We start from the raw sequence: 140,529 nt of genomic DNA on the forward strand, positions 1-140,529 counted from the left end.
CTTTGTAATCATGGGATCATTTATTCAATGAAATATCTGAGTATTACGTTAAAAAAAAAAAAAATACCATTATATACGTTTCTTGAATACGTACAGTAGGAATTTTTTGTTATACAAGTCATTGTTTTTACTGTCGAGCTACATTGATAATCAAGGAGAAGAAGATATGAGAAAACTTCTTGAGAAGGATAGGAAGGTGACCCATTTTGGCACAGTTTGTGGGTGCAAATATTTGAATTTCAACTTTTGTTGTCTTCCAATTTGAAGAGGTAGGAATGGATTTCAGAAAATTTGAAATGATTAGGACAGTCTTTTGGTCTATAGTGAGATCTAGGGGTGGTAATTTTTTACATAATTTGTTAATTAGACACGACATTCGAGGATTAGGGTTTAACATAAAGTTCAGGTCACAAACAGGTCGCCCGTAGGTTGACTCGTTTATAAAGCTATATATATTTTATATGATAAATACAAGTTGAAACGGCTCCAACATGTCATGTTTGGGTTGAAACGGGTCAAACAGGTTAAAAACGTCGCCTTTTGGTCTGAAAATAGGTCAGTCACTCACAAGTTGTGTTCAGGTTGAAGGGTGTAACATGCATGTTAAACTAAACAAGGCGTGTTTAGCTTGACACTTAACGGGTTGGAGGGTCGACTCGACCCCAACCTGCCAACCCCAATTGCCATTTGCCAACCCTAGGTGAGATCCTGATGGTTAAGGGCTTAGGGCACTCACATTGGTTATGTATTTTAGAGTTATATGTAAAACAACTAATAAACATGTCTGGCCTGAAGATCACATTAAGAAGTGGGATATGGGTGCTAAGATAGCCTAAAAAATAATGTGAGTGAGATTTTGCTTTCAATTTTTAGAAATTGGGTCAATAAGGAGGGTTGTTGGACACATCGCTAAACCTCCCAGTAGTGACGCAATGATTCTTCATGTTGAAAACATGTTACTAAAATTTAGTGGCGTGTCAGACCTCCTGACACGTCACTAAATGTTTGTCGTCAAAAATTGATTTATTATTATTATTTATTTATATATGCTTGAGTATGACATAGTAGCTAAAAATACATTGAAAAACCCATTTTGGATAGAATTCAAAGCATTTGAGCACTTTATTTTATCATATATATATATGCTTTTTTCATGTAAGCTTTTATGGCTATAAGCCTCTCTACTTTTTCTTTTCTTTTTTTCTTTTTTTTTTTTTTAAAAAAAAAAAAAAAAAAACTTTTCATGCACCAAAAATCCTACTAACTACCAAAAACTCATGATTATATTCTACTATTTTCAAACTTTTCCCTGCAATTTCTTACCTCAATCCCTCTTTGTGCATATAAATATTGAGTCTATGCCATGGATATATAAGACTACATCAACATGCCTGCCTGCCTACTTCCAAAAAAAAAAAAAAACTACATAAAATGATCATCCACGGCCACAATTTGACAATCATGTTAATGCTTGATTTCAATATATAATTAAAGATGGATTTCCCAATTATCCACTGCATTGGTTGCATGTGGTTAGATGATCAGTTGGAAGGAACATGGTAGTATTTTCCCTTACACATGCATCTGTAAACAATTGGGCATGCCTCTGTGGAGCACTTGAAGCTCACAATCACCCTCTTGCATGGAAAGCACGGCCCACACGCATGGGAACAGTCCGGCAAGCTTGAACCGCCCGTTGGGTACAGTTCCATCCCAACTTCTTCTTTTCCTTCTTCCTGCATATGTATATATATAACACACCCAATAATAATCTAAATTTTCCATAACCAGATTCAAATCTCATTAATTATCCTGTGTTTTTCTCAGAAATTGTATCCATTATGGAAGGAAAACAGACCTTAGAGGAGAGATGACCTTGGTCTCCAATACTCCTGCCTTTTTCGCCTAAACTGACTGAAATATCCATCATAAAGTGAGAATAATGAAATAATAATAACAATGGTTAGCATTATTTATTCGCATGGGCGAGGTGCCGGCAATGCTATCATAACCAAAAGATCACATAATTGCACTTGGTATTGCAGAAGCAACAACGGCACTACAGACAACAAATTTTAGTTGTGAATTGGGATTCTATGGGGGTTGTAGAAGGAGATTCTCGATCTCCAAAAAGATGAAAGAAATTCAAGTAGATTTGGCCATCTAATCGAGGACACTCGAGCGATATTGAATTGTTTGCAAAAGTACTGGACGGTTAATCATGTTAGGCGAAACTTAAATGGTGCGGCTCATTGTCTTGCCAATGAAGCACTATCTTTGACTAATGATCAATTAATATTTTCTTGAGGAAGTCCCCCAATGTATTTATGATGTTATTTTTGTTGAGCGTTGTGCTTAAATCGTTATTTTAATAAAATTAAGTTGCGGTCGATTCTACTCATAAAAAGAAAAAATAAAAAAGAAAGTAAATGCTATTCACAAATTCCTCAGCTTTTGAAAAACAAAAGGAACTTACATGGATGAGTGATTCGAAGGCCTCTGCTACCAGTTAGTACCATGGAGAAGATCAAAACTAGGAAAGAAGCGTGGGCTCCAAGAGACAAGTTCTTCATGTTCCTATGTGTACGCGTTCGAGGAAAGTTGATCAAGACTCAAGAGATCGATACTAATTATAGAGAGAGCTCTAACAAGAAACCATGCTCGAAACAAAAGGCTGTCTGTCTGGGAGGAACAAGGTTTATACGTACGAATCTCTCTCTCTCTCTCTCTCTCTCTCTCTCTCTCTCTCTCTCTCTATATATATATATATACACATGAAGATGGCAAGGAAAAGGGTTTTAATTAATGTAGAAGGAGGTACACCTGGTGCGCTTCACATGATCCACGGCCATCTTTTGAAAGTTTCACATGTTTTGTTCAGTCATAAAATGAAAAAAGAAAAAAAAACAAATAATCATTAAAGCTATATATATATATATATATATAAGGAATATATCATTTATATGGATGATTTGAAAGAAAATATAGTGGCAAAGGGAGACCTCGTGAGAAAAGCAGGAGACGTGGAGGAAAATCACGTGGATGTTGAGAAATGGAGGATGATATGTTGGTCTGTGAATGAAGGAGCAATTGAAGAAGGTCTCTGCCATAAACGTGAAGTTCAGGCCTCTGCATTAAATGAAGCTTTATAATGAACTTCTTTATTCCTTTGCCTTTATGGATGAATGCCTGAATCGTGCCCCATTCCTGTTTTGCCCGTTGCACGTACGATTGACCTCACCAGTACACACAGGATTCAGGTCGCTTTTGTTTGTCTTTTCAGAATTTTGTTTTTCAAAAATCAAACAATTAATGTACACATATAATATTAGTTTCGATTGTGTTTGTGTTTGCGTTTGTGTTTGCGATTTTAAAAGTACGAGTTGAAAAAAAAATGATTTTTAAAAACGATACTAAGCGTTTTGTAAAATCGCAATTTACCTTTAAAATCGAACGTTATATTAGCCATTAAAATTTTGCATTTTCAAAAAGAACCTCATTGCCTGCGATTTGAAAACGCAGAAATATGCTCTTTCAAATCGCAATTTTCTTAAAATGTAATTTCCAAACAATTTATTTTATGGGGTTTGATTTAAAATCACATTTTTTATCTACGAAATCGCAATCCTAAACGAACTTTTAATGGGTTTTTGAATTAAAACAATATATATTATGGAATCTGTTTTTAAACACATTTACTAGAACCTTTATGCTTTATTTATTTTGTAATATAAAAGTAGATTTCTTTTTCTTTTCTTTTCTTGAAACTTCACTTACACCTCTCCGAGACGTATAAACAGTTTTGTAAGTTGTAACCATAACCTTGAAATTTAAAAATTTACAATGTTGGTATTGCATGTTTCAGCTTAGGTTAATTTCATCCCCACCTTTTTTTCTTTTTCTTTTTTTTTTTTTCTTTTTTTTGGGTTAAAATGGCCAAAATGCCCCATTATTTATTTATTTTTTTTTAAAAAAAAAAAACAACAACAACAACAAAGTGAATATTCAAAAAATGTGTTGGGAGTCCGTGGGTCACCAAAATTTTGACTCCTTTTTTTTTTTTTTTTGGAATTTTAACTTAATTCTTTTTTGAAACATAGGATACCGACGTTGTAAATTTTTAAACTTCGATATTATAATTGTAAAATTCTTTTATAATTCAAAGAGTGTAAATGAAGTTTCCTTTTAAAAATAAAATTTTTTTAAAAAAAACAAATAGAAACCACACAAACCCTCTGCATAGACTATATATAATGAGAATTGTGTATCAAAACTATAATGAGAATCCACCATTTAATAGGTGGGCCAAGAGAAAAAAAAAAAATCGAGAGTGTTTGGGCTCTGTGGCTGGGCTCGGTTTGCTTCATTTTAACAATAAAATGGCTGGGCTCGGTTCGTATAATGAGAATCCCATACCTTCTGTCCCTGCTCTGCTGACCACAACCCCACGTCCACAATAAATATTGTTTGATAATTTTACTCAATGGCGCATTGTCCTTTGTAATTTCCTTCAATTCTCCTCTTTTTTCTTTTTTCTTTTTGAAAAAAATTCAATTTAGTCCTTAAGTTTTCTTGTTATTTCAATTTAATCTCAAACTTTTCAATTTCGACAACTAGGGTTTTAAATTGGTCATTATGTCAACCTCATTACGGGTTTCTTAAAATATTTGAGAGAAACTTCACTTATACCACTAAAGAATAGTGGTTTTACATTCATAACTTCAAAGTTAAAAAATTTATAATTTCAGTATCCCATTTTCATCCTCTTTTAATTTCATAAAAAATAAAATAAAATTGTTAAAATGCTCAAAATTCCCCCTTTTAAAATATATAACGGATTCAAAATTCAAAACAAAGTGGAAATTCTGGTGACCCACCGGCCACAGCCAAGCCATGGGTGAGTCCAAGCTAGGCATTTTTTTTTTTATTAATGTCCTAATGCTGCTAGTTTCATGCATGCTTTTGATTACTATTGCTAAATGCGGTTGTGTGATTGAAATAATTATTTTTTCCATTATCGTTCTAATTAGATTAATAAAGTTTGTGTTGAAATTTTAGAATCTTGGCCACTAAGGAATTGATCATGATTTTGGTTATCTTTGATCAATGTTTAATGGCAAACTAATTAAGCTAGAAGCTCAAGGCTATACAATATATATGATGATAATGTCTTCAATTTCTTATAGTTTGGTGAAAAGAAAACTCATGGCATATGAGAGCACATGAATGTTTGTAGCAATTAACTACAAACCAGTCTAATAAAGTGAAATGTGTTCTTAAAACATATGAGAAGCACATGTTTTTTTTTATTAATGCTATTAAATAAACATGTGAGAAACACTTGCTATTAAAAAAAATATATGTTTCTCACATGTTAAAGAATACATGTCACTTTATTAGACTGTTTTGTAGATAATTCGTTTTATGCTTGTAGCTTATAAAAGGAATTATTATCGCTTAGCACTTGTGCTAAGGCATGCTTTGGGCTCGTTTTTAATAATCTTTTGTCATTGAATAAAATTTATCAATAGAGCTTCTCTATACGTGTTAGGGAATTAATCCTATTTCCCAATGCTCATGAAATGCAAAAAATAAAAAAACAACAAGATTAAATCAATCACACACGACAATAAAGATTTAAGTAGTTTCCTCAATATGAAGTGATGAGTGCCAAATATTGTGAATTTAGACCCCTTTATTTACATTAGTTAGACCTTTGACCTTGTTGTTTTCTGATGTTTTGGTTAGTTTTTGTATTTTTGTGTTTTGTTGGTCAATAAGAGAGGAATGACAAATTTCATGAGGAAATGCTTGGAAATTCGGAAGTCCTGGAAAGTCGATCGATCGAACTTAAAAGTCGATCGATCGATTTTTTCCATAACTGACTGTTACAGAAGCGCGCCAGAACGCCAAATTAGGAGCTTCTCCATGATAAAAGCAGTTCTCCCTCTGATTTTCGCAGCAGAATACGCTGGTTTCGTGACCTTGGTTGTCTCTAGCAAGAGAGGAACCCTAGAGAGGGTAGAATAGTCATTTTACATGGGTTTCTAACCCTAATTTCCTTCTATAAAGTCATAGCCATGCCTCATTGTTGGGGAGCAATTCTCAGAGCAATAGTTAGGTTTAATTTCGTGCATTTTGTAGTTTATTTCAGTAGCTATTTTCTTTAGACATTTGTCTTTGTAAAGTTTTTCTTCTATTTTAATGTTTGTTCTTCAAGTTTTTGTAGTGTTCTTAGTCATGGGAGGTTAGAATTCTCAACTAAGGTTGATGATGAAACCTCTCAATTGATGACACTCACACTCTTGTAGTACTACTTGCACATTTAATGCTATATCATTATGTTGTTCAAGTTCCATTTATTTAATGCTTTATCTTTTGCAATGAATGTGATTGGTGGTAGAAATAGGACATTTAATGTGTTTCAACCGATGGATACATTGTTTTATCGGTTTAAAAGATGATATCCATTGTGATTTATTCTTTGAATGGATACAATGGATGATTTGATTTCAAATGGGTACTCTTTGTGATTTATCTTTGAGTTAGATTCATTTAATGGTTCTAAGGTTTATGGTTAAGAAACTTGAATGACACCCTAAGCTTAATGTTCTTTGGGTGTTTAAGTGGAAACTAAGAGTGTGAGTTGTTGGACTTGGTTTGGTGAATTCCTTAGTCTTAGTCCTTTTTTACATATTTCATTTATTCATCTTTAACTTAGCATTTTTTGTGCATGTTTAACTCTCAAACTCTTGGAACTAAGTTAGAATGAGGTTGATTAAGCAAAACACTAACTTTTGATCATTTCCCTGTGGATTCGACCTCGCACTTGCATAATGCTATATTGCAAACGATTCGTACGCTTGCGAGTACTTTTTAAAACTCACAACATGAAGTACATGCACTGTCGAAGGCAATCACGAAGAATCGGAAGAAATTCACTATGAAGATAGTTATAGGGAGAAAATCACTCAAAGCTCAAAACCCCAATATATCCAAATCTCACTCTCACATAAAGGAGAATAACAAAATAAAACTCTATTTTTTTTCTTCCAAAGACTTTAGCACATGCACTAAATTATGAGAGAACAAAGAAATCCCTTTGCCCTTGGTGTATATATATAACAATACTTTGAGCACCACTCATTTTATAAGGAGCAAAACCAACTCATAATTTAACTTGGAGAAGGAGTCAAAGTCCAAGTCTTAATACCACTTTTACAAGGAAAAGAATTCCAAAGGCAATTAGGATTACATGACATGAGTCATCAACGAGATAAAGCCCAAAATAGTACATTTGCTTTTATTCCTTTACTATTTTACAATACCGAAGACTCTTATTTATAGGAGAATTGAGATAGATAAGAATGGTTATCATCAAACCTGATTACAATCAACCTTATAAAAGAAAAGTAACTTACAATATCATTTTAATATATTAATTTCCTTTCAATATAGAAAATATATTCTCGAACATAATCTTTGTCAAAGTCTAAATACTTTAACCTTATCTATGTTTATGAATTATGATTATGATCTATTACTGTTTCTTTTAATATCGTTGCGTTGTAAGAAGACTTAGAATTTTTTTTTTTTTTTCAATAGAGGAGGAGATATGAATTAAATGTACTTAATATGTTACCATTATTAATTGCCAATATGGAAGGATAGATTTTGTGATCCCCCTAGTATTATTCTATTGAAGGAGCCATTTTTTTTTTTAACAAGATAACTCTGATTCGTCATTCATCAAGAATAGAAAGTGATCCACAATACAAAGAGGATCTAAGAAGCCACTGCTTCCCTAAAAACAATGGTGAAGATATTACTAGGAAATCCTCCCACCATAACACATTAAAATTATTACAAAGAACTTCTTTAGCAAGGCAATGGGCCACCGAATTTGTCTCCTGGGGAGTGTGAATGAACCGACTGGACTATAATCCAAGTTTTCCCTATTGATGCTCTCAATAAAATGGCCAACATTCGAAAGGTACGAAGGAGCCATTTTATACCAAATAGTAGTGGATAGATTTGAACATTTACCCCAGCCAAGAGGCAACTTTGGAAATGACAGTAACAGAAAAGGCAGGGACAACAGTAGCAATAATGACTCAAAAGCTAGAGTACTTTTCCATGGCAACTGAAAAGAATTAGGTCTTAAAAATGCCAGGGAAGATGGTGAAAATGAGACCAAAGCAAAATTCCATGGCACTTTGATCCATTGAAGAAGGGGACAGACAAAAGAAGGAGAGATCGAATTTAGGCCACAATATTTGATGCTCTAATTCACAAATATATATTGCATGGATATATATATATATATATATATATATATATATATATATATATATATATATATATATAGACAAATAAATTGGATATATGGCATCAAGCCATGCAACTAATTAAAAACCTTGAGAAGAAAGAAGGGCATCAATTAAAAAGGGTAGACAATATTATATATTGAGGATTAATATTCTGCATATCACACTCTAGAAACCTCTTTGATCAGACCAAGAAAGTTAAAAAATTAATAATGCTGACTTTTTTCGAAGAAAGAGTAAATTAAGAACCAATATGTACAAAAATATTAAGAACAATGTTATTTCACATAATTAATCAAATGATGTAACAAGTTCATTTAAACATCCCTACTTGAGGGGCCGGGACAAATTGGATTGACAAACAACAATTAATATTGCTAACTATTTTTCCTTTATTCTTTTGGTTTTTATTTATGAATAAATAGTATCCTAAATATTACCGGAAGGCACGCAAACGCATTTTCCAAAGGTACAAAGTAGGAGGCCAAACGGACAAGGAATCTGATTAAAGCACTCAACATTGCGACTACATTGCATGCACTTTCACCCTTTCTTCAACTCCGATCCTTAGTCTCCTTCTGGTAATACCACCCTTGGAAATGATACACCTGCATGCAGCCATTAATAATAAGTATTTCATTAGCTAGACACCATTATATATATATATATATATATATATATATATATATATATATATATATATATATATATATGCATGATTCGTGAAGCACTATGTTTATATGTTTATGCTTATGTTTTATGAGAGAGAGAGAGACTAACAAGTTGCAACCAATAAGACAACCACAAAAGCAGTACTCTTGAAAGAAGTCTTCTCCATTGTCGATCTTCTGATTACTGAAATTGGGGACTTTTGTGATAATTAGAGAACTTTGTCTGCTTAATACTACTAATAACTTAGCTCCTTAATTTATACAGTGACTAATTATAATTTTAACTTTTAAGGCAACAAAAGTAAACAAAATACCGATGAACAATCCAAACATGCAACGGCCTCGATACAACTAGAAGTCGGTGCGGCACCATTTAATTTAGATTCTTGAGCCATATTCTTCCTCATAGGGTCGGTTGGATTAATTAGTTTAGCATTTTTTCGAGAAAGGGTATATCATAATATATAACAAATTTCCTGCAAGCCTTGAAAATCATGTGGCAGATTGAAAGCCAATAGACTAATTAGTTGGATTTTCGGTTTAATATATTAATTAATAATGATCATGAATGAATAATTAGTTGGATTTTTTAGACAGTCCTTCCATATGTAAAGTAATAATTAAGTTTCATTGAGGAGGGATTTGGGTGCAGCTCACCTCGTTTAAAAAAGTTCTCATTAATTTCCTGCAGTTAATTCATTAAAATCCAACTAATTAATTACTCTATTGGCTTTAAATCTGCCACATGATTTTGCGTCATGGATTTTGAGATGGCATGCATGGAATATAATAACTTAAAAAAACTTGCATTTATTTTATAGGGAAATGTTTAATATATATTTCAGTTGAGATGAACATGGTAATTAATAAAAGTTTGATATTAATATCTTTTCCTTCACGTTTCTCATCCATACCATGAATATTTTCCTCCTTTTTTTTTTCAAAAATAAAAAATAAATATATTTTGTTATATTTGGTCTTTTTAAGGAAACCTCGTGAGTCGTGACTCGTGACAAGGTTCGTGAAGCGTTCTTCTCATGGCATTGATCATTTTTATTGCACACTAATTTAAAATGCAAGTTTGGCCGAGGAATACCTTTAATTTGTCATATAAATAAATTGATGAAAAGTAATATTTTTAAATTGTGATAAATCATTACTCGTATACATATATTCCCGTCTCCGATTTGATCGCGATCATAAAGCAAATCATTCATGGCAGTAAATTACTAACAATTTTTTTGGAATAGGATCGTCTCTATTTTATAGTTTAGACTAAATTTTATAGAATCTAATTATGTATATCTTGTCTCCTTTATCACATCATTAAATACCGTAAAATCCAATCTAGGCCATAAAATGTTATTCCATTTTCCGGATTTCGTCTCCTACAAAAAAGATGATAATTTTGTTTTTTTTTTTTTAAAAAAAAAAAAAAAAAAAAAGAAGAAGAAGAAGAAAGAAAAAAAAGAGAAGAAGATGATAGTCTAGATAATCAACATAATTCATGTGTTCTTAACTGGCTTCCGATTTACAAGCTATGCAAGTATGCATATATAAAACGCGTGGATAGCCAGTACCATCCTAGCTACATTTTACACTCTGCAACTCTTAATCACTCTCTCACACATAAGCAAAACTAAATACATGGGGAGAAAAGGAAACATAAAAAGGAACAAATACTGCAGATTTTACCTAGTTTTTTGACCCATGCACATATCTTTTAGGTTGTGAAGGTTAAAAGGACATTAACAGCAGTTAATTAGTCTGAGGACCACTCCCGGTACTTAACGATGGCCTTGAAGGCACACTCAGAGCCCTTGTCCTCGCAACAACTTCCTGCATGTATATAAAAACACATCAGCAGCCAAGATTCTTAAAATGAGAGGAAGAGTGTTTTTTTTTTTGATGAACAGAGAGGAAGAGTGTTTAATCACCCTTAACCGGCCTTTTGAGATAACGGTGATTTAACATAAGATTAGAGTCAGATATTTTGAGTTCAGAGTGAAGAATCTTGAAATCAAACTCTGACTGGTACAGTTTGTGTTTCATTTCAATTAAATATTCTACGTTATTTATTCGCATAAACTTCTAAGACGAGTGAAAGAGAAAAAATGGCTTACAGAGATGTCTGTGCTTGAAGGAGGATCAGGGTTTGCTGGGCTTACAGAGGTGGCAGTGGTTGAAGGAGGATCAGCTTCTTGGTCTGGTGTTGCAGGTGATGGATGATCAGGGTTCGCTGTCGTTGAAGGAGGAGGATGATCAGCTTCTGGGTCTGTTGTTGCAGATGGTGTATGATCTTCTGCAACTTGTTTAGTGGCTGAAGAAGCAATTTCTTGGGTACTTGGAGTATCCTCTTGATCAGATTTAGTCTCGACACCCAAACACTTTAAAATAACCCTAACAGCTTCTTCCAGAAAATAAGCAACTCTTCCTGTACTCGTGGCCTCGTTGGCTGATTCCTCCTCCATTTTTGAGCCCTTCTTCTTCTTCTTCTTCTTCTTCCTCGATCTACCACTACTACTCCACCGACTCCTTCGCCCTCAATTAATGAGATCCTGACTCCTGTCACTCCACTTTTATTGCCCCAAGTACAAAACTGTCCTCGATCCTTTTTTGTTTTCTTTTACATTCATGCGTGCATGGGCACCGCGTTGACTAGCAGATCATTGATCATTCTGCTTTTAAAACAACCTACACAGTGGAAATGAATGTCATGGGAAATATGATTCAATGATAAGGGCATTAAAGTAATGTTAAGTGGTGTGCGATGGTAAGTATAAATAAATAGCCATAACAGCTACGCTACCTACTCTTGGCTTACGATGTCAGATGACAGGTATTTAACTCATCACTTATGGACGCTGTCTCCTTATTATCTTCTTATACCTAATCTCATATTAAACAAATACTCTAGCCAATGGTTTCAGATTGCTTTGGATTAATTCAGTTTCATCAATAATTAAAGAATTTTAAGTGAATGAAGTGGTTGTCTTTGTGTTCGCCAGGTATACAGTTTGATAATTTTTTTTTTTTTTTTTTTTTTTGCACAATTTATAAATCCGACACAAAATTAAAGAAATAGGAGTTAGGAATCTGACCGTTTAATTAAATGAGTCGGATTAGAGTTTACTTATATAATTTTATATTTGTGCTTCGACATGATTCGAATCTGACACGCAACATAATGGTAGGCAATTTTTTACATGACTTGCAAATTCGAATATAAAATTAGAGGGTTTGACTCATTTATTTAAATGAGTCGGATTTAGATTTACCTATATAATTTTATACCCATACCTCAACACGACCTAAACTCGACATGTGAAAACGAACTGTTATCCTTAACACGGTATATCATAACTCATGACAATCCTAATCCCCATTTTTTTTAATTAAATTAAAAAAGAAAAAAAAAAAAAGAGGAATAGCTTTTGAGAGAAACTAAAATGGTATAAGCCCAATCCCAAATGCGTAAATTAATCTCGTGTTGTGTATCTCAATGGAGACATGTTACATGTGTATTTATTGTACATTTTTTAAACATTATTTTTCTAAATTAATCATTGGTCCTGTATAGATCTAATTGTTGATCAAAAAAAGTGATGTATAAGAGTTATGCAAAAATCATTTATTATCTGAATGAGCCTAATCCCAAAAGTCATAAGCCTAGCTACTTATAAAATGAAGCTAAAATGCCATGTCCAATCTCTAAAATTATAAGACTAAAAAATTATAATTAAAGAGAAACAAAACAGTTAACTTTTATAAAAACTTATTGGGAACAATAAGAATAGCTTAAGAACTTACACACACACACGAAAAAAAAAAAAAAAAGAGGAAAAAAGAAGAAGAAGAAGAAGAAGATAGAAGAAAGAAGAAAGAAAGAAAGGATAGTTTGAGAAGAACAAGATCGAAGAAGAAGAAGAAGTATATATATATATTTATTTTTTAAAAAAAAAAAAACCCATTTCAGGGGATCCGGCCCATATATATATATATATGCAATATACAAATTTTCTTCAAAAAATATTTGGAGGGTCAACCTACATTTGTCTTTGGGGCTTGGGCTTAAATGTCTCTGTTGACCCTCACTTGAATTTCCGTAGTGATAATTTTCAACTTTGCTGGGATGGAGATTTTCTGCTTTCATATCTGGACCATATTTCCCCTCTTGAAAGGGTGATCTTGAGAGTTATGACACGTTGAGACAGAATGCCCTAATCTCCTACATCCATAGCAAAAATCTGAAAGCCTTTCATATTTAAATTGCACCCGGCCAGACAGGATCTTTGCCTTCTCTAGCTGTTATGTAAAAACCCAAGGATTAAAGGTTAAAGAAGATTAATATAGACTTTAATTCGCAAGCATTTGCTGAAGTAAACTCCCTTTCTATCAGGCATTATCCCCCATCCTTGCACCAACCTTTTTAGCATTATCTGTGGGGTTATGAACTGCGGAGGGAGCCCATGCATGCATTTGGACCGAATAAACACCAATAGTGTTTGGGAAATAATTCAACTCCAAAGTCACCTAGGTCCAAAGTTGAATCCAGGGGGGCCAGCCCAAAGGGCCAACCTGGACAGTTCATCTCGGCCATAAACCACCTCGGAGTTCATCAATGCCTTATATATATGTCAAAACTTTCATGGACTATGAAGCCTCGGATTAATGCCCGTCTCGGAGTTGGAGCATCTCGGATATGAACTCCACAGGACGCAAATTGTCCCGGTATCCCAGACCTCAGGGTCAGACCATTTTAGGATGACTCGAACTTTCGGATATCCCGAAATCATCAAAGGAACTCCGAAAGACCCCAAAGATCTGCCTCCACACGTGCAACCAGAATTAATGTACCACAAACCCACGTCGCCATTAATTGTAGACTCTCGAAAATTCGAGATGTGCAGAGTTTTTCAGTTACACCCAAAATCCCTATAAATATAGAGGATTTTCCAGGTATGAGGGGAGATTTTTTCTTGATTATTTTACTATCTCCTATAAATTACCCTGAACATTCTCTCTCAAATTCTGTGCTAACTTAAGCATTGGAACGGGATTGTCGGCATCCCTCGACACAGTTCTTATTTTCAGATCCCAGAAGAAAAAGAACTCAGACAAATCGCAAGGTGACACGTCATCGATCAGAAATCTGTCTTAACAAATAGTTAATATGAGATTCATTCGTTAAACTATTGATTAAGTAATTAAATTTATTTATTCTTATCAACTTAAGCTTTTGTGATAAATGATAATTTAACATTATATCATAGCAAATGTCCTTAATTCGAACCATATCTCCTTCATTTATTTTCCATTTCAATTAAATATTTCACGTGTTAAATCTGACCAATTAAAATGTAGTTTAAATCCACACGTGAAGGGGAATGCTAAATTATTAATTAAGTGATTAAATTTACATCTTCTTATAAGCTTAAACTTTTGGGATAAATGATGATTTAACACTATCAAGCTAAACAATGTTCATGGTAATTTGCACTCCTATAAACTTTGCAAGTCTTCCGGCTATACAAAGAAAGCAAGTTAACAGTGATAGCAGAAACAATAGCAGCAAAATTCCAGTCTTTGAAAAGTTAACTCGTAGAGAGATTGAGCTCAGGATCTAATTTATTTTAACCCTATGGTTTCTTGTATTATTTTTTTCACTCCCTTCATTTTCTTCCATTATTTCTTCAATCCTACACCTCGACTGCTGATTAACATACATGAGATGTGACACAACATGTCCAACCTTAAGTTGGGAGGAGCAGACAACAAGAACCATCCACAGAACAATCTTTTAATTAGTAACACAAATATAGACATCTCGTACTTGTAGCCAACTCATATACTCTGCCAAGTTCATAACGATAAAGAACTTCTAATCTTATATATTATGTCTCTTTCAAAATCTTCTACCCCTCTCTCCAAGCAAGTTCATAAAAGAGAAATTTATTTTTATATTTTGATAATGTTTTATGTTTATATTATTTATTAATATATTGTTTTTTTTTTTAATTTAACAAACATGAACAATTTACCCAAAAGAAAAATGATATTTTGTCACCGAAAGACACAACTATTGACACAACTGCTAACATTTTTTTTTTATCTCTTTTTTTAAAAAAATAAAACAAAATAAAACTAGACCTTAATTTATTTATATGATTTTGAAATTTTTTATTTAATAAAATAAAATAAAAATAAAAAAATTAATAATTATGTCAATAATTATGTCACTGAGTAACAACACATCTAGAATGTCCCGTGAGACAAAATAGCACAACAAAGGTGGGAAACAGACCAAAATAAGTGGACACGTGTAAAGATGTCAACCCACATATGCATGGCCCAATTTCTCCATTCACAAAAAGGCAATTACCTTTTGAAAGGGACCCCCACAAGTGTTTGAAGATTGTGACTATTTGGTTTTTCTACTGAAGATTCCCCTTTGGCTTTTAGGGAAGCACCTTAAACAATGGCATTAAAGTGACCAAAACTAGTGCAAATATTTACCTTTAGGGGCCTCTCCTTGTGGGTCTTTCATCTTTTGCAAATACAAATCACTCCTCAAATAAACAACTCTTTTTCTTCTTTTTTTTTTTTTTCCAACAATATTGTTTAATAACCGTTGTGACAAGTGTAACATGAATTGCTACATCAATTTATAAGAAAATTGTATTAAAATTTATAATACTCATAACACAACATATATATACTATGCAATCTCTATTTATATTCTATTTATTTTTCCATTGTTATTTTCACAACGATTTGATAATAGGCCACTATGAATGTACATGCGGACAAATTTTAATTACTCGCATCCGCTATTCGCAACTATCCGCCATCCGCACATGTGGATATGGATAACGATTTTAATGTATGCAGATGCGGTTATTAACTGCATTCGCATACAATGACTGAATTTGAGAGGCCAGTATAGCTGTATAGGGCATCCCCCCCCCCAAAAAAAAAAAAAAAAATCCTAAGAAGCAAAAATTTTGTAAGGTAAAAAAAGTATATGTAAGGTATTTCTTTTTAGTCTATTAGTCTCTAGCAACAATTTTTGTTTTTTTTGTCCCTAGCCCCTACCCATAATATCTTCTTGCTTCTTTCCCGTCCGCATACCCTTTATATATATATATATATATGGTATATTTTAAGAATAACCTACAAAAATTTGATGATTTTATTTTATTATATATATATATATATATATATATATATATATATATATATATATATATATATATATATATATATATATATATATATATATATATATATATATGGTGGTGATGTGTATGGTATGGTGCAAATTTTTGTGAAAAGTATTGACAGTCTTCCACCAATCTCCAACAACACTAGTAGTACATGTGAATTGGAATGCTAAGTAAAACCCCACTTGTACCTTTTCTTTGGCACTTCAAAGAGTTGAAGGACGCCATCATTCTATTCAAGAAAATGATACCCGAAAAGGACGGGTTGGACTCAAGTTGCTGAATTTTCAACCAAAAAAGAAATCAGTCAATTTTTTGGAAAAGAATGGGATCAAAATTTCAAGTACTAACCCTCTGCATTCTAAATTATGGAAATTTTGACCATTTTCTTTTTATAATTTTGGCTGCAACTATTGGGAATCAAAGGCTATGGACAGAAACCTTTAGTACCAATGCTAGAATAATTAGGAAGAACTTTATTTAAGGATACCGAACTTTCATAATTTTTAAAAGAATGTACTTGAACTTCAGACCGTCTAAATTTAGGTATTAATTTTTTGGAAAGTCTTAATTAGAGGTTATCCTTTATGATTTACTGTTAAATTCTGCCAAAATTCTCAAAATACCCTTGTGTTTATTTTTAAAAAAAATTATAAAAATTTTCAAAGATTTTGGCATGGATATTTTTGTAAATTCCGTTAAATTCTAACCAATACCTATATCCTAGCAATTTTATTTTATTTTTCTATTTTTTCTTTAAAAAAATGAGGGGTATTTTGATAGGATTTAACAGTAAATCCTAACGGAATACCTCTAATTGAGACTCTCCGAAAAATAAATACCTTAAATTGAGGCTCCTCTCCAGTTAAAATGAACTGGAGAGGAACCAGTTAGTTGAGATGGAAGGGCAAATTTGTCTCAACAAAATATGAAATGACAAATGTACCCCTCCACTTAAACTACTCGGTTTTTCTCCAGTTTTTTTGAACTAGAGAGAATCTTTATCTTAAATTAAGACGTTTTAAAACTTAAATACATTTTTTTAAAAAAAATGGTGAAAACCAATTTTGAGTTCTATCAAAATTCTGCTGAACTAACCTTTAAGGAAATATGCTTGATAATTAATTACTGCTTTTGGAAGGCCTAAAAGCTTTGTTTGTGCATGTGAGCATGCGTTTCAAATATTTATGTTATGATGGAAGTCAAACCAGTTGAAACGCAATCATGAAACCTAATTACGTGATTGTAGGGCATGCTTGATTTGATAATTGTAAATCTTCATTCCCCCTTTCCATCTAAATAAAACTTTGAACAGTCAAGTTAGGAAAAAGAAGTCAAAATAGTCATACCGACTTACTTGAATCTTCATCGATACTGATTCGATGATAACTTTTACTTTTTTTACAGTTTAACTCATATATCAGTTTATAGGTTGCATCTTTTATGACTCGACTACAAAGACGCAACTCATTCATTCATATATTCGACGTCGTGAATGAAGTCAAATAGTCATACCGACCAAATTGAATCTTCATTGACACTAACCCGATAGTAACTTTCTCCTTTTATAAGGCTTAACTTATCTATCAGCCTATAAGTTGCCCTCTTTGTGACTCGACCACAAAGTCGCAACTCATTCGTTCATATACTTGACGTAGTGACCGGTTATGATACTAAATAATACAAACCTAAGTAAAATTCATCATTGAAAACCAGTCCTTTTGAATTAATACTGCAATCTCCTATTCATGGTAATGATTTTTTATTTTTTATTTTTTTAAAAAAAATGTAAAGAGTAATTAAGGTTGCAAAGAGGCAGGGGAGGTAGTGGATGAATTTTGTCCAACATTAACCTACGATTCACTCAAAGCAGACGACTCATACCTCTATCATCTTATCAGCCTAAGGGTCTCATCAGATAATTGACACCACTATAAGAGAGACATTCCAATTTTTTTTTTTTTTTTTTTGGGTATAAATAACCTTCCCATTTTTTTTTTTTTACATTTATCAAAAAATTATAATTACCGCTTTGATTTTTTTTCTTACCTTTTAAATATAGGCACCTTATAGACCCTTTTTAGCATAAAGATCGGACGGATTTGAGGACCTTTCCTTTTTCTATGGAATGATGAAATGGATCGAGATTGAGTGCATGCAATACGAGCAATTAATGTGAGAAGACAAGTGAGCTATATACCAGCTCGAACAGCTTAAACACGTGCTCGAACGACACCATACGAATAACTAATTTACATACAATAACCATATTTGTCTTTTGGTAAGGGTTTTGGTGGCATAATATTGTTCTTATTGTTGTGGTTTCTCATATGATTTGGTTGGTGACCTCCCATTAGTGCTCTGAGGAAGATAAAGACAATTATGTATCAAGAAAGGTGGAGGTTTGTTTCAATGGAAGTGACATATGACAAGTTTCTAAACCGATGGGAGGGCTCTACAGATTTATCACAATTGGAGAGAGTCTATTCACTTGACATGATAAGCTGGTCCGGGCATGTATAATCAACAAATAATAATAATAAATAATGTTTTTTAGTAGATTATTTAACAACCTTTATATGATTAGAATAATGTGATAATAAAAAATAACATTTGAATTAGTAAAAACTTGTAAAAGGAAAAATTAAAATTGGTTTTCATTTTCATATCATTTCAATCGTATAATAATTTATTAAATGGCATATCTCCATCTTCATGCTAAGAAAAAAAAAATCTCCACAATCATATTCTAAGAACATAAAAGTCACAATGACTGTTAAAGTAGGGAAACATTCTAAAAAGACATTCTATTTTTCTCAAAAACAAAAAACAAAAACTTTGTTTTAGGGTTTGTTGAAGCATGCTTTTAAAAAAACTCATAATAAGAGTATGTTTTTGTCACGTTCGCTACAGCTCTTCATCAATGGAACCGTTACAAGTGGTTGAACTTTTTTTTTTGTTCCTTTCATATATATATATATATTACTCATCCAACGTTAATTTCTGACAAATTCATACAATAAAATTTCCATGAAATTCACTTATATCTCATCTAAATTTGTTGGGACACAGGCTAAGCAGGCAGGCCCATATCTTTTGGGTAGTTCTAAAGGCCCATAGCTTATTCAAATGGAAGACGGGCCCGCCAATTGATTACCCGCAAGCGGGAACGATTCGCCTCTAATTACATTTAAGGAACCATTATAAGTTGGCCATGATCGAATATCACCCATTCGTTTACGACGATCATTAGGAAGCTTGAATTGATGAAAGCTCACTTGTGATTGAGTTCTATCTACGGCCCTCGATTACGAGTGAAAAGCCCCAACTAGCGATCTGGGATACTCTTTGTTGAACAAGACTCGGTCAACAAAATCGATCGATGCGATGACTGATCTGCTATCTGATAGGCAAGGGGAGTACCGATTGATTTGACAAAACTTGTGCCATAAATGTCTTTAGGCCAAGATATTCTATCTCTTTCTAACACTTGAACATCTTTTGTTCTCAAACATCATTAGATTTAGGCATCGAAGCTATTTCTTGCCGAACCGCTTCGACAAGTTTTTCTGTCTAATTTCCTTTCTTTTGTAGAGATCGAAGTTTGATGATACCCCTCCTAAAGGGCTTAACCAAACACCCAATAAGTGTTCTAACAACATCTAAAACCATTTTTAAAAAACATAAGTTTTGAAAAATAACACTTTTTTTTTTTTTTTTTTTTGTGTCGAATGGTCGAGCATGTGGGACTATTCCGTGATACCATCGAAACGGGAATGCATAGTGAGGTTATAGCATAAAGTAATGGACAAAATTTTTCTCCAAACTGATTGAAAGATTTTTTATTTTATTTTTTAAATTAGTATATTAAATTAGGAAAAAAAATCATATTTAACTTTTAGGTTTTTATCTGATTTGAATTTATTCATCGAGTTTTTAATTTCAAGAATATGGTCTTTAAGTTTTGCTAGATTTTAAATAGGTATCTTTATCACTTTTTTCCTTCAAAATGAATGGCTTGTCATACGTCACGTGTGCATCAATTGACACGTTAGCGTTAATATCAACACCTAATATAAATGTCATACCATTAAGCGCCAGATCATCTATAAGAAGAAAAAAAAAACCCAAATTTAAAAACAAAAACAATCTTCTTTGTCATGTTAATATTATAGGTTTGTAATGTTAGAGGAAAAATCATTAACATTGACCCTAAGATAGATCATGACGTGTCGAATGAGAAACATGTGCCAAATAAAAAATTGGTCACTTTGACGGTAAAGTGATAAATGGACTAATTTAAAACTTGAATAAAACTTAAAAATCTTATTCTTAAAATTGAAAACTCAATGACTAAATTTAAATAAGAATAAAAATTTAAGGGTTAAATATGATTTTTTTTTCTTCATTAAATTAACATATACCCTTATAAAAAGCGACTGACTTTCACCCATTTAAAAAAAAAAATATTGAAAATTCACATATTATTAAAAATGAATGTAAAAATTATAAATTTAAAGTAGAAATTTCCTACCAAATTTAATAAAAAGAGTTTGGAATAAAATGTATTGAGAATTTGAAAAGAAACGGACCGAATCTGAGCGTGGCGAAGGAACCCCACAGGTTTGACCAGCAAAAGAACGGGGCTGGGCTCAGCACCCACAGCCCCGAGTCACGTCACTTTCCACGATATAGCGCGCAACTAGTTTTGACTGCGTTCGGGCAGCGGTCAGCACCGTTCCGGGTAGGGTTTCTCTCTCTCTCTCTTTCTCTCTCTGTGTGTGCACGCTTCACTAAAAAATGAAAAAAAAGAAAGAAAAGGAAAAGAGAAAAGATAGATAACAATCCCCCAGACACACACACTCACTCAACACTCGCTGGGGGAGAGAGAGAGAGAGAGAGAGGGGAAAAGGGAAAGTATAGTTGTTTTTTTTTTTTTTTGAGAAAGGAGGGCAGAAAATGGTAGGGAAATCGTTGATTGTTTTTGGTTAGTGTTTTTATGGTGATGGGTGGGTGGCTTTTTGGGCACTCTGGTGAGCATTCTGGAAGAGATCGGGGTTTGAATTGTGGTTCTTTTCTGGGTGTAACTTCAGTTTTGTTTTGTAATGGTGGAGATTGTTACGTGAGATTTGTGTGCTAGGGTTTTTTTTTTTTGGGGGGGGGGGGGTTCTCTGTGATGTTGGGTTTGGTGGGTGTGGGATATTATTTGGATCTAAGAGGGATTTACTGACAGAGATGGAAGTGAGGGTTGTTGAGGCTGCTCTTTTGCTCTGGTTGATCTTGGTGGTTCATCCATTATGCTTGATTTCGGCTAACATGGAAGGTTTGTTTGGATATTCTTGCTGTGCTCTCTTGCTCTCTTAGTGTATTTCTTTTACTTCGATCGTTGTTTTTGCGATATTTATCGCTTTTTGGGAGTGGGGGTTTTATTTTTTTCCTAATTGTGACAAAAAGGGTTCTGTTTTGGTGCTAGCGTAAGTGGGCGTGTTTAACTTAGTTTATTTAGTTGCGTGATAATTGTTATTGATGATATTTCTTAATTTAGTATGTCATTTTCTTTTATTGATTGCTTTGTGTTACTTGGTTTCTATTCAAAGTAATAAGTTTGAGTAGATGGGTGCTGATCCTTTAGTGCAACAGAGGGTTTTGTGCCGGTTATTACTTGTAGTCTGGTGTTTTTGTTGCAACAGTGACATTGGTACTTGAAAGAATTCTAGAGGCAATTCTTTCTTTTCTGGATGCCCTTATCAGATGATTTGGATATGGTTCATGGTGGGCGCGTAAATTAGCGCATAAGTAGTGAGTGGATGATACTGTGAGAGTAATGGCAGCGTTAGATAATTTTGACTAGGTTTTACCCTTCTCAATAAGGCCGTAAGCCAAGCTACTTGATACAAAAGGATCATTTTTCTACCATTTGTTCCCATTTAATGACCAACCAGGGATCCACTAGTTGAACTGAGAGGCACATTTTCTTTACATTCAATATTAATTAGCTTAAACTCAAGAAACTTATATCTTCTGAAATCTGTAAGTGTCAATGTATTGCTTTGAGCTACATTCAGCTAAATTCTGCTTTGTTTGAGGCATTTGGCGGTGTTTGTGGTAATTGGAGATGAGTTTACTTTCTCAGTATGTCTTTTCAAGTTTATAGCCTTTTATAGTCGGCACCTAATTGTGTTTGCTGCCTCTTGAAACAGGTGATGCTTTGCACAGCCTAAGGACCAACTTACAGGATCCTAACAATGTCCTGCAGAGTTGGGATCCTACCCTGGTTAACCCCTGTACATGGTTTCATGTCACCTGCAACAATGATAATAGTGTCATAAGAGTGTAAGTTGTCTGTCCTTTTGTGTCTTCCAAGTACATGCATATGATGTACTTTTGGATTTTTTTTTTTAAAGTAACTGTTTTTTAAAATAAAAATAAAAATTGTATCATGATTTGCACAGACATCTATTCTGATACTTGCTTTAATGTTCTATCTCAGTGATCTTGGGAATGCAGCTTTGTCTGGTACACTTGTCCCACAGCTTGGCCTACTCAGGAATTTACAGTATTTGTACGTCATGCTTGTTGCTTCAAAATCTTTTAGCACCTTTTTTAGTTTCTAGAATTGGTTCTTTGATGTGGGGAATACATTTTCATTGTTGTTCTTTAAAGTTTTATGGTTTAGAAATTATCTTTATTCTAGTTTTGTTCTCAGGTGGGGGATATGGTAAAGGAAAATAATGTTCATATGCATAAAATTCTAAACTAGTAGAAAGTAATAAAGATACATATGCCTTTTAAACTAGTAGGAAAGAAATTGAACTACTAGTAGCATGTGATCGAGCCAATTCAAACCGAATATTTAAAGTTCAAAATTTGTTTGTTTATTTGCTTTGAGCATGGGGAGGTAAAGTTCAAGTTCAAGTTTCATTTATTTATTGTTCTAACAAGCTCAAATTTGTTCATAAGCTGCTTGATCAACTTGTTCTTTGTATGAAATAAATACTATGACTAAAATTTTACATCTTCGTAAGTCTGTGCTAATGATTAATTACTTGAATTACTGTTAAGATTATATTTTTTGGGGTAAATGGATACTCTAATATTCATTTATGAACTTAAAAAAATTAAATTCCTAAATTTTTGTTGATAAATAATGTATTTTTTTTTACCATGATAAAATAAATTGAAAATAATAAGTTTATATTTTATGGCCTTATCTACAAACTTAGACAATCTAATCCCGAGGCTGTATAAGTATGTTTTATCCAAATTCTCTCTCTCTCTCTCTCTCTCTCTCTCTCTCTCTCTCTCTCTCTCACACACACACACACACAAACACACGTGTGTGTTTATATATATATTTGTATGAAGTGTTATGTCTACGAGCCTGTTTATGGATGTGGAATTACGTTAGATCTTTGCTTGTTTAAGAATGAAGCCTCAAAGGTGCAATTTTGTGGGCTTGAGCTTGGTTTGTTGCTAAATAAACGAACATAAGCAAGCTTTTTTCCAAGCCGAGTGTGAGTTGTTTATGAACAACTTGGTTTATTTGCAGCTCTGTACACCTCTAATTAAGTTGGCATGTCTAGATGCCTTAATGAAACCTATTCATCTTATATAAAGGATTTTGGTTTTGTGAAACTAATCTGTTTTCAAACATCTAGTAGGACCTCGTTTATCTTGGGTGGTTCAGGTTAGATTTTGCAATTTGTATTTTGAAACGCCATTTGCGATGAATGACATTGTGTCTCCATGTAAATAACTGCCTTGTGACTGGGGATGTTGTAGTCTTGATGGTTCTAATTTTGCTTCCTACCCATGCTCATGTGGTGGAGTGGTACTGTTTTCAAAATATGTTTTGATAACTTGAGGATTTTTTTCCCCCTTTGAGTGCCCAATACGTGGAATATTTAATTAAAATGAGGGGTAAATGACGGTGTCAAGATTTGAACTTAGGACCTTTGACTCTGATACCATGTTAAATTACTACTTATTCCAAAAGTGAATTTAGAATAGACAGTGTGCAGTGTTGTACACTGGCACAAATTAGGTTCACATTTGTTTTAATACTTTAATTACTTGTGAATTTTATCCAGGCTGTATCCCATTGAAGGCCAGAGGGACATGCTCTTAGTGCGAATTATAGCTAGAAAGGCTCTTTGTGTAACTTTAAATTTAGATTTTGACTAGCTTTATAAAGATTCAACTAGATGCTAGTCTTTGATTTGTTTTTGTTGAACTTATTTACTATTTTAAACTATTTCTTGCACAAGTCATTTATCCAATTTTTATGACAGGGAGCTTTACAGTAACAACATAAGTGGACCAATTCCCAGTGACCTGGGGAATCTTACAAGCTTGGTGAGCTTGGATCTTTACTTGAACGGTTTTACTGGTCCCATCCCAGACACATTGGGCAAGCTGTCAAAACTGAGGTTTCTGTGAGTATAATTATTTGATTTTCTTTCCATGTTGTTGATGTACTTTTTAAATTGTTTCTCATATTGTATCATTTCTGTACTTCTCGTATCATCTATTCTAGAGTTGGGGGTAGAGATAAGTGAACTCTTTTTGAATGTTACCAGGGTATAAAGCCTGAGGCCTAACAAAGAGTCCAAAGGCCCAGGAACTGCAATGAGCACCTTGAGAAACAAAGATTTAATTAAATGCTTGTCTATTCCGTACAATACATTTAAATAAAAAGAAATAGGAATAGTAATATGCAATAACTTGGAAAGTTTATATAACAGAACATGTGAACTTTATATTCTTCATGCTTAAGATTGAAATTAGGGTTTTGATGCGTCACATCTTGTATGAAATATTCTTGAGATAGTAAAGTGCGAAGAAATTTTGCAAAACTCTAGGAGCTTTTGCATTTTCATTTTGTAGTGAAAGAGAGATGTTTTATATTATTGGTTGATATTCCTAAATTGCCAAAATCTCTGGGCTCTTGGCAACCCAGTGAGAGAATACTATTATTACTTATCAAAAAAAAATTATGTTCCACATTTCACAAATATATATCAGAACGAATAGGGTGTTTAGTTTTCTGGATACACAGTCCTATTGATGTGTAATGATCCCTGTTCAATTTGATTTCAATTTTGAGTAGCATCCCTTGATTACTTTTAGGTCTTCTTATTATATTTTCTTCTAATGTTTGTGCGAGGGTAGTCGGCTTAACAACAACAGCCTGATTGGTCCTATTCCTATGTCATTGACTAATATCACTTCACTGCAAGTGCTGTGAGTGCCAAGATTATTGTATTCAATCTATCTTCGTCATTAGTGTGTGTGTGTGGAGGCATTATCTGATTGAAAGAATTATATGTTTTCATGTTGCATTTCCCAAATGCAGGGATCTATCAAATAACCATCTCTCTGGGGTAGTTCCAGACAATGGCTCCTTTTCGTTATTTACTCCCATCAGGTTTTGTTGCTAATTACGTGAGCTATAGTTGTGTCCATTGACTTTGATTTTTAAGAGTATGCTGATAGCTTGTTTTCCTGATTGCAGTTTTGCTAACAACCTGGCTCTTTGTGGCCCAGTTACTGGGCACCCTTGCCCAGGCTCTCCTCCATTTTCTCCCCCTCCTCCTTTTGTTCCACCACCTCCGATTTCTACACCAGGTGATCTCACTGCTACTCATTAGGATTTCAAAGTTAAGATGATGCTTGGTGCTACTTTTGCTCTAATTATGTCTGTCTGCATCCTGAGGACTGATTTTTTTCTTTTTTGGTGGGCGCATTCTTAGCCAAGATTGATCTCAGTTTCTGAAATCTGATTTTGGCTGTGCTGTTTACATGTGTTTTCCATTGATCTACCATTGTCAATGTCCATTTATGTGGCAGTCTTTAATTGAATTTTCATTTAGTATATAGCCACCAAGAAATTTTGCTTCTTCCTTCTTCCCTTTTTATTGTTTTTCTTTTTAATTTTCTGTGCGGTGCATATCACAACCAGTGGTGATGTTCATTTCGGTCCTCCATCTGCATGTCAATTGCATCTGTCATAGGCGGCTTCTTTCTTGCTTTTCTTCAATGCTTGATTTTTGAGAATTTTGGTACCATTTCTTTTCCAAAATCGAGATGAACTCCACCTCCTAATTTGAATGCATTGGCGAGTAACCCATTATATAGGCTAGAAATTTTGGTGGATTACATCTATTTCATTGATCATGTTTATGTTTTAGGCAGCTGCTATGTACATGGGGGCATACCAGAAGGTCAGAAGGAGATATGATACGCACGAGTGTTCTAATATTTCCTTTCCATCACATTTCAGGTGGGAATAGTGCCACTGGGGCAATTGCCGGAGGAGTTGCTGCAGGTGCTGCTTTACTGTTTGCAGCCCCTGCAATTGCGTTTGCATGGTGGCGTCGAAGGAAACCTCAAGAATTTTTCTTTGATGTACCTGGTTAGTGATTTAACTAAATGTTGGATATGTTTAACTTGTTTGATGAATAGATCATCACCTCTTTACATCTGTTTTCAGCTGAGGAGGATCCAGAAGTCCATCTGGGGCAGCTTAAAAGGTTTTCACTACGAGAATTACAAGTTGCAACAGATAGTTTTAGCAACAAAAACATTCTGGGTAGGGGTGGATTTGGGAAGGTTTACAAAGGACGTCTGGCAGATGGTACACTGGTAGCTGTAAAAAGACTGAAAGAAGAGCGTACACCTGGTGGTGAGCTGCAGTTTCAAACAGAAGTAGAGATGATCAGCATGGCTGTACATCGAAACCTCCTCCGGTTACGCGGTTTCTGTATGACACCAACTGAGCGGCTTCTTGTTTATCCTTACATGGCTAACGGAAGCGTTGCATCATGTTTAAGAGGTATAACTTGTTAGTGTTTTCTACATTTTTATGATATTTTTTACTGCTTCCATACAGACTGTTTCCTTTGTTCCTTTGGTTGGAATTCTTCTGCCTATTATATCAGCTTTCAACTTTTAACCCTTGCTATTTTTTTTATTCTTTATAATTTCATGTGTATATCTTTTTCCAATAAAATGCTAAATAATGAAGTATATGGAAGTTATAAAATTGTCGGCCACTTCACAACTTACCAGAAGAAATGACCGTGGTATTTTTCAAATGGTACTTCCTCCCTTCGTAGCAAGGTAGAGGGTGAGGTCGTGGGTTCTAGTCTCATTGGGTGCGTGTGCAACTTACCAAAGAAAAAAAAAAATCTATTCACAATTTTTTTGTTTTATTTATATATTCCTATAGAACGCCCACCATCTCAACTACCCCTTGATTGGCCCACAAGGAAGCGGATTGCTTTGGGATCTGCAAGGGGTCTTTCTTATTTGCATGATCATTGTGACCCAAAGATTATTCATCGTGATGTAAAAGCTGCAAACATTTTATTGGATGAGGAGTTTGAGGCTGTTGTTGGGGATTTTGGGTTGGCTAAACTTATGGACTACAAGGATACCCATGTGACAACTGCTGTACGGGGCACAATTGGGCATATAGCTCCAGAGTACCTCTCTACTGGGAAGTCATCTGAGAAGACTGATGTTTTTGGGTATGGGATCATGCTTCTGGAGCTAATCACTGGACAGAGGGCTTTTGATCTTGCACGGCTTGCAAATGATGATGATGTCATGCTGCTTGATTGGGTATGTATGTACTGTATTATCTATTAACTGCTGTTTTTTTGGTTCAATCACTTTCCTCTTCGATTTTATTTTATTAGGTGAAACCTACTACTATGCAACACCCTCTCCAAGTTCATCTTGATTTTGCATTTCCTTTTTCTTTGGACCATTGATTTTATTATTTAAGGGTCTTGGGCAGAGGGTGTTATTTTTCTAATGGTCAAGGCACTCTACATATTGGAACCACATACCTTTCAGTTATTCTTTAGCGACAAATGAACTTTATCTCAGTTGGTATCGTATTTCATGGTGTATCGTGTGACCTCTGGAAGGAGAGTGCTCCTTTCTGACTTGTCAGCCTGTTGATGTAGGTTAGGTATATTAGGCATTTCTTTAATTTGCCAGTTCAAGACTGCTTTCTATGTACCAAAAGGAAATAAATCTCAAGTGAAAATGAGGAAAAAGAAAACATAACCGAGCTTATTAGTCTGGTGAGGGAATTGCCAAAAAGTGAAGAAATTTGATGAACTGTACATATATTCCCTTCCCTTAATGTGTGTAACAAGGGAAGACAAACTGAGTGTGATTTCTTGAACCTAGCAAAACCAAACTTGTCCTTGTGGAAACCCAATAGGTAAATTTTTTGAATCTTGATTAGAAGTGCTCAAAGGTCACGAATGATACTTGTCAGGTGAAAGGACTACTGAAAGAGAAGAAATTAGAAATGCTAGTTGATCCTGATCTCCAGAAGAATTACGTTGAAGCGGAGGTTGAGCAGCTAATCCAGGTGGCACTGCTCTGTACACAAGGCTCCCCAATGGACCGGCCGAAGATGTCGGAAGTTGTGAGAATGCTTGAAGGTGATGGCTTGGCAGAGAGATGGGATGAGTGGCAGAAGGTGGAAGTTCTCCGCCAGGAAGTGGAGCTCGCTCCTCATCCCAACTCTGATTGGATTGTTGACTCCACAGAAAATCTACATGCAGTCGAGTTATCTGGTCCAAGGTGACCCTGGCACAGTAAAAGTAAAGAAAGAAAGAAGTGACCACTTTTTTTTCTTCTTCTTCTTTTTTTTTTTTTTTTTTTTTAATATAAAATTTTCTTCCTTTTCTTTTTTCATTTTCTTAGTGACCAAATATTCTGATGATGTCTCCTGTAAGTCCACTCTGCATTGTATTCATTACATTTGTGCATATCAGTCAGCCTTGTCGAGGTGCCGTTTCACGAAGCCTTGATGTTTTTGCCCAAATGAAGCTGTGGCACTTTAATCTTCATGTTCAATTGCTGTTCTAATTTTGATTATGATGTGGGAGGGGAGGGGTCGTGGTGTGTTAAAAAGGCCTTCATAGTGGAACGTCCTCAATGCCCACTGAAGCATTTTAAGCACACAACTGGGGACAAAGCAATTATTCCAGTGAATCATTTCATTAGGGAATCTTTGAAGTTCCAACTGTTTCAAAAAACAAAAACCAAAAATGCTATATATATATATATATATATATATATATATATATATATATATATGCAGTGGAGTTCATTATATATGCAAACTTGAGAATTGTCTGATGGTATCACAGGGCTTAAAAAAAGGGCTAAATATCTTATTGGTGCTTATGATAGGGTTATAATCAAACAATCTTTTCAGTTTCAAAAAGTATTATAGGTAGTACCCGTTGTTAATCGAAATACTCACATGGTACTTCCTGTTCAGGTTTTGTCCATTTTTTTAATGATCATTTATGTCACCTCCTTTATAATCATGACACTTGTCCCAGATGTTACATATTTTGGCCAAGTCAAAATATCATCCAACGTGACTATGTATCACAGGTGATATCTATGCTTTTAAATTTTGAATGCCACGTAGGAAGCAGAAAATAATAAAAAATTACCTGCACTTGACAAGAAGAAGAAAAAAAAAAAAAAGAGCAGAGTTTTTTAAGGAATGAAAAATTGGGAATGGCTCAAGTCACCTCCTATGGCCAGTTAGGAGATGGCTAAACCACTCTCAAGGCTCTTAGTGGTGGTTCGGCCACCCCTAACTTACAAAATAGGGGTGGCCAAACCACCCTAGGAGCCTTGGAGTGGCTCATCCACCCCCGTTTGGTAGTGTTTAGTAGCCGTTAGGTATTTATACCAAGAATGGCTAATTTAAGGGCTACTATACAATGCCAAGTTAGTATAGTTGAATAAAGTAATGCTATTCGAGAATTTTTATCCTCTTTTTATCTCCCAACGGATATGTAACCTCCATTTTCGAAGTTCACTTAACCGCCAAAGCATGCAACTTTGGGTCGGAAGAATGACCTATAAAATTCTTATAACATGAATTATATCCTACTGGACATGAATAACGAGATGTCCATATAATCACATCATTAAATGTTTATCGACAATAACATTTAATGCTGGCAGGGGTGGGTACAGCCCGCTACCGGTAAAGCTAAAGTATTACCCGATCCGTGTAGAGGAAGCGCTTTACACGAATTCAAGATTTACCTGACAAAGGTAGACACATGAAGTACCCCTGCCTTAGAAAGGTTTTTCGTCATTAAATAATAAAAAAAAAAAAAAAAAAAATTGTTTGTCGACAATAACAAAATAATATAAAAATATTGCACACTCAACAAACTATAGCATTTACCATCGAGGGCAGTTTCACAACTGCAAAAGCAGTACGTTCATAAACACGGGAGACCTTTTGACGCAAATTACACGCCTATTATATACCTAATAACTGCGCTCTTTACAAATAAAAAATAAAAATAAAAACCATAACTGAACGTTACATCCACTCTGCAGTATGATCTTGAACAAAGATGAGCAAAGGCCTCATGGGTACATAATTCAAGTTAGACCTCATGGGTGGATCGGGAATTATCTGTGGAGGAATGAGCAGAAGATCCAAGACCTGAATTCTGTGATGTAAACAAGTTCGGATATGAGAAATACGGGTCATCATCCATTGAAGGTAATCTCTGGGGCTGGTGATGAGCAAGCTCATTTTCAAAACCATGATCATTGGTAAGAGAGGAATCAAAATCCACTTTGTGTGTGTCAAAACTTGATGTCTCTGATCTCCGGAAGTCTTCACCATCTTGATGGGACTCAGGGGAGTTTAAAACATCATTGGAATTGCCAAACAAGCTTTGATGATCAAAATGTGGGTTTTCCTTAGAACCTGTCTGGTCAGGAACATCGTTATCAAACCGCTCCTCACAGCTATTCTCAACGAACTGGTCGCTACTTTTCTTGGTGAGCTCATCGATTCTGACCTTTGCAAGGCTAGCGGCTGAGCGAGCTGCGGCTGCTGCACGTTCAGCACTTTCTGCAGCAGCCTGAGCTGCAGCCAAGACATCCTGCAAGTCCACGTTGGCCTCACTTTTTGCTCTTGAGAGAGTGGCTGGTGGGTTACTATGTGTTGCAGAAAATGATGCAGAAGATAAGGATGGAGGAGAGATAAATGGCAGGAATTGTTTATCCTCTCCACCACCAACTGGAACACTAGGTTGTTCATTTTCGTTCTCCACTGATCTTTCTTGCATCACTTCCTCAGGTTCAAAATGCGGCTCCTGTGATGGATTTTCAATAACTCCAGAATGCTTTGGTGATTCATGACCAATATTAGGATGTGGAGCAGCTTGAAAAGATGGGAACACTGCTGGCGCTGAAGCAACACTTGCGCTTGACTGTAATGATGACTTAGGAACTTCGGGAAGATCTAACACATCAAAGCCGGAATCAGACTCTGGCTGTTCTTTGTAGGGTTGTTCAGGGGTAGAATACAATGTCTCATCATGTTTTTCTTGAGGAAGGGGCAATTTAGACCCACTTACAAACTGTGTTGAGCCGTTCTGAAAAGAAAATGAAATGTGAGGGACGAAGAGAGATAACAAAGGATTTGAGAATAGATAAGAGTATGAGGCAGGCAAGTATTTCACATACCAATAAATCTTCATGAGTTTTGCAAAACTCTGATTCAGTGGCAGCTGGATCCCAATCCAACTCATGCTCTTCAGCTATTTCTTTCAGAAGCTTTAGTTTCTTCTCGGGTGAAGGGGCACGAACTGATAGCAGTTCTATTAACTGAAGTATAATTCAGAGGAATATGTCATAAACGGATAAAGGAGTAAATAATAGTTATCCTCACACTTAAGTCAAACCAAAAGATAGAGTGCATGAAACCTGGCGATTAACACCACAATCTGGCATAAGCTCTGATGCAGCTGATACAAATTCCTTTCCATATTTGGATGTAAATAGCATTTGAACATGCAGCAACTCTGGTAGATCCGCACATCTTGGTGCTGCAAAGCAAACACTGGATATTGCTTCCTTCAGATCTAGAGGACATTCCCTGAAAAATGTTGAGGGTTATATATATTCAATTATTGAAGATAGCGTGAGTATTGACTGTGAGTAACCAGAAAGCTCTCGTTTGAATAGGGAAAAAAAAACTAGAAAGCTTCTGATGAGTGTTAGAATTTTTGTTTGAGGTTTACAAGAAATTAATTGCTGAATCTAACAAACCAAGCAGCACGCATATACAATAGCATTCATGAGATTAGCAGGAACAAATGGTGGGAATATTGGGAAGCATAAACAAATTAACAGTCTTAACTAATGTAGAGCTCCAGGAAATTCAAAAGCAAGCTACCAATGACCTTTTATGCAGAGGTAATAAGAAATTGGAATGGTGACTTAACCAATGAAGTAGCTGATATCATGGCATTATGCCAAATGGAGGGAATATTGGGAATCACAGACAAATCAACAGAATGAACTGCAGGAAATTTCCATTAAAACTAAAGATAACTCATTGGACTCATCAAATACTTCTTCAAAAACCATTACACAGTAAAATATGCAAAGCTTCCGACAACCAATGGCATTGGTGACCTCAATGAATTTGATACCCACAAGGTCATAACCACCAAACTACATCAATTCAGGTGGTGAAGCAACATGTTCAGTCCCAACATTATCTGCAGAGCCCACTAGACCACTACTAAGCTGGAATCAGCAATGAATAAGCTCAGCTTCTTGCAAGTCCTAGCACATGACGACCTTAAATCTATCTGGTGAAAACTGATCCAATGTAATATCAACCCCCTCAAGAGGCAGTTCTAACATTTAAGCTGAAATAATGATTAAAAAGATACATGCAGCTCCATGTCACAAGTTTCAAAGGTAAAGTAGCAGCATGGAGGTCTAATAAAGTACAATAATGTAGTACATACTGAACACATTTTCACAAAAAACCACGGGCATGTCATCTACTAACTACTGTTTCCTTTTATACATATGCATGTTTGTACAGAAACTATCTTTTGTGTTCCTCTATTTATTGCCTGTTTCTTCTGTTTTTTGCTTTTTCTTTTCGTCGTCTGTGTGCACATTTATGCGAGGAAGGGGGTTCTAGTGATCAAGTATGCCGATCAACTAATATGGGAATTTTGGTTGATGATATGTATAAAAGTACTTGCTACAATGGAGTCTTTATATGGCACTTTGAATCTTTTCAAACAGATCAAAGTGTTTTTGGTTTGATGTTAAAAAAATTAAACAAACACATATCTTACTGGAGGGGAAATTTGGTGGCTCCTAGAGGGGCAGGATGTGGAGTGCAGTTCCTCTTTGTCTGAAGTGGATCATTTGGCAAAAACAGAATAGTCAGGTATTAACTCTTTGTTTTTATGATCCTAGTATGATGGGATAACAATTCTAGGTAGTATCCAATGCTCTTCATTGCCTTTGATTTTGTTGCTCTTTCTAATGTTAGATTGTAAGAGTGTGATGTGCACTACTGGTGTACCTTTTCAGCTTTTCCAATAAATTTATTACACACCAAGAGAAAGAAAAGAAAAAAAAAAACTTATTTCTCATTGGACACACATTGAATGTAGATTAACTTGTTAATTATTTTTTTCCTAAATCAGAGAGCAATTCTTCGGTATTCAGTGTCATAATAATCCAAAACGACCATCATTCTCCAGTTACTCAACACCTCAATTTCTACATATCTCTTTCAAAATTTTCCTCCAATACATGATCGTAGGCTGTCACTATATAGGTCCGCAAACAAGCACATCCAACATCAGTTACTAACCAAAACCTTAAAACTACTACTTAAATAGAGCCTACATTAAGACAATGCCAGGAATTATCGAACACTTTCTACAAATTTTATACTTTGAAGTTAGCCAACACGCAAATAGATCCAGAACTAAGACCTTGTTTTTGTTTTAATCATAAACATCAAGACTCTTTTTCATTTTTTGGGTCATGAATGCAGCCACTTCAGGCCAAACAGGGAAAAAAAATGCTAAAGGGTAGGATTGTATTCAAAGCCACCCAGAACAGGACTCCATTTAAGTGAGATCAGCACTCGGTAATGACCCTTTTGATTCAAAGTTCAGTGAACTGCCAATGTTGTCGAAGTTTGATACCCCCACTTTTGTCAAACTTCTGAACCACAAGACCGAAGACTTCAACATTTCAATGCATGACTGGTTTCTGACACCTAGGATGTAATCGAATTCAGCTTATAGGTTCACTGCTTTTTTGCTAATTTAACAAAAGCATAATTTGGAACAAGAATCCAACAACATACCAATTTTTTTTTTTTTTTTTTTTGATAGGTAACAACATACCAAAATACTAAGTAATCAAAAAGCAAAAATCATAATACAAGACAAGTGGAGCAATTTGTTTGATTAAAAATTAAAACCTTTGTGATTCAACAATCGGAAGGCGGACTGTAATAAGCTCACAGAACAGCTCAATGATCTCCTGTGCAGCCATCATGTTCTCTTCTCTCACAATATGCTCGACCTGAAAGTGAAATCTCAACAAATCAATTCAATTACCACCCGGCATTGCCACCAAGATCTTCATTTTTCCATTTTTAATTTAAAGGCAAGGGTTCACATACTTTGCATAAATTTTTTTTTTTTAAAAAATACCGTAGCAAAAAGAAAGCTGATATAGAATATCTAAACGCAGTTATTACCCGAATGCGAGCTGTGGCTTCTTGACCCGTCTCAAGAAGCTTGGCAATGTCTCGGCGCATCTGCTTTATCTGAATCTCTCTCCTATTCCTCAGCAACTTTATCCTCGGAATTGTCAGTTTCAGCAGGGTTTTACTGTTGTGTAATTATATATCAAAGATACACAAGGAATTAAATTTCAACCAAACCCAAAAAGCTTAACTGTTATATATATCACAAGGATTTAGATTTATATATTGCAAACCCAAAAAGCTTTTGAAACAATAAACAAATCCCCTTTTTTCTCTTTTTTTAATTTACAGTACGCAGATTGAATTAACAATTCATGATCCCTTCGTTTAGTAGCCGAGAAACTAAGATAGAAAGGAAATTCTAACTATCGCATGCCCAATAGTTGTACAGGACACAAAAAGGACAAGAAGTCAATCTGAAATAAAGCAGAAAAAACTGTGTGTGTGTGAGAGAGAGAGAAAGAGACCATTTGGCAGCTTTGAAGCCCTTGTTGAAGAAGGAGTCGAGCATCGACATGATCCAATCCTTTTCGATCGCAATCAGACCCTGATCCCAAATCGTCCAAAAAAAATTGGATCTTTGATAATCGAGGAAGAGACGGAATCGGATAATTCAAATAGAAGAGGGAGTGGAGGATAGTGGGTACCCAAGACCAAAGAGAGTTTGAGCTTACGGACCAGACGCGGTATCTGTTTCCTTACGAGTGAAGGTAACCACCAAATAAACAAATCGCAGGTGTGAACCGCCCCGCTAGACGCTTGTCATCTCAATTTTTGTGGGACACTTTTGAGCCCTTGAGGATGCTTCTCGCTAACCTACATCTACATGGGGTGTTCCTTTAATGTTACATTTTACCTTCCCTTCCCCCTTCTTCTTTTCTTTTTTATATATATATATTTTTTTTACTTGGACTTGATTATAGTAGTAAGTATTTGTTGGGAGCTACACAAAAAGAGTTTAGACGGTAAAAACTACAAGCGTTTTCTCAAGTCTGACTTGAGCCATAGTTTGAGTCAGCCACGTGATTATTGTAGTACATATTTGTTGGGAGCTACACAAAAAGAGCTTAGATAGTGAAAACTGCAAGCGTTCTCTCAAGTCTGACTTGAGCCATAGTTTGAGTCAACCACGTGATTATTGTAGTACGTATTTGTTGGGAGCTACACAAAAAGAGCTTAGATAGTGAAAACTGCAAGCGTTCTCTCAAATCTGACTTGAGCCATAGTTTGACTCAGCTCCACCATAACATTAATGAAAACTACTGTAATTTACACTAATCAAACATAGAAATTTTCGTTGCGTGATTCAAACCCATATTTTAGTGTTTGCCTAATTACTTTGAAAATTGTCTTAGGCCATTGAACAACCACCCTAATGGAGAATGTTACATTTTACTTACTTGAGTGCCAAAGCTCAACCTGCCATCATTTCTAAAGGATTTTTAATCTGGTTTTTATTCGAGTAACACCCACCACCTATTTTTTTTTTTTTTTTTTTAAAAAAAAAAAATTATTGAAAACACGTGGCACAACGAATGCTAAAGGAAATATAAAAAGTAACTCAAAAGAATTGATGAGGGTCCGAACAAACGGCAGTGCCTGTAATTTAATTTCAATGCCAAACGAAAAATCTTATAAAGGCTTGGCATGCTGTAATCAACTCATACTATAAAGTATTTGGCTGTGACTTTAAAATTATTATTGAATCAAAATTTAATAATAATTATCTTTAATTTAATGATAATTTTAAAAATTACATTATATTTAAAAAGAAACAAGAAAAATTCTATTATTCCATATAACATTACTCATCCGCAACCCGTATAACACTTTACAGTATCTGATAATAAAACCTAAGTGCCTAAAAAAGAAAAAGAAAAAGAAAAAAGACAATAAAATATCATTTACTTGAATATCATAGAGTTGAAACCTGTATGGTATTGGTCGGGGAAGTCTGTCCTTCATGGTTCATAGTCATAGATGTTGACCGACCACAAGAAGTGTGGTGTTTTTTTTTTTAAAAAAAAATTATAAATTAATCCATGACACATCAATAGAATGATAGTCATATGAGCAGATCTCCGACTGTCAAGTCTATAGACTATATTCTTCAAAAAAAAAAAAAAAAAAAAAAAAGTCTATAGACTATAACGTGGTGGAAAGCCTATAAAATATTTTTCATTCCTTCCTCTTCTTTTTTTTTTTTTTTTTTTTTTTTTTTTTTTTTTTAAAATGTTTGGTACCGTAAAAAATCATAGTCAAACCGAAAACATTTTTTGTTGACCAGAAAATCTTATTTAATTTCCATAAAATGATTTTCCTTTTTAAAATCGTATATTATTTTTTAAATTTGAGCTTATCTTTCTCAAATTACAAAGCTCACCTGACCATAGTTAGAAGCTGCGTACCATCGATTGACTACTACTGGAAGTTGTCGGACTACTATTAGGGTTCGTGGACCACAACCAGAGTTTATAGGACCATCGCCAAAAGTTGGGGGCCGTTTTTCACTATCGCTCATTTTTTATACGAGTCAAATGTTAAAAAATATTTTTAAGAGTTCGCTAGATCGGAAATTGCTGGTTGTTCCACCATTGCTACGCCAACAAATATTTTTAGGATTTTTTTTTAAAAAAATAATTTCGTTAAAAATATTTTTCAACTAAAAACATTTTACGCCAAATATAATAGCCTTAAATTTCATCAAATTAGAATCTAGAGGTCTCAATTTCAAAAGGCTTCTTAATTTCATCAAATTAGAAATTGAGCTCTCAATCTCCTGTCCACTCATCCATGATCCATCTTTCTTTCTTTCTTTCTTTTTATAAAAAAAAAAAAAAAGAAAAAAAGAAAAGAAGAAGAAGAAGAAGAAGAGAAGAGGGAACATGGTTTGGGCCGAGGCAGACAATAGGCTTGGGCCTACAATTGAGGGGGCTTTAACCTTGTAAGCTTAAAACCCCCTGAAAACCCCCTCTCTCAAAAAACTCTATCAGTTAGCTCTGTGAAGACTCCACCGAGCAGAGAAGGAAAAGGGAAAGGGGCGATGAAGAGCCCAACCCCACACCAGCACGACGAAGAGGACGATGACGGCGAGGTCTTTCTCGATGAGTCCGATATCGTCCACGAACTCCCTATCGATGAAGAAGGTCCTTCCTCCTCTCTTTCCCTCGCTTTACTTGTGAATATGTATTCATGTGTGTGTGTTTTGTGGACGCAGATCTTCCTGATGCAGAAGAAGATGAAGCCGGCTCTGATGCCGATGTTTTCGGTACGCCACCCAGCTTCAATTCATCCATATCCCATTCCATTCATCTAGCTTCTTAATATCACTTTCTATGTATGCGTTTTTTTTTTTTTTTTTTTTTTTGTAAATATATATATTATTTGATTCATTTTCAATACAATACCAAGAGCTTAAACTGATAGGAAATGGTGGACTTAATCATTTAGTTAATATTCTAACAAATTGATGGGAATAATCTGTTTTGGTTGGTTTCAGAGGAGCCCGATGATGATTCCATGCACGTGTTCACTGGTCATACCGGTAAGAGTTTTCAATTTATCTGTTTAATTGGGATGGTTGAGCAGTTTGAGCTATCTAGGTTAGAGTATATGTAGAATGACATAGCTGGAAGTTACTATCCAAATTTGATTTTTTTAGTACGTAAGTTTACTGGCTCTTCGAAAGGAGTAGAACTCCAATTGAACAAGTGGAAAAGAAAATATTTTTTTTGATGAGTTTTGGAATTACATTCACACCCTTTTTCTTTTTGTGCTAGCGTGATAATAAAAGAGTGAAGATTTTTCTACCCCGTATTATATTTGAGGGATTTACCTGGTACTAAATTAACTTTTTTGTATGCTGAAACTTTAGGCTATTACTTTTTTTATTTTTTTTTATTTCTTATAAGTAAATCTAGTCTTATTAAAAGCGTAAGGCGCCTCTAAGTACACTGGAAGTATATAAATGGAAACACCTAACTAGGAAGAGAAAAATGAAAACATTAGGCTATTACTTCATTCTCTAATTCTTAGTTTGTGTAAGTTATGTATATGGATTAATTGATTATATTTATTCATTTGTTGGGTTGGGAACAATATGGCTTTGACTTTCATAGATGCATGTCTGAAGCAGAATATATTCCATGTGTTATACTGAGAAATTCATGTTTATGGATACATCCTCCTTCATTTGTATGATTTTTATTTTTAACAGGTGAGCTTTACACGGTTGCTTGCAGCCCAACTGATGCTAGGTTAGTGGCAACTGGGGGTGGAGATGACAAAGGGTTTCTTTGGAGGATTGGACAAGGAGATTGGGCTTTTGAGCTCCAAGGTACGTGATTGGTGCAGTAGTTACGTAGTTTTCTCTTTTCACTTACAGTGGCAGAGCCAGAATTTTCCTCCAATGGGATCAAGTAACAATTTTTTCATGATACAACTTATTAATTTGTTAAAAAGTTAACTTGATAAAACTTTTTTTTTTGAAAGAAATGAAAACCACTTGAGGTTATTAAAGATTTACTTTTATAGTGTTGACTAGCTTTGGAATTTTCTTTCAAATTGGAGGAGTTAAATTGCTGCCACCACTAATTTCATGGTTTTTAATTAAGAAAAATTGAAAGTAAAACATTAAACTAATAGTTGATCTTATGCAAACTAAAAAAGATGAGCAATTCATTCCATAGCCAACCTATCTGTGATTTTTTTTTTTTTGGCAAAAACAATCAGTTTTTGGATAAAATGAGTCAAACTTAAAAGAATACATTTGGGGGTTTTCCTCTCTATTCAAGGATGTTTCTAGATGTTAAAGAATAGTACAAGAGAAAAATATTGGGTGTTTAAGATGATTTAGATGTAATGGTTTAATATTGTGGAATACCATGCTCATTATCTTAAATTGACTATCTATTTTTCTTTTGACGATTCGAAATTGGCCCCTACTTTTTAATTGCTTTTAATAAACTTCAGCACATTTTCGATATTTCATATGATACACTCCTCTTTAGTGAGGCAACCTTAAAAACCTAGTAAAAGTTTTAAATGTAAGGAATCCCGCCTCTTTTTTAAATTCCAGTGGTGTTGTACGTTGCTCTGCTTCTTATTTTGTTATAAGTATTTGCACTTGTGGTTTCCAAATGAACCAAATTCTTCTTCTGTCTGTTGTTGCTGAAGTTGTAAAACATGCATAAGTTGGGTCCTGTGGCCATTCATCACCTATTTTTCAACCAAACCTCTTATAAATTTTTCTTTAGGTCATGGGGATTCTGTCAGTAATTTAGCCTTTAGCACTGATGGACAGTTGCTAGCATCTGGATGCTTGGGTGGACTTATTCAAATCTGGGATATACAGTCAGGAAATCTCAAGTGTTCACTTGAAGGTCCTGGAATGGGGATTGAGGTAAATTTGTTATGTACCTTTAAACATATTATCGTTATGCTATCATTTATTGAAAATGACTATGAGTTTCCCTCTCAGTGGATCAGGTGGCATCCAAGAGGACATTTGGTCTTAGCTGGTTCAGAGGATTCCACTGTTTGGATGTGGAATGCTGACAAAGGTGCCTGTATCAATACATTTTCAGGACATGGTGGTAGTGTAACATGTGGCGATTTTACCCCTGATGGTATCTATCTACTCTTCTTCTTGGTGATTTTTCTGGTTAAAGAACCTTTGTTATTATTGATATTATTTATTTCGTTTTAAAAAAATAATAATAATAAGCCTTTTTCTTGTTGCTTAAGGTAAACTAGTCTGTACCGGTTCTGATGATGCAACTTTGAGGATATGGGATCCAAAAAGTGGAAAAAACATTCATGTCGTAGGAGGTACGTAATTTAAATCTTCTGGTTTGTTTTTCCCTTGAAAAGTGACATAGTTAAAGTTTCAACCTTAAGACAAGAAAGTATAAGAGGAACTGTCAAACCCTGAAACCAAGTGACAATGGATAAATTTCTTGATGATCTGCAAACTTGCTTGGTGGAAACTGGAAATATTAGCACAAAGTTTCTGATGCCACTTCAAGGAGAATGTAAAGAAGCTTGTCCATCTGCTGTACCTTATGATGTAGGACAGATTTAGAGGATCTATCTACTTGTGCTTTGGTGCATTTAGGTTAAGGGTTTGGAAATATAAGGATGTATAGGGTTTATGGTTTGAGTGCGATTTGGAAAAGACTGGATTTAAATCAGTGAAAAGGGGGCTAAAATAAAGAAAATAGGTTGCAAGAATTCTGGGCAGTAGTAAAAATAGGCATGTTAGGGTTTCTTTCTTTGGTATTAATTGGTGGCTAAAGGCCGTGGAATATATGTTGGATTCTGGGTTTCGATAGGGTTAAGGAGAGGGTCTGTTTTGGGGTTGCGAAAGAGGTGAGAAGAAGCTGAGATTGAATTTATCCAGAGGCTGTGAACAGTCCCCACGAAAGAAAAAGAACAATAAGAAGCACTCTTGGCATACAGACCTTCCACTAAGCAAAACTCTCAATTTTTCTATTAATCAACTCTTATCATTTTTAATACAAGGGCACACTTGTATAGACTCTAGATGTAGTTTCTCATAGTGAACAAACTCCTTATCGGATTGAACCAAAGCCGATAAACTAAATAAGACTCACCTATTAATAAAATAGACCCATTGCCCATAACTATGGCCCATAAGAGTGATGTTACAAGAATTACAAAAAACAGGAACTGAGAAGCGGGAATATTCTCTCTGAATTGGGATAGTTTTGTTCATTTTTAAAGAAGAGAAATGCTACACTTCCTAAATTTTTTATCCAAAATTTGGTCTCTAAATAATGTGTCACAATCCCATGTGATTTATTATTTTGAAAAATGTGTCACCATCTCATAGAATTGACACAGCATTTGGGGACCAAATTTTGGAAGAAAAATTTGGGAACTCTAGGATTTCTATTTAAAGAATATTGGTATGAAAATTGATAGTACTTTTTTTGAGCTTTTGTTTGATGTTCTTGGAACTTTTGTCTTCTCAGGTCATCCCTATCACGCTCAGGGACTTACATGCATGGCAATAAGCCCCGATTCTACATGTGCCCTTACCGGTTCTAAGGATGGTTCTGTATGCATTGTGAATATAACAACTGGGAGGGTAAGTACATTCGCTGCATTTAATATCCTAATGTTTTATTTTTCTGTAAATCATCTTTTTTTTTTGGATGAATAAAAGAGGGCTTAAGGGGTGCATCTCGCGCGAGTCAAACCCAGGTTCTACACGGGTTCTTTTGAGGCCATCTTGCCTTATTGTGTGAGTATGATAAGTTTGGGATGGTACCTCAAGCCTCACTAAATTGATCCTTAAGGTGCAAGCTTTGAAATCCTTCTAAATCCATGGTGAGGCATAATTATATACACAACCATGGGAGCAAATTACCTAATTATGCTGCTCAAAGTAGCAATGAGAAGTTGCTGCAACATTTAAGAAAATTCTTGTTGGGCAATTTTCAGGCATGCTGGGATTATGTTTTTGCTTCTAAAAATTTATAATATGAATTATATGTGCTAATTGAATACATAATCAATAGTACAAAGGAGCTCTTCATGTTGGTGTATTCTACATGTGTGCCAATGTAGACTTGTGCACTGGAAGAGTTGATCTCATCTGATTCATCAGCTATATTGATCTAACACAGCATTTTACCCCAGGGTATCTAATTGTTTTGATGACACAGTATGTGTACACATCTGACATGCTGATTGAGATTTTGACACAGCAATCTCCTAACTTAAAATATAACAAAAAGAGAAGAAAAAATAGGAGAACCATGGACCTGATTTGCTCAGGTGTGGTTGGATGTAGTACAAATCTCAGTGCACCAAGGCAAGAGCTCAAGGTGCAGCTTCAACTGATCAAGGGTGATCTTGTGAAGGCTCCTCAGAATCACAGTGGTCAAGGATGGTGGAGGTCTGGTCTGCGACACGCTACTAGGCAAGCAAATTGGACCCATTTGGATTTGAGTGGGATCGCCAAGTTTGGGGAGCGTTGAGATGGGTTGAGATGAAATGGAGTCATTGTTTGACAGTATAGGGACTGACTGTGGATGTAATCCTCTTATATATGGTGAATCCTGAGGGAGAGAAGACTAAGTACATGCATTTGGCAGTCCTCAAATTCCTCTCTTATTTTTTCTTTTGTCTTTTGGTAGTTTAGTTGACCAATTTGATTGGGATTGATTATGGTTTGCTTGAGTTGAGTTTGCCTTTTTTTAAGGTTTTTTTATTTGGCTAGTCTCTTTAGTTAGATGGCAGCAAATTAAGTTAGGCAAGTGCCGTTAAGATGGGCATAGTTAATTGGAATGGCAAGGGCTTTTTAGCAGATCATCTAAGCATACTAAGTAAGCTATAAGTGGGATGAGATATCAGAGCAAGAAGAACTAAGATCCCATTTAGATTTGATTGGGTTTTGCAAATGCATGTTACATTCCAAAGCTATTGACTCAAACAAAGCTTTTGAAAAGAAATTCCAACATTGGATCAATAGATCATGGAAAAGATGGTGCTTAATCGCGCTCTCTTAGGTAAATGGTTGTGGCGCTATGGGCTTGAGAGAGAGGCTTGGTGGGGAATAATAGTGTACTCTAAATATGACAATTTATGGGGAGGGTGGTGTTCTCTTGAGCCTACAAGAGCCTTTGGGTTGGGGTTGTGAAAGAATATCAAGAAATGGTGGGAAAAGTTTTCTAGCTTTAGATTTGAGGGGGGAGATGGTTCCAGAATCGGCTTTTGGCATGACTAGTGGTGTGGGGAAGCGGTGCAAAAAATGTTGCTTTTCCAGTTTTATATGATACGCCTTTATTGCGGCTAATTTGGAGTTTTTGGGCGGCTCCAACCAATAGAATGTGAGCTTTGCTAGAGCGGCGCATGATTGAGAGATGGATGTCTTTTCTTCTTTTCTCCAGGTGTTGCGTTCAGTTAGAGTGAGAAGAGGATGTGAAGATCAGCTATGGTGGGCTCCATCCAAAAGAAGATTGTTCAAGGTCAAATCCTTCTATAGCTCTCTGGCTTTTCCTGTAGGTAGCCGCTTTCCCTAGAAGAGTGTATGGTGGACTCAAGCTCCTTTGAGATCGGTTTTTTTTGCCTGGTCGGCGGCTCTATGTAAGATCCTCATGTTGGATGATCTCAAGAGGCAGCACGTCATCGTGATGGACAGATGTTGCATGTGCAAGAGGAATTGAGAGTTTGTGGACTACCTTTTTCTTCATTGTGATGTGGCTTCCGCCATTTGAAGTGCTTTTTTTAGTTGTTTTGGGATGTCCCGGGTTATGCCTAGACATATTGTTGATCTGTATGATTGTTGGTGGTCCTCTAGCAAGCCAAGGAGTGCTGCAGTGTGGAAAATGGTGCTTGCATGCCTCTTTTGGTGTTTGTGGAGGGAAATGAATGATAGAAACTGAGGACAGGGAGAGGACGCTGGGGGAAATTTTATCCTTGTTCTACGAAACATTGTATTTATGGACGGCGGCGTGTCTCCTCTTTCGATTAGTTATAGTTACTTCCTTGTTCGTTTTATTTTTTCTAATTAGGTGGTTCCTTTTGTATACTTCCTGTGTACGTAGAGATGCCTTACGCTTTCAATGAGATTAGTTTATTACTTATAAAAGAAGAAAAGAAAAAAGAAGATGGAAAACAAGATTGAAAACAACAAAAAGATAAATTTTTCTGGGCTGAAAAATACTTATGGAATGTTTATAGCTTTGGAATTCATATAATTGATAACAAAATGCTGCTTAGAAGGCTAGATTGTAGGCCAATCCAAGCGGAATAGTGGGCCTACTTTGATTTTGGCATGGATGCGCCTCTATCATGAGAGTTTGGCCCAATACTAAATCTCTGATGTAGGAATACAAAAATAATAATTGTGATTATGACAATGTGATGTCTATGTACCCATACCCAAAGTTTTGGCCGAATCCATTCTAGATCTTGAACATTAAGAAAGAAAGACCCCTAGATACTTACCTGCACCCAATACCCATACCAAAGCTCTAGCAACATAGCTCGTCGTTGAAGGGCAAGATCCTTTTAGATTTATGTGGTTCCTGATTGTGGAATATATTAGACTGCATTTTATTGATGGCTAATGAAATCCTAAGGATTGGAAGTTCTAAACACTTGGACATAAAAGGTGTCCACACCTAGGTCAGACAAAAATGTTAAATGATGGTGATTTTCAGGGGCGGCATCTATTGTAAGAAGACACTGGGTCTATTAATTGGCTTTCCCTCACATGCAGGATGGTGTTTGATGAGAATATTGATGCTGTACTGCTATTATAGTGTTCATTATTAGTTGGTATTATGCCTTTGTCTGATGTGGTACTGCTATTTTAGTGTTCATTATTAGTTGGTATTATGCCTGTCTGTGTTTGGAATTCATACCATCAAGAGACATGGTCCATGTGGGGGGCATGTTACTGGATGGTCAAGGATGTTTCTCTAGGTGTCTGCCACTGAATCCTTGCCCTTGTGATAATGCTGGCTACATGTGTTTCTGGAGCCTCTAGCCTCCCTTCTCTAGTCAGATTTGATTGAGGGTTAAGGACTGCTTGTGTTATTTTTCAATGCTAGAGCTGAGAGCTACCCAGGGTTCTTTAGGTCTCACCTTCTTTTTGGCTATACTCTATAGTATTCAACTCCTTTTTGGCTTTCTTCGTGGAGCCAAATAAGCTTGCATGGGGTGCGCCTTTGTGCCCGTGTATCATGGTGAACTTGGAGTCTGGCTTGTCAGGGCCCCTAGGTGTTATAGCATGTTTAAAATTGATTTTTTTTATACTAGTACGTTTGATTGTTTTTCACTTCTTCAGTTCAGCTAGGTTGATTGTGCCTCCTATTCACATTTTAGTGTCCATTTTGATGGCATTTTAGTTGATATATATATATATATATATATATATATATATATATATATATTGTTTATTTATTTATTAAGTATATTTCAGTTGATAATTGATACATTTTGTCTGCATATGTCTATATCTTTTCTTGTTTAATGTGATCAAAGTATATGGTGGATGTGGTTATATCTAATCTAAATGCAACCCTTTAATAGACTTGCGTGTTGCTACCAACAGGTTGTTAGCAAACTGGATTCTCACTCAGATTCAATTGAATGTATTGGTTTTGCACCAAGCCAAGGACCAAGGTAAGCTAATCTCTCTCTTCATCGTTAAGGAGGTTCTATTAACTGCCAATTGTAAAAGAATATTTGTACTAAGAGAGCTTTTAAGATTTAGTGCATATCTGAAATGAAAGACATAGGACAGGATGTTTGACACCAAAACTGGAGCAGCATCTTTATTCAGCATGAAACTTAAAGAAAAGGAGGGTATGTAGTAAAGATTTTGGGAAGAAGATTTGGGCGCTATAATTTTTTGTTTTCTTTTTTACAAGTAATTGAAATATCATTAAAGGCGCTCTCAGGTACACATGAAGTTTACAAAAGAAACCACCTAGCTAGTAGGAGGAAAAAGAACAAGGAACTGGCTACAAGTAGGATTTTCATTGTTTTAAGGGGCCAGAATAGTGCTTAGTAAAAAATAGTCGATAAAGAGTAAAAATGAAGAGAAAGAAGAAAATAGAAGAAACCTAGGCATCGAACCTAGATAGGTAGGCATTACTGGTAAGAATAGATGCTTATGCATCCTGACATGACACCAATAAATCATGAAGCTGTCAATTTTTTTCTTTCATTCATTTATTTGCTTGAGAAAATATTGTGTCGTTAGTTAAATAGGTTCCTATCAACCAAACTTGGGTTGGACCAAGTTGGCCCAAGTCAACATACTGGGACCAAAAAGTGAACCTAAAAGACCCACAAAACTGATCCAACCTGACACATAAGACCACAAAACAAAAGGCAGAAGCCAACTAAGTGCTAAGACTCAAGACTAATATTGTCATGTAAGCTCCATAGCTCATCAAGCTCCCAAGTGGCGTGCATATTCACTTTGATACCCCATTGCATTCTGAATCGGACTTCATCTGAGAAACAAATCAGTAGATAAGGGTAGGCAGGGTAAAACAGCAGCATGAAGTTTTATCCCTGATAATATAAACAAGTATTATTTGGTTGGAAAAGGAGGGGAAATAAAGTAGTTTAAAATATAATTAATTTGGATTGATATTATCGGATGTCTACATGCCTATCGTGCTTTGATTTGGTTGATCACCAGTTAATTCATTGCTTGAGAGTTATGGTCCTTTGTTTTTTTGGGGTTTAATGGTTGTTGTTGCCCCAGAAAGTGGTGAGGTGTATTTCACTTGGAAAGGTATTTTTGGTAGGCATAGAAACAGTTTTAACTGGAAAGCAGCCCCCCTTTGCCTTACGTGGACAATATGGAGAGAGGAGAACAATCACACGTTTGATGGCTTTTGAGTTCTCTATCAAATTGAGAGGTCTCCTGGGGGTTCCTGTAGGAGACATTTGTTCATCAAATCAATGCACTCAATCCCCTGAGTTGTGTCTGTCTTCTTGATGTCAGCGTGTGAATTGCTTAAGTGGCTCTGCTATATATTTCACTCTCTGGACCTTGCATTATTTTAGTTCTAAGTAAACTTTCTGAACTGAATAGCCCAAGTATTGATTGTTCTGAATGGGTTGAAGAATGCTGAGGTATGCAAGACTGCTACGAGCAAATAAGAACTAAAAGATTTACTTATCAAAAAAAAAAAGAACTAAAAGATTATGTAACTTTGAAGAGATAAAAGTAATAAGATCTTATAATTTCTTTTTCGTAGTTTCTCTTCTCCCAAAATGACAGCCTCATTGAAGAAAAACATAAGATCATAAGATCTTTTACAATTTTCATATTTGTTGGAGAAATATGTAATTGATATGACTTTCTATTGATGTTGTCTATTGGTAACACTTTTATGACTCAAAATTGTGCATGCCAGCTCTAACTGGGCCGCAACAGGAGGCATGGACAAGAAGCTTGTAGTCTGGGATCTGCAGCACTCAATGCCTCGTAGCACATGCGAGCATGAGGTTTGTCAGAAATTTTATGGTTGCATAAAATTAGTGCTCTATATATCTTAATTAATTTCCAGTTATAATGAGCCTGCCTCCAGTCATCTGTGTTTGGTGGACTAAACTCTGTAATTAAGATTTCTATAACCAATCTAACAGGGGGCTTTCTACCTTGTGACAGGATGGAGTGACATGCTTGACATGGCTTGGTGCATCTAATTACCTGGCAACAGGTTGTATTGATGGGAAGGTACGAGTATGGGATGGTCGCTCCGGTGATTGTATAAGGACCTTCAGCGGCCATGACGGTGCAATTCAGTCTCTATCTGTATCTGCTAACTGCGATTTCCTTGTTTCAGTTTCAATTGATGAAACTGCCAGAGTTTTTGAGATTGCAGAGTTTCTGTAAACAAATAAGCTTTCTATCCTTGAAATATCTGAGGTCTTCCTGGGGTAGCAAAGCTTTTAATTTACAAAGGAAACAAGTTGATCATTAACAATATATGCTTCGTGACCAAATTTGTCACATGGTATTATATTCGGGCTCTTACAAGTAATATTCTTTGTAAATTTTTTCTTCATTTTTCTTCGGTTCCATTTTATGTTGCTGTTAACAAATACAGAATTAGAGCCCTCTGTCTCTTTAAACACTTGATTTATACACAAAATTTGGTCACAAAAAAAATTAGAAAATGAACCTTAACACGGTTGAGGAACATTTCAAGTGAATAAAGAAGACAAGAGGAGAAAAGGAAGAAGAGAAAAGAATAGCAAGAAATCTACATTATTTCCTTTGGGTGTTTTTTTTTCTTCCCCAAGCAACAAGAGGGAAATGGAAAGGGTAGATTAAAACAAAACAAAGAAAAAAAAAGGGCTGAGGCAACCCTACAATAAGCCTTAATACAATCATATCAGTGCAAGAAAGCATATAAATAAAAGAAAATGTGCCAAATAAATAACACGTCTTATAGTTTTTTGGCACAAACGCCAAGAAAGATGGCAAGATGGTTGCCAGTTAAGGCAGTTTGTAATGTTGTACTAAAGATGACATAAAAAGGAGTACGAACCTTAAAAGGTCCCTCAACCTTTCTTGTACCAAAGACGGCATTCTCAAGAAGCATAAGAACGGGCACGAATTTTAAAAGATCTTTCAACCTTTCTCATATCAAAAATGACATTTTTAAGAGGTACTAGAAGGGGCACGAACCTCATAAAGTCCCTCAACCCTTTCTCCGATTAGCCTAGAGAAAGTGTTGATATAGTTTTTTGTGCATTTCCCTTCTTTTCTTCTTAGACTTCACACAAAAATTTCTACCTCAATTTTCAAGGCCAAAAGATTGCTCAATTGTTTAGGCTAATTATAAAATTTAGCCTATTAATTGACCTTCCAATAAGTGTCGGAGAGGAGAGGAGCTCTTCCCTTATATATATTTTTTTATCCCTTATATTTTGTTTTTGTTTTCGTAGTTGGATCTACTACCCGTCTGCCTCCACTTTTTCCCATATGTCACTCCATCACCTTGGCTGACGTATGCACCACCCATCATGTATGTAACCCACATAGTGTCACTTTTTTTTTCTTTTTCTTTTTTTAATATTTTTTGGCGGCTGATTCTCTCGCCTTCACTTTCTCCTTCAGCTGATTCCCCTTCTTTTGCCTATGGAGACAGCCAAATCCAATTCTGATGTCCCCTAAGCATCATCAACAGAGTACCTCCCTTGTTGAACATCGCAATGGAGCTCATTTTCAGTAGCTTTGGTGTAGTTGTTATCGTACTATCTTTCCTTTCGTGGCTACCAAGATCTCTTACCATAAAGTTTCTCCAAACAGCCTATTCACGAGACTATCTCAAAATTTGCAACTTCTAACAGTCCCTTTCTTGTGCCAAGAAGCCATTGGGCTGAGCCATTTATTTAACCTATTCTTAATTTTATTGTTATTATTATTACTTATTTATTACACTGTAATGTCTATTCTATGGCCTTTGTTGGAGTGCTCCACTCCCTCTTTCTGATTTTTTTTTTTATTTTTTTTTTTGTAAAAAAAAAATATTGAAAACACATGAAATTAATGCAGAAACAAGGCCAGGCCCAATAGGTTTAACCGACCACCCTGAAACACAGCGTTTTAGGTATCAAACCCACCATCTCTCATCTATAAAAGCAAAAGCCAAAAAAAAAACAACAGCCAACATTAATTTCTCTCTCAATTAGCTCTTTGCTCTTCCTCTCTGTTTCTCTATCAATCTTGGAAAACCCTAATTTTTCTTGGCAACCAAACACGGACCCTCGATGTTGAGCGCCTCACGGGGCTGCACCTGTTGCCGTGGCGATTCCTTCGAGCGTGACGACATTACGGGGCATCTGGTGTGCTTGGCATGCGGGCTCATCCAGGAGTTCGACAACTACGACGCGCAGCTCGGCGGCCTCAACGATCCACAAGGCACCTCCGTCCGCGTCGGCACCGCAGGTACGGGCACTGTTTACACTTACAAACAAAGGAAAGTCTTCGGGGCCCAAAGCCTCATCGACAAATTGACCTTTACGCTAGGCTTGTCCGATGCCAAATCGGGCGACATTAAAACCATGGTCGCCAGAATAATCGAGAGCGAATTCGGAGAGGGTGTTTGGTTCCCAATCTTGATCGGTGCTTGCGCCTACGTAGTTATGTGAAAAGATAACAAGCCGTTGCCGAGGTGGCCTCTGCCATCGACTCCGATATCTATGAGTTTGGTAGAATGGTGGCGCATGTGGTGGATTTCTTGGATCTGAAAGGGTTAGTGAAGTTTCTGGAGTTCGATATCGTATGGTCAAAGAATGGGGGACATGAATATTGAAAGAAAAAGTTCATATCATCATTTAGGGCGTATTTAGGTAACAATTGTTTTTTTATCATATTTTATTTTTTTAAAAAAACATGTTTGAATTGTATTTTAGAATTCAAATTATACTAAGATTTTATAATTTTTATTCAACTTTTTTTTAATTCTGTCATGGGTTTTCTAAACCATCCAAACATAATTTTAAAAATAAGTTCTCAAATACAAAACAATCACACACTCAAAGGAGGCCCAACCTTGTAAACAAAAATTATCTATGGATGTATAAGAATTTACATAACATGAAAACCAAAAATATATGTAAATTCTTCTCGCAGTAGATGCTTAAACAAAAGAGCTGCCGAAAAATGTCTCTTTGACCATGCAGTTGCAAAGGCATCCAAGTACATTCCAACTATTTTGCCTTCCATGGCAGAACCTCTGGCAAAACTCCACCGTTAAACACATGCAAGTCGAGCAAGGTATTGTAATGCCCCTTCTCAATTTCCTCCTCTTTCACTTCATGGAGGAGGAGAGTTTCAATAATAAAATCTTCCCAATCAATATCATTAACTCGCCTTCTATTTCTCTTCTTCTTAGCATGTACAGATTCCAAAGAGCAACTATCACAGCTCTCAACCAAATCGGTTCTTGATGGATGCATAACTCTATTAATCCGTACTTTAGCAGCATTTATCTTTTCTCTTCTCCTCTTATAAACCCTACAACCAGTAACGAAAGATGGGGGCAAAGCATCCAATCCTACGTCTTTCTCCAATATTTGCTTGAGTAACAGCTTTTTGGTCAGGTCTGATTTCCCATTCCACCAATCCGTACAGGCAAGATGCTTAAATCCTATCCTCTTCTTTCCACGAATGTCAACACTCCCTTCCGTGGAATTTTTTTTGTTACGCATCTTATTCAAAAATTCTTTGTACATCAAAGATAAGCATTCATGTGAGAGCTTCATCCTATCCAAATCATTATCATCATTTCCCGCTCTCACAATCCCACCATTCTGTTCAACCTCAATGTTCTCCTCACCATACCCATCAGTCACGTACTCAACATCTTTCCTCAAACACTCACTAACCACATCTCCCAAATCAACCCCAATAGCACCATCTACTTTCTTCCTCTTCTTGTCAACGGGCATCTCCATTGACTTCCTCTCCATATACTCGATCACAAATGGCGCACTCTTAACCACATTCTTGACAGTGACATCTTCCCCCCAAGGCAAAACCTGAGCCACCTTCACCAGCGACTCCAAAAACTCCCTATACCTCAACCTACTCGTCGTGACATTGGCGTGAACCTCCCGCGCCACATCCTCGATCCTCATATCCACCCCATTCAACTCCGCCACCAGAACCAGCACTGCCGCCACCACCGGCATTGGCCTCCGTCCCGTCGTCAAGAACCACTTCACAGCACACTGTATCAAAAAAATCCCCTGTTTCCTCATTGTCTCCACCTTATCCCTCCCCACCCTAGAAAGGGTCGAGCTTTTCCTCACCGCCCGTTCGAATGACCATACGATATCGAACTCCGGAAACTCCACTGACCCTTTCAGATCCAAGAAATCCACCACACGCGCCACCATTCTACCTAACTCGTAGATATCGGAGTCGATGACCGAGGCCACCTCGGCAATCGGCAACGGCTTGTTATCTTTTCGCATAACTACATAGGCGCAAGCACCGATCAAGATTGGGAACCAGACACCCTCTCCGAATTCGCTCTCGGTTATTCTGGCGACCATGGTTTTAATGTCGCCCGATTTGGCATCGGACAAGCCTAGCGTACAGGTCAATTTGTCGATGAGGCTTTGGGCCCCGAAGACTTTCCTTTGTTTGTAAGTGTAAACAGTGCCCGTACCTGCGGTGCCGACGCGGACGGAGGTGCCCTGTGGACCGTTGAGGCCGCCGAGCTGCGCGTCGTAGTTGTCAAACTCCTGGATGAGCCCGCATGCCAAGCACACCAGATGCCCCGTAATGTCGTCACGCTCGAAGGAATCGCCGCGGCAACTGGTGCAGCCCCGTGAGGCGCTCGACATCGAGGGTCAGTGTTTGGTTGCCAATAAAAATTAGGGTTTTCCAAGATTGATAGAGAAACAGAGAGGAAGAGTAAAGAGCTAATTGAGAGAGAAATTAATGTCGGCTGTTGTTTTGTTTTTGGCTTTTGCTTTTATAGATGAGAGATGGTGGGTTTGATACCTAAAACGCTGTGTTTCAGGGTGGTCGGTTAAACCTATTGGGCCTGGCCTTGTTTCTGCATTAATTTCATGTGTTTTCAATATTTTTCTTTCTTTCCTAGGGTGGTCGGTTAAACCTATTGGGCCTGGCCTTGTTTCTGCATGAATTTCATGTGTTGATCTTGGTGGTTCATCCATTATGCTTGATTTTGGCTAACATGGAAGGTTTGTTTGGATATTCTTGCTGTGCTCTCTTGCTCTCTCAGTGTATTTCTTTTACTTCGATCGTTGTTTTTGCGATATTTATCGCTTTTTGGGAGTGGGTGTTTTTTTAATTGTGACAAAAAGGGTTCTGTTTTGGTGCTAGCGGAAGTGGGTGTGTTTAACTTAATTAGTTTATTTAGTTGCGTGATAATTGTTATTGATGATATTTCTTAACTTAGAATGTCATTTTCTTTTATTGATTGCTTTGTGTTACTTGGTTTCTATTCAAAGTAATTAGTTTGAGTAGATGGGTGCTGATCCTTTAGTGCAACAGAGGGTTTTGTGCCGGTTATTACTTGTAGTCTGGTGTTTTTGTTGCAACAGTGACATTGGTACTTGAAAGAATTCTAAAGGCAATTCTTTCTTTTCTGGATGCCCTTATGCATAAATTAGCGCATAACTAGTGAGTGGATGATACTGTGAGAGTAATGGCAGCGTTAGATAATTTTGACTAGGTTTTACCCTTCTCAATAAGGCCGTAAGCCAAGCTACTTGATACAAAAGGATCATTTTCCTACCATTTGTCCCCATTTAATGATCAACCAGGGATCCACTAGTTGAACTGAGAGGCACATTTTCTTTACATTCAATATTAATTAGCTTAAACTCAAGAAACTTATATCTCCTGAAATCTGTAAGTGTCAATGTATTGCTTTGAGCTACATTCAGCTAAATTCTGCTTTGTTTGAGACATTTGGCGGTGTTTGTGGTGATTGGAGATGAGTTTACTTTCTCAGTATGTCTTTTCAAGTTTATAGCCTTTTATAGTCGGCACCTAATTGTGTTTGCTGCCTCTTGAAACAGGTGATGCTTTGCACAGCCTAAGGACCAACTTACAGGATCCTAACAATGTCCTGCAGAGTTGGGATCCTACCCTGGTTAACCCCTGTACATGGTTTCATGTCACCTGCAACAATGATAATAGTGTCATAAGAGTGTAAGTTGTCTGTCCTTTTGTGTCTTCCAAGTACATGCATATGATGTAATTTTGGATTTTTTTTTTTTTTTAAAAAAAAAAATTGTATCATGATTTGCACAGACATCCATTCTGATGCTTGTTTTAATGTTCTATCTCAGTGATCTTGGGAATGCAGCTTTGTCTGGTACACTTGTCCCACAGCTTGGCCTGCTCAGGAATTTACAGTATTTGTACGTCATGCTTGTTGCTTCAAAATCTTTTAGCACCTTTTTTAGTTTCTAGAATTGGTTCTTTGATGTGGGGAATGCATTTTAATTGTTGTTCTTTAAAGTTTTATGGTTTAGAAATTATCTTTATTCTAGTTTTGTTCTCATGTGGGGGATATGGTAAAGGAAAATAATGTTCATATGCATAAAATTCTAAACTAGTAGAAAATAATATAGATACATATGCCTTTTAAACTAGTAGAAAAGAAATTGAACTACTAGTAGTATGTGATCGAGCCAATTTAAACCGAATATTTAAAGTTCAAAATTTGTTTGTTTATTTGCTTTGAGCATGGGGAGAGGTAAAGTTCAAGTTCATCACCGATCTAGATTACAAGTTCAAGTTTCATTTACTTATTGTTCTAACAAGCTCAAATTTGTTCATAAGCTGCTTGATCAACTTGTTCTTTGTATGAAATAAATACTATGACTAAAATTTTACCCCTTCGTAAGTCTGTGCTAATGATTAATTACTTGAATTACTGTTAAGATTATATTTTTTTGGGTAAATAGATACTCTAATATTCATTTATGAACTTAAAAAAAATTAAATTCCTAACTTTTTGTTGATAAATAATCTATAATTTTTTTACCACGATAAAATAAATTGAAAATAATAAGTTTATATTTTATGGCCTTATCTACAAACTTAGACAATCTAATCTCGAGGCTGTATAAGTATGTTTTATCCAAATTCTCTCTCTCTCTCTCTCTCTCTCTCTCTCTCTCTCTCTCTCGCGCGCGCGCGCGCACACACACACTCGCGTGTGTGTGTATTTAGGCTTGGCAATTCGGGTTGTCGTGTTAACCCATCGGGTTAGCGTGTCAACCCGTTTAGCTAATTTGGTAAAAAAATGTCATTATCGCGTCATAAATATGTTATAAACGGGTTGATGGGTCATAAACAGGTTGGCGGGTTATAAATGGGTCATAAATGGGTTGACGGGTTATAAACGAGTTATAGCCTAAACCCAAACCCTATATATTCGTGTCGGATTCGCAGGTCGTGTCAAAATTGCCAAGCCTATGTGTGTTTATATATATTTGTATGAAGTGTTATGTCTACGAGCCTGTTAATGGATATGGAATTACGTTAGATCTTATCGAAAAAGAATTACGTTAGATCTTTGCTTGTTTAAGAATGAAGCCTCAAAGGTGGAATTTTGTGGGCTTGAGCTCGGTTTGTTGCTAAATAAACGAAAATAAGCAAGCTTTTTTCCAAGCCGAGTGTGAGTTGTTTATGAACAACTTGGTTTATTTGCAGCTCTGTACACCACTAATTAAGTTGGCATGTCTAGATGCCTTAATGAAACCTATTCATCTTATATAAAGGATTTTGGTTTTGTGAAACTAATCTGTTTTCAAACATCTAGTAGGACCTTGTTTAGCTTGGGTGGTTCAGGTTAGATTTTGCAATTTGTATTTTGAAACGCCATATGCGATGAATGACATTGTGTCTCCATGTAAATAACTGCCTTGATGATCTGCAAACTTGCTTGGTGGAAACTGGAAATATTAGCACAAAGTTTCTGAAGCCACTTCAAGGAGAATGTAAAGAAGCTTGTCCATCTGCTGTACCTTATGATGTAGGACAGATTTAGAGGATCTATCTACTTGTGCTTTGGTGCATTTAGGTTGAGGGTTTGGAAATATAAGGATGTATAGGGTTTATGGTTTGAGTGCGATTTGGAAAAGACTGGATTTAAATCGGTGAAAAGGGGGCTAAAATAAAGAAAATAGGTTGCAAGAATTCTGGGCAGTAGTAAAAATAGGCATGTTAGGGTTTCTTTCTTTGGTATTAATTGGTGGCTAAAGGCCATGGTATATATGTTGGATTCTGGGTTTTGATATGGTTAAGAAGAGGGTCTGTTTTGGGGTTGCAAAAGAGGTGAGAAGAAGCTGAGATTGAATTTATCCAGAGGCTGTGAACAGTCCCCACAAAAGAAAAAGAACAATAAGAAGCACTCTTGGCAAACAGACCTTCCACTAAGCAAAACTCTCAATTTTTCTATTAATCAACTCTTATCATTTTTAATACAAGGGCACACTTGTATAGACTCTAGATGTAGTTTCTCATAGTGAACAAACTCCTTATCGGATTGAACCAAAGCCCATAAACTAAATAAGACTCACCTATTAATAAAATAGACCCATTGCCCATAACTATGGCCCATAAGAGTGATGTTACAAGAATTACAAAAAACAGGAACTGAGAAGCGGGAATATTCTCTCTGAATTGGGATAGTTTTGTTCATTTTTAAAGAAGAGAAATGCTACACTTCCTAAATTTTTTATCCAAAATTTGGTTTCCAAATAATGTGTCACAATCCCATGTGATTTATTATTTTGAAAAATATGTCACCATCTCATAGAATTGTGACACATCATTTGGGGACCAAATTTTGGAAGAAAAATTTGGGAACTCTAGGATTTCTATTTAAAGAATATTGGCATGAAAATTAATAGTACTTTTTTTGAGCTTTTGTTTGACGTTCTTGGAACTTTTGTCTTCTCAGGTCATCCCTATCACGCTCAGGGACTTACATGCATGGCAATAAGCCCCGATTCTACATGTGCCCTTACCGGTTCTAAGGATGGTTCTGTATGCATTGTGAATATAACAACTGGGAGGGTAAGTACATTCGCTGCATTTAATATCCTAATGTTATATTTTTCTGTAAATCATCGTTGTTTTGGATGAATAAAAGAGGGCTTAAGGGGTGCATCTCGCGCGAGTCAAACCCAGGTTCTACACAGGTTCATTTGAGGCCATCTTGCCTTGTTGTGTGAGTATGATAAGTTTGGGATGGTACCTCAAGCCTCACTAAATTGGTCCTTAAGTTGCAAGCTTTGAAATCCTTCTAAATCCATGGTGAGGCATAATTATATACACAAACATGGGAGCAAATTACCTAATTATGCGGCTCAAAGTAGCTATGAGAAGTTGCTGCAACATTTTAGAAAATTCTTGTTAGGCAATTTTCAGGCATGCTGGGGATTATGTTTTTGCTTCTAAAAATTTACTATGTTCTAATATGAATTATATGTGCTAATTGAATACATAATCAATATTACAAAGGAGCTCTTCATGTTGGTGTATTCTACATGTGTGCCAATGTAGACTTGTGCACTGGAAGAGTTGATCTCATCTGATTCATCAGCTATATTGATCTAACACAGCATTTTACCCCAGGGTATCTAATTGTTTAGATGACAGTATGGTTACACATCTGACATGCTGATTGAGATTTTGACACAGCTCATCTCCTAACTTGAAATATAACAAAAAGAGAAGAAAAAATAGGAGAACCATGGACCTGATTTGCTCAGGTGTGGTTGGATGTAGTATAAATCTCAGTGCACCAAGGCAAGAGCTCAAGGTGCAGCTTCAACTGATCAAGGGCGATCTTGTGAAGGCTCCTCAGAGTCACAGTGGTCAAGGATGGTGTAGGTCTGGTCTGCGACACGCTACTAGGCAAGCAAATTGGACCCATTTGGATTTGAGTGGGATCGCTTGAGATGAGTTGAGATGAAATGGAGTCATTGTTTGACAGTATAGGGGCTGACGGTGGATGTAATCCTCCTATATATGGTGAATCCTGAGGGAGAGAAGACTAAGTACACGCATTTGGCAGCCCTCAAATTCCTCTCTTATTTTTTCTTTTGTCTTTTGGTAGTTTAGTTGACCAATTTGATTGGGATTATGGTTTGCTTGAGGTGAGTTTGCCTTTTTTTAAGGTTTTTTTTATTAGGCTAGTCTCTTTAGTTAGATGGCAGCAAATTAAGTTTGGCAAATGCCGTTAATATGGGCATAGTTAATTGGAATGGCAAGGGCTTTTTAGCAGATCATCTAAGCATACTAAGTAAGCTATAAGTAGGATGAGATATCAGAGCAAGAAAAACTGAGATCCCATTTAGATTTGATTGGGTTTAGCAAAAGGATTTTACATTCCAAAGCTATTGACTCAAACAAAGCTTTTGAGAAGAAATTCCAACATTGGATCAATGGATCATGGAAAAGATGGTGCTTAATCGCGCTCTCTTAGGTAAATGGTTGTGGCGCTATGGGCTTGAGAGAGAGGCTTGGTGGAGAATAGTAGTGTACTCTAAATATGACAGTTTATGGGGAGGGTGGTGTTCTCTTAAGCCTACAAGAGCCTTTGGGTTGGGGTTGTGAAAGAATATCAGGAAATGGAGGGAAAAGTTTTCTAGCTTTACTAGATTTGAGGTGGGGGATGGTTCTAGAATCAGCTTTTGGCATGACTAGTGGTGTGGGGAAGCGACGCAAAAAATGTTGCTTTTCTAGTTTTATATGATCCGCCTTTATTGCGGCTAATTTGGAGTTTTTGGGTGGCTCCAACCAGTAGAATGTGAGCTTTGCTAGAGCGACGCATGATTGAGAGGTAGATGTCTTTGCTTCTTTTCTCCAAGTGTTGCGTTCAGTTATAGTGAGAAGAGGATGTAAAGATCAGCTATGGTGGGCTCCATCCAAAAGAAGATTGTTCAAGGTCAAATCCTTCTATAGCTCTCTGGCTTTTCTTGTAGGTAGCCGCTTCACCTAGAGGAGTGTATAGTGGACTCAGGCTCCTTTGAGATCGGTTTTTTTTGCCTGGTCGGCAACTCTAGGTAAGATCCTCATGTTGGATGATCTCAAGAGGCGGCACATCATCATGATGGACAGATGTTGCATGCGCAAGAGGAATGGGGGGTTTGTGGACTACCTTTTTCTTCATTGTGATGTGGCTTCCGCCATTCGAAGTGCTTTTTTTAGTTGTTTTGGGATGTCCCGGGTTATGCCTAGACATGTTGTTGATCTGTATGATTGTTGGTGGTCCTCTAGCAAGCCAAAGAGTGCTACAGTGTGGAAATTGGTGTCTACATGCCTCTTTTGGTGTTTGTAGAGGGAAATGAATGATAAAAACTGAGGACAAGGAGAGGACGCTGGGGGAAATTTTATCCTTGTTCTACGAAACATTGTATTTATGGACGGCGGCGTGTCTTCTTTGTCGATTAGTTATAGTGACTTCCTTGTTCATTTCGTTCTTTCTAATTAGGTGGTTCCTTTTATATACTTCTTGTGTACGTAGAGACGCCTTACGCTTTCAATGAGATTAGTTTATTGCTTATAAAAAAAGAAAAGAAAAAAAGAAGATGGAAAACAAGATTGAAAACAACAAAAAGATAAATTTTTCTGGGCTGAAAAATACTTATGGAATATTTATAGCTTTGGAATTCATATAATTGATAACAAAATGCTGTTTAGAATGCTAGATTGTAGGCCAATCCAAGCGGAATAGTGGGCCTACTTTGATTTTGGCATGGATGTGCCTCTATCATGAGAGTTTGGCCCAATACTAAATCTCTGATGTAGGAGTACAAAAATAATAATTGTGATTATGACAATGTGATGTCTATGTACCCATACCCAAAGTTTTGGTCGAATCCATTCTAGATCTTGAACATCAAGAAAGAAAGACCCCTAGATACTTACCTGCACCCAATACCCATACCAAAGCTCAAGCAACATAGTTCGTCATTGAAGGGCAAGATGCTTTTAGATTTATGTGGTTCCTGATTGTGGAATATTAGACTGCATTTTATTGATGGCTAATGAAATCCTAAGGATTGGAAGTTCTAAACACTTGGACATAAAAGGTGTCCACACCTAGGTCAGACAAAAATGTTAAATGATGGTGATTTTCAGGGGTGGCATCTATTGTAAGAAGACACTGGGTCTATTAATTGGCTTTCCCTCACATGCAGGATGGTGTTTGATGAGAATAATGATGCTGTACTGCTATTATAGTGTTCATTATTAGTTGGTATTATGCCTGTGTCTGATGCTGTACTGCTATTTTAGTGTTCATTATTAGTTGGTATTGTGCCTGTCTGTGTTTGGAATTCATACCATCAAGAGACATGGTCCATGTGGGGGGCATGTTACTGGATGGTCAAGGATGTTTCTCTTGGTGTCTGCCACTGAATCCTTGCCCTTGTGATAATGCTGGCTACATATGTTTCTGGAGCCTCTAGCCTCCCTTCTCCAGTCAGATTTGATTGAGGGTTAAGGACTGCTTGTGTTATTTTTCAATGCTAGAGCTGAGAGCTACCCAGGGTTCTTTAGGACTCACCTTCTTTTTGGCTATACTCTATAGTATTCAACTCCTTTTTGGCTGTCTTCGTGGAGCCAAATAAGCTTGCATGGGGTGCGCCTTTGTGCCCATGTATCATGGTGAACTTGGAGTCTGGCTTGCCAGGGCCCCTAGGTGTTATAGCATGTTTAAAATTGATTTTTTTTAATGCTAGTCTTACGTTTGTTTGTTTTTTCACTTCTTCAGTTCAGCTAGGTTGATTGTGCCTCCTATTCACATTTTAGTGTCCATTTTGATGGTATTTTAGTTGATGTGTATATATATATAAATATATTTTGTTTATTTATTTATTTATTTTTTAAGTATATTTCAGTTGATAATTGATACATTATGTCTGCATGTCTATATCTTTTCTTGTTTAATGTGATCAAAGTATATGGTGGATGTGGTTATATCTAATCTAAATGCAACCCTTTAATAGACTTGCGTGTTGCTACCAACAGGTTGTTAGCAAACTGGATTCTCACTCAGATTCAATTGAATGTATTGTTTTTGCACCAAGCCAAGGACCAAGGTAAGCTAATCTCTCTCTTCATCTGTAAGTAGGTTCTATTAACTGCCAATTGTAAAAGAATATTTGCACTAAGAGAGCTTTTAAGATTTAGTGCATATCTGAAATGAAAGACATAGGACAGGATGTTTGACACCAAAACTGGAGCAGCATCTTTATTCAGCATGAAACTTAAAGAAAAGGAGGGTATGTAGTAAAGATTTTGGGAAGAAGATTTGGGTGCTATAATTTTTTGTTTTCTTTTTTACAAGTAATTGAAATATCATTAAAAGCAAAAGGCGCTCGCAGGTACACATGAAGTTTACAAGGAAACCACCTAGCTAGTAGGAGGGAAAAGAACAAGGAACTGGCAACAAGTAGGATTTTCATTGTTTTAAGGGGCCAGAATAGTGCTTAGTAAAATATAGTTGATAAAGAGTAAAAATGAAGAGAAAGAAGAAAATAGAAGAAACCTAGGCATCAAACCTAGATAGGTAGGCATTACTGGTAAGAACAGATGCATATGCATCCTGACATGACACCAATAAATCATGAAGCAGTCAATTTTTTTCTTTCATTCATTTATTTGCGTGAGAAATTATTGTGTCATTAGTTAAATAGGTTCCTATCAACCAAACTTGGGTTGGACCAAGTTGGCCCAAGTCAACATACTGGGACCAAAAAGTGAACCTAAAAGACCCACTAAACTGGTCCAACCTGACACATAAGACCACAAAACAAAAGGCAGAAGCCAACTAAGTGCTAAGACTCCAGACTAATATTGTCATGTGAGCTCCGGAGCTCATCAAGCTTCCAAGTGGCGTGCTTATTCACTTTGATACCCCATTGCATTCTGAATCGGACTGCATCTGAGAAACAAATCAGTAGATAAGGGTAGGCAGGATAAAACAGCACCATTAAGTTTTATCCCTGAAAATATAAACAAGTATTATTTGGTTGGAAAAGGAGGGGAAATAAAGTAGTTTAAAATATAATTAATTTGGATTGATATTATCGGATGTCTACATGCCTATCATTCTTTGATTTGGTTGATCACCAGTTAATTTATTGCTTGAGAGTTATGGTCCTTTGTTTTTTTGGGGGGTTTAATGGGGTGTTGTTGCCCCAGAAAGTGGTGAGGTTTATTTCACTTGGAAAGGTATTTTTGCCTTTTTGGTAGGCATAGAAACAGTTTTAATTGGAAAGCAGCCCCCCTTTGCCTTACGTGGACAATATGGAGAGAGGAGAACAATCACACGTTTGATGGCTTTTGAGTTGTCTATCAAATTGAGAGGTCTCCTGGGGGTTCCTGTAGGAGACATTTGTTCATCAAATCAATGCACTCAATCCCTTGAGTTGTGTCTGTCTTCTTGATGTCAGCGTGTGAATTGCTTAAGTGGCTCTGCTATATGTTTCACTCTCTGGACCTTGCATTATTTTAGTTCTATGTAAACTTTCTGAACTGAATAGCCCAAGTATTGATTGTTCTGAATGGGTTGAAGAATACTCATTGCAAGACTGCTATGACCAAATAAGAACTAAAAGATTATGTAACTATGAAGAGATAAAAGTCATAAGATCTTGTAATTTCCTTTTTGCAGTTCCTCTTCTCCCAAAATGACAGCCTTATTGAAGAAAAACATAAGATCATAAGATCTTTTACAATTTTCATTTTGGTTGGAGAAATATGTAATTGATATGACTTTCTATTGATGTTGTCTATTGGTAACACTTTTATGACTCAAAATTGTGCATGCCAGCTCCAACTGGGCCGCACAGGAGGCATGGACAAGAAGCTTGTAGTCTGGGATCTGCAGCACTCAATGCCTCGTAGCACATGCGAGCATGAGGTTTGTCAGAAATTTTATGGTTGCATAAAATTAGTGCTCTATATATCTTAATTAATTTCCAGTTATAATGTGCCTGCCTCCAGTCATCTGTGTTTGGTGGACTAAACTCTGTAATTAAGATTTCTATAACCAATCTAACAGGGGGCTTTCTACCTTGTGACAGGATGGAGTGACATGCTTGACATGGCTTGGTGCATCTAATTACCTGGCAACAGGTTGTATTGATGGGAAGGTACGAGTATGGGATGGTCGCTCCGGTGATTGTATAAGGACCTTCAGCGGCCATGACGGTGCGATTCAATCTCTATCTGTATCTGCTAACTGCGATTTCCTTGTTTCAGTTTCAATTGATGAAACTGCCAGAGTTTTTGAGATTGCAGAGTTTCTGTTAACAAATAAGCTTTCTATCCTTGAAGTATCTGAGGTCTTCCTGGGGTAGCCAAGCTTTTAATTTACAAAGGAAACAAGTTGATCATTAACAATATATGCTTCGTGACCAAATTCGTCACATGGTATTATATTCGGGCTCTTACAAGTAATATTCTTTGTAAAATTTTTCTTCATTTATCTTCGGTTCCTTTGTATGTTGCTGTTAACAAATACAGAATTAGAGCCCTGTGTCTCTTTAAACACCTGATTTATACACAAAATTTGGTCACAAAAAAATTAGAAAATGAACCTTAACACACGGTTGATGAACATTTCAAGTGAGTAAAGAAGAAAACAAGAGGAGAAAAGGAAAGAAGAGAAAAGAATAGCAAGAAATCTATATTATTTCCTTTGGGTGTGTTTTTTTTCCCCCAAGCAACAAGAGGGAAAGGGAAAGGGTAGATTAAAACAAAACAAAGAAGAAAAAAAAGGGTTGAGGCAACCCTACGATAAGCCCTAATACAATCATATCAGTGCAAGAAAACATATAAATAAAAGAAAATGTGCCAAATAAATAACACGTCTTATAGTTTTTTGGCACAAACGCCAAGAAAGATGGCTGCTAGTTAAGGCAGTTTGTAATGTTGAACTAAAGATGACATAAAAATGAGTACGAACCTCAAAAGGTCCCTCAACCTTTCTTGTACCACAGACGGCATTCTCAAGAAGCATAAGAACGGGCACGAATTTTAAAAGATCCTTCAACCTTTCTCATATCAAAGATGACATTTTTAAGAAGTACAAGAAGGGGCATGAACCTCATAAAGTCCCTCAACCCTTTCTCTGGTTAGCTTAGAGAAAGTGTTGATATAGTTTTTTGTGCATTTCCCTTCTTTTCTTCTTAGACTTCACACAAAAATTTCTAACTCAATCTTCATGGCCAAAAGATTGCTCAATTGTTTAGCCTAATTATAAAATTTAGCCTACTGATTGACCTTCTAATAAGTGTCGGAGAAGAGAGGAACTCCTCCCTTATATTTTTTTTTTTCCCTTATATTTTGTTTTTGTTTTCGTAGTTGGATCTACTACCCATCTGCCTCCACTTTTTCCCATACGTCACTCCATCACCTTGGCTGACGTATGCACCACCCATCATGTATGTAACCCACATACTGTCACTTTTTTGTCTTTTTCTTTTTTTAATTTTTTTTGGCGGCTGATTCTCTCGCCTTCACTTTCTCCTTCAGCCGATTCCCCTTCTTTTACCTATGGAGACAGCCAAATCCAATTTTGATGTCCCCTAAGCATCATCAACAGAGTACCTCCCTTGCTGAACATCGCAATGGAGCTCATTTTCAGTAGTTTCGGTGCAGTTGTTATCGTACTATCTTCCCTTTTGTGACTACCAAGATCTCTTACCATAAAGTTTCTCTAAACAGCCTATCCACGAGACTATCTCAAAATTTGCAACTTCTAACAGTCCCTTTCTTGTGCCAAGAAGCCATTGGGTTGAGCCATTTATTTAGCCTATTCTTAATTTTATTATTATTATTATTTATTACACTGTAATGTCTATTCTATGGCCTTTGTTGGAGTGCTCCACTCCCTCTTTCTGATTTTTTTTTATTTTTTTTTATTTTTTTTTTATTTTTTTTTTAAAAAAAAAAAAAAAATCTAAAAAGTGCAAGATGCACACATCACGGATAGTACCTGAAATACAGACTAATGGGTTTTTAGGCCCAAAATGATTAATTTGCCTACATAAACTTTAAAAGAAAAAAAAAAAAATCAAAGAGAAAAAAAAGAGTGAAAATCTCAGACAGAGTGAACAGTTTCAACTAAATCGTTTCAAATATCTTTTAGACTAAAGGCGTGCTAATTAAACCAAGATATAAGCAAAAGATTTTACTGATGCACAAAAGCATGTTAAACTTGAAGGATACAGCCATACAGGAGAGGCGACCAATAAAAGAATCAAACTCGCATGAAGTATACCTCAATAAAACATGCTAGTGTAAAGGCAAATTCTTGACAATGATCCAAATTCCATTCAAAGTAACCTCAAGAAAAATACGACTTGAGAAATCCTAATCAAGTAAGCGAACCTTGCAATGAGTATCAAGCATTAAAATCCCATTTGACGAAATAATTCTACCTTTAAAAAAATTGGTTATATTGGTCAAAGAATGTTAAATCTGACCCAGGAGAAAAGCTAAATGACTTGTGTTTTACCCTGCATCAACCCAGGAAAAAAGAAAAAAATTAAAGTACTAAAATTTCTGGTTGCATCTTACTATGAAAAGCTCCAAAGATGCATGCCCCTAAAACATTCGTAGCTATCATCTGGTTTTTCGTACAAATTTGTAGTTGGCAACTATGATTACTAAAGTATAAATTCCATTGATTCAAACCCAATGGGTCTCGACTACCATTACTTTGGAGTAAAATGCTGAACAGAATTGGTTTAACATATAAAATAAGAGTGAAACAGTTACCAGGATTTGTATATCACCATATTGGGTGACGTTTGAAACTAAATAATATCTCTAACTGTAAGTATACACGCTGAATACAGATAGCAACATGACCTGCACATAAAAAATTCAAAAATAACAGAAACCAAGAAGTATATTAAAGAAGAAAAACATAAACAAAAGTCAATCTCTATGAATACCAAATTCATTTTGAGCTTGATTCATTTATTCATTAAAGACAAACAGTACGTCTGTAAAGTACTTCATCATCACTCTCATCTTCCTCATCTGACACAATCTCACTCCCTGGTAGCTCCAACTTTCCACCCACACAGAATGTTGGGCCTACACCCTCTGTTTCAATATAATCACCCTGCAATCTTTCTTCGAATCTCTGGTCACTACAGTTGAGGAACCAGTTCAAGGAACACCTGATCCCCCTGCTCTTTAACCTCTGGAACCTGGGTTTAATCCTGGACTCCAAGCTATAAGTAAAATATTCTGGGAATTCCACGAGTTCTTTTATAGGTCTCCCCATCTCAGTCTTAAAAAAGTAATAACTGTTCTTCATTAGCTCAACCCGCAATGCAATTAATTGGGGACATTTGACAACCATCTTGGCCACATCCTCAGAGGGTATCAACCGTCCTAAGAGGAACTCAACAGGTTTCATAATCACATGTTGGTGAAGGCTAACTATCTGTGGCATTTTCTCTATCACTCGTGCAAACCCTTCAGGATCAATCTTGAGCTTCAAATTGAAAAAGTACTGCTGCGAAGACAACTTTGCTTTCAGAGGCAGGCCAAGAATTTGGGGGAATTGAGCAATAACCGAAGCAAGTGCTTCCCTCCTAATCCCAAAACTAAGCAAACATTCCACATTTGGTTTAACAGTCTCTTCAAGATCACACCCAAGTAGATAAGCCCGCTTCTCCAACATCCTAGCCAAAATCTTCTTCGGCAAACCCAAAGACACCAAATAATCTACAAGTGGTTTAATCATAGTCCCAACTCTCATCCCCAAAAGATAAGGATATTGCGTGACCATCGGACCGATATCTCTAGGACTAACGCCAATACTAACTAAATACGCAACCGAAGTGCTCATGGTCCCCTCGAGCTTAAACCCGAGAAGCTCAGGATATTTCTGCAACACATACCCAATATCCAGCTTCTCCACATCAAGCCCACGAAGGAACTTGACAACCGGCGCGAGCTCAACAACCACGCTTGCGTGCAACACTTGCGGGTAATTCTTAACAAACTCTCCTAATTTCGACCTCTGAATCCCAATTTTCTCCAAGTAACCCAACACAGGGATAATGTTCTTGCGCACACTACATCCTAGCATCAACGGGTACTCATTAATATCATCAATGGTCAAGCCTAGCTTCTGTAGGAACTCGACGCGCTCCCTCATGACCTCGACGGTCGAGGGAAGCTCGAGGTTTTCCAGTTCGTCAGGAACTATGCCTAAAGTCTTCAAGTAATCGCAAATGATTACACGGGAAACGAGCTTTTCCTTTCGGCCCTGGACCACACCCCAGGTGACAGAAGGCATTTCGTACTCGGGGAATTTGGAGGAGGATTGGGTCGAAAACGAGACAAACTGTAAAACCCTTGAAGGGTTTAGGGTTTGGAGCTTTGAGGGACATGGGTTTTGGTGGGGTCGGGCTGGTGTTGGGGTTTGAGCGAGTTTGTGAGGGATTTGTGCTGGGTTTGGGAAGGCTTTGATGGGTTTTGTTCTTCTGAGGAGTGAGGTCATTGCAAGAACAGCTTGGTGTGTGTGTGTATGATCGGTGTCAAGCAAACTGAAAACTGAAGAAATGGGAAATAGATTTTGTGTATTCAAATTGAAGGGAATGTTTTGCTTGCCTGAGTCAGAAGGAAAGAAGAGCGCTGTTGAGCTCTGTGGAGACTGGAGAGGATTGTGCGAGTTGCGAGTGCGAAGGAGAGAGCGGGAGAGGGCGGTGGCGATAGAGGAAGAAGCACCTTTGGGTTGTGTGACTTGTGTCTAGCAATTTCTTCTACTACTTTTTTTTTTTTTTTTTGAAATAATTTATTTGCCTTTTTTTTTTTTTTTTTTGAAAGAGAGTTATAGGGTTTTCATTAATGTTTATTTGCCTTTTTTTTTTTTTTTTTTGAAAGAGAGTTATAGGGTTTTCATTAATGACTCATAAAAAATCACCAAGAATGTGTACATAATTCAACCACCGTATAGGTGTACACACATCATGAGTCCACAACCAGTTGCTAACAACAAAACCTAGCCAACAGAAAGGTGTCCCTACAACAGCATAAGCAACTTTTACTTGAACTGGGAGAAGGCCACACGATCTGGGCAGAAAACCAATGACTAGGTTGATCGAGCGCAGAGCAAACTGGGGAAGAAAACTCTCAGACCATCATAGGCAGTTGCTACGAAGAAACCCAAGCCAAACAGAAGGGTGCCTCTGCAGAAGCACTCACGATGAATTCTATATATTTATTTATTTCTTTCAATTTTAAACAAAATTCACAAAAACTCATTTAACAAGCTCTTTATAAAGGTTAAACTTAACATTTGTTATTAGTAACAAAGTTAAACTTTGTTTTTTTATAAGGAATTTTATTCTGAGGTTTATTTTTTCACCATATATATAGCCAGTTATTGGATCATGATACTATGCTATAATTACACCTCTTGTGTCCTTTGCATTTGTGTTCATAACCTCCAAAAAAAAATTCTTTTTTTTTTTTTTTTAAATAAAGTGATAATATATGATTAGTATTATATATATATATATATATATATATATATATATATATATATATATATATATATATATATATATATATATATATATATATATATATATATATAATCTATCAAGAGTACTTGGATTTATCCGAACCGTAGTGTTCCGATAATCTTAGAGTCGAATACACAATATTTTGTTATTTCTTGCACTTAAAATTCTTTGAAGGTCTATGCAAATTCGTCTATAATGCTTTGTTGTTTTTTCATGGCGTTCATTTATTATGTTGTAAGAACTGAAATGGAGTCGCAGCAGAGAAATATGATAATAGTCAATATTAAGAAGTAAATGATGCTCTATATCTATAGAGAACTTTGATTATAGAAAAGGAAAGAAAAGTAAGTAGGAAGAAATGGCATACCAGTCTGCCACCAAAACGGCCCTAATGCTGCTTTAGTTTTCACTAAAACATTCAGCATCCCAAAGAATAATTTCTCCTCCCCAAAACCCACAGAAACTGCAAGACATACATAGAAATGTCCGTGTTTGTGTGTGAACAAATAGTAGACAATACAACAGAAGACAAACCCGGCTTTGCCAAGTAACATCAATCAGCAAAAGAGTACCAAGAGAATAGAAATATGGACAAAGTGTGTATGAAAAAAATTCAGGTTTTCTTAAATGGTTACAAATGCCCAAACTCTTCCACAGGAAAAGTGAGTTCGATTGCACCCATTACAAAATACAATTACAAAAATAAAGCAAGACCGTGCTCTAAACCTATCATACGACGAAAGGGTTGTACCCTTCCTATTCCTAAACTAACAAAATCAACGCTCCATCACAACCTCATCAAAATTCCAGTCTCTAACAAGATCCCTCCTCACAGCACGGCTTCGGACGAGACGTGGGGTGCCCGGCATACCGTTGTTGCTTGGTATTGTTGGTTGCGGGGTCACTTTCGATGACAATGTGATACAAGAATTTGCCGCTGCGGGTATAAGAGATGACCGCCGGGCTAGGCAGTTGGCAATAGCAGAACATCTTCCATCGTTGTCAGAACTTGAAACAGAGTAACTCCTAAAAGAGTGCGATGGACTTTCCACACTGTGACACGTAAGGCATTTCATACTCATGTTTCAACTCTTGAGCAGTCTCTCCCACTGGAAAAGAAGTCTGCCGCAGCTTATGCCACAATAGAACAAAAGAAACAATCAGATTTCTACTGTCATAGATGAGAAATTTCAATTTACATATTGCAGAAAGAGAATATATATGAGTCTTGCAATTATACTGATGTTCGCATTTTTGGTGTGTAATGGACAGAGCAGATCTTATCCATTATCCAAATGCATAGTAATAAAAGTACCAACAAAATAATTTAGGGTAATATAAATAAAACTGGTCCTCTCTCTCTCAACATAAACTACATTAATAACCAAAAATAGAATTTGAGGTTCAATTGGGCTCCAGAAAGATCAAGAACAGGGCATAATTTCACTACAACCAGTCATCAGAATGCATAATCAATATCATAGAACTTAGGACCAGCAAATTGAATTGTGAAGACCCAAAACTGCATATTTCAGTTTGTTATTTAAATAGAAGTATTATCTTCATGCGCCTTACACAACAACATTCTAAACACATTTGCATAATCTAATATGCACAGTTATTCTTTTTTCTTTTTTCCCCTTTTAAACAAGATTGCATTAATAAAAATAAAAAATTAAAAAAAAGTACAGAAGAAGAGGGTGGGGGACCCCAACAAAGGCCCTGTAACAGTTAGAACAATGCCCTAAAAAAGATATAAAAAAATAAATGGCCAGACCTGTCAAGAAAGGGGCCTTCGGAACCTGCAGTTTTTTAGATAGTCTAGAGGATTGGCTGCCTAGAGTAGAGGTGGGTATCGGTTCGGTCGGTTCAGTTATGGGTGTTTTCGGTTTGGTTGCTGCCAAAGTCGGTTAACTCACATACTTTATTTCGACAACTTTTAATTTCGATATTTTCGGTTAAATCGGATAAGTCGGTGGAATTGGTTAAAAGACGATCAGTTAGGTTGGTTAGTGTTCGGTTTGGCTTAATTGTAATGAAACGACGTCGTTTTGTTTTCAAGAAAACTACAAAGTGACGCCGTCTCTAATGTTTCGTTTTGGCTTGATCGGTTAGGTAGCGGTTCAGTTCGGTTAACCGACAAAAAAACAACTAATCCGATTAACCGAACCAAACCGACTTTGGTATAGATTTTTTATGCCGACTAATCAACCACTGAAACTCGGTAGAAGCGGTAGGCGGTCAATGACAGTTCAGTGGCAGTTGGTAGGCGATATTCAGATATTTTGCCCACTCCTAGCCTAGAGAAACTCCTATTGCGGCGGCGAGAAAACTTGGTAGCCACAACAAGGAAGATTGCACTGAGAACGACTGGACCAAAACCATTAAAGAGAAGCTCCACTTCGATGTCTAAGTGGGGAAGTTTCCAACAATTAAATCCCAGAGGACATTAGATTTGGAATCGACAGTTTTCATAAGCAAAAAGGGGCACCAGCTACAGAGAGACAAAGAAAAAGGAAAACGAGAAGGAAAGAGAGGATATACAAAAGAGCCAAGAAACTGCTGCTTGAAACCAAAAAAAGCAGCGGTGTGTATAGCCATGTGCGGTGGAGGGGAGCAATGGAGGATGATGCAGGAAAGTGATAAGGTGGTACGTGGGCGAAGGTGGAGGCAGATGGGCAGTAGATCTGACTATCAAAGCACAAACAAAAAGATAGAAAAAAAAATAATCAAGAGAGATAGGGAAGGAGAAAGAGAGCAAGGGTGGGGTTTGGAGGGAGGAGGGAGAAGACGAATCTGTTCCCTCCTCCCTTGGTGGCACTCACTAGGGGGAGGAAGGCCTCTCCCTAGGATGAGGAAAAGCTCTTACACGGGGAGAGGAGAGAGAGAAGTGGTCGCATTTTGTCAATATGCACAATTATTCATCCTAGAGTGCATGTGCTCTAAACAAATTCTAGAGCTGCTATTCCGGATATAAAGTAATTGCATATTGTATAAAGACCATAAGGATAATAAGAAGTTATAATCAAATCTCTCTCTCTCTCTCTCTCTCTCTCTCTCTGAATTGCCTAGATAGACAACAGGAAATGCTCTCATCACTAGTTATGGTCTGGTGCTACATCACAGATACACAATACCTCTAAAGTTTTTGATCAACTAATGAACCAAGAATAAAATGAAAATGTGTACAACAATTGGTTGCTGGTAGACTCAATTTCTACATTTGATTTTTCATCCTTTTTCCTTCAAAAGCTTGTCCACAACAATGTTGAAGCACATTATGTACAATTATTTTATAAGATCACAGACTAGGAAGCCAGGGCCCAAAATGGATATTGTGCTACTCAACATGGTAACCTTTGAACAAATAGTAGAGTACGCAATCGACCCGCATGCTAAAACACCTCTCAAGAAAAGGAATCTCTGTATAGATAGTTGTACATTATACATGCATCCCAAGTAGCCCCCCCCCCCCCCCCCCCCCCCCCCAAAAAAAAAAAAAAACAAAAAAACAAAAAAACAAAAAAAGGAAGCAGATTATACAAAGAGCTCTCTTTTCACGCATCACTAAGAAAAGAAAAAGAGGTTTTATATCCCAATTTTTATTTTTATTTTTTAGAGAGAGAGAGAGAGCAAATAATGGCCTAATTGATGCATTTCAGGTTCATTCACAAGGTCAAGACCTAAGTAAAAGCCACTAATGCAAAAGTTCTCATATATTACCTGTTGCTCCATGGTTACAAAGAAACATGGTGGCAATAATAACATCACCATCATTTTTATCTTTATTAGTCCTACTTTAAGCTGTTCAAAATTTTGATGAAAATAATAGATTTTAACCACAGTGATTGCTGATAATGCAGACTGAAACAAGAAATTCAAATTTTATTTTTGGTCATTCTTTTTCATCTAAAACTATCGTTAGTGCTATCCACTACTCACTCACGACTTCTCTGACTTCCAACTGCTCCAACCTTAAGCTAAGATCTGTCTTGGTTGAAAATAAGTATCAAAAGGAACCAAATGCTTTTAAAAGAAGGAATGACCTCTATGTGGAGTACAACATTGATCTGATACTAATAACTGTTGGATGGATGGCAACAATATATGGATAGGCAGGGGAAACCATATCTACAAACAGAATTTACTCCATACTGGCAGTGAACTAACTTCCTGTCAATAACGTACAACCCAAAAGTATATAGTAATGATGTCTCCAAAACTTTCCACGTCTCTATGTAGATCCAATAGAATTTTGCAACTGCATATAGCTCTGAATGAATTTCCTTTACTCTTCCAATGCTAATAGCCTAATAGCAAAATTGAACCCAGTAGTTCAACTACCCAAGTGAAACCATCAAGCCACCTTAGCATAGTGTTCAAATTCAATCATTCAAAAGCAATAGTAATGCACCCCACCCGATCTGTAATAGGTATAGAAGTTCACAATCATTATAAAACCCAAAGCAAAAAAAAGCAATTGGCGTTTCTATAGGAGTACAAAAGCCTCGGTTTATAAAATTTTTTTTGGAAATCTTGGAAGCTAGCTAAATTTTTTTTTCCTTCAAATCAGCTGAACTTTGTTAGATTAATTCTTCAAACTTTGCGGAGTAGAACACAATATGAGTCTCAGTATGAGAATGGGGTTGACACATCCGCTGTTTAACAAACAACCATAAAGAGAAGAGAAGGCATGGTTGATAAAACTTCTGATTTTTACTTCTTTGATATGTGAGGTTGCAAGATGTGCTATGTTTACCTGCACCAGGCGATATGGAAGATGAAACCTGAAAAAATTCACAGTTTAAATGACCCTATGATTTTTTTTTTTGATAAAAAAAAAAAAAAAAAAAAACTTATACACCTGCATTATGTTACTTATGGTGGAAGGAGATGTCATTTAAACAGGTCACATCACATTTGAGCCATCATACACACCTAACATACTAACTGAACACAAGCCATTACCACGAACTCATTTCAATCATTAGCAAACAGGCCCGACGTGATGCATTCAAAGAAAAGTGTTTGCTATCCTTTGCAACAGCTATATGCCATGCTCCTAAAACATGTATGTTTGCCTGAACAAGTACAGTAATTCTCATCCCAATTTAACCGAATGCAATTTATGACCTAATATAGCAAAACTTCATTCACTTGCACGCCCAAAGTTATTGTATATGCGCATCTTAAAGACCCATTGACCCATTAACCCATGCCCAAAGACCCTCACAGCAACAAACAATTATCTTGCTCCCATCACTCTACAAAGTCAAGAAACAGAAACCCATACTGAAATCTTTGGCAATTGAATGAAAATGACATGAACTTCAAATATCACCAAGATTGACAGTTAAAGAAATCAAATATATGAATACCCAGAAAAAAAAAAAAAAAAAACCAATCAAATCACCAAATAAGCGCATGCACGCATAACAAAATCATACCATAGGATCTAGGCAGAGACTAAAATATATGAATTAAAAGAGTTTGCACATGGGTGGCTTGTACTTTGTAATTAAAACATGAAAGAAGTTACCAAGTGCTTGAGAGAGTTAAACATGAACGGACTAATTAAGATCTGAGGAACAAACCTCTTACTCTCCGTCGGTCAATCTGTCTAGTCTATGTGTAGCGTGTACCGTGACGTGATTATAGAGGTTTCGATTTCTGGGAGGCTGGCAATGAAGGATCTAAGAAAGTGGACTTCTTTTTATATGTAGGAGTAGAGCCAGAGGGGGATCAGATTCTGTGGGCATGTACAGAGAAGCCCCTGTGAATGAAATGCGATAAGCTGTGCGTTTAGGTCCCAAATTTTATTTTATTTTTCCCTTTTTTAATTGTTAATTTTTTATTTTTTATTTTTTATTTTTTATTTGTTTTTTGAACAACATTATTGTTGCTTTTGATTGGTAACAAATTCGGGCTTCTAATTATCCTTGTGAATTTTAAGAGTATTAAACATATTTATATCATGACTTCTACCTCCTCATGATTAGAATCTAAAATTACACGTGTAATTTTCAATTCGAATCTAAAATATTTAAAATAGTAAGAGTATTAAACATAATTTCAGTTGAATCTTAAACATAATTTACACATGACATTATTATTTGATCACACATTTCAAAGTTCAGCTCGAAACCGAAACCGAAACCGAAGTCGACTGATAAATGAGCTAGTCTTAAAATCTTAAAACTCTATTCTACTCGGCTCATTTTCAACCGATTAATTTGGCTCTCCTCGAGAAAAATTTCTAATCCATTGGCTTTTGAAGTGCCCCTTCTCCCCATTTATTCTGGTAGATGTTAAAAGACATTTGAGTATTGTTACAAATACTACAAATTGATATGACAATTTTATTATTTGTGATATAATTAAGTAAAAAATTGATTTATTAATTTGTTAATTATTTCATTAATTATGGATTGTTACATTAAGAGTTTATAACTACATAACTTTGTAGTAAAAGTTGTAATTAGGAGTGAAATCGCAATGTATTGATGGATAATGCCCTTATTATCCGTATCCACACTTTGCAGATGACAGATTTTACAGCAATTTAAAAATTAAATAAAAAAAAAATTACACACACATATATATATATATGGGGCTGGCCATTTTGGCCAATGGGGCTATGGTCGATTTGGGGGGCTGAACCCTAACCCTTTTTTTCTTTTCTTTTTCTTTTCTCTTTTTTGGCCCTTGGGGGGGGCCGCCCCCCCCCCCCCCCCCCATTCCCACCATTTTTTTTTCTTTAATTTTTAAATTGTTTTAATTTTTATTATTTTTTAATTGAAAATATGACACGCGGCAATGGTATTATAGGAATATTTCGATAAATGTGATCTTTTTGATACTTTTTATTAATTCAGGGGCCATAGTGCAAGGATTGGTAATTTAGAAGTATACTTAAATATCGATTAATAGTAGTTTAAATGGCTTAAATGTAGTTTTTCCTAAAATTATTATATTTTTATATATATAGGGTAGACAAAGTGCCAAAGATATAATATCTGCCTTCGTTTACCCATATTTCGCTATCCGCCCGCAAATGTGCAATAGTGAATACGGTATCCGTTTGCTCATGGTTAGAGACTAAAAATCTGTCTATATATAACCCATGTGGATGCATGGATAGTGAATACGGAGCAATTTTTAACCGCCAATCTAAACACCCATAGTTGTAATATCTCAAGAATTTTCCATATATTTTCTAGTTGTCTTATTTTAAACGTTGGGCTAGTTTGCATCATATATATTCAGAATTGAAAGTAAACAAGAAATTCTAAAACAAATATCTTTTTTAAAATTTTGAAAAAGAAAAAGGAAACCGGGTCCGGGCACTGAGCCCCGGGTGAAGGACAGTCTCAAAGTACCGGGCCCAAGGTTTTCGATCCATGTCAGTGTCTAGTAGGTCGGTTACCGTAGTAAAATGGAAATCTGAATCCTACCAGAACTCCTTGTCCGGCAGGTTTAGGAAGCAAGAACTCAACGCCTATATATACCCACACTTATATCATAGAGTTTCACGGTTCAAGAAAGTAATTAAACTTATTCCCAAGTGGGTCTCTCTCGCTGGATAGTTTTGTCTCTGAAACCGTACGTGAATTCTTGGTCGATCGTCGAATGATCCATGGCTACTTCTATAGAGGGTGTGTATGTACTGCTACGAAGCAGGGGAGTGCAGCAAGAGCAGGAAGGCAAACCGACGGGCATGCTGGAAGTGCGCTTCGTCGGTAGATTTCTAAAAGTCCGGGAGACCCGCAAAGGCCTCGTAGTGTCTGATGATCGGACAATCCTTTTGAGACCTGCGCTTTCCCTCCACATTCCTACCCAACAGCTCCTACACCCGGCCTCGCACCAAAGCTTCATCTGCGGTGCCGTCTCAACCCTCAACTTCCCGCGTTGTTCGCGTTGCTCTCACGACCACCTGGTGGAGTACATCGGGTCGCGCGCCTCGAACCTGGCCACCGGCCCGAGAGGAGGGTTCGTGGGGTATTCCTTGAGGGTCGAGTTGCAATTCGTGAAAATTGTACAGTTTGCCGGTGCATCAAGAAATGCGGTCGAGAAGTTGATCAAGAAGAATGGCTTTGTTGCGGAGAAGAGCGATCAAGAGCTGGATACTTGCAGTATCTGTTTGGCGGAGCTTTCGTCGGCGGATGGGGCCGAGCTTCTTCGGATGGATTGCTCTCATCTTTATCACCAGCGTTGTCTTCTTACCTGGTTGGAGAAGCAGAGTACTTGTCCACTCTGCCGTCGCGAAGTGGAGGAAGAATATGTTATATGTTAATGCTTCTAATTTCCGATTATTTCTTGAAATTATTTTTATTTTTTATTTTTTATTTTTATTTTTATTTTTTTTTTGTACTTCTTTAAAAATTTAAGGAGGCTAATATGAAAAGGGTCACCCCTTTTTTTTATATTTTCAGTTTAATTTCTTTTGTTTTTTTGGTTAATTTTTTAATGGACATAAATTTCCTATAAGTCGGTTTGTAAAAAAATTCATACAACCTACATATAAAATTGACATGTGTCTCTTAGCACGTGAAAAGTACATGTTATTTAAATAGCATGTGCTTCTAACATACTTTTTTAATAGCATTAATAAAAAAAATGTATTGTTCCCAAATGGTAGCTGAATCGGGTGGGACCACGCCTTATGAAGCGGTGGTCATTAGTTCGAATTTCTTTTCCCTTCTTGTGTGGACATGTCAAAAAATAATATATATATATATATATATATATATATATATATATATATATATATATATATATATATATATATATATATATATATATATATATATACTTCTTACATGTTTAAATTACACATATCCTTTTTATATGTGGACTGTAAGAAATTTCCTACAAACTTCTGTCATTTTTTAATAAAATAAAAAATAAAAATCAAATGATTATCTTTTAATAACTTTAAAGGTATTTTGGAAATAAAATGTAAAAAATATCTAATTTGACACGGAATAGGCTCCTATGTCGTTTTTTAAAGTTTGAACATATAAACAAAAATGTGGTACGGTGGTAGTTGAGAGGCTAATATATATATATATATATTTTTTTTTTTCGTTTTATTTCATTTTATTTGCTTTTGGAGGAATTTATTTCTCTCAAAAGAACTAGCAGCCACACAGATCGACACTGCTTAAGAAAATCGAGTTTAGTTATCTACGATTGAAGTGGTTTTATTAAAATATTAGTTAAATAATTAAAATTATCTTTCTTATAAGGTTAATTTTTTGTTTTTTTTTTTTTTATAATTAATAATTTAACATGATATAACAGTCGAGATCTTGAATTTGATTGATCATACACATGAAGTATTAAAATATTAGTTAAATAATTAAATCCATCAATTCCTACGAGTAAACTTCTCCAAAAAGTTCAATAATCAAACCGACCAATGAAGTAAACTGCTTAATGATCTTTGGGTGATGAATGACAGGTTAACGGCCGGGATCAAATCTTCTGATATGTGTGAATTAATTATATACATTATTTATACAAACAAACTTACTAAATTAAGTAGATTGCAAAAGTATTTGATTTCATTTTTCTAAACAAAGTGCATATTTATCCAAGCTAGGAGACTTTGATTAATATGATCTAACCAAATAATCCAATAATCATTTAGGTTAATGTGAAATATATCACGTTAGCTAATTAAGTCATTTTCTTGCTTAGTCGCACGCATGTAAAAAAACTCTAATTTTGAGAAGAGAAATCAAGACTAATTATAAGGCCACAAAGATAAATTTTCCAATTTTTGGTTTGACAAAATGATTAATTAGATTAATTATAAGGCCACAAAGATAAAGTAAAGATCGTTTTACGGAATAAAATCAATCTCCAATCATTAATATAATTTTGTGAATCTCCGAAAAAATATATAAAACGTTAAAATGAAGAAATTCATAATAAATTAATAAATTAAAGACATGGAAGAAGAGAAAAAGAGAGACACGATCCCTTCCTTTCTTTTTCTTTTTTTTTTTTTTTTACATGTCTACCAAGAGGGGAAGGGAGATTCGAACTAGTGACTTCCGCTTCATGAGGCGTGGTCCCCAGCTAATTGAACTACCCCTTAAGGGCTATTGAGACGCAATCCATTGAGATAGTTGAAAAGCTCTATAAACTATATTTTTATTTTATAACGTTAAGATGACTGTTTTAATCAATTTTTAAATTAGTCTTGGTTAAAAAAAGTATATTAAAAAATTAACCAAAAAAAAAAAGAAATTAAAATTGAAAATATAAAAAAAAGGTGACTCTTTTCATATATGCCTCCTCAAATTTTTAAAGAAGTACAACAACTTTATTAAAGTAAGAAAAAAAAAAACTAAAATTCATGAAATAATAGGAAATTAGAAGCATGAACATATTCTTCCTCCACTTCGCGACGGCGGAGTGGACAAGTACTCTGCTTCTCCAACCAGGTAAGAAGACAACGCTGGTGATAAAGATGAGAGCAATCCATCCGAAGAAGCTCGGCCCCATCCGCCGACGAAAGCTCCGCCAAACAGATACTGCAAGTATCCAGCTCTTGATCGCTCTTCTCCGCAACAAAGCCATTCTTCTCGATCAACTTCTCGACCGCATTTCTGGATGCACCGGCAAACTGTACAATTTTCACTAATTGCAACTCGACCCTCAAGGAATACCCTACGAACCCTCCTCTCGGGCCGGCGGCCAGGTTCGAGGCGCGCGACGTGATGCCCTTCACCAGGTGGTCTTGAGAGCAACACGAAAACCGCGGGAGGTTGAGGGTTGAGACGGCACCGCAGATGAGGCTTTGGTGCGAGGCTGGGTCTAGGAGCTGTTGGGTAGGAATGTGGAGGGAAAGCACAGGTCTCAAAAGGATTGTCCGATCCTCAGACACCACGAGGCCGTTGGGTGTCTCCCGGACTTTTAGAAATCTACCGACGAAGCGCACTTCCAGCATGCCCGTCGGCTTGGCTTCCTGCTCTTGCTGCACTCCCCTGCTTCGTAGCAGTACATACACACCCTCTATAGAAGTAGCCATGGATCATTCGACGATCGACCAAGAATTCACGTACGGTTTTAGAGACAAAACTATATATCCGGCGAGAGAGACCCACTTGGGAATAAGTTTAATTACTTTCTTGAACCGTGAAACTCTATGATATAAGTGTGGGTATATATAGGCGTTGAGTTCCTGCTTCCTAAACCTGCCGGACAAGGAGTTCTGGTAGGATTCAGATTTCCATTTTACTACGGTAACCGACCTACTAGACACTGACATGGATCGAAAACCTTGGGTCCGGTACTTTGAGATTGTCCTTCACCCGGGGATCAGTGCCCGGACCCGGTTTTTTTTTTTTTTCAATTTTTTTTAAAAAAAGATATTTGTTTTAGAATTTCTTGTTTACTTTCAAATTCTGAATATATATGATGCAAACTAGCCCAACGTTTAAAATAAGACAACTATAAAATATATGGAAAATTCTTGGAAAATTACAACTATGGGTGTTTAGATGGGCGGTTAAAAATTGCTCCGCATTCGTTACCCGCCCATTTGCATCGGTTATAGGCAGATTTTTAGTCTCTAACCCCGAGCTGGCAGATGCCATATCCACTATTTGCACATTTGCTGGTAGATAGCGAAATATGGGTAAACGAATGCATATATTATATGCCTTAGGCACTTTGTCTAAAAAAAATAATTAAGCTTACCCTTGTCTAAGAAAAAAAGCTTGGCCCTCGGCCCTATTATAATAAAATTCATTTTATACCAAAACCTTGAACACCCCAAATTTACTATGAGCAACAAGCCAAATCTGTTATTACAAAAAAGAAAAAAAAAATTAGGCTATAAATTTGTTTAAAAAAATAAACAAAATTTATCTGAAGGTTATAAATTGTAATTTAATAATTATTTTTGTTATTTATTTGATGGAAAAGTTGATGGTGGTCTTAATTTAGAATGAGTATAATCTCAAATCTCAGATCTTATTTTAGAATGAAATAAGAAAAAAAGAAAGAAAACCCTAGCATATTTAACTGCCCTTATGGCCGTATACCCCCTATAGCCTAAATTCAGATCATTTTCTAGTTCATGAGAGGAGTTTGTTCCCTGTATTTGAGTAACATTTTTATCCAAAAAAAAATGAAATGATAAAAATGCCTCTCAAATATTATGAACCGGCTCATTTCCAGTTGAAATGAACCGGAGAGGATCCGATTCCATATAGCCTCCATTCTCTCACTTTTTATAAAAAAAATAATTCAAGAGAAAAAACACCAAAAGCCTCACTAATATTCGGTCACCCCCTAGTTTTCTTGAAAATAATAATAATAAAAATTATATTTTTACTTCAAAAAAAAGAAAAGAAAAGAAAAATTATTATATTTTTCTTCAAGTTCTCTACCACACGGTCAAAGGAGATTCAAACTACAAGCTTCTCTTCAAGCGTTCGCACTCGTAGGCTCGTAGCTGTAAAATGGAATGGGGCCTCACAATCTCATTTTAACTTAATTTTCATGGGCCCGAACAAGTAGCCCAAGGGAATAAGAAGCGGCTGGAATGAAAGTTTGGCCCAACTGGAGCTCCCACTAGCCCAAGCCGGCCCACACACGGCCCCAAGGGTATCATTGTGTCTCATTCCTAGAATTGCATTTAAGGTCACATTTATCATCCTATGGCTTGTGAGTTTTGTTTTTAATTTGTTTGATTAACACGTCAGCATTATAAAATAATTATAAAATAAAAATATAATTTATAGAGCTATTCGACTATTTCAACGGAAGCCTGGGCCTGTTCGGTAATTCCGACAGAAGTCCTTTTCCGGTCAGGAACAGGAGATAAGAAGTCGGCGGGGTATATCTATATATATATATAAACACATTACTACATAGTGATCCAAGAAAGTGAAGCGAATTAGCCAAGTGGGTGTCTTTCTCTCTGAATTTGTGAATCTTTGGTCATCGAATAATCAATGGCTTCAGCTACGACCAGAGATTTCTCTCGACACATGCAAGGAAGGCAAGTGCGCCAAGCCGCCGCCCAACCTACGGGCGCGCTCGAAGTTCGACCAGAGATTTCTCTGCCTTCTCTCCATGTTCCTGCCCATTGGCTCCGAGACCCGGCCTTTTACCAACGCTGCCTTTTCGACGCGGCCGCCCGCTTCAGTCTCGGGCCTGTGAACCACAATCTGGCCCAGCGCTTGGGGTCGCGCGCGTTGCCGATGGACTATTCCGTGGTGGCCGACTTGGAATACCTCCAAGCACTTGCAGAGATTGACGGAAGAGTCGGTCCTGGTCTTGAATATTCTAATCTGGATTCTGTTTTAGTTTTGGACGGTGTGGATTTGGCGGCACCGAAGGGCGGTACTGGTGTATCAAGAAGTGCGATTAGGAAGTTGATCAAGAAGGGTGGCTTTGTTGCGGAGAAGAGCGATCAAGAACTGGGTACTTGCAGTGTCTGTTTGGAGGAGCTTTCGTCGCCGGATAGGGGAGCGGAGCTTCTTCGGATGGATTGCTCGCATCTTTATCACCGGCGTTGTATTCTTCCCTGGTTGGAGAAGCGGAATTCTTGTCCCACCTGCCGGCGCGAAGTGGGTCGATGATGATCTTCCTACTCCATCTTTTTTGTGTTCCTTTTTCCTCGTACTTATAATTTTTTATTTTACTTTAATTGTAATACATTCATGATTCAACGATATCAATCGTTTTTGTTATGTGATTAATTCAGATTTTTATTTTTTATTTTTTATTTTTATTTTTTTTGGGTAATGCATGCCATTTAAGAGCTTTATATGGTTCGACACAAAAGTTTTTTTGTTGTATTCACATGGAACCAGAAATTAATTTTTATCCAAGGGCCATATTAAGATAGGGGCTAAATCATAAATAAAAAATATAAAAAATTAAAGATTAAATTAATATATAAAAATAAAAATTAGTATCCATTCAATATTAACAAAATTAAAAAAAAAATTTATTTCAAATATACTTTAATTTTCAACTCAAACACCAATCAAAATGAAACACGACGTTCTACCGTAGCTGTGCCTTTTTGAATTCTATGTTGTTGCGTCAAAAACTATTTTACGTTGCTCACGCCTAACCCTTTTTTTTTTTTTTTTGGTATTTTTAATAACAGATTTGGCTTGTTGCTCATAGTAAATTTGAGATGTTTAAAATGAATTTTATTATAATAAAGGCCAAGGGCCAAGCTTTTTTTCTTAGACAAGGGTAAGCTTAATTATTTTGCCCAAATAAATTGTGTTTTGAAAAGAATTTTATAGTTTATTCTGAAAAACGTGTTAGTATAGTGTCACATATGAAAATCCGTTTGAATAACTTGTATTTGAAAAAAAAAAAAAAAAAAAAAAAAGGGAAAAACGTCACTTAAAGGTACTGAGCTTTTACCATTTTTGAAAGAAGGTATTTGAATTTCAAAACGTTTCAATTTAGGGTATCAATTTTTCAGAAAGTCTCAATCAAAAGGTCATCGTTAGATTTTTTCTGTTAAATCCTATTAAAATTCTCAAAATACTTATGTGTTTATTTTTTAAAAAAAAATTATAAAATTTTTCAAAGATTCAGGCATAGGTATTTTTACAAATTCCGTTAAATTTTAATCAACACCTAAATCTTAGCAAAAAAATTTTCTTCTTTTTTTTTTGAAAAAATGTTGAGATATTTTAAAATTTTTGAAAGGATTTAATGAAAAAACCCTAATTGAGATGTTTTGAAGTTCAGGAACATTCTTTAAAAAAAAAAAAAAAAAATGTTTGATAGTTCGGTATTTAAAAGGTTTACCTATATCTTTACCTTATTAAAACTCTAATTTTGGGCCGTCAAAATAAGATGATGAAGATATCTTGTCCAATTTCAGTTGTTTATGGTTGCTTTCCGAAATAAAACCAATTTGTTCAAACTCTTCTCTTATTTTCCTAATTATTGAAGAAATTTTTTTCTTCCAAACATCTGGACGTTTATGGTTTCACCTATCCGTCAGCTCTAGAAATCGACAGAAAACTCATTACATCGTCAACAGACACTACTAAAGTGAAGAAGAGAAGCTCCATATTTAGTAAAGATATACTCGCTTATTATGATACGGGTAATGGGTATGGTTTAGTATCTTTGTTTAGAGATTATAGAAGCGACAGGCTATGTAATACGCAGTGTCGCAGGATTTGCATGTACCCATTTCTAAAGCAAGCTCAAGGTCCTCACAGAACTTCGCTGTCCTATTACTCTAACCTGATAGATCACTGTTTATCACTAAAGTCTTTAAATTTTGCCAAAGCCATTCACGCCCAGTTGATAAAAGTGGGATTTGATAGCCATACTTTTCTGGGTAATCGCTGTCTCGACCTGTACTCTCAGTTTGGCACCGTTAATGATGCCTTGAAAGTGTTTGATGGCATTTCCGACAGGAATTGTATATCTTGGAATGTTTGCTTGAAAGCGGTGTTCGGACACGGCCAAGTTGAAAGGGCAGGTCGTTTGTTTGATGAAATGCCTGTGAGAGATGTTGTTACTTGGAACACGATGATTTCAGGTTATTTTTCGTGTGGCTTTGTTGATTATGCGTTAAAAACTTTCATAGAAATGCAAAATGCTGGTGTGAGACCAAGTGGGTTCACCTTGTCGATTCTGTTGTCGCCTGTGTCGTGTGCTCGTCATGGTAAGCAGATTCATGGCTTTATGATTCGACATGGTCTGAATTTATCTAATCTGGTGCTTGGTAATTCATTAATTGATATGTATGGGAAGCTTGGTCTTGTCGATTATGCGTTTGGTGTGTTTTTGACCATGGAGAAGGTGGATATAATCTCCTGGAATTCCTTGATTTTAGTTTGTCATAGGTCTGGGTACAGAGAATTGGCACTAGATCAATTCTGTTTAATGAGAACCACAGAGCATTCTCCCGATCAGTTTACTGTATCGACAGTCATCAGTGTCTGTTCAGACTTGCACGATTTGGAAAAGGGTAAGCAGGTTTTCGCTTTCTGCATCAAGGTGGGATTTAATTCTAATAGCATTGTATCAAGTGCTGTTATTGATATGTTTTCTAAATGCAACAGATTGGAGGATTCAGTCCAGCTTTTTGAAGAACTAGGTCAATGGGATTCAGCACTTAGCAATTCTATGATTCCAAGCTATGCAGCACATGGCTTTGTGGAGGATGCTTTGCAACTCTTTGTGCTGACCTTGAGGGAGAACCTCATGCCAACTGAGTTCACACTAAGCAGTGTTCTAAGTGCTGTTTCCACTTTCCACCCACCAGAACAGGGTAGTCAAATTCATTCTTTGGTTATTAAAGTGGGTTTCGAGTCAGATTCAGTTGTTGCTAATTCACTCGTGGAAATGTATGCTAAAGTTGGGTTAATTAATTTTTCCATGAAAATCTTTACTGATATGGGTGTACGAGATTTGATATCTTGGAACACAATAATTTGGGGTTTGACTAACAATGGTAGAGTGTATGAGACCCTGGACATATTTAAGGAACTAATTCAGGAAGGTCCACCACCTGATCGAATAACTCTGGCTGGAGTGCTATTGGCTTGCAAGTATGGGAGTTTTGTTGATGATGGAATGATTATTTTTTCGTCAATGGAGAAGGAATATGGAGTTCTACCTGGGGATGAGCATTATGCTTGTGTAGTGGAGTTGTTTAGTCAAGCTGGTAAGTTAAAAGAAGCAATGGATATTATACATGCAATGCCTAATGAACCTAGTTGCATTATGTGGGGATCAATTCTTTGTGCTAGTCTGATTCATGGAGACTTGAAACTCACTGAAAGAGTTGCAGAGAGGATGATGGAGTTGGAACCGCAGTCGTCTCTACCTTATTTGGTATTGGCTCGGGCATATGAGATGAGGGGCAGATGGGAGAGTATTGTTCGGGTAAGAAAGTCCATAGAACATAAAGTTGTCAAGAAGGTCACTGGATGCAGTTGGATTTGGATAAAAAACCACGTACATATGTTTAAGACAAACCAATTACAACATCATGGAGGGAGAGAAATTTATTTGGTGCTGAGATTGTTGATTTGGGAGATAGAGGATAAAGGTTATTTCTGACAACGGTATGAGAAAGCGGGTGCTGAAGGGGAGGAAGAGTGAATGGGGCAGGACAACAAGAGTTCTTCATGTAACATGTTCGCATTAACTGATACAGCTATTGATATATTTCTTTTTGAGTTTATTTAAAAAACTAGGTATACTTTGTGCTTATTAATTTCAAACACAAAAGTTCATGAGGGTAAACTTCTTTTATCTCATAAAATTTGGGTAATGCTTCATTTGCTTATTTATGGTTCGTTTGAGAGATGACAAGTGTTTTCATCTTCTGGCATCCTTTATCTGTATATTTAGTTTAGTCCTCTTTGAGATAGGTTTCCTCCCCATTTCAAACTCAAAAGAATTTGGAAACAGCACATCACCATTTTTCTTACAGCAACCCAAGTAGTTTCTTTTGTGATCCTAATCCCTATGGTTTCTCATGGACACTTTGGGAGTTTTAGTATGATTTCATTTTGGCTTTGTAGACTACTCTATCTTGTAAGAATATCACCAAATTAATCCGCCAAGGCTTAGCAAAATAATAGAAATATTCAAGGACGGAATGCAGGTCAACAGGTCAGGAAAAATGGTAAGCTCTATTCTTCCTACATCTTAAATTCATAAATCTGTGGAGTTGTTTTCTTTTCTAACTTGCTTTTTATTCCATGACTTATCCAAATTCTTCCTTGCTAAGTTTAAATGAAGGCTTTCTGATCTCTTGCCTTAGGAAGCTGCCAAGAAAGACAGTAAGACATTGTTTGATGAAAATATTTGATTAGACTGCTAGCTTTGTGTTCAACATTGGACTATTAATATATATGCATGTTCATTGCTATTAGTTGGTGGATAAAAGCATGACCTAAACTATCAAAAGAAAAAAATCAACAGCTAATATTTGCTTATTATATTGGTCCTCAACTTACATTGTAAGTCTCTCTTTCTTTCTTTCTTTTTTTTTTTTATCTTTTTATATTTTTTTGGGCATAGTTGGTTACCAACTCAGAGCATGCCCCGAGTCTTTTACTGGAACGAGTACTCGTGCAATGGAGGAAGAAGTTTCAAAGAAAGTTGAGTTGTTTGTAAATATGCTCTAGAAAAGTGCTGAGAAGTGTGAAGATCAAGGGGAAATATATGTTGTAAATAATTCATATAAATATCTTATTACTCCCTATCATGTTTCCTATTCTTGTCTCTTTAGTTTTAGAATAATGCTATTCATCATATATATGTATAACACTCATTACATCGGTTGACATAGCGTGTTTTAAGTGGTTTATAATGCCAAGTATTGCCAATCACTTTAAAAATAAAATAAAAAATGTAAGTCACTTAAAACATATCATGTCAATCGGTATGACATTAGTATGGTAAATGAATGCGAAGTGTTACATTACTCTTAGTTCCGTACTTTGACACCACAAAAATTCCATCAATTTTTTTTTTCTTCCAAATATCTTCCAATTAATGATATCATCATGGTGTCATTCTTTTTTATGACATTTATTTCTACAAAGCCTTAAACTAGATTTTTTCCTAATTAAAAAAGGGCAGACGGAGGAGACCAAATGTGACTATTTTACTGAGCGTGATCATAGTAGCATCTACCGCTGGGAGTCGCATAGCCATAGGAGGGGCTTAGACAGTGAGAACTGCAGGTGCTTTCTCAAGTCTGACAGAGTCATAGCCTAACCCAATATCATCAAGGAGGCCTGATTGGCAGGGGACGTTTTACCGTCTCCTGTTCGCCTCTTTTTGATAAAAAATAAATAAATAAAAAAAAAAATTAATCAAAACAGCCGGTTGGGGGACGGTAAAACGTCCCCAACAAGTATTTCCCATCATCAAGATGTCAATGAGAACCAAAAAAAAATAAAAAATAATAATAATAATTTACACTAATCAAGTATGAAGATTCTGTTCCGAGATTACGTCCCCACTTTATTGCCGTGTCAGTTCAAGCAAAGGGTGACAGAATAATTAAGGAAAACTTCGGCTTGTTTTTGCTCAAGTAGGGACCATGTGGCCAAATCTATTGCAATCTCTGATTATAATTGTTTAAGGGATAACACAAATAATTGGGGATTGCATTTTATGAGATGGTGGCAGGTCAAACTCACCAATCCAAAAACTGAAAGAAAATATCAAATATTGAAAATCCCAAGTAAATCATTGCACTGAATTATTATAATCTTGTTTTTCAAATCCTCTTTTGCAGTTTAGAACTGTTTGACCTGTTTTCTCTTAAAATATCAATGAAATTATTAAATTTATCATTTTTATGAGCTTTTAAGTTTTTATAATAATCAGTTGTATCAGAGTAGATGTCTTGGGTTCGAACCTCATTTCTGTACAAGTGAGGATAAGTGTTAAAATATTAATTAAATAATATTTTTATCTCTTCCTATCCATTTAAGCTTTTGAGATAAGTTATAATTTTACATGGTATCAGAACAAAGGTTCAGAATTCGAACGTTGATTAAGCATTTATTCTCTTTTCCAATGAAAATAGTTTATGTGTTGTTTGGTCTCACACGTGAAAGAGAGTATTAAAGTATTAGTTAAATTTTTTGGAGGTAAATTAAAGTTTGACATTTTTATATATTTCTATGCAATTCTACTCATTTGATTAAAAAAAAAAAAAAACCATATTATATTAAGGCCTAGCTAATAGTTAAGGATTCGGATATCGTGTAATGAGATCATCTATTGCACCGTGCAAAAGACATTTTCATATGAGAAGACATTTAAATTTTACCCGACCACTTGTTCAAGCAATAGACAACCTTATTACACCAGATCTCTAATGTTTTAGAGGTGGTCGACCATCTCCGTAAGAACAATTACGATAATGTTTCTTAAGGTACTTGACTATCCCTTAGCAAGGCAAAATAATAGTTGAGACTACTTCTTGAGGATGGTCAGCCATCTCTTTCGTTAATTTAATTTAATTTGTTTGTTAGAAAAAGAAAAGAAAGAAAAGATTTGTTTATTTTTTAAATTCATATGGTCCATTCAAAATCAAAGACCAAAATCTTTAGAATGGCAGGAAGTCCATCCGTTTTAGGAGTTCATAAATAGACAACAAGAGAGCCGTTGGATTGGATGCAAGTGATAGTGTCCCATTACCAACTGCACACTGTAGATAATCTCATCTCCATTCCTCCCAACATACTGAACTAGGAAAAGACAGCCTATTAATGTGCCTTGTCTTGTCTTGTCTTATCTTGGCTTGACTTGGGTTGGGTTTGTAGGCTCCATTAACGCGAGAATTGGGATCATAATAATTATTTGTATGAATTCCTAACAATGAGGCAGATAATTTGATAGAGTTTATATAAAATTCATATTTCCAGATAAATTTTGTTAAAAATCGAACCTTTACATGTAGGCTTACTTTTTTAAATCGAATATGAGTAAGCCCAACCAAAAGAAAGCTCATTCGAGATCGAGTTCCATCGATCTCTTTTGATCACGAATGGACAATCGATACGAGAATTGATATGCTATTTAAAAAGTAGGAGGCTTCGACAGTTATTTGACAAAACTTGCACCATAAAAAGGATCTTTAGACCATATGTTTTCAAGATCTTATTATATGAATACGATAAATGCAGTAACTTTTTGTAATTGAGTATGATCAAACTGTCATGAGCAAGTCGAATTTGACAACTGAATTACCTAATTCAAATACGATTATACGCAGAGACGGAGGGAGGGGGGGCTGGCAGGGGCCATGGCCCCCCCCAATTTCCTTGAAAAAAAAAAATTTCTTAGGTTAAAAAAAAAAAAAATCTAAAAAAAAAATAAAATATATAAGCTAAAAAACTAAAAATTTAGCCTATTGGCCCCTACCAATAATTTTTTTTTACCACCGGCCCTTCCCCATAAGAACTTCTGGCTCCGTCCCTAATTATACGAGAGTAGCCGGGCAAGGCCAACATGGCTACCCTTGCATTGAAGCGACTATATATACGTGAAGAGTAGAATGGTAAGGAATTTTTTTACAATTTCTTAAATCTTTCTTCTCAAATACATCTAACTTAGGCATCAAAACTATCTCCCGTCGGTCTTTCCGTCAAGTTTACTTGCCTAATTTCATTTCTTTTTTGCAAAGATTGATTGGAGGCCAAGGATATCCCTTTGAAATGGTCAACTCAAACACCCAAAAACTATAGCGACAAATTTTTAATATTTTAATCACCTATATATCGGACACGTAATTAAGTTTCATATATGAACATGCACCTATAAAAACATCATTTTTATATGAATTTTCTCACCATATCTGTTCCTTTGTCGGTTTATGCAGTATCCCCTTCGTGTTCCAGCAGTTTCCTCTGTGATCTTAATCAATAACCGAGCTACCCACTGACCTCAAACGACAAACCGGTCAAACCCTCCTCAGTCCTCCTCCTCCCCATTTGCAACACATTTATGATTTTAACTGTACACCCCATTTCCAAGACTGCCGGCGCCTGTCTAACAGAGGACATGCATGGCCATGGACGAGGAAACGTACGTGTTCCTTTGCTATGAAATTAATGGAGACGTTAAAAGAAGGTAACTGGAAATTTCCTACGATTGGGGGATTTGGGGTTGAGGGTGCCCACAAAGAGCATTATTAGTCTAAAATGATTAATAAAGTTTTAATTATAGCTTTCTAAAATCGTTTGCACATTTTAAAATCGTTATTTAAAATCGCCATTTTTGAAATCGCAAACCCAAATGAACCCTGAATAGAGAAGCAAAAAGTAGTTTTGTTCTATAAATTTAAGGAAAATCAAAGGGAAGCTGCTGTGAATGATATTTAGGGTGCGTTTAACATTACGATTTCTTAAACAAAAAATGCGATTTTAAACCAAATCGCAGAAAATGAATCGTTTGAAATTGCGTTTTTAAAAAATTATGATTTAAAAAAGCAAAAAATCTGCATTTTCAAATCGCAGGGAATGATTTTTTTTATTTTTTATTTTTAAACGCACAATTTTAAAGGTTAAACTACACTTTTGTCAAACGCTTAATTACATTTTTTAAAAATCACATTTTAAAGTCGCTATTTTTAAATCGCATTTTTGTAATCACAAACCCGAATAAACCCTTAAAAAAGCTGTTGCTCATATTCCTATTATATTATTCTTAAAACATTTATAATGAGACTAACTTTTAGAGCGTCACATACTGACCTTTTGGGGGGCTCATCATTTTTGAGAATATAATGGTATCATTAAAAGCCAGAAAAAGTCTAGCTAAGCAAAGATTACATCTTGTAGAAAAGAGGGACAAGCCTCTAACCACACCTCATTCAGCAATTGAGAAGTGGCTAGCTTAGCCACCTTATGAGCAACAAGATTAGCCTCACGTCTCACATGGTAAACACCACAAGGATCCAGTCGTTGTAACCCTAGCCTAGTATCCTCAATGAGGTGACCAAAGCTTGAGCAACATGGACCCGTCTTCTTCAAAGCATTCACCACATTCAAAGAACTTCTGACCAATGATGGGGGGCTCATCATTGATTAAAGAAGAAATGAAAAGAAAGGAAATTAAAAAGAAAGAACAAGAAAAGATTGTGGTAGGCATTTGTCTTAAATGCATACGGTTGAAAAATAAAAATTATAGCTGCTTACTATAATTAAAGTTTCCTCAATTTTCAACTAGAATCTTGATGTCACAGGATACTTATAAATGATACATTAATATATAGTACATGAAATTTCCCTTTTATGAAGAAACATGATTTGAATACTTGTTTATGCCCTAGATTTAATAGCATGCCATATAATATACACTAATTAATAAAATGGAATTGAACCCTAAACACGACGTCACTTCATTATTAAATATGCAAATTACCACAATTAAGAAAATGGACCATCGTTGATGTCAATAAAAATATTCATAGTAGGTGGATCATTCACATCTAGCTACCAAATTTAATATTCATTTTAGTTAAATTCACACATTTTAATTTTAGTTACTTCTTCTTCTTCTTTTTTCAAAGCTAGCACTTATATTTTGCTTTTTTATTTTAACTATTTACCTTTTATTATTCTATTTAAATATTTTTTTTATTATTATATTTTTTTGAGATGAGAGAAAATGTTAGAATTAAATTTAAATATTTTTTCTTATTTGGTGAACCAAATGTTTCTCTAATTTAGTGAGTCAGATGCAGCTCATTCTAACATCATGACCAGCCAAAAGAACATTTAAATTAGAGTTAAATATATTTTGGCCCTCTTTAGTTAGGCGTTTCCTTTTGGATATTCTCAGTGTACTAAAAGGCACCTCACGCTTTTAATTAGATTGACTTATTACTTATCAAAAAAATAAAAACTTAATTTGGCCCTTTCAACTAACAACTATTTTTTATAAAGCATTACAAACTAACAGGTGTGACACTTAAACTCATCAAATTAAACTTCCATTTAATTGCATTTAAACTACTTTGATGTCATTCTTCCTAAAATACTCATATTTTATTTAAAAAATAATAATTAAATTTATATAAAAATAAATAAGTTTTGATTAAGTACTAAAATTAATACATAAAGTAAGGTTCGATTAGTATAGAAAGAATTTGCATGAAATTTTGATTTTTGATTTTAGTTTTTTTATGAGAGTACGGATATTTTTGAAAAAATAGCTTAATTGCAACAAAATGGTAATTTTTGACGGGTCTAAATATTACACATGTCAGTTCGTGAGACTTTATTAAAAACAACTATTTGTCGACAAAAGAGTTAAAATATATTTAACCCTAATTTAAATGTTATTTTGGCTAGTCGGATGAGAATGCTCAAGGGAGGAGTCTTCCTTACAACTATATAAGCCATCCCATCCCTTTCCATTTTGACAAATCATTAGTTCATCAAACCAGAAACAACGTAGCCAAAGTCATATCCTTAATTCTCAACAAAATGACACCTTCAAAACTACTGTTCTTGTGCCTCTCCCTCCTTGCTTGTTTTTCCAAATGCAGTACTACTTCTCATGATATTTCCAGTACTGCCTATGCTAAAGGGTCATCAGCTGGGATCAAAGGACTGTTTATTTTTGGAAGCTCTCTGGTTGATAATGGCAACAATAACTTCCTCCAGGACTCCATGGCTAAGGCTGACTACTTGCCCTATGGAATAGATTTCCCTCTCGGGCCCACGGGAAGGTTTACAAATGGGAAGAACGTGATTGACCTTCTGGGCGACCACCTTAATCTTCCCTCATTGATTCCTGCATTTGCTGACCCCTCTACCAAGGGAAGCAAAATTGTTCATGGTGTCAATTATGCTTCTGGTGCCTCCGGTATACTAGATGATACTGGCTTAATTGCGGTAAGCTGATATATAAGACTTGTGTTTTCTCGTCTTCTCTTCTTCTTTTATTCTCATTGATTGTGGCATGTTTTAGCAGCCATCAATGATTGCCTTGTTGACATAAAGGATCAAAACTTTTCATCTATACAACTTCAAGGGGAACGAAGAGCTAGCTAGCCGCTTTAATTTCATCTTTATCCCTGTTTCCTTTTTACCATGATGAGTTGATGACAAATGATTCCTGTTCATTAATTCAAAACATTTTCTATAGGTTGGTGGTATGTAAAAGGAGTTTCAGTCTGTGATTCATAAAAGTTCAGAAGAAAGTAGTGCTTGCTTCTTTTTTTTTTTTTTTTTGGATAATCGGAGCATTCATTGCGAAACTAGATTACTGAGATATTACACAGAATGTCCTCTCCACACGGGTCGGGTAAAGCTTGGACTTTCACCTGTGGCCAAAAGTTCAAAAATTATTTGCACTCAAGAAAGGTTGAACCTTAAACCTAATGCTTAATTCATGAAGCACTGAGATCAAGTGACTTACTACTCCAGCCAACCCTTTAGCGTTTGTGATTGCTTTTTTGCTTAGCAATATAGTAAGTGACATATTCCAATGTCCCATATTAAGAGCACTCACACTGTGCTAATTAAAATAGCTTAAAAGTTATTTTGGCTAAACCCTGTAGCAAAAAATTCTCAAAAAGGCTATACATCCGGATTTGCTTAACTGCTAATGTGTTTAGTATAGTTCAACAATGTATAATTTATATTAATAAAATAATCAATCTGGTCCTCTCTTTGTTGGGAATAGCAAAAATAGATAAATAAAAAATATTTTAAATGAAATAGTTAAAGTGCATAACTAAAATGTTAAGGGGGATAAAAATACTTTTAAAAAGTAAATAGCTAAAAAAAAAAAAAAATTGTTCTTCAATTAAATTTTAGTTAAAAATTTACTGAACGGACAGAAATTCTTCGAGAACCAAAAGTCCTCCATTTACATTTTTTATGGGTCATTGTAGTCCAACAATAAGCTCTTACAGATGAAGCTTTACATCTGTGCTAACGGGATTAGGTTTCAGGGCCACGTGATCAGTCTGAGTCAACAGATCAGAAACTTTGAGAAGGTGACCTTGCCGGAATTAGAAGCCCAATCGGGGAGCAGAAGCAGGGTGGTGCTTCCCAAATACTTGTTTGTTGTTGGAACAGGGGGAAACGATTACTCCTTCAACTACTTCCTGAGGAATCCCAACAGCAACGTCAGTGACCTTGAAGTCTTCACTGCCAACCTGACAGCATCACTGTCTCGGCAATTAAAGGTACGTTGAAAAAACAAGAGTTCCTTCTACAATTATTTCTCAGAAGGAGAGAAGTAGTTGGAAAATCAAAATTTTTTTTGTTAGATAATTGTAAACGATCTCGAAAGTAGCGGGCCCAAGTTCCAAATAAATAGGGTGCCAGATTTCTTGATCAAATCCAAACTTTATTAATGGCCTTTGTCCCTGAATCTTTAGCTTGGGAAACTTTAGGAATGGTCTCTGACAAGACCGACCAAACAACAACCATAGTAATAACAACAACAAAAATCGTAAATGCCTCTATAACCAAGTCTCTGTGAAGAGATAAGAATTCATCTTTACTTGTTATACAAGTTTTTGATCATATGTTTCGTCTGACATTGTTAATGCAGAAGCTGTTCAACCTGGGGGCTCGAAAGTTTGTGTTAATGTCGGTAAACCCACTTGGGTGTAGTCCAACGGTGACGTCAAACGGGCTGGCATGCGTACAAGGGCTGAACCGGGCAGCTCACCTCTTCAACACGCACTTGAAGTCACTGGTGGATGTTCTCAAGTTAGAGATGCCTGGTTCTGCTTTTGTTTTTGTGAACTCGTATAAGATTATCAGGGATATAATCAGAAATCCCAATTCCAAAGGTAAAATATGAACAAGATTTGCTGCACTAATTGGAATGATATATATATAGATATTGAGAATTAGTATTTGAATAATTGAATCCATGCATGCAGGTTTCAAGGACGCGAGTAGGTCTTGCTGTGAAGTGGCATCAGTGAATGAAGGTGGAAATGGAATACTGTGCAAAAGGGGTGGGGGAGCGTGTGCGGAGAGGAGCAGCCATGTGTACTTTGACGGGCTGCATCCAACGGAAGCTGTGAATGCCCAGATAGCAAGCAAGGCCTATGAATCTGGTCTGAAAACGGAAGTTTATCCCACTAATATTAAGAATCTGGTCAAATCTTGTGTCTTTTGAGGAATTTTGATTCACTGTACGTGTTAATCTTAATTCCAAATTTGGCAACTTTTACTAGCTAGGATGTAGGCTAATGAATTTAGGTGGTTCAGTAGTAGCTAGGAAGGCTAGTGAAGAAGTACTGTTTCTTTCCCTTTTATTGGCTATATATAACAACTAGAACCTTATTACATACAAACTTTGCTAATGTGTTGGAGGTTGACTAGGAATGGCCTCTCTCTCTCTCTCTCTCTCTCTCTCTCTCTCTCCCTCTCCCTCTCCCAACCACCACATGCAAATGGCCATTCACTCTGGTAGCTAAAAAGAGTGATTTGGCCACTATCCCAACTTAAATGTAAATGGCTACCCCAACAGTCACTTTTTACATTACAAATTATATTTCTTTTTTTATTATTATTATTATTTACGGTTACAATTTGAGCCGTTCAATCAAAATAAATAATCTTGATAAAATTATTGCATCGGATCTTAATCCAACTTAATCTAGCTTAGCTATAGGTTCATTTTTAATTTTTTAATTTTTTATGCCAAGCAAATTTAAAGGAGAGAAGTGGATGAAGACCACTAAACTTAATCCAAAGCCCACCCTAATAGGAGTAATGATTTGTTAAGTTATATTTGTTGCAATAATTGCTGCCATATTTCCATTATATGAGACATATCAAAGTATAGATTTGCTATTGTCCACCCATTTTGGAGGCGTTTAAGGCCATACATGGTGATAGAGTATAAAATTTTTAAAGAATTTAAGATCATCATGTCAACAATTTTTTTTTTTTTTTTTTTGAAGTATTTCAACAAAATTTGAATGCAGAATTTTATGGTATACATTGTTTATACCTAGTTTTACTAAAGAAAAAACCTAATGTACAAGTATGAAAATATTAAGAGTTTTTGAGCATATGAGAAACATATAATTGTTTTTATTAATGTTATGAAAAATATAAGTGATAAACATATACTATTAAATATATATAATTCTCATGTAGAACAGTGTTATAAAGTCTGAATTGAAAAAAATTTCCAGCCATCAATTTACAAAAAGTTTATGGACACGTGCATGTGTATGTGCATACGCGGTCGAAGAGTTGAACGGAGGAAATTGGTTGTGTGGCCAATAATTTGTGTTTTCAACGTTCAAAAAATCAGAGTTTTGAGTTCTGCAACGTAAGACGCAGGTTCTGTCATCTCTGTGGCTTTTTTCAACATCCAAAAAATCAGAGTTTTGAGTTTTGGTCGTTGCAGAAACAGAGTTTTGAGTTTTGGTCGTTACAGAAACAGAGTTTTGAGTTTTGGTAGTTGCAGAAACAGAGTTTTGAGTGGTCAATATTCGTTGGTATGCATATTCGAAGGTCATTGGCTCAGGGAAACAAAGGTCAACAGATTTTGGTATCTCCAAAAACTCTCTGGTCTTTCCTCCATTATTCCCTTCCTCTGATGATCGGATCCCTATCCTTTTAAGCCCACCTCTGTCTCTCACGAATTCGTAGACATACACAGAAACAGAGAGAACCCCAAAAACAGAGAAGGAAAAAAGAAAGATGACAACCCAAATCCAAACCCTACTACTCTCCATCCTCCTCCTTCCCACTATTTCCTCATCAATGAGCATAATATCGCCAGGATCAACCCTTTACGCCTCCAACACAAACCAAACCTGGTCCTCCCCAAACAACACATTTTCACTCGGCTTCATCCCACTCAACCCCCCCACCTCTCCGCCGACCTTCCTAGCTGCCATTGTCTTCTCTGGAGGTATACCCATCTGGTCCGCGGGCACCATCCCCGTCGACTCTGCTGCCTACCTCCAACTCCATCCCACTGAAGGCAACCTCCGCCTCGTCAACGGCTCTGGCCATACCGTCTGGAACTCCTCCACCACCAACCTTGGTGTCTCCTCCGCCTCCCTCGATGACTACGGTAACCTTGCCGTCATGAGAAATGGGACCTTCCCGGTCTGGTCTTCTTTCGAACACCCCATCGACACGGTCGTGCCGTGGCAGCAATTTTCAACTAGTCACGTTTTACGAAATGGGTTGTACTCGTTTCGTCTTCTTAGTGATGGTACTGTTAATCTCCAGTGGGATGACAGTACTGCGTATTGGAGTCGAGGTACTTCGAGTTCTTCGAACAACAGAACTTTAACTTCGCCGACTTTAGAATTACAGTCTACTGGTATTTTGTCGGTTTTAGATCCCACATTGACTAGCCGCGGGGCTATCATCGCTTATAGTAACGATTATAATCAAGGAAGTGATATTTTAAGGTTTTTGAGGTTAGATGGCGATGGGAATTTGAGAATGTATGGCTCTGCTAGGGGGAGTGGGGTTCAAACTGTGATATGGGTAGCTGTTGAGGATCAATGCAGAGTCTTTGGGTACTGTGGGAACATGGGAATCTGTAGTTATAGCGGTAAGAATCCCATTTGTAGGTGCCCCTCTCAGAATTTCGAGCTGGTTGATCCAAAAGATAGCAGAAAAGGGTGTAAGAGAAAGGTGGAGACACAGGATTGTCCGGGGAATCTGACAATGTTGACTATGGAACATACTCTGTTCTTAACGTTTCCTCCTCAGAGTATATTTGCGGTCGAGGGTTCTGAGGTCTTTTTTGTGGCTATATCCTCGTGTAGGATGAGCTGTCTTATCAGTCCTACTTGTGATGCTTCGACTATATTGTCGGACGGGATGGGCATGTGTTACTACAAGAAGCCGGGTTTTATCTCCGGGTACAGTAATCCGGCACTCCCTAGCACTTCATATTTCAAGGTCTGCTCACCGGCGGTTCCAAACGCATCGCCTTCTATGCGGAGCGACGGTTGGCGGATGCATTCTTGGGCAGTAGCTTTGGTGGTTATCGGGACCGTCTTGGGTTTGATTGCCTTGGAGGTTAGTTTATGGTGGTGGTGTTGTAGAAGCAGCCCCAAATTCGGAGGATTGTCAGCCAAATATGCTCTTCTTGAATATGCTTCTTGTGCTCCAGTCCAGTTCTCGTATAAGGAGCTCCGGCACCTAACCAAAGGGTTCGAGGAGAAGCTTGGAACCGGAGGAATTGGAGCTGTGTACAGAGGGATTCTCGCTGACAAAACAGTCGTTGCAGTGAAGCGACTCAACGGAATCGAGGAGGGAGAGAGGCAGTTCAGAATGGCTGTTTCGACTATAAGTTGCACCCACCATTTGAATTTGGTGAGATTGATTGGTTTTTGCTGTGAAAGGAGCCACAGGCTTTTAGTATATGAGTTCATGCAAAACAGGTCCCTTGATAATTGTCTCTTCCAAACAGATCATCCGGGAAGATTGTTGAATTGGGAGAGCCGGTTTAAGATTGCTCTTGGCACTGCGAGGGGCATCACTTACCTTCACGATGAGTGCCCTGACTGCATTGTCCATTGTGACATAAAACCAGAAAACATTCTCTTGGATGAGAATTTTTCTGCTAAAGTATCGGATTTTGGCCTTGCAAAGCTGAAAACTTTAAAGGATCGTACTGATTATTTGGCGCCAGAATGGCTGCAGGAAAATCTTCCAATGACTTCGAAATCCGATGTTTACAGTTATGGTATGGTTTTGTTGGAGATAGTGAGTGGGAAAAGACACATGGAAGTATCTGCAGAAACGAACTGGAAAATGTTGTCCGGGTGGGCGTATGAAGAATTTGAGAAGGGTAATGTGATGGGAATTGTCGACAGAAGGCTGGCTCAGACTCAGGCTCAGCAAGGGGTGGATGTGGAGCAAGTAATGAGAGCAATTCAAGTAAGCTTTTGGTGCATCCAGGAGCCACCGTCGCAGAGGCCAAGGATGGGAGAAGTGGTACGCATGCTGGAAGGCATCACAGAGATTCATAGGCCGCCTCACCCAAAGGGAAGGCCCTCAACGCTCTGCTAGTGTAACCATCGTAACTGTGAGCATTGAAGAGTTTGTCTGTGTGTGAATATGCTTCTTCCCATGGTTACTGTATTTATAGAAAATGTACAGTTGGATTTACAGTGTATTCTAAACTCAGAATACAAACTACAATGTCTTATCTTCGGCTAACGTGTTGTTATCTTTATCTTGTGCTTGAATGGATATCTTGTTATCTTTATCTTCTCCCTTTGAATTCTTTGGGTGTTTTAATCTGGTAGAAAACAGTAGAATAATAAATAACACAATCACACCAGACATCAAGATTTACATTGTTCCGCTAACGAGCCTACATCTGCATGCGAAGGCAATTAGGAGAAAATTCACTATTAAAATGATGGAGTAGAAAGAGTAGAACGTACTAAAATTATATAGGAAGTGTCATATAAACCTTGCTATTATATATACCCATCTTTCTAGTGATGTCTAGACCAATACAAAAGTTATAACAATAAGATTGATTAAAAGGGGAGGAAATTATATTTGGAATGTTATTTTAGTTTGCACAGAAATTTCTTATAAATCGGTTTGTAAGAAATTTCTTACAACCTACATATAAAAGTGACATGTGTCCTTTGGTATATGAGAAGCACATGTTATTTTAATAGCACGTGCTTTTCACGTGCTTTTTTAATAGCATTAATAAAAAATATGTGCTTCTCACATGCTTAAAAGGACACGTCACTTTTATATGTAGTTGTAAAAAAAGTTCTTACAAACTTTCTATCCTTTTAGTTTGATTTGATTTTAAGATTCGAGTATATACTCTCTTTTTTTCTTTTTCTTTTTTCTTTTTTTTTTTTTGTATTTTAGTACTATTCACTTTTATGTAGAATTAATAACATTAATAATCAGGGACGGAGGGAGGGGGGGCTGGCAGGGGCCATGGCCCCCCCCCAATTTTCTAAAAAAAAAAAAAATTAAGGTGGAAAAAAAGAATTTCTGAAAAAAAATTTAAAAATATAATGTAAAAAATAGGAGTTTAACCTACTGGCCCCTCCCAAAAAATATTTTTAGCCATTGGCCCCTTCCCATTAAAACTTCTGGCTCCGTCCCTGTTAATAATGTAAAACTATAATTACACCCCTAAATGAAAAAAAAAAAAAAAAAAAAAAAATTACAAACAAAAAAAAAGAGCCGAGTTGGGCATATTTCTATCTTTCAAGGATGGGGATTAGCTATACTTTTGTGTCAGTGAATTGTAGCCAATATGGGCAGCTAGCGAAAGGGGACTTTGATGGGATCTATTTGCCTAATTAAGTTGGTAGATGTTGCGTTTTGAGCAGCCTGAATGCCTGTTTGACCATATAGACCCATTGGGATCGTTTCTCATTAACTATCAGACCATTCCATCTTTCAATGTCTAGAGCAACTCAAATCTAGGATCTGCCGATGTTTATAGGCGTGCCAGTTGCAACAACGTTTGCGTTCCCATAATTCAATGCCTAGAACTGCTAATGCAAATGATCACCCCAAGTCCAAATCCACGAGTACCTGCAAAATAACGGTTAAGTAAACAATGCGGCTTGCCGGCCATACTGGGGGAGGACAACTGTCACAGCTGTGACATGGCCGCATTGGTGGCAGCAAGTGGGTTGTCTTTGCACCCTTACTGACCACCAAGCCCTAAGCATGAGGGAGGCATGCTATGGGCTGAAATTGGAAGCTTGGCAAAATCGGTTGGTGTTGGCCCAAGCACTGTCAAGGTGCTTGGCCTAGCAGGCTTGTTGCTGTATAGGCTGTGGTGCAGTCTAGACTCTGGCTCTTTTGCTGATGGATGACCCTTTTGGTTGCTGCAGGCAGTGGCCACATGGTGGCACTGCCCTGCCCTTGCCTGGGCACAAATGATGAGCTGCAGTGGGCGAATTCAAACTGGATATGGCCCCTGACACTGGTTGGGCGAATTCAAACTGGATGTGGCCCCTGGCAGTGACCCTGATACTGGTTGGGCGAAGTTGAACAGGTTGTGGCTTCTGACAGTAGCCCAGTCGCTGGTTGGGCGAATTCATGGGGGTTTGGCTCTAATGATGGGTTGTTGGCAGTGCATGTCAGAAGGCTGGGAGGAGGGCAGAGGAAGCTGTTGGTGCAGTTTAAATATGACAACTACTGCAAACACGTGGCATGGCTGCTGAGGCTGATTACTTGTGGGCAGTGAGATGTTGCAAGTGGTTTGATGCTACAACAAGGTGTGGGCGCATGCCAGGTGGCTGCCCCACACTGCCAAGCCTGAAGACTAGTTGCTGGGCTATTTAAGAAGTGTTGGGAGCTCCTGAGTAGCCAGAGAAGAGGGAGCGAACTTAGTTTTGTGTGAGCTGCTACTGAGAGAAACACTGAGTGTTGTGTGAGTATTCTGATAGTTCTATTTGTAAGCCTTATTAGCTGTGTGAGACTTGGGTGCCATTGTGTTGTGAGGGCCCTTGTCATTCCTTGTATATTTGTTGAGTTGAATTGTAAAGGTTGGGAGGTGTTGCTCCCGTAAAAGGTTGTGTGTTGTGCTGTGATTGTTGCTAACTAACCTCGGTAAGGTATTGATGGGCTGCTTAGACACTGCTGTGTGCTTTGTCTAAGGCCATCACGGGGCTGAAGCTAGGCTCGCTGTCAAGTGATAAATTACAACAACTCTGATGCTTGTTCTTTTTTTTCTTTTTTTTTCAAAGATAAATAAGCGTACCAGAAGTTCGAGAGAATCGTGAGTGTATACCTCCTTCTCGTTTGGATTGGTTTCCTTAGAGCATTCCTAGCAGCTTCCCTTCCCTTCCCTTCCCCTTCATTATTCCTAAATGTAGGGAATAAAACTACTTTTTACTTTCCTATCAAAAAACACCCTACAGCAGCTTCCCTTCATTTTTTCCTATATCATTAAAATATTATTTTGTTACTTTTACTTTAATTAAAAGTAAGAAAAGAAAGAGATAAAGTAAGAGAGAGATTATATTTTTAGAATAAACAATTGAATGTGAGGTGAACAGTGCTTCCCAATGCATTGGGAAGCACTGTTTACTTCCTAGGGAACAGATAATTGTAGGGAAGCTGCTGTGGGATGATTTTTTTGACTTTCTTGAAATTTTTCCTAAAATTTAGGGAACAGATCCCTTGTAGGGAAGCTGCTAGTAATGCTCTTATGTCAATGTCAATGATTTCTAGATCTCTTCATTCTATATGGGGCTTTGCCAGGTGTCCCCCTCCCATTGGCTAACATTTTGATTGGGTGTGATAATTTGTACTATTTGATAACTAATTCTCACGAATCACATCTCACATCAGGTGTCATCTTTAGGCACGATATAATTCTGGCAAGGTAATAGCGCCCAATTAAATGTCATCTGTTACTGTTACATAAAGGTAACTCGTTGTGCTTTTTTTTTTTTTTTTAGTGTGTAGTTGTCTAATAATTTGCCGAGAATAAGAAGAATGGTTGAAATGGCATAATGTCGCATGATTTCTTATAGCGTTCTTAGGGTGCGTTTGGGATTGCGATTTCGTAGACAATAAGTGCGATTTTAAACTAAATCGCAGAACATTGATCGTTTGGGAACTGCGTCTTTAAAAATTGCGATTTGAAAACGCATAAAATTTGCTTTTTCAAATCGCAGATAAGATGGTACTTTTTTAAAAACGCAAAATTTTAAAGGTAAATTCGCGATTTTAAAGTCTAAACTGCGATTTTGTCAAACGCTTAACTGCGTTTTTAAAAATCACTTTTTCCAAATCACACTTTTTGAAATCACAAACCCAAACGAACCCTTACTCAAACCCATTGTATGTCGGGTCGGGCTGGGCCGGGCCGTGGAACCGGCTCGCCGGCCTAGAGGGTTAGAGACGGTAATACCAGGAACCATTCACAAAAATCAAATGCTGAAACTTTTGGTCACAAGTAAGAATTCAAAATGTTTACTATTCCTCCAATGAGGAGCAATTGAAAAATGAGTGAGTGAAACGTGGGCGACCTGCACAACTCCACCAGGTAGCCGCCAGCAAACAGAAAAAGTCTCAACCTCCACATTTCAAAGTCAAAGTCTTCCCTCCCCTTTCCCTTCCCCAACCTTTGAAACCCTCTTGTTCTGTGTTCTCTATATATCTCCACAACGCAGCCACACCCATCAATCCGCAGATTATACCCAGAAAAGGAAAGAAATGACCTTCCAAATCCAACCCAGATTACTCTTCCTTGTTGTTTTTCTGTTAGTGGCACCAAAAGCATCAGAAGCAGCAGGCATATACACGCCAGGCTTAACCCTCTCCGTCTCCAACGCGAACGATGTGTGGTCCTCCCCAGGCTCCACCTTCTTCCTAGGCTTCCGCCCCATCTCCACCGACCTCCCCAACTCCTTCATCGCCTCCATCTACTACTCCGGCGGCGTCCCCATCTGGACAGCAGGCTCCACCCCAGTGGACTCCTTGGCCTCCCTCCAGTTCCTCTCCTCCGGCGCCCTCCGTCTCCTCAACGGCTCCGGCCATACCGTTTGGGACTCCGGCACTGCTGACAAAGGCGTCTCCTCCGCCTCCCTCGATGACTCCGGCAACCTCTCCCTCTTCCGAAACGACACCGTCGTCTGGTCCTCCTTCGACAACCCCACTGACACGGTCGTGCCGTCCCAGAACTTCACCACCAGTAAGGTTCTGCGATCTGGGTTGTACTCCTTTCATCTTATTAATTCTGGGAATCTCACGCTTCGTTGGAACGATAGTATTGTATATTTCACTAGGGGTTTGAATTCCTCGTTTAATGTCAATTTGACTTCCCCGAGTCTGGGAATACAGAACATTGGGATTCTGTCGATTTTCGATCCCACTTTGCCTAGTGGGGTTATCATGGCTTACAGCAATGATTATGCCGAGAATAGGGACACTCTGAGATATTTGAAGCTGGATGGTGATGGGAATTTGAGGATATATAGCTCCGATAGTGGGAGTGGGACTCAAATAGCGAGATGGGCAGCTGTTGAGGATCAATGTCAGGTTTTTGGGTACTGTGGGAATATGGGAATTTGTAGTTTCAATGATTCGGGCCCGATTTGCGGGTGCCCATCTCAGAATTTCGAGCTAGTTGATCCAAAAGATAGTAGGCAAGGGTGTAAGAGGAAGGTGGAGACTGTGGATTGTCCAGGGAGTCCGACTATGTTGGATATGGAAAATACACAGTTCCTAACATACCCTCCGGAGACAGATTCGCAGGTTTTCTTTGTGGGTATATCCGCGTGTAGGTCGAATTGTCTTGTGAGTCCTAGTTGCGATGCTTCAACTTCGTTGTCAGATGGGACGGGGTTGTGTTATATCAAGCCTCCAGGTTTTATTAGTGGCTATCAGAGTCCGGCACTGCCGAGCAGTTCATATGTCAAGGTTTGCTCGCCAGTGGATCCAAACCCATCACCTTATGCACAGCTTACTGGGAAGGGCGGTGGTTGGAGGATGCATCCGTGGGTTGTGGCTGTTGTGGTTATAGGTACTATTTTGGGTTTGGTTGCCATGGAGGGTAGTTTGTGGTGGTGGTGTTGTAGAAACAGCCCTAAGTTCGGAGTATTGTCAGCTCACTATGCTCTTCTTGAGTATGCTTCTGGTGCTCCAGTCCAGTTCACATATAAGGAGCTCCAGCGCGCAACCAAGGGATTCAAGGAGAAGCTTGGAACTGGAGGATTTGGTGCTGTTTACAAAGGGATTCTTTCTAATAAAACGGTTGCTGCAGTGAAGCAACTTGAGGGAATTGAACAGGGGGAAAAACAGTTTAGAATGGAGGTTGCAACTATAAGTAGCACCCATCATTTGAATTTGGTGAGATTGATTGGTTTTTGCTCCGAAGGACGCCATAGGCTTCTAGTATACGAGTTCATGAAAAATGGGTCTCTTGATAATTTCCTTTTCGTATCAGAAGGTCAGTCAGGAAAATTGTTGAATTGGGAATACCGGTTCAACATTGCCCTTGGTACTGCAAAGGGGTTCACATACCTTCACGAGGAGTGTCGAGACTGCATTGTCCACTGTGATATAAAGCCAGAAAACATTCTCTTGGATGAGAACTATGCTGCCAAAGTCTCAGATTTTGGTCTTGCCAAGCTGATTAATCCAAAGGACCATAGATACCGAACCTTGACAAGCGTCAGAGGTACTAGAGGATATTTGGCACCAGAATGGCTGGCAAATCTTCCAATAACTTCAAAATCTGATGTTTATGGTTATGGTATGGTTCTTTTGGAGATAGTGAGTGGGAGACGTAATTTCGAAGTTTCTGCAGAAACCCATCGGCAAAAGTTCTGTGTGTGGGCATATGAAGAGTTTGAGAAGGGTAATGTCAAGGCAATTCTTGACAAGAGGCTTGCTGACCAAGAGGTTGATATGGAGCAAGTGGTGAGGGCAGTTAAAGTCAGCTTTTGGTGCATCCAGGAGCAACCGTCACAGAGACCAATGATGAGCAAAGTGGTGCAGATGTTAGAAGGGATTACAGAGATTGAGAGGCCACCTGCCCCTAAGGCCTTGACTGAAGGGTCCATTAATGGAAGCAGCATAAATGTGACCAGCAACATTAGTGCTTTCTCCACCACTGCAGTTTCAGTCCCAGCTCCCTCTTCATCTTCATCATTCCAAACCACAGGAGTTTCACTTCATGCTTCAGGGAAGAATATAGAGAGGGCATCATCATCCCTTTTACGATCATACACAGAGGTCCATAGTGAAGTTTAATTGCATGCTTATATTTTTCCTCACAAACTGCCTTTGGGTTCTCAATTTTCTCAACCAGATTTTACAAAAGCTTGAAAGAAGTAAGGTTTTGTGCTCCAATTACCATACATGATATTGGTATATTATATTGTAGAAATTGTTACTACCATAGTATATATTGTTCTCATCCTCTTTGCAACTATGGATGAGCAATTTGTACAGGTTCTCAATCTGAGTTAATCCATTAAATGTGTAATTAATCGTGAGAAGAACCATTATATGCTAAACATTTTTCTTCCCAACTTGTCATTGTTGCAGTTTCCAAGATTTGGATTGTGGGATAATATTCTTCTAATGTAAAAAGAACAGATGACTATAATAAACCATCCAAAATGATATTTTGTGGCCCTTTTTAACAACTTTTCATAAAAATAATAGTACCCTACTAGTGCTTGTTGATTGCAGGGCATTTGTCTTGCTTGGATCTCAGAAAGAACAAGGTGAAGCTTTGAAATTGCTGAAAAAACCATGTCAAACTCATGAGCATTCTTTTGATTTGTGACTTCCATTTCTTTTTCAAAATCCAAACGTAGGGGAATTGGATAATCAGTCTTTCGTGGAATGAGTCTTGCAGCAATGAATATTGTGATGTTTGGTGAAAGATCGTTTTCCAACGGTTTGAAAGATCAATGCACCCCCTATATTTCATTTCTTGCATATTTGTTTATGCCAAGGAAGTCAAAAGTCCTCTATTACTTTCCAACCTCGCATGAGGCAAAAATTATTATTCATTGAAAAAAAAAAAAAAGAGGCATGTTACATGTAGTTTCCTTTGGGAGACGCCCTACATTTGTAGGTTAAGATATTTATATGTGAAATGATGCTTACTCTGAAGTGTTGTTTACTCTCTGACGTGGCTCGCTGCTGTGAAAATCACTATTAAATTTTGGACGGGTTAATTCGTATGTTTCACATCAATGTTAATTTTCACTGCTACATTAAACACCGGAGAATAAGCACTTGGAAGTACATGCAATATTTCTCTATTTATATTGGTACCATTTCCTTGTCCATATTCTAAATGAGTGGTGTTAGGGACATTACAACTTTTATTATAATTCCCTTACAAACTAATATAGTGCTTACGCAGTAAACAATTAAATTTAATTGTGGCTAATACGGTAGTGCCACGTGACTGCAACGTCAGTTTGTAAGTCCACAGATCACTTACCCAGTTAATCACTAAACTATTATATTTGATTGTGGCTAATGCGAGAGTCTCACTTAGATTGTCACGCCAGTTTGAAAAATTATAGTTAATATGTTGGACCGTTTCAATGAACTTGTTTTCAGTTAACAATGTAATGCGAGCCAGCCCCTGATGCTGTGGATAAGAAGCCAACTGCAAAATCTCAAATATTGTACGCGTGCTTATGCCACCAAATCTTAAATTAGCAGTGAATGCCTTCCCAACTGCCAACATTAATCATTCAAGGTTCTTTGCCCAGCTATTTGGAGATCAACAACATTAATCATCTCTGCTATTTCTCTAAGGGAATATTATTCCTCAAGTTAAAGCAGAATATTTTTAAGTCTCTTTTTCAGCTTGTCCTTCATGGTAGCCTCTCTCTGGTCCAATACCTCTTACAGGTAGATAAAGGGCCAGAGGCAACATAGGTCATTAACTGAACAATTGATAATAATGGAGAAACTGCAGTTGTTCTCCTCAAATTTACACCCAAATTTTTACAAGTTTTCAATTGACCTTTAAACTACTTTGCTCTTTCGCTTAGCCCCTCGCCGTTAGGATTTTATATTAACTTGCACGGCAAACGCATCATGCGACCCACCCATAACATAAAATGTCTATTATAAGCCCCATGGATGACTGTTTTTCTTCTTCTTTTTTGAATATATATATATATATATATATATATATATATTTTTTTCATGAGAGGTATTCTTGTCATTTTAGATCATGTGTGTCACATGTGACCCATTTTCTTTCGGGTTTAACAAAAATAATCCTAACAAAGGGAGTTTAGCGAAAGGGCCAAGTAGTTTGAGAGGACATTGCAATTTTTTAAAGTTTGAGAGGATGTCGCAATTTGGGTGCAAATTTGAGGGGAGTTAAGTATGGTTTTCCTATTATGAAATTGAATCACCAAGTCTACTGGCCCACTGGCAATGAAGAGAAACTGAGGCATCAGACAGACTGACCAAAAATAAAGCATTGAATAGAAGCAGGAACAACAAATTAAAATATTGAATTTACAAATCAAATAAAAAATATTCCTTTCATCATAATGAATTGAATTGAATCAATTTTTAAATTTTACAAAATCTGTGCTGGTGGCCTGACACATACAAAGAAAACATATGGACCTATGGTAAGAATACAAACAAAATCGATTACTATCAGGTATTAATCACAAACTAAATTAGCTACACAGTGCTGCAGCTAATCAAACCCTACAAATCCAAGTAAATAACAACTATTTCCATGAAACTATTACCCTCCACAAGTCAATGTCAAGCCGCTAACTGAAGAACCAAAATAGAATCTGGAATCAAGAAATGCCAGTGTATGCAAAAATTCTGCAGGTTTTTGCCACTCATGCACTACACAGGCTTCAGCAGGCTGCCAGAGATGCTGAATGGATGTTACCAGATATTTTCCATTCTTATTTGAAATGGTCTTGTTTAAGAATTGCGTCAAAATCAGGGAATAGTTCTTCATCAGCATTCTGTCTCCAAGTTTCACCATTCATATGGACAAACCATGATACTTGAGGAGACAGGGATGAATATATATCTGCATATATTCGAAATAGCCACATATTACTCCAAATTTATTTGAAAACATTCTCACAGGATAGCTAGAAATCACTGGCGATTCATTTGAATTTTTTTTTTTTTTTTAAAAAAAAAAATTAAGTATTTTCAAATAATTAAAGGGAAACTAGGTATAAAACATAGCTTAATAAGAGCCTTAAATTTATAACTTCTCCTTATTGACCACGACTATTTACTTGAGTTTCATAACATTACTAGTGCAGAGCATATAGAAATTTCCACATGAAATTTGGCATGCTCAAGTAAAAAAAAAAATGCCTTATATATAACACTCCAATTTAAATGAGATCCGTAAATTGGAGGTAGTTTTTATTGTGAAAGAAGAGCAACAACTCATAAGTTACTTCAGCAACAAGTTTCTTTGTGATTAGTTCAGCCTATGTTAAAAATGTATATCATCAATTGTGATCAGAATCAGCAGCAGCAGCAGCAGCACCTCTCTCTCTCTCTCTCTCTCTCTCTCTCTCTCCATTGACAAAGAACAACTCAATGACAGACTCATGACAGATCTCTCTCTCTCTCTCTCTCTGGGAACTATATCCTTAACTCAATCTTACCATTGAAAAAGAACAAGTCAATGACAGACTCATGACAGATGGATGACTATTCGTAGCTGAACTAAACTTTGCTAGTGTTACAAGAAGGGACAGAGCCACCAAGTTACCATGTTCAGTAGGAGCATAACCCTGGGTCAGCCCGCATGTGTGGACAAGTTTTAATGATCAGGGGAGGCAATTTCCACCCTTTGGCATCTGCCCTCCTCCATTTTAATTAAAGTTTAAGTCCATTATATGAAGAAATCGCCATAATTACCAAAAGCAATTAGAATGACTTCAGGTTCTAATGGTCTAGTTGGTCTAGTGGCATCAAGCAGTGCTTCTTATGAAACCTCAATGTGTTAGATTGAAAGTTCAAGAAAACCAGAGTGGTAAGTTTTCTTCTTCTTCTTCTTCTTCTTCTTCTTTTTTGACAAGTCAAGACACCTATTATAGTCTCTTAGGACAAGGAATTAGTCTTTAGGCTTTGAGCATGTATTGTTGATCCTAACTACGCACTAGAAAAAAAAATAAATAAATAAATAAGGAACAAAAAGAAGTTCATATCTCAAAATACTGGCATTTTTTTACAAGAAAATATTACAGGACATGAACAGAAGAAAAAGCTAATATAATCAATCAATTATGTACACACAAGTAGACACAGTAAGAATGAGAGAGGGGCGGGGAGGTGGAGGGCACAATTTATTATATAAAACCTTCATCAAGAATCTATACAATTTTCCCCCTTACTTCCCTTGATAAACCAAGTGTGTAGTTATTGATGATAAAAATGTTTGATTATTTTTATATGAACAGAAATTTCCTACAAACTTGTCTAAAAGTGACATGTTTCCCTTAATATGTGAGAACTGAGAAGCACGTGTTTTTATTAATAGCATAAAAAACCATGTGAGAAGTTTATGCTATTAATAAAAACACGTGCTTCTCAGTTTTCACATACTAAGGGACACATGTCACTTTTAGAAACGGAGTTAGAAGAATTCCTCAAAAATTTATAAACATAGTTAGTGTGCTAATTATTAAGAATTTACGTGCTTCTGAGAAACCTATAAAGGTGAGCTTCAGTAGGCAAAATGTTGCACCAGGAGGTGCCTACAAATAACCAAAGTGCCAATTCATTGATGTTGGAATCTAGCCTGGGCACCTAACCTTTGCAAGAATATGAAAAACTGGGACGCAAACAAAAACCCACAAAAATTAAACCATACAATTGTAAATCACGTGCATCCATTTAGTTGGTGTATACGCATGGGTGTATGTCAACATGTTCACACTTACATACCTGTAACAGAAGCTGGATCCCGTTCTCTTGTACTATGCAATACCAAAGTCCCAGAAAGCACAACTATGAGTCCGCAAAGCACTGACACAATACTGCTAGCACTCTGACCAGACCAATCCTAGAAAAACAGAAAGAAAAAAATATAATACACTGAAATTAAAAATGCAAATTACTTCCAGCGAATGAATCAAAGATACCTTGAACATTATGGCACTGGCAAAAATTGTAAGTGATGTGAACAGAGCATAATAGATTGGAGAAACAACAGCTGCGTTGAATGTGTCCAAAGCCTGGGTCATTGATTTGCATTATTTTCTAAATAAAGACAGGACAAACAAATGGCACCAATTATAAACTACAGTGAAGTATATCTACAGAAAAACATTTTGAATCCATTTACAACTTTCTAGTGTTGCACGTGAATTGAAATGTGTCATTTCATTCTTTACAGTTGTGGATGTTTTGAACGTTAATTATGTTACATAAACAATATATTCTCGTCCATCATCTCATTCATATTAAGAACGAGCCAACGAAACTCCCTGAAGTATCATCCGAAATCCTATGGTCACCATGCCAACGATTCTTGATTAATCTCAAATATGATGACAAGTTACAGAGGAGCGGAGACCATTGCAGTCAAATTAAGATATCTAGAATCCACAACATCTTAGTTCTAAGTGTCGAAAACAATCCTCCTTTTCAGAAAGAACTTTTCTGGTATTTGAATAATACTAACCACCTCTACATCCAGAAAAGGAAAATAAGTAGATGAATAAATAAAAGGGCAAGAAGACATCAAGGCATTTAAGAGAAAGGTATACAAGTTATACATCTAAATCTCTGACTAAAGTCAAGTGCAACATATAAAAACACATATTCCTCAGCATTTTCTTTATTTTTTTCTTGGAGTAAGGAGAAGTCTTTATGATGCTAAATTGATATTAAATGCCATCATTAATCCCATGACCATTATTGTTACAAAACTCTCACAAGGACAGGAGCTGTAAATGATTCCAAAACACGCGAATACTTCTAGTGGTAACAAATTTTCCAACATTGATCATCACTAACAGATATTGATACTTGAGTTGAAAGATCGTGACAAACAAGCACTTGGGACAACACATGCTGAATGACTATTGTTAAGTATACATGTGTGAGTATAAAATGATTGAATCCCACATTGGAAAGATGTAAAAAGTGTGAGTGACTAATATAGCATAGTCTGGCCCAAAGCCATAAGCTTAAGCTTTGGGGTTGTATAGTGTTTCAACATGCTATATTATGGCTCCTTAAAAAAACTTCCCAAGTTATCAATCTCTCTAACGAGTAGTATCAAAGCCGATAGTGGTGTGCGGTATGGTAGATCGAGCAAAAGCACGAACAAAGGTCCCAGTCGTAGGGATAAACAGGTGCAAGGTGCAAGCATAGATGAGAGTCCTTGGAGTGAGAAAGGAAAAGGTTCATGCCATGGGCTTGAAAAGGGTTCCTGAAGTAGGAACAAATGTGCAAGCTGTGAGCATGGACAAGGAGTCTTTGGAGAATGAGTAAAAAGGTTCATGTCGCGGGCACAAACGAGAGTTCATAAAGTAGGGACAAAGGTGCATGGCACAGACAAACCCACATAGCCCACAAGTGATCTTGGAGAGGGCCCATAAGATTGATAAAAAAAGGCTTCCGTTTGAGGGGGAGTGTAGCAATGTGGCGATGGACTCAAACATGAGGGGGAGATTGTTGAGTATACATGTGTGAGTGTAAAAGGATTGAGTCCCATATTGGAAAGATATAAGTGTGAGTGGTTAATATAGCATAGTTGGGCCCAAACTCATAGGCTTAAGCTTTTTGGTTCAATAATGTTTCAACATGCTATATTATGGGCTCACTAAAAGACTCCCCAATGTATCAATCTCCCTAACAACTATCTACGCACACACCACCAAATAATTGAAAGGCACCTACACCAGGGAAGGAAGAGGACTGCCTCGCATTGTGAAGTCCAAAAACTCAAAGGGCCACCAACTGTTGTGTAGTCCATAAACTAAATGAACCACCAAGGACCAAGAGAGAGGGAGCGAGAGAGAGTTAAAACCTTGGATTGCAAGCCCATCTGACAAAGAAAGCTCACTACCTCTATCCCTAGGGTCCAAAAGTATGTCCCTTAAGACACAAGAAATATATAAATAAATGAACTAGGGTCCACCGGCATATCCTAGAAAAAGAACCTAGGGAAAGCAATTGCAATCCATACAAAGATTAAAAGAAGATAAAAACTATCATAGTTGTTGATGGCAAATGGTAGACTAGTGTTTTCAATAGATTCCCTATTCTAACATTCATGAGATAGCAGATCACGGAGAAGATCCAAGTGAGCTTCAGGAGAAAAATGGGTCCTGATTTAAATGCGTGTGATCACTTGTGTCAAGATTTTGAAATTGACTCAAACATTTAGCTGTCGGATGCCTAGATAATTAGACTGATGCTAGATGTGGTTGTTTCTGGACCAGGTCAGCTAAGAACTTAAAGTGCAGTCCCTATCTATGTTTTTAGCAGAGAAGTTCAGGTTGATTACCCAACCTTACAGATATGGAGGACCAGTTTCCATCAAAGACAGCATGGATACAGTTTCATAAAAGGCTATTCATGAAAGCAGAGTTTTGACAGGACAGAGATACATTTGAAGGTGGTGGAAAATGAAGTACTGAACATTGAAAATGTCTTAAACTAATGACTTTTTAGACTTTGAGGATTGGGTTTCTATTAAGTAATAAGTTACGTTTACACTGAGTCCTGAACTCACAACATTTTTCATTCTAGTTGCAATCTGTTATAGAGAGTGGAGTCTAAAGAGTGTGAGTTTTTTGTGCATTTTATGAACACTTCAAAATTTTCATATTTCAAGAAATCCAAAGGGGTGGGTGTGGGAGGAGGTGGGGATGGAAGCAAAAAAAGGAAGAAACAAAATCACTGACCTTGTTCAAATAATTCAGTTGAGTGATAACGCATGTAATTGCAACCATTACAAAAACCCATGTTTGGAATTGTGCTACCTGGCTTGAACCCTCCAATGTGAGTTTTATTGCAATACCTACAGCTTTAATACTCATAACCTGCAGAAGAAGCATAAAAGTCTGTTGTCTGCATGTGCTTCAAATGATTATCTAGGGATAGGATATTTTCGTAAGATGGACAGACAGCATATGCCCATAATTAGAAAAAGAAAATGATAATAGGAGCAACAGAACATATACTGCAAATACTATCATATTAAAAAGGCATTTTTGAGCAACTCTTTATGGAAGAACCAAGGAATGCTAACCGTCAGAGATCCAATTATGGAACATATGCCAACATAGACCATTATGTTTGTCTGCCCATGGCGTGGTTCAAAATACAAGATCAGCAACAAAGATACAGCTATTGCTGAGGCTGTATATAAAAGAAAGGCTGGACCAAAAACATGAAAACAATCAACATAGAGGAGAGAAAAACTAAACATAGAAACAGCAAAACAATGTTCAAAAAGTTTACCTGGTTGAGTCGCTAACTCCCAAATTTCTTCCACTGAAGTCAGACTACGTTCACTTGGAGCATGAAGCACAATGACTACAGACCCCACAATGCATAAGACACACCCCAGTATACCCATTTTCCCCAATTTTTCCTTCAAGAAGAAGTGTGCTAGAATGGCACTTGCAACAAAATGAACAACAAAGTCAAAACCACAAAATTATTCATCTGAAACACAAAGGTTGGCAGGTTGCATTTGGTTGCAGGGAAATGAAGCCATGGAATAGGGATTGAAGCCAAATTCTAATTCCAAAATCTGTTTGCTTATGAGGATAATATAAACTGAACAGAAAATGGATCACAAATCACAACTATTCCACGGCTAATCCAGTAGTTTGACTTTCAAAGATTTTGAATTTCAAATAAAATCTGGTTCTATTGCAACCAAGCACAGCAACACTAGAATTTAAACTAAGGGCATCAGATGCACCTAACAATTATACTCAAAGCTCCAAGTGGCGTCACAAGCACCGCAGGAGCAAATATGTAAGCGACAAAATTGGATAGTTCACCAACGATCACTGTCAAAATTTGAAATAAAAACAAATAGTTGGCTCATATTTCCTCACAGTTTTCCAAAATCAACACATTCACGATTCAACAATGCAAGACTTACTTGTCACCATGCCAATCCACCAAAGGGGCTCCTTCAGATACCCGTATCCACCCGAACCTTTATTCCATTAACCAGACAATCCACCATCACAATAATTCATATTAGTGAACTCAAGTTGCATACAATTTCAATTTTACAAGTAAAAATGAATTTGCTATATATATATATATATATATATATAAAATGCCTCTCATCACGATCCTATCATTGTAATCATCCCAATAAGTCATGGCAAAGGTTCTAATAATCAGCTCAATTGGGCAGTGAATACTGATATTGACTTGAGAAATTAATACTGCATTATTTTCAACTCTTTTTAAGTAAAAAATAAAAATAAAAATAATCCCCCAGAAAGAACTTGTAATTAACTAACTGCATTCTTCTGAAGTGAAAATAAACCAAACCCAAATGTGTAAAAGATGAACAGAATCAGCAAATTGAATCTGGAAATGACTGCTTACTGGCTCGAGTTCCCAAGGCGCCAGCCCGTCGGAGACCCAACTTCTTGATGATGAAGCTGGACCCAATAAACACACTAGAAACTGCAGCTAGAATAAACCCCTTGAGATTATCGTCGAAGGAGGCCGACAGGGATATTGCTTCTGGGTTCACCAAAGACGCAGCCATTGGTGGGTACAATTTCTCATCTGAACAATCACCCGAAAAAAGACACAAAATTGCCAACAAACCAAGAATATATCTACACCTACGTATATATATATATATATAAACACTGAATGTGCGCAGCAGTGGAGAAAACCAGCGATGGGTTCAACTTCAAGAAAGTGAATCTGACTAGGGAGTAAGATGAAAGTTCCCCCACCTGCCAGTCCAAAGGGATGGTCAGGGATCATTGGTAGCATATATATATACATTTTCTTTCATTCTAGGGAATTCATTGGATGTGCAAACTCGTAGCTCTGTTGCTGTACATGTACGCAATCCAAGGCCTCGTTTTTTTTTTTTTTTTATATCTATTTGACCATCGAGATCAGATAATCTGGGGTTTTCGTTGCGATCAACGGCCAATCTTGTCTTTTTATACTAAATTTGATGACATAGGTGAGTGGTGACGTGACCTACAAGGTAATTGCAGCTGAGCTCATGTGCTAGTTTTTTTTTTTTTTTATTAAATTCAAATCTAAAAATTCACATCTATCCTTGTTAAAGCTTGTGAGAATAAGATGCATTTAAAAAAAATGTACATGAGAATTATAGGCTTTAATAATTCTATTAAAAATGTATGTTGAAATAACGTAATTTAATAAATTGTGTTGAAAAAAAATTATTTCGTTCCAATTTGGAGAAAAAAGTCAATACTTTCCTATTTTTAGAACGTTTTATTACTCTAAATTTGGCGTTCTTTTTTTGTTTGAACAGTTCGTATAGAATCGTCTCCTTTGTCAAAATATGAGTGGCTTGATTACACTCCCGTTTGACATGATCAATCTGTCAATTGGAAAAAACAAAGTAATGAGACCTGCTAGGGGGTCACTCCACATTGTATCTATGATACTGTAATGTCATAATTAAATGTTCTACGATGTTGATCTTTGATCAATAATATTAAAATTTAAAAAAAAAAAAAAAAAATCTGATTCTGTAGCATTCCCTATCTTAAGGAAGCCCAAAGTTTTGGGCTTAGAATGTGCAAGCCCATTTAATTGGGTCTATGTTGGCTTATAAAATGAATCAAGAACCCATTAAGCAGAGGGTTAAAAAAATATTTTTTAATTGTATTTCGAATGTGATGTGTGGTTGAATGTTTGGGGTGATGTAGCACTTATGGCCTTATGGGAGGGTTTAAATTATCTAATTTTATGATTATTTTGTTTAATTAGTTTTTTATTAGGAAAATTTACAAAAGAGTACCCTAGTTTCAAAAACCCTAGCCACGTATGTCTCTCATTTTCTCTCTTTTTTGAATTTATTAGTATTGAATTTAAATTCATTAACACTTCATCTCATGCATTATGAACTTAACCCTTTTTGAGTCCAAGTTAATGTAAAAAAATGTTGGAGTGCTGTAGGGAGTTTTTTTATTTTTATTTTTTTGAAAAAAAAAGGACTACACCACTTTGATTTTTCAAAAAAAAAAAAAAAAATGCTAAACAAATACCCTAAGAAGAAATAATTTTGGGTGTGTGTGTTTTTGGAAGGGCCCCTACATGAAAAGTGAAAAAAGAATAATTTTTTTGTGTGGGTTTTGGATAGAGGAAACTATGCACCGTTTGTTTCGACATAAAATAATTTCCGTCGTAAAATATTTTCAATGAAATCATTTTTCTTCTTGAAAATATTTTTTGATGTTTGGCTTGTACGAAAAAATCACCAACGGCAAAAAACAGAATTCGGCAACTGCACCGAAATCTTTCCATTACCACCGGATTGGCCAAAATGGCTAGAATCCAACCGTTCTTTGGCCAAATCCCGACCAAAACAGTAGGAATTCGGCCAATTTGACCGAATTCTTGCCGTTCTCCTGCCAAATTCCGATGACGGCGGCTCGAAGTCGCCTGATTTCGGCGGCAATTGCCGAATTCCGTCATCGACAAGATTCCGACGGCCAACGTTATTGTCAAAATTTGGTGAGTGTCGCCAGATTCTGGCAATCGGATACCAAAATTCGAGACCTTCAACGGTAAACTGAAGCTACCAACAAACTCAAATGTTCGGCAATGATGGATTCCCATAAACATGCGGGCAAGAATGAAAAGTTTAAATTCGGAAAATGATTTACTGTTTTGAAAATCATAAATCGTTTTCCAAAAATTAAAGAAATTTTTATGGTCAAACTGAAAATTATTTCCGTTGACCATTATTTTCACTACCACCAAACATCGTAAAATGCCAAAAACATTTTTTCGAAAAACATTTTACGCCGAAACAAGCAGAGCATAAATGAAAAAAATAAAAAAATAAAGAAAAAAGAAAAAAATAAAGAAAAAGAAGAAGAAAGAAGAAAAGAAAAGAAAGAAAGAAGAAGAAGAAAGAAAAATGAGAAGTAATTGACTCAAGCTGGAGGAACATTATAACGAAGATGAGTGCTATGCATACTCCAAGCAGGGGTGTACACAACTGGTTGCGATTGCTGTTATTTGCTCATAACCGCAACCTCAACCGAGGTCCTCGGTTATTCCTATTTTAACAACCGCAACTGGTCTAACCGTAATTGGTAGACCGGTTACGGTTATTACCAACTGCCGGTTATCCAGTTATTTTAAACCGGTTATTAACTAAGTAACCGGTTTTATTTTATTGTTGAATTTTTCTATTTTTTTTTTATTAAAAAAAAAAAATCCAATATTTGACATTTAGTTACATCATTTTATATCCTTCCATGTTTTATTTAAATTACTAACTAGATTTATATCTCTAATTAGTGTACCAAAACAACTAAAGTTAGCTAAGTCTGTAAGTCTGCTTAAAGCATGAAGCAAATAAAACATTCCTTGAACATGATCTAGGTTGGCATGAAGCAAAAAAAAAAAAAATCAGCAATGCTACTACACTTAACAGACAGAGAAGAACACTGTTGAACTTCGATTTATTGAACTGGGTGCATGCCATTTCAAACAGACAGAGAAGTGGGTGGACTTAATTGTGAGGAATTTTAGAAGCTCGTTCTATGGCAAAGTGCTGTTCATCCAAACTTGTGCGAGAATGATAGATAATAGCAGCCATGGAGGTCGTGCCGTAGTCACCTCAGTAGTTATAGCACCACTCCATCTTTCTATATTTTGTTATTCTACATTCTGATTGCATTTTATGGAGTTGGGTTTTGTGGAAATGAATTAATATATATATATATATATATATAATTATATATAATAGAAAAACCGGTTACCGGTTACCGATTACTCGGTTATTAACCGGTTTTTTTAAATGTTATAACCGGTAACCGCAACCGGATACCTGGTTATCCGGTTATGATTATTTTCGGTTTTTCGATTAGCAGTCGACGGTTATTAGCAGTTACTGGTTACCGGTTATTTCCGGTTAATAACCATCTTACTTGTACACCTCTAACTTCAAGTGTTTACCATTAAATATTCACTTATTGATATACATGGCAGTGAAAATCACCATTAGATGAAATAGCAAATGAAAGTATATATAGCATCCAATAATGATTGTCACTATCACGTGAGGCAGTGATCACTTTGAAGTGTACCTAACATTTCTCTATTATAATTTAGGAGACGAATGTCGACATGCAACATTGATTTACATAAAGTCATATTTTTTTATGTTTGTTTTGAAGAGAAGACAACTAAATAAGGAAAAAAAAAATTAATTTAAGTGAGATAGACATTATTTTTTACTAGAAAGCTAGGCAAAGCATATATATTAAAAAAAATAAAATAAAATAAAATATAGGGTTTGTGGGTGGGTTTCTTCAATCTTCCATATTGGCCTTGATCAATCATGTTACATCAACATATATTTGATAGTGATTTGCCAAATATTAAAGTTATTCTTCAACCCTGAAATTAATGTACCACATGAGAGTCTGCAGTGTACCATAAAAAATAATTACTTTACACAAGAATCACAACTTTTGCCCAACAAAATAATTTTTTATTTTTTCAAAAAAGAACTCATTCTCTCCTTATATAACCCTTAAATCACTCATATAAGAGTGCCAAGGCTCTTTTATATATGAAATTAAATTAGTGACCAATTACAAATGGAGAAATAATTGAATTAATGGGGTATAATTTGTGTAATAACTGTTCAACTTTGTGACATATACTCTTTCACAATAAATTAAGTTATATATGTGTGTGTATTTTTAGTCTTAAAATTAATCTAGACCCCTATCAAAATTAAATTTGACCCTTCATACATATTTTAGCCCATCCAAATGAGAAATTGCAGTTCCAACCCTGAGCATTCACATCCAATCCTTTAAACAACATTTTTCTTCAAATTATGAAGAACCACACCTTAAAATCACTATACATCCAATTTTTACTCATCCTTCATTTTTTTTTTTAAATAAAACAAAAAAAAAATGCTATAGCAATCTTTGGTATAAGAAAGATCATTGTAAATCATTTATTTCTTATTTTATTAATTTATCTCTTAAAAGGGAGTCATTCTCTAAAATAAAAAATGAGAAGTACGTAGAATGGTTTTCAAAAGTGGTTGTCCAAAATAGAAAAAATGAAACTGTTCTTCAAAATTTGAAAAAAAAAATAAAAAAATTAATAATTGTAAATGCGGATGCAAATGCACTAAAAAACTAAAGTTGGAGATTAAGATAATGCATCACAATCACTCACATTGTGCCAATCAAAGTGACACAAGCTTCTCTTTTATATATATATATATATATATATATATATATATATATATATATATATATATTGTAACGACCCACCCTCAATGACACAATATTGTCCGCTTTTGGCTCACCAAACTAAACTTTCCAGGAGGTCACCCATCCTGGGATTGCTCTCGCAGAAGCACGCTTAACTGCGGAGTTCTGATAGGTTCATGGTCATCACGGCTTTAAAACGCGTTGTGTCATAAATGGTGCATTTATACATATAAGCACATCCTCATTCCCAGGCGATGTGGGACGTCACAATCACCCCCTCTTTGGACCCAGCGTCCCCGCTGGCGTCTCTCATTGGGCTTGTGCACGCTCCCACCATCTCAGGCTGGGAACCTGGCTCTGATACCATTTGTAACGACCCACCCCCAATGACACAATATTGTCCGCTTTTGGCTCCCCATACCAGACTTCTCAGGATGGGTGACCTTCTGAGAAGTCTAGTATGGAGAGCCAAATATATATATATATATATATATTCATTTGTAAATCTCTCTAGCTAGCTAGACTATGGAACATTGAGTCATATCATATTAATTAATTACATCATTAGTTTGCCACAACACAAGCCATGCGCAAACATTAATAATAGGGCCGAATATCGATGTGACTTTTCTTTGATCCTTTTGGTACGTAAAGATATATTAATAAGACTATATATATATATATATATATGCCTCAACTTAAAGAAACAAGAACAAAAAGCAAAGAGATATGCATATATAAAAGAGTGTGATTTTTTTTGTGGGAATGATTATATATAATATAATAAGCAGCCCTATATGAAGGATTCTTAAAACTTAAAAGATCTCGACAATGAGGTTAAAATTTGTCCCTTTGCTTCTTTTGATGCACTAATCTTTGTAATCAACTTTAACTGCCTCAAGATGCGGTTTTGGACCATTTAGCATAAGTTCCACTCTCAATACCTAACTAGCGAGCCATCACCTTTTCCCCCCCCCCCCCAAAAAAATAGAAATAAAAATTGAAGCATCTCTTAAGAACCTTGATTAATTAATATTATTACGACCAACGTATAAACTTTACAAAAAAAAAAAAAAAAAAGCTATTTAGAAACTTAAAAAAAGGAAAAAAAAAAAAAAAAAAAAAAAAAAAAACCCCGACAGCCGCCCCAATTGGGACCGAAGGTGGCGCACGGCCACCCCCCATCAGCCGAGGTGGCTCACAAGCCACCCCTCTTTTTTTTTTTACTTTTTTCAACAACAAATTTTTTTAGAAGTTTTTAATATTTAGGTTTAATATATTTATATTATTTTTATTAAGAGTGACACATATCATCGTTCTATTGATGCTGACGTGACACATTGAAGGAATCAGTCAGGAATTTTGACGGAATTGATATTTTTGTATACCCTGGGGACCTCTGAATTATTTTTTATATCGCAAAGAACGAAATTTGTAAATTACACCAACAACATTGACTGATTTTACATTTTTCTTTAGAAAAACAAAAAATTAATTTGCACTACCACGTCATTCGAATTCTATAACAATCTAATATTAAATAACGTTACTTGTACAAAAATAAGGTTGTATACTTGTAGGGCCGCACGATAAATTTTGAGGCTTAAAACGACAAGTTTAAGTGAATGACTTATCACTTCTTATATTTAAATACTAATTAAATTAAATTTATTATAATATTTATATTTATATTTTAATATGTCAATTAGAGCATTTTTTTTTTTTTTGTAAAATGTATTTTAAAACTTTTTTTTAATAACTTATTAGATATATAATACTTATCACTTGATTTAAAGACAAAAAATAATAAGATTTAAAGAAAAATAAAGAGAAAAATGGAAATAAGTTATATAACGATTGATTTGTAATTAATATCACATACCGCGGAAAAAATTGTTGGACATTGAAGATTCACTGAAAGTGTAATTCTATCTCTTATGCACAACGCAAAATAACAATGAGAATTTATGCATTTTGAAGACTTTTCATATTTGTCTAAATATTCAATTCAAAAAAAACATTGGAGAAGAAACTATGCATGTTGAACTAATTTCATGAATGTAAAAATGTGGCTTTTAAAAAGAATAAATAAGTGGGACTTTCCAAGAATTTATGGATTTTTTTTTTTACTTTCAATTTGTAATTCTTTTGCATGATTGAGGGCCTAAATTATAAATTATTTATTAAAATTTTACCATATTAGAGTTGGAAATAACATTTATTGTACAATTATTAAGTGGGGGCCTTAATTAAAGAGTATTTTATTAACTTTTTACCATATTAGAGCCTTAAAATATTTTTTTAGGCCTTACTTTTTTACCATACTTATGCAAAATATATATATATAGTCTTATTCAACTAGGGACCTTAAGTCATAACTTAGGGTTGGCTTATATATATTAGTTGAGGGTCTTATTCAATTAGGGACCTTAAGTCATAACTTAGGGCTGGCTTAAGCCCTAAGTTATGACTTTAGCCAGCCCTAAGTTATGACTTAAGGTCCCTAATTGAATAAGACCCTCAACTAATATATATATACATATAAAAAAGTAATAACTTAAGGTCCCTAATTGAATAATATATATATATTAGTTGAGGGTCTTATTCAATTAGGGACCTTAAGTCATAACTTAGGGCTCAAGCCGCCCACGATAGTTGGATATATTAGAGAAAGGAATATGGTAGAAACAATAAGAAAACAATAGTGGGGAAGTCACTTAATGGTACCTTCAATTCATGTATAAAGAATAAGAAAGTGCCCAGCTCGCATGTTCAATCTCGTGCATGCTCTAATATAATGGCATAGTAGAAAGTGTATTGTCTTTTGGCCCACGTCCATGCCTCTTTGCATAATGCTAAATCCATATATATCTTTAAAAGTTTTGAGCATTGATGTACTACAATGCTCTTTAAAGCGTACGTAATAGGATGCGTTCCATTATATTATTATTATTATTATTATTTTTTCAGGTAATAGGGTTTCCATCGAAGGTGTCAGAATCAAAAAATTAGGTTTTTGCATTATGCTTCAACCAAAGTCGAAAGAGTCAGATAGCTCTAATAAAAGCTACTTTCACCCCAAAATGTCAGAGGCGTAGTCTAGTGAAAGCGTCAGAGATGGGCTAAAGAGTGGAGACGAAGAGATCTTCATCATCATATGGATACAAATGGATTTGCGATAGATCTCTTCGTTTTCTTTAGATGAATACAAAGATCTAAATTTATCTTCATATAACGAAGACGCGATGAAGATGAAAAAAAAATGCAATGGTAGTGGCCGGTGAGACGGAGGTGTAGCAATGGTATATAATCGAAATAGTCGAAAATATATAATTGTTTTCATCTCCGCCTTTGAATTCTGTTGAAATACCTAAACTGTGATTGAACCTAACCCTGCCTCCACCGGCCGTCGAAAGTCGACCTATGTAGGTTAGAACTGTCTGGATGGTGGGTTCGCAGCGGGAACAGAAGAAGCTCGTGAAATACAAAGAAATTTTTTTATAAAAGATAAAAAGAAGCATATGTTACATGGTTACAGCAAACTTCAGGTGAAAATTAAAGTGCAGATGCCACCATAAGCTCTAATGGAAGACTCTTAATAAATATTAAGATTAAATTATTAAACCGAATAAGGATCCGATCCACCCTCTCTAAACAGCAATTTAGTCCTTCATTTGGCTTCAATTTGATGATGTAATAAAACACAAAATTTGTGGCCGATTCTCTCTAAAAAAAGTTGATTGGAAGCTCTATCATATCATGAGTGCCTCCTAAAGCGAATCTGATTTTATAAATCTTGCCCTTTTCCCCCAAAAGGAACTGCTTGTCCCCCATTTTCTGTGGCTAGCATTTAACTAAAGCTGAGTTTGATTATTTTCATGTCAGTTTTGACATAATTCACAAATAATTATCCACAATTAGTGTATTAATCCTACTCAAAAACAAAAAATACCCTCCAAAACACTTAAATTATTATTATTATTTTCATAAATACTTCATAAACAAATTACAAAAACAAGATACATGAAGGACAAAATAAAAACAAGCTAACAACTCACTTACTCAACCAATTAAGCTAGACTGCAAGTACTTAAGAGCCAAAGGAACACTAGAGGGTAGAAGTCACAGGAAAATGCAGCTTTTGAAAGTCGTGGCCCGTTAAGATGAATAAAATCATAAAACCATCAGGAGTAAGAGAACCTTTATAAACTTAGATTTAGTCCAGCTTTCAAAGAAAACGAAAAGACTAAGAAATAAGAATTTAAATCTAATACGGCTTTTAAGAAAACTGAAAGAATAAGGGAAACAGACGAAGGTTAAGTTATAAACAACAACACAACTCATACTCATATTTAGCAACCCTCTCCCCTCCCATTCTCTTATTTCACTCCATTAAAAAAAAACACAAACTTCAAAATATTTTAATTTTTTTTCTATTTTTTATATCACATCAACAATTTTTTTTATTACTATTTTAATTTTTTTTTAAAAAACACTACAATGCCATTTTTTTTTTTATTTTTTCATATAAATTCTTTATATTTTATATCACATCAATCACTTATAACTATCACGAAAAAAAAAAAAAATTCACCTCAAATATATATGGGGGAAGAGGTTGCGAAACGGGGCCAAATATGGGTATGTTTCGCAACAACTTTTACTTTTCCCTACTTTATTTTCATATTTTTCAAAAACAATCAACATTAAAACATTATAACTTTTTCTACATTTTATATCACATTAATAATTTTTTTTTAAAACAAAAATAAAAAAAAAAAAAAAAAAAAAAAAAAAAAAAAGGAAACATCAGAATCTCAAAATGTTCTAATTCTCTACATCCGGAATAATTGATTTTTTTTTTTTTGAAAAAAAAAAAAAAAGAAAGTGCCACGTAGGCGGGAGAATCGGACGAAAGTGAGATTATAGTGAGCCGTAGAGCACTACTTCAACCCATAATAACTGTAAACAGTGAGATGGAATGGTGTCACCATCTTTGATATGAATGTATAAACCCACGCTCTTTCGACATGTCGTTTTCTCCATGCTGCGCAGATAATGGATGATTTAACAAGGCAAGAGGCAGAGGCACTGATCGATGCAGACTTGCAGTTACAGTTACGAGACAAAAACGGCCAGCCTCCCGGCGCTCTCTAGACCGCCAAAGCGACTGACACTTTTCTCAGTTGCCAAAAATTTACAGGCCTGCAGGAAGCAACAGATCAGAAACCGCGCGCGTGTCCCTATCGCGGCTTTCGTTCTCAAGAGCCCAACAAAAACAAGGCGGCCAGGCACGTGTGGTTCGCGGCGCAAGCTGCTCGTGGACGACTCTAAGACGACAATGGTGCTACTGCTATATATGGTGCTATAGGCTATTGAATTTGCAAAGAGGCAGGGATCATTAGGCCTGAATCTCTTATGTCACGTTATGTCACACGTACAGTAAATATCTACTATGCAATAGTTTCCATATATATATATATATATATATAAAAGTCGTTTATTTTAATTGAAAGATCCAAAATGTAACCGTGTATGAAAGAGAGAGATGGCTTGTACTACGTGCAAGTTAATGAATTGGATTTTTTTATTGTTCAAATGAATCGGAGAAGAGTCGGTCAAATGACAGTTTTGCTCCACTCTTTTAAGAAACTGATTCATCCCCAATTTATTTGATTTAGAGAGGTTCCGTTTCCACAAGTTAAGGAGTAACCAAACTAATCTTATGGCCAAATCACTCATTTAATGACTAAATTAAGGGTGGTTGAACAATCCCTTAGTCATTGGAGTGGTTCGATCGCCTCCAATGGTCATCTCTGTAATTTGCATGTCAGTGTTGGATTATGATTATTTCAAATTATTTATAGGATCCACCTGACCAGATAGGTAATTGAGCAGTCCAATTTTTATTTGAATTAGAGAAGTTCTGTTTCCACAAGTTAAGGAGTAACCAAACAAATCTTATGGCCAAATCACTCATTTAATGACTAAATTAAGGGTGGTTGAACCATCCCTTAGTCATTGGAGTGGTTCGATCGCCTCCAATGGTCATCTCTGTAATTTGCATGTCAGTGTTGGATTATGATCATTTCAAATTATTTATAGGATCCACCTGACCAGATAGGTAATTGAGCAGTCCAATTTTTATTTGAATTAGAGAAGTTCCGTTTCCACAAGTTAAGGAGTAACCAAACAAATCTTATGGCCAAATCACTCATTTAATGACTAAATTAAGGGTGGTTAAACCATCCCTTAGTCATTGGAGTGGTTCGATCGCCTCCAATGGTCATCTCTGTAATTTGCATGTCAGTGTTGGATTATGATCATTTCAAATTATTTATGGGATCCACCTGACCAGATAGGTAATTGGGCAGTCCAATTTTTATTTGAATTAGAGAAGTTCCGTTTCCACAAGTTAAGGAGTAACCAAACTAATCTTATGGCCAAATCACTCATTTAATGACTAAATTAAGGGTGGTTGAACCATCCCTTAGTCACTGGAGTGGTTCGATTGCCTCCAATGGTCATCTCTGTAATTTGCATGTCAGTGTTGGATTATGATCATTTCAAATTATTTATGGGACCCACCTGACCGGATAGGTAATTGGGCAGCCCAATTTTTATTTGGTCAAGTGGGTCCCCATAAGTGACATTTCATAATTAGCTACTTGAATTTTTTCAAATTCAAACAATAATTTGAGAAGATTATAATCCTCCAATATTGTGTCCAAATTAAATTTATTGTACTTCTTACAATAATCTAGGAATTGCATGACCTTTAATTAAATATTGTGAAATTATTGATTTGGGTAAACGCTCAAACGAAATATTTCACATTTTACATGAAATTTTCTATTTAATATAAGTTAAATATATTATTAATTTGAAACAAAATTTAGATGATTATGCTGATAATACGAGGCAATGCTTAATTGGCATTAAATGGATAATGAGTCAAGGCCTTCTTTGCAACAAAGTGCCTCAACGGGCGATTTGTTTTAAATTTCAAGTTTGCAACTTTTTTCGATAATTATATATATACAAATAGAATAATTTTAAATACTATATTACATCCTATATTTACTTTTTAAAAAACAAAAGTTGATTCGAAGATTGACAAGCATTCTTGTATCAGTCCAATAAGATGAGAATGAAATAAGAGTGTTGTTGTTATGAAAGTAGACACTACAAAAAAAAGGACATTTATGGACGGTTTTTTTCTAGACGGTTTCTAAAACTGTCTAGAAAATAAAATTTGTAGACGGTTTTTTTGAAACCGACTAGAAAAAATTTATTATGGACGGTTTGATTAAACCGTCTATAAAATTCCAGACGGTTTTAACTAAACCGTCTATAAATTTATAGGCGGTTTTTTTTAAAACCGTCGGTAAATTTTATTTCCAGACGGTTTAGTTAAAACCGTCTGAAATTTTATAGACGATTTTTATCAAACCGTCTGGAATTTCTTTTTTCCACAACACGTCATCAATCCGCGTGATACCTCTTATTTCACCGCGTCCGTCAGATTTATTTGCCAACCAAAATCACAACCAACGATCTCTTTCTCTCTCTGATCTCTCAGTCTTCTTCTTCCCCCAAAACTCTCTTCTCCCCAAATCTCTCTTCTCCCCAAATCTCTCTTCTCTCTCTTGTCTCTCTGATCCTTTTCACTAGGTGGCGATCTCGCCCAAATACGCGTCCACGGTCTTGGCGACTCTCTGCATCGCAGTGGAGCAGTGCTCTCCGAAATCACCGGCGTTAAATACGGCCACGCTCTTCTCCTTCTCCGCGAATCCCGAGATGATTCTCCTCACGCTCTCCAGGTCGAACAGCCTCTCTCCGTCATAGGTGAAAGAGAGCACCAGGAGGTCGTCGACGGTCACGTGCTCCAATATCGCTGAGATCCACTTCTCGAGCTCGTTCTTGCACTTGGTGTTCAAAGCCTGGAGGAATATCGCCGATCGGAGAAGGCAGCAGAGGAAGTTGATCGGGGTTTCCGGGCTGATTCGGCCGAAATTGGCACTGGGTCGTTGTGGGTTGGAGCTGATGGGTTGGTGATTGGGGTGGGTTTCGGTGATTGTTATGGGTTGAAGCTGATGGGTTTGCTTTTTTTTTTTTGATTGTTTGAGGTATATATTTTTGGTTGATTTGTGAAAGGGGGGTGGTTGGCTGTGGCTGTGGCTGTGGAAGAGAAACAGAGGAAGACGTCGATTAGCTAGCTTGTAACAGATTTGGTGCGGCTGAACGGGTCGATGGTGGTGACTGGAGCTGATCGATTTTCGGTGGATATTTCTGGACTCCAGTAGAAAACGTAGAAGCTAGCTTCGACCCTTTGACCGCTGGACAAAAATAATAATTAATTAAAAAAAAAAAAAAAAAAAAACAGGTTCTGGACGGTTTTGCCCAAAACCGTCCAGAATTTTTGTGGACGGTTCTGCCAAAAACCGTCCAGAATTGGTTCCTGACGGTTTGGGTCAAACCGTCTGTAATTGCGGACGGTTTGACCCAAACCGTCTAAAAATTTATTTAGCGACACTATATTCTAGACGGTTTTAAACCGTCCAGAAAAAACCGTCTGGAATTGATTCCAGACGGTTTTTTTTGCATTTCTAGACGGTTTAAAACCGTCCAGAATTTGCTTTTTTTTTTTTTGTAGTGAGAATTCTACAACGTCTAAATGACGTTGGCATGACTCACAAACGCGTATCCAATGTGTTAAGTGTCCCCTTTCCTAATGTGTCTTAGAGAGAGGATTAGGCATTCCCTCCCACTGCCGCTCTGATGCAGTACACGTGTTTTGACAATAGTGTCACACGTAAGGGGGCATGTTAAGTGTCCCCCTTTCCTAAGACGTCTTTTGAGAGCGTGTAAGACCTATGAACTTTTACATGGTATTAGAGCAGGTTCATTGGACTTTGTTGGGCGACTTCCCCTATTGGTCCACGTGTTTGGCCATAATGCTACACGTGAGGGGGCATGTCAAAGAGTCTTACATTGCCAAGAGATCTTTAACTTTTACACTTTATAACCATGAACATCCCTCCTATCTCAACGGGTTTTTTTAGAGTGAGTTAGGCCCATAGACTTTTACATGGTAAGACTTAGCCCAAAATTTAACAATTGGCGTTAGCCTATTATCTTTGATACTATGATGAAGTCCATTGAGCCTTACTCTTCTACAAAAAGCACCTTAATAAAATATGTTTGCTCAAGGCTTATAAAGCCCACAATCCAAATATACATTGGCAGTGTAGGACTTTTAACACGCCCCTTCACGTGTGGCACTATTGTCCAAATACCTGTACAACGGGAGGAAATGCCCAAAATTGTCCAAAGCCTTGAAGCTCTGATACCATTAAAAAAAAAAGAAAAAAAAAAAAAGACTTAGCCCCTAATCTAAGTGTCCATTTTTCCTAATGCGTCTTGTGAGAGTGTCAATGGGTTCATAGACATTTCACATGGTATCAGAGCCATAGGTTTTTTGCGATGATATGCCATTCCCTCCCGTTGTTGTCCACATGTTTGGCTATTAGTTGTCACACGTGAAGGGGCAAGTTAAAGTATCTCACATTGTTAAAATTTCATTTACCTTGGCACTTTATAAGCCATGTTATCCCTTCTTCTCTCAAGGTGTCTTAGAGAGAGGATTGTGCTTCCCTCCCACTGCTGCTCTGATGCAATACACGTGTTTGGACAATAATGCCACACGTGAGGGGGCGTGTTAAGTGTCCCCCTTTCCTAAGGCGTCTTAGAGAGAGGATTGGGCCTTCCCTCCCACTGCCTCCCTGATGCAATACACGTGTTTGAACAATAGTCCCATACGTGAGGGGGCGTGTTAAGTGTCCTCCTTTCCTAAGGCGTCTTTTGAGAGTGAATAAGGCCCATGAATTTTTATACAATTAAACTCTTCAAGTTATCTTTGTTGTAGCTTATCTTATAGTAGTTTTCGTTTAATTAAATAAGGATTGTTATAGTTATCCTTCTAAGTCAATAGTCTTTTAGTTATTTGTAGCATTATGGTGCGAAGTTATTTAGTAGTAGGTTTCTATTGTTCTATTTAGGAGTTATCTTCATATCTATGTTATCTCTTATAGACGTTTAGTTTTAGTAGATGTTTATCTCCACTTAGTCGAGTTATGATACAAGTTGTTTTTCGAGCTGTGGAACTCAACTATGTATAGGTTATGTTCTTCTATTTAAAGAGATGAAATTATTAATAAAGGGAAGCAGAATTGATCCCAAACTTAATGCTTAAAAATGTCTAGATTCCCTCAGAATCTAAAAGGTTTAGGTTCCCTTAGAATCTAAAAGGTCTAGGTTCCTAAAAGGTCTAGGTTCCTTCAAAATCTAAGGTCTAAGTTCCCTCAAAACCTATCAAGTTATCTTGTTGCGTGTTTACAAAATCAATCACATAACAATTTGATATCAGAGCTAAGTTCTCGCTTAATGGCAAATTTAAGAGTAGATGGGCTTGAGCAGCAATTTGTCTCATGGATATGTTAGAAGGCTTGATGAAGAAGATAAAAGAAAATAATGCCAAGTTGCACGGCCTTATCTTAAAGAAAGTGTTGGATGCACACATGAATGAAGTCCAATGCCCTCAGCATCCACAAAGTCACTCCAATCCATCTCGCCACCGCTGGAAAACCAAGCAAAAAAAACCCAAAGGCTTCAAACAGGACCGCTTGACACCAATGGAGCACCACTTGCCATGACCAAAACGGCACAGATCCAGCTATCCCAATTTGATTTGCTGTCACCTTGGGCTATTTATGGAAGGAACCGACGACTCCATCATCATGGGGCCACATTGATTGTGAAGCAACTCGGGTTACAGATCCATTCACCTAGTAACCACCGTGTAGTTATAATCCTTTAGGTAAGCGCCCGCCTAAGAAGCAAATGAAATGCAATTTTCAAACTTTGTCCTTAAGAACAATGACACTTTCAAAAAGGAAGGAATGTTATGAAAGTAGAATTCTCCAACGTGTAGATAACGTTAGCATGACTCACAAGCACGTATCCAATAAAACTTTTAAGTTATCTTTGTTGTAGCTTATCTTAGAGTAGTCATAGTTTAATTAAATAATGATAGTTATAGTTATCATTCTAAGTCAATAGTCTTTTAATTATTTGTAACACTATAGTGCAAAAGTCATTTAGTAGTAGGTTTTTATTGTTCTATATAGGAGTTATCTCCATATCTATGTTATCACTTATAGACATTTAGTTCCAGCGGATGTTTATCTCTACTTAGTCGAGTCATGATAGGAGTTGTTTTTTGAGTTGTAGAACTCAACTCTGCGATTCCTCCATTTAAAGAGATAAATTTATTAATAAAGGAAAGCAGAGTTAATCCCAAACATTGTGTTTGAAAATGTCTAGGTTCCTTCATAATCTAAAAGGTTTAGGTTCTCTTATAATTTAAGGTTTAGGTTCCCTCAGAACCTATCAAATTATCCCGTTGCGTGCTTGCAAAATCATTCAAGTAACAGTTGTATGTAAAATTACTAGTATAAATATGATAATGCATCTCTTAAAAGGTTGAAAAGTTCGACCCACCTCGCTCAATCCTAATGCCTACCCGTGGATGGCAATCTGTTACTGGCTAGTCTACCACAATGGTCGATTTTGAATTCTTCTTTTCCCTTCCGTTATGACCTAAATTCATATTTTCATAGAGCAATATTGCTCTAACCCACCTCCAAGCTCTTCCTCGCTCTTGAGAACCACTCCAACAGACTGTTTTGAGAAATGTGTTATCATCTCATGAGATTGTGACATATAACTTGATAACTAATTTTAGCGTGAAAAAAAATTGAAGTGTAGCATTCCTTTATTGTTTTAAGGAGTGGGTTTTGTTGCAAAGTAATGGTTCGACCATTAGAATCTAGAGACTCATTGCTCCTCCTCTACTAGTAATATATTAGGGTATCAAATAATGTTTTTTAAAAGATAAAATTTGAAACATTAAAGTTTATCCAAATGAAATATGAAGATATTGATATACTTGAGGAATGAGGAGACTTTGTAGGATGATAAATCTTGACCACTAGTAGTTTCAATATGTAGCTCAAAACCTTAATTTGAAGAACTGATACAAGTTACATCCATTACTCTTATTAAACGGGGAAAATGATTGAAAGTAACCAAGAATTGATCAAGTCAAATGGATGCTCATTTTAACCATTTTGTTGCCGATTGTTGCCTCTCTCTCTACTCAGCTACCTTCTCACCACCGTCAAGCTCCTGTCCCACCACCCCCCCTATTGTCATCCTTTTGGCCAGTACAAATGGTTCGACCATCCTGAAAGGCGAGTTGAAAGTGGTCGAACCACCTTCTTTGGTTTTGTGACTTTCAACCACCTTTTTACTGAAGGAGGTCGAATCACCCCTAACGGAAGAAAGGGATGGCCGAACCACCTAATTTGACAAAAATAAAGACCTCTCGCTTTGGTTAAATAAGAAGGCCAAACCACCCCCAATTGCACAAGGGAATGATTCGGTCACAACATGACAACGATGAGGGTGATGACAACGATGAGGGTGGTGGCAAGATAGGAGCTTGTTCGTGGTGGAAAGATGGCATATATATGAGCATAAGAAAAGGCTGGTTAAGCATAGAAGTGGCTGAAAATAAGATATATTTTTTTTCCTACTAATAAATGACATGATAAATTGTGATCATTCACTTTGAATTAATTGTCCACATCAAAGCTATTGCTAGGGTATTTATGCTCGGCCAATTAAAGGAAAAAGAAAAAGCCAACGGATTGGGAGCTCTAATTATAGAATCTTCCCATATCCTAGTTACAAAAAAGAGGAAAAAAAAAAAAAGTAGGTGTAAAACTAAAGTATTTATAAACAATTTAAACACAATATATATATATATATACATCAAAACGCTTTAAATAAATAAAAAAATAAAAAAATAACTCTTAGAATGCATTATGCCATTATCAAACAGAGTCGACGTCGTTTCCATCCATTTATACATCCCCCAACCGACCCTTCGCCCACTAAAACGTTTTTTTTTTTCCCTCTCTCTACTCTCTACTAGTCTAGTCCCCTCCTCAGTCCTCCACCTTGTCTCTCACCGAAACTTTCTTTTTCTGCAACAACAATAATTGAGAGCTTAAAATCCCTCCTCTGCCTCTCCATTTCTCTCACTTTCCGTTTCTCTCTCTCTCTGAACTTTTTTCTTTACCTTCTCTGTCTACTCACCCAGCCTACTTTGTACATTTCAGTAGTCACGAATACCAAGCCCTCTTGCTTTTGGCTTGATTAACTTTCTATTTCCCTCTGATGCATAACAAGAAAACAGAGCGTGTGTGAAGCAGGGCCTACTTTGTACTTCCCTTCCTTCTTTGGCTCTGGGAATTACTCTCAAACCCACCAACCCACCAACCATCCTCTGTTTTTACTCCTATTTTACGCCATCTTCCATATTCAAATCGTCTGCTTCTTTTACCCCGTGCTCATCACGTACTCTCACAGTTAATAGAGTAATTTAAGAAGGAAGTGGAAAAAAAAAGGTGGGTTCTTTTGCTCAATAGTCAATATTTTGGTTTCTCTTGCTCTTTTATATACAACTACTAGAAATGAAGATTAGATTGAAAAAAGAAAGAAAAAAAAGAAAGAAACCTTGGTTTCCGTTATATATGTTGGTAGTTTACGTGCCATTATAGCTTCAGTGAAGAAAGTACTTCAGGATTTCAATTTGTTTATAATTGCTTGACGGAGTTTTTAAGTTGGTTACTTGCCATTTTTGAAGGCTTCCCTCATGTTTGAACAAATAACCAAAAACTTGGGTTTCGTTTGGTTCACTGTTTGATTGAATCTTCTTGCAGAATACATGCCATTTTGGAGGTTTCTCCCTGAAACCATCACTAATTGAAACTAAAAAGGAAGAAAAACAAATGGCGGATAGAGACCCGGATTTCTATTCCCATAAATCCCCCTCATCTTCGCAGGTAACACTTGTGCTCTTGCAAGCTTTCTCTGTCTATTAACTTGTTATTTATATTATCTACAATTTAATGCAAACAGGTAGGAGAAGAGCTGAAAGAGCTATGGCTTATGGCCTTGCCGACCACAGCCACGAACTTCATGGCCTTTTTTCGATCAGCGGTTTCGGTCCTGTTCTTGGGACGTCTTGGTAGCCTAGAGCTCGCCGGAGGAGCCCTCTCCATCGGCTTCACGAACATCACCGGGTACTCTGTTCTCGTCGGCCTTGCCTCAGGGCTGGAACCGGTCTGCAGCCAAGCCTACGGTAGCAAGAACTGGGACCTTCTCTCGCTCTCCCTCCAGCGCATGATCTTCATACTCATGCTCGCCATCATACCCATCAGCCTCTTGTGGGTCAACATGGAAACCATCATGGTATCCATGGGGCAGGACAAGGACATCACCGCAATGGCCGCGACCTACTGTATCTACTCCCTGCCGGACCTGCTGACAAACACTTTGCTGCAGCCGCTGCGGGTTTTCCTAAGGTCACAGCGGGTGACCAAGCCAATGATGTACTGCTCCCTATTGGCGGTCACCTTCCACGTCCCCCTTAACATATTGTTGGTGGTGGTGATGGGGCTTGGGGTGCCGGGAGTGGCGATGGCGTCGGTGCTGACGAACCTGAACATGGTGATGCTGATGGTGGGGTACGTGTGGTGGGCCGGGCGGAACGGAGGGGAGATGAGATGGACGGCCGGGATCGACTTGAAAGAGGTGTGTTGGGGTGGGGTGGGTCCCTTGTTGCAACTGGCGGTACCGAGCTGTCTGGGTATATGCTTGGAGTGGTGGTGGTACGAGATTGTGACGGTGATGGCTGGGTACTTGCCGAATCCAACACTGGCTGTCGCCGCCACTGGGATTCTCATTCAGACCACTAGCATGATGTACACTGTCCCCATGGCCCTCGCTGGCTGCGTCTCTGCCAGAGTAACTTCTTCACCTTTAAACTTCCCCATAATTTACTGCTATTATTATTTTCTCTTTTTCTTTTTCTTTTTCTTTTTTCCCAATGGGTTGAACTTGAACCACGCCAGCTAGCTCGGTTCAGTCAGAACTCGGTCACATTGGTGGTGGGGGTTGTGCGTCCCATTTCGTGTCGGACATGGTCTACCTGTTGGGCAAGGTGCCCTGGTAACAGTGCCATGACCCGTCTTTTCAGGACTCCTTGGATACTGGGATTATTACGTTACAAGAAATTTATTTTTTTCAACAGTTTTTCTTCATAAATAACCCCCCATGCCCCTCCTTCATTGGGTTCAAATTCAGTGCCATTTAGGTCGAGTCGATCTCTTGACGGAAAATGCTTGACTTCTACACATATTTTACTCTATTCTTTTCATAAATTTAGTCACGTTTTATGAATTGCATGCGTAATTTGTCTTATCATGAACTTATAGATATAATAAGTGTCGTATGAATTGTTGTATGACCGTCTATACCTTAGCGGTAACAATTTAATGCTACTTTTTACGGCTATTTATCGCATCCATTTCATGAGGCGATGCGGTGGCGTGCTTTGAGCACATATAAGGACATGAGGGCATGGGTGGATCACACAAGTAATGTGAGTGGACAAAAGTGAAGTAGAGGGGCATGTAAGCATGCACTTTGTTGTCCAATGGGTGTGAGGAGACTATATATGTAACCAACAGATGTGAACCACCCGGGCTTTTTTCCCAATCCCAAAAAGTATATCCTTAGAAAAAGGTGGCTCCCAGAAATCTGGACCATAACTCATGATGAAAGTGCTTGTACATGCAGGTTGGGAATGATCTTGGAGCTGGTAAGCCATACAAAGCCAAGCTAGCAGCCATGGTTGCATTGGGATGCGCCTTTGTGATCGGCATCATCAACGTGACCTGGACTGTGATCCTTAGAGAAAGATGGGCTGGTCTCTTCACAAAAGATGAGCTTGTCATGGCATTGGTTGCCTCAGTCATGCCCATCATGGGGCTCTGCGAGCTCGGCAATTGCCCTCAAACCACTGGGTGCGGTGTCCTCCGCGGCACCGCACGGCCGGCCGTGGGCGCCCGTGTCAACTTGGGGTCGTTTTACTTTGTCGGCACGCCCGTGGCGGTCGGCCTAGCCTTCTGTCTGAAAGTTGGGTTCAGTGGGCTGTGGTTCGGCCTCCTCTCTGCTCAGATGGCTTGTGTTGTCTCAATCCTCTATGTTGTGGTGGCCCGTACGGATTGGGAGGCTGAAGCTTCCAAGGCCAAGAATCTTACTGGGTTAGAGATGATTAAATGCAATGGGGTTCATGTTGAAGAATGTGAGAAGGACGAAGAGAGAAAAAGGTTGTTGGTAAATGGAAATGGAAATCACAATAATAACGTGCATGATGTTTGCTAGAGAAAGCATGCAGATGATGTATGTATGGGAGATGTTCTTGGGTTTTGGGATGTGTTTTTTTTTCTTTTTTGTTGGTTAGTTGCTTTGTGGGTTTTCTGACTCAATACTTGGAATTTTGTGTGTAGGGTTGTGGGTTGCTTTTCAATTTTTGATGGGGGTTCTGTCATGGAACTGTTTTGTTAGCTGATTGTGTCACTCCCCATGCAAGTGTTACATATTTTAAAGAAAGAATGGCCTACATTGTTCTCATCCCTTTGTTTTTTGTGATGCTAGTGGAAAGATTGTAGGGAAAACACCAAAGTTTAGCCGGTTTGGTGTTTTCTAGTTGTGTACATTTGTGTGGGAACTCCGAGCTATTTCAAATCTAAAGCAAATTTGGCTTACTTCTAGTTTGAAATATAAATTATTGGACATCTCTTATAAAGAAAAATACTCAGGAATTCGATATGAATCTACTACGAAATTAACAGACTAAGGTTAAAGAAGATTGACCTATATGTTTTATACCCATATATATCTCGACACGATTGAAACTCAACATATGAATACGAATTGCCACTCTTAAAGTTCGGGCATTAGCTAGGGTGTTGATCTATTTTCAACTGCAAATGCGTGTGGTGCACATCATTTGACTTTCTTCTCACTAATTTTGTGTAAACTATTGTGGCCTAACTTGTCAAGTCTAGCTGCAAATGGGAGAAAAAGGGTTTGTTACGTCAACAATTTCTGTTCACATAATATGGGTGAAAGAGAGATCGAAAGGATAGCATGTGAATATTTTCAGGACATCAAAGCATAAAATTGATGCAATTGATGCTTTATGAACCGAAATTGGAATATGACACATAAATTAGGGACAAAAATGATGATATGACATATTTTTAATGAAAAAGATAATAAAAATTTGGGAAAACTTCACCTAATTTTTCTGAACTTTCGTTACTTTTGTAATTACTCTTCAAAGTTCAAAAACTCTCAATAGTGCATCAAACTTTTATTTTTTAAAAAATTCAATCTACTCCATTGGAATTTTCTGTTAAATACAAACGAAAGGTGTTGAAATTCCTAAAATACCATTGTTTTTAAAAAATCAATGGTAATTTAAGGTAATTTTGTAATATTATAAAGTTTACAGGGGTATTATGATCATTTTACTTTTTGACCTTCTGATTTAACCCAAAACCCTAACAAAAACCCTAACAGAAGGGGTGAGATTGCAAAAAATTAAAATTTCGATACATTATATTGAGAGTTTTTGAACTTTGAGAGAGGGGGAGGGGGTGAGTAATTGTGAAACTGTTGAAAGTTTAAGAGGGTTAAGTAGAGTTTTCTCTAAAAATTTCGTATGATTATATCAATGCAGGTCATGCACATATAGAGCAAGTGTTTGCAATGCAGCGGGTAAACCCTTTCAAACATTGATTAGGATTTTTTCCATTGTGTATATGTTGTAAGAGAAAGGGAGAGGATTTATTTTATGACTTAGGTTAGATTTTACAGATTTAATAGTGTATATATTATCTCGTCATTTAAATGATATAGCACAGTGTAACATTGTTAAAGACAACAAAACAAAATCTAAACCATTGATGAGAAAAAACACTTTATATCTATATTGGGGAGCCACTTCTCTCTGGCGAATCTTCTCCTCTAGGACAGCGACCAAGGTTTTGAGTGGGTTTCGTAGGCTTCCCTCCTCCCCAGTTGTTTTGTTCTTAAGATTTTGTCTTTAAGTATTCTCCCAGCCTTTAGGGCTGTGGAAGTTTTTGTTCCTCCTGGACTAGATTCGGTGGAGGTTGTGTCTCCGAGCCTTTGGGCTATGGAGTTGGGCTTTTGTGTTTTCTTGGTTTTCTCTGGCAGGAAGGCAACACAAGTTGTCCTCTGGGAGTTTCGGTGCCCGGCGATCTCTGGCCGTTTATTAAATCTGTCCATGGGCATCTGTGAAGCCAGATCTATGATCATCCACCGATCCTCTCTCGATACGCGCCTTGCCGTAGTGTTCGCCGTCATCCTTCGGTGCTCTCGCTTCAAATTACGGCCTTGTCAGAGTTTTGATGTCCCGCGCGTGGCCAGCACACGCCAATGAGTCTTATATCCTTGGCCGACACGTGAGGGCCATGCCCTATCTCCCAAGCCTTGGTGGCTGGGGCCTAATGGTCCACGAAGGTCGCTTGCTGCAGAGGAGTCTCCGGGAACACACGCCGTCTTTGGCGATGGAAACCACTTTCCGACGGTGGCTTTGCGTGTGGTTCCTGTTGTGTTATGTTTCTATTTTGTTGTTTGGTTTTTTAGAAAGTTTGACGGTGATTTTCATGTATTACTGGACTGTTTATGGCTTGTTAGCTCAGATCAGCCATCTTTTATTTGTTAGAGGAGCGTTATTGTCAAAGAGTGGCTTCAGTGTCAATCCCTGTAATATTTGTGAATTTGTTGGCAGCACCCAAGTCAATTTTCTTGCTTAGTGTGTAGGGTATCATTGTATCTCTATTCACTGTATTTGCCTTCGGACATTTCATATTAATATATAGTAGCTCCAGGTTACCTTGTTCAAAAAAAAAAATAATCTAAGCCATGAATGGAGAGAATCCTATTCCAAACAGACACATGATGGAATTCTAATTTACAACTCAACTGCTTTGGTAATTTGTAAGGCTGTCAATTTTTTACATATATCGCGAACTTGACACAAACACAACACAAAATTAGCAAGTTAGGGTTGATGAGTCTAACTTATTTAATCAAATGGGTTGGATTATGGTTAACTTAAATAATCTTATACACATGCATCGACACGATGTGAACCAAACACACAACATTTAGGGCTGTTAATTTTTGACACAACTCGCGAACCCGACATGAACCCAACACGAAAGTAGCGGGTTAGAGTTGAAGGGTCTGACCAATATATTTAATTAAATGAGTCGAGTTTCTTCGTCAGACTTACCGAGAGAGAGAGAGAGTCTTCCGTGATTTTTCAGTCTGGCCGGAGGAGGGAGGCTTTGGCCTCTCTCCTCCCGGCTGTGCTTTTGCTTCTCTCTCAGCCTCTTGAGCTGTAGAGATTTTGTTCCCCCTGGTTTGAACCGGTGGTGGCTGGTTTTCCCCTAGCTCTCTTGGGCTATGGTGGCTTGTGTTTGTTTAGGTTTTGTTGTTTTTTTTCTTCTGGTGTTTTGGCAGTGAGATCCATTTCAAGAAGTCCGGTTTGGAGAGTGGCCAGACTCCGGTGTCGTCGACAGAGTGCTTTGGTCGGTTTTTAAGTTTGTTTCTCTCGGTTTTCGAAGCCAGATCTACGCACATCAGTCGACTTCTACTAGACACGCGCCACCCAACTGTGTTCCCCGTCATATTCCGCCCTTACTGCCGGGAGCTTCGGCCGCGTGGTCCACTGGAGATCGGCGCGTGGTCCTCACGCGCCAGAGAGTTTTTACGCTCTGACTGCGCGTGAAGGCCACGCTCCGTCATTTTAAGCCGTGCTTGTCGGCGTCGAGGGTATACGACGTCGGATCTGCTGCTGGGTGCTTCCGGTGTCGACGCGTGTGCTACACGTGTCGCCGCTCGGGCGGAGTGTTGGCCATTTCTCCACTGCCGGCGTCCTGCTTTGGGTGTTTCTGCTGTTGTGTTGTGCATTCTTTTGTTTCTCCAGAACAGTTTGTCTTTGTATTGCTTAAATTTTACTAGAATTTTAGTGGCTAAATGCTAGATAGGCCCTCTTTTATTTTGAGAGTGTGCATTAATGTAAAGAGAGGCCCCAATGTAATTCTTGTAAGGTTTAAGTTTCTGCTAAGGTAGCTGTTTCTTAAGTCAGATCCTTCTGGCTTAAAGTTGTTGGGATCTTGTACCTCCTTCTTATGATGTAAGCCTTTGGGTTTTTTTATCAATATATTGAGTAGCACATGCTACTTTGTTCAAAAAAAAAAAAAATAAAAAATGAGTCGAGTTATGATTGACCTATATAATCTTATACCTATGCCTCGACATAACCCAAACTCACCACGCAAACACGTTGCATGTTAGTCCGACGTTCAATTGGATTATTAAAGAATAACTATGGGGTTAAATATGGTCAAATATTTTTTTTTTTGGGGGGGTGGGGGAGGCATAATTTTTTTTGAGAGGGTCATTTCAGACAAAAAATAAAAATAAAAAAAAAAATGTTGAGGATATGTATGAAAATCAGGCTTTTCAGGACGTCCCTATTTAGATGGGGGTGATATTGAATGGTGATAGATAATTCTCCACTGAATGCCATTGCCACCAAACCCCGTGAATTAAAAGGGAATTGAAACATCTTTTCACACTGGTGCCTGAAATTGCATTTGATTATGATTCATGAAAATGTTTCAAT

At 36.7% G+C, this 140,529-nt stretch overlaps 16 protein-coding genes across 21 annotated transcripts; 9 read left to right on the top strand and 7 right to left on the bottom strand.

Moving 5' to 3' along the window:
• Window positions 1–1,295: 1,295 nt before the first annotated feature.
• LOC133867472 (protein EPIDERMAL PATTERNING FACTOR 2) lies at window positions 1,296–2,735 on the bottom strand. Its single transcript, XM_062304251.1, has 3 exons — window positions 2,477–2,735; window positions 1,859–1,914; window positions 1,296–1,736 (listed from the first exon to the last, which is right to left on the bottom strand). Exons 1-3 carry the CDS (start codon window positions 2,571–2,573, stop codon window positions 1,542–1,544), a joined length of 348 nt encoding a protein of 115 aa, XP_062160235.1. The 5' UTR covers window positions 2,574–2,735; the 3' UTR covers window positions 1,296–1,541.
• Window positions 2,736–10,478: 7,743 nt separating this feature from the next.
• On the bottom strand, window positions 10,479–11,722 carry LOC133866782 (uncharacterized). Its single transcript, XM_062303416.1, has 2 exons — window positions 11,122–11,722; window positions 10,479–10,837 (listed from the first exon to the last, which is right to left on the bottom strand). Exons 1-2 carry the CDS (start codon window positions 11,467–11,469, stop codon window positions 10,757–10,759), a joined length of 429 nt encoding a protein of 142 aa, XP_062159400.1. The 5' UTR covers window positions 11,470–11,722; the 3' UTR covers window positions 10,479–10,756.
• Window positions 11,723–21,036: 9,314 nt separating this feature from the next.
• LOC133865722 (somatic embryogenesis receptor kinase 2) lies at window positions 21,037–29,096 on the top strand. 2 transcript variants are annotated; one of them, XM_062302168.1, is made up of 11 exons: window positions 21,037–21,544; window positions 22,422–22,554; window positions 22,712–22,783; window positions 24,513–24,650; window positions 25,393–25,464; window positions 25,577–25,648; window positions 25,736–25,848; window positions 26,504–26,635; window positions 26,714–27,055; window positions 27,452–27,846; window positions 28,517–29,096. In XM_062302168.1, the coding sequence occupies exons 1-11, from the start codon at window positions 21,457–21,459 to the stop codon at window positions 28,829–28,831; spliced, it is 1,872 nt and encodes a 623-aa protein (XP_062158152.1). In that variant the 5' UTR covers window positions 21,037–21,456; the 3' UTR covers window positions 28,832–29,096. The 2 variants fall into 2 exon arrangements, with proteins under 2 accessions (XP_062158152.1, XP_062158151.1); XM_062302167.1 differs by having other exon boundaries at window positions 21,039–21,544; window positions 24,513–24,656.
• A 1,341-nt stretch (window positions 29,097–30,437) lies between these two features.
• LOC133865966 (uncharacterized) lies at window positions 30,438–35,652 on the bottom strand. The gene is made up of 6 exons (XM_062302504.1): window positions 35,311–35,652; window positions 34,835–34,967; window positions 34,553–34,656; window positions 32,008–32,179; window positions 31,768–31,908; window positions 30,438–31,676 (listed from the first exon to the last, which is right to left on the bottom strand). Exons 1-6 carry the CDS (start codon window positions 35,358–35,360, stop codon window positions 30,675–30,677), a joined length of 1,602 nt encoding a protein of 533 aa, XP_062158488.1. The 5' UTR covers window positions 35,361–35,652; the 3' UTR covers window positions 30,438–30,674.
• A 2,166-nt stretch (window positions 35,653–37,818) lies between these two features.
• On the top strand, window positions 37,819–48,400 carry LOC133867021 (uncharacterized). Its single transcript, XM_062303691.1, has 11 exons — window positions 37,819–37,989; window positions 38,061–38,111; window positions 38,343–38,387; window positions 39,060–39,179; window positions 40,099–40,244; window positions 40,323–40,470; window positions 40,589–40,672; window positions 41,839–41,954; window positions 45,933–46,003; window positions 47,758–47,848; window positions 48,012–48,400. The coding sequence occupies exons 1-11, from the start codon at window positions 37,887–37,889 to the stop codon at window positions 48,237–48,239; spliced, it is 1,203 nt and encodes a 400-aa protein (XP_062159675.1). The 5' UTR covers window positions 37,819–37,886; the 3' UTR covers window positions 48,240–48,400.
• A 2,507-nt stretch (window positions 48,401–50,907) lies between these two features.
• LOC133866858 (plant-specific TFIIB-related protein PTF2-like) lies at window positions 50,908–52,821 on the bottom strand. The gene has a single exon (XM_062303512.1). It carries the CDS (start codon window positions 52,706–52,708, stop codon window positions 51,065–51,067), a length of 1,644 nt encoding a protein of 547 aa, XP_062159496.1. The 5' UTR covers window positions 52,709–52,821; the 3' UTR covers window positions 50,908–51,064.
• A 179-nt stretch (window positions 52,822–53,000) lies between these two features.
• LOC133866859 (uncharacterized) lies at window positions 53,001–63,326 on the top strand. Of its 3 annotated transcripts, none has more exons than XR_009899934.1 (7): window positions 53,001–53,071; window positions 53,915–54,047; window positions 54,188–54,259; window positions 56,812–56,927; window positions 60,891–60,961; window positions 62,698–62,787; window positions 62,951–63,326. XR_009899934.1 is itself a non-coding variant. In XM_062303513.1 (4 exons), the coding sequence occupies exons 2-4, from the start codon at window positions 60,929–60,931 to the stop codon at window positions 63,224–63,226; spliced, it is 399 nt and encodes a 132-aa protein (XP_062159497.1). In that variant the 5' UTR covers window positions 56,798–56,927; window positions 60,891–60,928; the 3' UTR covers window positions 63,227–63,326. The 3 variants fall into 3 exon arrangements, 1 of the variants encoding a protein (XP_062159497.1); XR_009899935.1 differs by lacking the exon at window positions 53,001–53,071 and adding an exon at window positions 53,082–53,113; XM_062303513.1 differs by lacking the exons at window positions 53,001–53,071; window positions 53,915–54,047; window positions 54,188–54,259 and having other exon boundaries at window positions 56,798–56,927.
• A 2,440-nt stretch (window positions 63,327–65,766) lies between these two features.
• Window positions 65,767–67,641, bottom strand: LOC133865291 (transcription termination factor MTERF4, chloroplastic). Its single transcript, XM_062301672.1, has one exon. It carries the CDS (start codon window positions 67,393–67,395, stop codon window positions 65,863–65,865), a length of 1,533 nt encoding a protein of 510 aa, XP_062157656.1. The 5' UTR covers window positions 67,396–67,641; the 3' UTR covers window positions 65,767–65,862.
• Window positions 67,642–69,025: 1,384 nt separating this feature from the next.
• LOC133867420 (uncharacterized) lies at window positions 69,026–74,191 on the bottom strand. 2 transcript variants are annotated; one of them, XM_062304183.1, is made up of 2 exons: window positions 74,017–74,191; window positions 69,026–69,544 (listed from the first exon to the last, which is right to left on the bottom strand). In XM_062304183.1, exon 2 carries the CDS (start codon window positions 69,502–69,504, stop codon window positions 69,199–69,201), a length of 306 nt encoding a protein of 101 aa, XP_062160167.1. In that variant the 5' UTR covers window positions 69,505–69,544; window positions 74,017–74,191; the 3' UTR covers window positions 69,026–69,198. The 2 variants fall into 2 exon arrangements, with proteins under 2 accessions (XP_062160167.1, XP_062160166.1); XM_062304182.1 differs by having other exon boundaries at window positions 69,026–69,553; window positions 74,017–74,189.
• A 7,205-nt stretch (window positions 74,192–81,396) lies between these two features.
• Window positions 81,397–82,026, top strand: LOC133866089 (probable E3 ubiquitin-protein ligase ZFP1). The gene has a single exon (XM_062302648.1). It carries the CDS (start codon window positions 81,397–81,399, stop codon window positions 82,024–82,026), a length of 630 nt encoding a protein of 209 aa, XP_062158632.1.
• A 1,250-nt stretch (window positions 82,027–83,276) lies between these two features.
• LOC133866599 (pentatricopeptide repeat-containing protein At1g43980, mitochondrial) lies at window positions 83,277–85,730 on the top strand. The gene has a single exon (XM_062303174.1). It carries the CDS (start codon window positions 83,609–83,611, stop codon window positions 85,499–85,501), a length of 1,893 nt encoding a protein of 630 aa, XP_062159158.1. The 5' UTR covers window positions 83,277–83,608; the 3' UTR covers window positions 85,502–85,730.
• A 2,601-nt stretch (window positions 85,731–88,331) lies between these two features.
• LOC133866090 (GDSL esterase/lipase At1g29670-like) lies at window positions 88,332–95,222 on the top strand. The gene is made up of 5 exons (XM_062302649.1): window positions 88,332–88,343; window positions 92,269–92,814; window positions 93,879–94,115; window positions 94,487–94,730; window positions 94,824–95,222. Exons 1-5 carry the CDS (start codon window positions 88,332–88,334, stop codon window positions 95,063–95,065), a joined length of 1,281 nt encoding a protein of 426 aa, XP_062158633.1. The 3' UTR covers window positions 95,066–95,222.
• Window positions 95,223–96,129: 907 nt separating this feature from the next.
• Window positions 96,130–99,113, top strand: LOC133866903 (G-type lectin S-receptor-like serine/threonine-protein kinase At1g34300). Its single transcript, XM_062303561.1, has one exon. It carries the CDS (start codon window positions 96,607–96,609, stop codon window positions 98,944–98,946), a length of 2,340 nt encoding a protein of 779 aa, XP_062159545.1. The 5' UTR covers window positions 96,130–96,606; the 3' UTR covers window positions 98,947–99,113.
• A 3,806-nt stretch (window positions 99,114–102,919) lies between these two features.
• Window positions 102,920–105,920, top strand: LOC133865968 (G-type lectin S-receptor-like serine/threonine-protein kinase At1g34300). The gene has a single exon (XM_062302506.1). The coding sequence runs from the start codon at window positions 103,099–103,101 to the stop codon at window positions 105,637–105,639; it is 2,541 nt and encodes an 846-aa protein (XP_062158490.1). The 5' UTR covers window positions 102,920–103,098; the 3' UTR covers window positions 105,640–105,920.
• Window positions 105,921–107,896: 1,976 nt separating this feature from the next.
• On the bottom strand, window positions 107,897–115,350 carry LOC133866664 (probable magnesium transporter NIPA6). Of its 2 annotated transcripts, none has more exons than XM_062303265.1 (9): window positions 114,964–115,348; window positions 114,503–114,559; window positions 114,317–114,407; window positions 113,848–114,008; window positions 113,636–113,763; window positions 113,289–113,426; window positions 110,514–110,606; window positions 110,317–110,434; window positions 107,897–108,433 (listed from the first exon to the last, which is right to left on the bottom strand). In XM_062303265.1, exons 1-9 carry the CDS (start codon window positions 115,127–115,129, stop codon window positions 108,303–108,305), a joined length of 1,083 nt encoding a protein of 360 aa, XP_062159249.1. In that variant the 5' UTR covers window positions 115,130–115,348; the 3' UTR covers window positions 107,897–108,302. The 2 variants fall into 2 exon arrangements, 1 of the variants encoding a protein (XP_062159249.1); XR_009899906.1 differs by having other exon boundaries at window positions 108,296–108,433; window positions 110,514–110,631; window positions 114,964–115,350.
• A 17,505-nt stretch (window positions 115,351–132,855) lies between these two features.
• On the top strand, window positions 132,856–136,438 carry LOC133866867 (protein DETOXIFICATION 54). Its single transcript, XM_062303523.1, has 4 exons — window positions 132,856–133,363; window positions 133,679–133,801; window positions 133,878–134,765; window positions 135,600–136,438. The coding sequence occupies exons 2-4, from the start codon at window positions 133,748–133,750 to the stop codon at window positions 136,185–136,187; spliced, it is 1,530 nt and encodes a 509-aa protein (XP_062159507.1). The 5' UTR covers window positions 132,856–133,363; window positions 133,679–133,747; the 3' UTR covers window positions 136,188–136,438.
• Window positions 136,439–140,529: the final 4,091 nt, after the last annotated feature.

This window comes from Alnus glutinosa, chromosome 4, assembly GCF_958979055.1.
Source record: "Alnus glutinosa chromosome 4, dhAlnGlut1.1, whole genome shotgun sequence".
Lineage (NCBI taxonomy): Eukaryota > Viridiplantae > Streptophyta > Magnoliopsida > Fagales > Betulaceae > Alnus > Alnus glutinosa.

Excerpts from the sequence above, each read along its gene's own strand:
- LOC133866599 (XM_062303174.1), top strand. The coding sequence starts at position 83,609 with ATGTACCCATTTCTAAAGCAAGCTCAAGGTCCTCACAGAACTTCGCTG.
- LOC133865291 (XM_062301672.1), bottom strand. The coding sequence starts at position 67,395 with ATGACCTCACTCCTCAGAAGAACAAAACCCATCAAAGCCTTCCCAAAC.
- LOC133867420 (XM_062304183.1), bottom strand. The coding sequence starts at position 69,504 with ATGAGTATGAAATGCCTTACGTGTCACAGTGTGGAAAGTCCATCGCAC.
- LOC133866664 (XM_062303265.1), bottom strand. The coding sequence starts at position 115,129 with ATGGCTGCGTCTTTGGTGAACCCAGAAGCAATATCCCTGTCGGCCTCC. Across the intron at positions 114,408-114,502 it reads GTGGATTGGCATGGTGACAA|TGATCGTTGGTGAACTATCC; the intron begins GTAAGTCTTGCA and ends AAATTTTGACAG. Across the intron at positions 110,435-110,513 it reads CCAGTGCCATAATGTTCAAG|GATTGGTCTGGTCAGAGTGC; the intron begins GTATCTTTGATT and ends CTGTTTTTCTAG.
- LOC133865966 (XM_062302504.1), bottom strand. The coding sequence starts at position 35,360 with ATGTCGATGCTCGACTCCTTCTTCAACAAGGGCTTCAAAGCTGCCAAA. Across the intron at positions 34,968-35,310 it reads GGCTTCAAAGCTGCCAAATG|TAAAACCCTGCTGAAACTGA; the intron begins GTCTCTTTCTCT and ends ATTACACAACAG. Across the intron at positions 31,909-32,007 it reads ATTGTGGTGTTAATCGCCAG|TTAATAGAACTGCTATCAGT; the intron begins GTTTCATGCACT and ends ATTATACTTCAG.
- LOC133867472 (XM_062304251.1), bottom strand. The coding sequence starts at position 2,573 with ATGAAGAACTTGTCTCTTGGAGCCCACGCTTCTTTCCTAGTTTTGATC. Across the intron at positions 1,915-2,476 it reads CCTTCGAATCACTCATCCAT|TCAGTTTAGGCGAAAAAGGC; the intron begins GTAAGTTCCTTT and ends TGGATATTTCAG. Across the intron at positions 1,737-1,858 it reads AAGGTCATCTCTCCTCTAAG|GAAGAAGGAAAAGAAGAAGT; the intron begins GTCTGTTTTCCT and ends ATACATATGCAG.
- LOC133865722 (XM_062302167.1), top strand. The coding sequence starts at position 21,457 with ATGGAAGTGAGGGTTGTTGAGGCTGCTCTTTTGCTCTGGTTGATCTTG. Across the intron at positions 22,784-24,512 it reads CTCAGGAATTTACAGTATTT|GGAGCTTTACAGTAACAACA; the intron begins GTACGTCATGCT and ends TTTTTATGACAG. Across the intron at positions 25,649-25,735 it reads TCGTTATTTACTCCCATCAG|TTTTGCTAACAACCTGGCTC; the intron begins GTTTTGTTGCTA and ends TCCTGATTGCAG.
- LOC133866867 (XM_062303523.1), top strand. The coding sequence starts at position 133,748 with ATGGCGGATAGAGACCCGGATTTCTATTCCCATAAATCCCCCTCATCT. Across the intron at positions 133,802-133,877 it reads AATCCCCCTCATCTTCGCAG|GTAGGAGAAGAGCTGAAAGA; the intron begins GTAACACTTGTG and ends TAATGCAAACAG. Across the intron at positions 134,766-135,599 it reads CTGGCTGCGTCTCTGCCAGA|GTTGGGAATGATCTTGGAGC; the intron begins GTAACTTCTTCA and ends TTGTACATGCAG.
- LOC133865968 (XM_062302506.1), top strand. The coding sequence starts at position 103,099 with ATGACCTTCCAAATCCAACCCAGATTACTCTTCCTTGTTGTTTTTCTG.
- LOC133866903 (XM_062303561.1), top strand. The coding sequence starts at position 96,607 with ATGACAACCCAAATCCAAACCCTACTACTCTCCATCCTCCTCCTTCCC.
- LOC133866858 (XM_062303512.1), bottom strand. The coding sequence starts at position 52,708 with ATGTCGAGCGCCTCACGGGGCTGCACCAGTTGCCGCGGCGATTCCTTC.
- LOC133866782 (XM_062303416.1), bottom strand. The coding sequence starts at position 11,469 with ATGGAGGAGGAATCAGCCAACGAGGCCACGAGTACAGGAAGAGTTGCT. Across the intron at positions 10,838-11,121 it reads CTTCAAGCACAGACATCTCT|GAAGTTGTTGCGAGGACAAG; the intron begins GTAAGCCATTTT and ends ATATACATGCAG.
- LOC133866859 (XM_062303513.1), top strand. The coding sequence starts at position 60,929 with ATGTATTGTTTTTGCACCAAGCCAAGGACCAAG. Across the intron at positions 60,962-62,697 it reads GCACCAAGCCAAGGACCAAG|CTCCAACTGGGCCGCACAGG; the intron begins GTAAGCTAATCT and ends TGTGCATGCCAG. Across the intron at positions 62,788-62,950 it reads GTAGCACATGCGAGCATGAG|GATGGAGTGACATGCTTGAC; the intron begins GTTTGTCAGAAA and ends ACCTTGTGACAG.
- LOC133867021 (XM_062303691.1), top strand. The coding sequence starts at position 37,887 with ATGAAGAGCCCAACCCCACACCAGCACGACGAAGAGGACGATGACGGC. Across the intron at positions 41,955-45,932 it reads TGAATATAACAACTGGGAGG|GTTGTTAGCAAACTGGATTC; the intron begins GTAAGTACATTC and ends TGCTACCAACAG. Across the intron at positions 47,849-48,011 it reads GTAGCACATGCGAGCATGAG|GATGGAGTGACATGCTTGAC; the intron begins GTTTGTCAGAAA and ends ACCTTGTGACAG.
- LOC133866090 (XM_062302649.1), top strand. Across the intron at positions 92,815-93,878 it reads ATGATACTGGCTTAATTGCG|GGCCACGTGATCAGTCTGAG; the intron begins GTAAGCTGATAT and ends ATTAGGTTTCAG. Across the intron at positions 94,116-94,486 it reads CACTGTCTCGGCAATTAAAG|AAGCTGTTCAACCTGGGGGC; the intron begins GTACGTTGAAAA and ends TTGTTAATGCAG.
- LOC133866089 (XM_062302648.1), top strand. The coding sequence starts at position 81,397 with ATGGCTTCAGCTACGACCAGAGATTTCTCTCGACACATGCAAGGAAGG.